Source organism: Stylophora pistillata, chromosome 11 (assembly GCF_964205215.1).
Source record: "Stylophora pistillata chromosome 11, jaStyPist1.2, whole genome shotgun sequence".
Taxonomy (NCBI): Eukaryota; Metazoa; Cnidaria; class Anthozoa; order Scleractinia; family Pocilloporidae; genus Stylophora; species Stylophora pistillata.
In genome coordinates, this window is record NC_142529.1 from 20,272,699 (window position 1) to 20,416,043 (window position 143,345).

The 143,345-nt window shown below is 38.7% G+C and overlaps 9 protein-coding genes across 13 annotated transcripts in view; 5 read left to right on the forward strand and 4 right to left on the reverse strand.

The window, feature by feature from the left end:
• The window catches only part of LOC111325667 (major facilitator superfamily domain-containing protein 6-like), a 6,047-nt gene extending 3,575 nt beyond the window's left edge, over window positions 1-2,472 (forward strand). The window contains exons 2-3 of the mRNA XM_088739430.1: window positions 1-264; window positions 1,065-2,472. The exon at window positions 1-264 is cut by the window's left edge and continues 1,175 nt beyond it. Coding sequence (XP_088595556.1) covers window positions 1-264; window positions 1,065-1,273 — 473 coding nt within the window. The 3' untranslated portion in view covers window positions 1,274-2,472. The remainder of the gene's footprint in view (window positions 265-1,064) is intronic.
• A 2,397-nt stretch (window positions 2,473-4,869) lies between these two features.
• LOC111325644 (nipped-B-like protein) lies at window positions 4,870-36,680 on the forward strand. 2 transcript variants are annotated; one of them, XM_022929482.2, is made up of 47 exons: window positions 4,870-5,089; window positions 5,327-5,498; window positions 7,163-7,308; window positions 11,515-11,772; window positions 12,272-12,448; window positions 12,948-13,853; window positions 14,760-14,822; window positions 15,070-15,168; window positions 15,391-15,491; window positions 15,929-16,021; window positions 16,702-16,927; window positions 17,225-17,379; window positions 17,498-17,578; window positions 17,783-17,883; window positions 18,178-18,307; window positions 18,683-18,765; window positions 19,319-19,454; window positions 20,335-20,478; window positions 20,632-20,679; window positions 21,324-21,413; window positions 21,827-22,035; window positions 22,642-22,744; window positions 22,906-23,004; window positions 24,177-24,323; window positions 24,744-24,878; window positions 25,037-25,138; window positions 25,230-25,280; window positions 25,492-25,600; window positions 26,068-26,207; window positions 26,348-26,488; window positions 26,697-26,790; window positions 28,129-28,274; window positions 28,484-28,574; window positions 28,942-29,048; window positions 29,381-29,447; window positions 29,612-29,678; window positions 29,991-30,126; window positions 30,601-30,708; window positions 30,817-30,873; window positions 31,308-31,448; window positions 31,936-32,082; window positions 32,606-32,711; window positions 33,420-33,534; window positions 34,203-34,362; window positions 34,882-34,989; window positions 35,078-35,221; window positions 35,782-36,680. In XM_022929482.2, exons 1-47 carry the CDS (start codon window positions 5,035-5,037, stop codon window positions 35,848-35,850), a joined length of 6,363 nt encoding a protein of 2,120 aa, XP_022785217.2. In that variant the 5' UTR covers window positions 4,870-5,034; the 3' UTR covers window positions 35,851-36,680. The 2 variants fall into 2 exon arrangements, with proteins under 2 accessions (XP_022785217.2, XP_088594469.1); XM_088738343.1 differs by having other exon boundaries at window positions 4,883-5,089; window positions 28,481-28,574; window positions 35,782-35,993.
• An 8,753-nt stretch (window positions 36,681-45,433) lies between these two features.
• Window positions 45,434-51,900, reverse strand: LOC111325650 (interferon-inducible GTPase 5). Its single transcript, XM_022929494.2, is given in 5 exon segments — window positions 45,434-46,375; window positions 46,378-46,453; window positions 51,409-51,484; window positions 51,487-51,532; window positions 51,880-51,900. Coding segments are annotated over 5 exon segments (1,161 nt in total).
• A 5,283-nt stretch (window positions 51,901-57,183) lies between these two features.
• On the reverse strand, window positions 57,184-62,238 carry LOC111325673 (leptin receptor gene-related protein). Its single transcript, XM_022929529.2, has 7 exons — window positions 61,852-62,238; window positions 61,660-61,734; window positions 61,447-61,469; window positions 61,173-61,251; window positions 58,946-59,001; window positions 58,765-58,796; window positions 57,184-58,088 (listed from the first exon to the last, which is right to left on the reverse strand). The coding sequence occupies exons 1-7, from the start codon at window positions 61,866-61,868 to the stop codon at window positions 57,981-57,983; spliced, it is 390 nt and encodes a 129-aa protein (XP_022785264.1). The 5' UTR covers window positions 61,869-62,238; the 3' UTR covers window positions 57,184-57,980.
• A 54-nt stretch (window positions 62,239-62,292) lies between these two features.
• LOC111325649 (uncharacterized) lies at window positions 62,293-93,137 on the forward strand. 4 transcript variants are annotated; one of them, XM_088738253.1, is made up of 30 exons: window positions 62,293-62,498; window positions 62,635-62,770; window positions 64,837-64,953; window positions 65,912-66,034; window positions 66,130-66,242; window positions 67,365-67,500; window positions 68,316-68,586; window positions 68,966-69,148; window positions 69,411-69,614; window positions 69,958-70,136; window positions 70,511-71,479; window positions 71,749-73,016; window positions 73,552-73,834; window positions 74,128-74,324; window positions 75,115-76,729; window positions 77,360-77,533; window positions 78,045-78,354; window positions 78,523-79,566; window positions 80,168-81,426; window positions 82,760-82,892; window positions 84,766-84,922; window positions 85,203-85,401; window positions 86,566-86,902; window positions 87,175-87,273; window positions 87,578-87,716; window positions 87,883-87,941; window positions 88,422-89,292; window positions 90,023-90,089; window positions 91,535-91,692; window positions 92,249-93,137. In XM_088738253.1, exons 1-30 carry the CDS (start codon window positions 62,418-62,420, stop codon window positions 92,348-92,350), a joined length of 10,983 nt encoding a protein of 3,660 aa, XP_088594379.1. In that variant the 5' UTR covers window positions 62,293-62,417; the 3' UTR covers window positions 92,351-93,137. The 4 variants fall into 4 exon arrangements, with proteins under 4 accessions (XP_088594379.1, XP_088594380.1, XP_088594381.1 ...); XM_088738254.1 differs by having other exon boundaries at window positions 66,133-66,242; XM_088738255.1 differs by lacking the exon at window positions 87,175-87,273.
• LOC111325676 (uncharacterized) lies at window positions 93,007-109,808 on the reverse strand. Its single transcript, XM_022929537.2, has 15 exons — window positions 109,670-109,808; window positions 107,820-108,792; window positions 106,758-106,872; window positions 103,833-103,978; window positions 103,553-103,711; window positions 102,497-102,585; window positions 101,895-102,059; window positions 98,816-98,941; window positions 98,597-98,730; window positions 97,782-98,525; window positions 97,524-97,663; window positions 96,908-97,102; window positions 96,343-96,463; window positions 94,263-94,520; window positions 93,007-93,621 (listed from the first exon to the last, which is right to left on the reverse strand). The coding sequence occupies exons 2-15, from the start codon at window positions 108,713-108,715 to the stop codon at window positions 93,481-93,483; spliced, it is 3,429 nt and encodes a 1,142-aa protein (XP_022785272.2). The 5' UTR covers window positions 108,716-108,792; window positions 109,670-109,808; the 3' UTR covers window positions 93,007-93,480.
• A 9,829-nt stretch (window positions 109,809-119,637) lies between these two features.
• LOC148720519 (uncharacterized) lies at window positions 119,638-124,698 on the forward strand. The gene is made up of 3 exons (XM_088738858.1): window positions 119,638-120,086; window positions 120,243-121,884; window positions 122,304-124,698. Exons 1-3 carry the CDS (start codon window positions 119,777-119,779, stop codon window positions 123,073-123,075), a joined length of 2,724 nt encoding a protein of 907 aa, XP_088594984.1. The 5' UTR covers window positions 119,638-119,776; the 3' UTR covers window positions 123,076-124,698.
• Window positions 123,545-125,299, reverse strand: LOC148720520 (uncharacterized). Its single transcript, XM_088738860.1, has 2 exons — window positions 125,064-125,299; window positions 123,545-124,825 (listed from the first exon to the last, which is right to left on the reverse strand). Exons 1-2 carry the CDS (start codon window positions 125,178-125,180, stop codon window positions 123,788-123,790), a joined length of 1,155 nt encoding a protein of 384 aa, XP_088594986.1. The 5' UTR covers window positions 125,181-125,299; the 3' UTR covers window positions 123,545-123,787.
• An 8,666-nt stretch (window positions 125,300-133,965) lies between these two features.
• Window positions 133,966-136,170, forward strand: LOC148720521 (visual pigment-like receptor peropsin). Its single transcript, XM_088739405.1, has one exon. It carries the CDS (start codon window positions 134,010-134,012, stop codon window positions 135,009-135,011), a length of 1,002 nt encoding a protein of 333 aa, XP_088595531.1. The 5' UTR covers window positions 133,966-134,009; the 3' UTR covers window positions 135,012-136,170.
• The last annotated feature ends 7,175 nt before the right edge of the window (window positions 136,171-143,345 follow it).

The window sequence follows — 143,345 nt, forward strand, 5'->3', positions numbered from 1 at the left end:
TCTCACGGATGACCAGCTCCGCGGTCAGTGTGGTGTTCCTGGGCTTCACAGGCCTGTGCGTGAAAAAGACTGGTTACACTGGGGTCACTGTGTTCTCCATGATGCTGTTTGTCATTTGGTTTGTGGGAATGTCTCTAATGAAGAACCCCTGGCTTATGCTTCTTTTTGATACTGTCAACTACACCGCGTATGTAACTGGCTTAACAGGCCTTGTCAGTTACTTTGGTGAGGTAACACCCACTCATCTGATGGATACAGTGCAAGGTGAGAACAAGAAAGGAATTCAAACTCGTTACCATGTTCCTAGGGTCTTGTTCAGAGGGGAAATGAATGAGTTAAAATCCTGCTGTTAGAAAAATAAAAACCTTGTCCTATACTCTTAACTCAACATAAAAGAAAGGGAAATTGTAGTCATTATTTGTCACTTGGGCTTGGGGTGGGGAGGGTCAGAGGATTTTGGCTGTGGCACAATACATTTTACCTGATCCTCCCCCTCCCAGGGGTCTGTAGCATTCTAATGTTCCCCCTCATTGGCAGTCCTCCCTTCCCCCTCCCCTCCCCCCCCCGCAGCAATTGAGCTAACCGCCTCCCGGTTAGCTCAATTTGTTAGAGCGCCGGATTGTGTTGTACGGGAGGTCGAGGGTTCGAGCCCCGGCCGGACCGATACTCATGGTCTTAAAATAAGCGCGGAGAATTTGCTACCTTTCTATAATCAAGAAATGGATAGATATTCTAGTCTTCTCGGATAAGGACGAATAAACCGTAGGCTTCGTCTCCTGCAGGGTTAGGGGTAGAAGACTTTAATTTCCCACGCACGAGATTACTGTGTTGTGCATGTCCTCCCCTGGGGTGGTATGGGTGGGAATTGGCCCTGATAAGCCCCCATGGGGAGTGGCCAACTAACGTATGTATGGACGCACGTATGTATATAGGTATGTATGTATGTATGTGTGTATGTATGTATGTATGTATGTATGTATGTATGTATGTATGTATGTATGTACGTAATGTTTGGTCCCTAAGTGCGAAGAACCGAGACTGATAGCATTTCTTTTTCTTCTTAGGCGGAATGAACTCTTTGTTTTTTGGAGTGGGTTCTGGCATAGGAACTGCCTTATGTGGCTTTTTCATTGACGCATTTGGCGCCGTAAAAGCATTCCGGTTGTTTGCTTTAGGCGGAGTTGTACTATTGGTTCTGTTTCTCGTCTCCCAAGCCGCATACTTTTGTCTCACGAGGAGCGAAAAGGAAGAAGAAAGAAAACTGTTGGAATGATAGGATTATGCTCTTTACGTTGATATCAAGGGTAATTTTAATTGGGTGTCCAAAGTAATCCGATCAGGTTTGCTCCATCAGGTTTGCTCCATAACGCTCTGTGACTGATCCAGAAAAGCCACACCATCCTCTCGACCAATCAGATGCTTCCTGCAGTTTGCTTGGTTTTTCTGAGAGTACTCATTGGCTAGTTCTACGATTTTTAGTTGTTGTAACTGGCTACTGCGATTACTTAAGTTTTCTTTTCAAAGCTTCAATAATTGTTTTAAAGAGCAAGTCAAGTAAATTGGGTCTTTTAAAACCAAAGCCAATTAGATGACATTCTTTAAAGGTTTAAAAGCTGTTTCTCTCTCTCTGCTGATTACAGCCAAAATCCCCAGCTGGTTGATACATAGGTTAATTCTCATTACGAACCTCCCTCACGTGTATTTATATTCAAAGGAGAATCAAAGTGAGGATCATTCTAAGGAGCTAACAACAGCATAGGACTTACTTTAACACAATAGATTGGACACAAAACGCTCCACTTCTCCTTTTTATGCGGATTACGGACTTAAAGTAAACACTATGCTATCAGTTGATTAACAAGTAGGTAACTAAGTGAGTAGCTGATTGTTTTTATATGAAGTATTTACCTTTTAAGGGAAAGAGTAACAGTCACTGTGCTTAGTTTAAAATGTAATTGGTGGAACATACAATTGCACATCTTTAATTTCACTCCAAAAAAAAAAAAAAAAAAACGCTTGATAAAACAAATGCAGTCTGAGGTATATTATCTCGAGGGAGAAGACAGGTTTGAACTTAAATCACAGAATACTGGGCCACTTTAAACTGTCAACAAAACATGCTACATAGACCGTGATAATTCCAGCTGGGTGGTCCAATAGGTTCAAGTACAGACCTTACTTAGCGGCATGTTGTGAGTTAAATCACTCAAGGTGAACTTTGAACCCTCTTTTTCCCAATTTCTCATTTTCAGTTGAGAAAACTATCGTTAAAGCTCATTATCTAATTCAATTCCTATTACATCATATCCTTGAACAATATTAACAACCAGCTGATTTATGGAAAAGTATCAAAAACTAGCCATACAGGATAGGTACATACTTTGTAATCATGATTTCTTTCAAAAGAAAGTAATACTGAACAGATTGGTACCATAAAATGATGCATAGCTTAATAAAACATGAATTTTTTTATGATTATGTTATTTCATAAATTATGAAATAGTAGGGTAGTAATAGCCTTAGCTTGCTTAATCTGGTCGAGGTGGAGTACTCCTCCCCTTACCACCCCAGGTGGAATTCCCCTCCACACCCCACTCCTGCTCCCCACCCAAAATTCAATGTTATTAAATTTTCTTTGGTCTGATTTTCGCTATTGCTTAAATAGCGCTATCTACTGCGAGGATCGTGCATCATACGTAAATTTTCTTTATCCAACCTATTAATTGAAATAAACCGTTTGGGGACAAGATTCTTTTTTGTCGGATTGTTACGTTACTATCTCGCGCATTTTTAGGATTCTCTTTCATTCGATTGTTAAGTTAGTATCTTGCGCACTTTAAGGTTTTTTTTTATCGTATTTTTACGTTAGTATCTCTTGCACTTAAAGGCTTTTTTTTATCAGATAGTTACATTAATATCTCGCGTACTTTTAGGGTTCTCTTGTTAGGTTACTTAAGCTTTGTTTTACGACACAGTCGAAACCACTACACACTAGGAGCAGACAAATTTTAAGAATTCTTTCTATTTAAACGATGATCATGAGAATGCGAATGAGATAACGAAACGGAAGAGAAAAGAAGCAGCGATGGAAACGATCAGGAAGACATTTCAATCGAATAAAAATGCAACGAGAAATTCGAATGGCAAAGCGTTGAAGAGAAATAGTGATGTAGAGATAACCTCATTCAACGTGGACAAAACTGTTAACCGTATGACCAATTTACAGGTTTTCTACTTAACATACCATGACAAACTTTTGATGGGAATACAGGAAAGAGCACAACTGCTGATCAAAACGGTGAAAGACAGATTTGAACACGATAGGCAAAAAAAGCTGGGACGAAAATTCAAACGTAAGAAGAGCACTGCTTAGGCGGCAGACCCACGTTCTGTTACCGAAAAGACTATCAATAAGGATGGGCAGATAACGATATCAAATATTCCACACCAGCGATACCGAGTTCGAGCCGGTTCGGATCGAAAAATATCGATACTAATGAAGAGTATCGATTCTTTCGAAACCGAAAGTGGCCTAACTGCACTAACCGCTAAGTAGCCAAAAACACTTCGGGCTCGAGATCTTGCATGTGTGCAGTTGTTTGCAATGTAAGATTGCCGCGGTATACCGTTCAAAGTGGCGGTTTTCTTCCATTTCCTTGTGCAATATTTCACTGTGAAATAAGATCCGATTTTATTAACTGTAAATGTAAGGTCACTCGATGCAAAGGCAACGAAATCACAACTCACAACAATCCAGGCATTACAAGACATATCAGGAGTAACAAAAATGAGTTGCAAACTAGTATGCTTGCTTACTAAAGAAAACCCTCGAGCGAGAAGAAAAACACTGAGAAGGTTTAAATAGTCCTGAAGTACGGCACCTACGGTATGGTCCTGTGCGCCAGGGAGTCTCTGATGTATCGAGTATTGAAGCGCAGGATCCATGATGAGTCGGAAACCCGTCTTTGGTTATTATTAGGGACCTTAAGCAGTCAGGACGGCAACGCCAAGGAAGACTTCGATTAAAAAATGAATTTCTACTCTTAGTTAGAATTTCAAAAATGGCTGCATGAGCTTACTGTCTCATACGGCGCCACAGCTCAACTTCAGTATGACGTATAAAAGTACCATTGCGTTCCAAATGGAAATTAAAATAATTTGCCGTCGCGGTTTCGGTTCGCAGACGACGCAAATTTTGGCGATTTCACGTTGTTGTTTTGCATAGGATGGCTAAGAAATGTACAAAGTTTCAAAATGCACGTGCTGAGCTATTGTTCTGCCAATTATATCTCATGTTTTTCCACGTCCTCGTTGCCGTCGCCGTCGTGGTTGCTTAAGGTCCCTATTAGTAACCCGTGCCGTGACTGGTAACCTTTCATTGTACGTCTTATGATCATGAATGCAAGTGAAAGTTGCTTAAAATAGTAAGTACATAGATTATACCATTGTGGTATTCTCCATTTCCTCGGGAAAATTAAAAATGAGTCCCACTAAATTGAAATTTTTGACTTGTTTGACTGTCTTGTTGATGCTATTGTAGAGAACTGAACAGAAAACCGTACGATCAATCAGATCACGTGACTTATAACATACACTTTTTAAAATAACGTCACAGTATCGGTATTGATATCGATATCGATATCGATATCGATATCGAAGAAAAAAGTAGATATCGTACTCGGTATCGTATTGATTCCAAAAAGCCGTATCGGCCCATCTTTAACTGTTAACGATATTAGCCTTCATTGATGACGCATGGTGAAGCAGACACCACAATAATAGTGCCAGTCTCTCAGGATACCCCAAACCCCGGATGTTTGGCGGCCGCGGTGGTTTGGCGCGCGTTCGAATGGACTGTTGATTATATTCCCGCCATTGTTGTTAAATTTATCATGGCTGGCGGTGAGAAATTTTACAACTTCTCAACTTCTCTCTTTCCGTGATGGGCTAAAAGCCATTCAAAAGGTTCTTTGCTTATTTCTACGCCTTATGTGGCAAGTTTTTCATTCGTGCTGAAGGCTTTGTCTCGACAGCATGGATACAAGCGTGCCTATCGTAACACTAGCTGGCATCACGAGCCTCACCGATCGTAAGTTTTTTGAAATTTTTTGGTAGAAAATATCTATTTTAAAGCTTTCTTTTTCAGTGTATAACATAGTGATCTAATGGGTTTTATCTGAATCAAGGAAATGCTGAAAGCAGATGGACGATTGAATTGGAAATCTGAAATTTTCGCTTGATTTCTTTTCAACTTCCGTGGGTGATATGTTTTGGGCAACCTTTGCATTCAGTAATTCATTCATAACAAATGTTTCTTTCGTTGTAGTACTTCCAGAGTTACCTTTTCCTGGGCCGTCATCTTCCAGAAGGTCAAATACTTTACTTCGTAGTCCAAAGGTTGCTGAAGAAGCCAGAGAAGTCCTCAATCGACCCGACCGTTCGCTCGTCCAACAACTTTCTCAGGCACTGTGCATTTCAAAGTCAACTTCAGACCAGTTGTAAGTAATTACAATTCATTGAAGTTGCTAGTTAAGTCTTATATTTATTAGAATGGCTTCCTCAGAACGGATTCTTTCATTTGATTGCCATTGATTACGTGTTATCGGTTTTTTTTTCCATTTCATTATGGTGGAAAACAATGAAAGTCACGAAAATTAACTTTCAGACCGAGTCACGTAATATCAAACTATTTTAAGAATGGTTGTAAATAGTACCTTGACAACCCTTTTGTTAATCCCTTGTGTTTCTTATTTCTCTTATAATAAATAATAATTATTAAAAAGGTAAGAAACCGAAATGTTTTGATTTTTTTTTTTTACTCAAATTGGTACCATGATGGTTTGTTGATGAAAATTCAAAACATTGCAGAGAGGCAGATCTGAAGTTGAAATACATACTGTATCATTAAATGGCTGCTAAATGTTCTTTTATTCCCCCTAAAATATTTGTTATTTTTTTATCCCTTTTTTGTTAACATTTTAGTGGTTGTTTTAATAATTTATCTTTGTAATGCTCAAAGTAATGCTCTAATTTTTAGCTCCAGTTATTGTCTCTTTGTATGTACATGTAATAGTTACTACATGAATTATAGTGGCAAAAAATCCAGGATCTTTGGCTGAGCATGTAGCCATATCAGAGCAAAAAAGGGGAAGGACTAAGGAAAAATAGATCAACTACTTAAAGTTACAAGTTACACAGATTAGGGGTATTATAAAAAAAAAAATGATACACACAGTGCTTTCAATAAGATCCGGCACCCGCCGGAGCTCCGGCGGGTATTCTGTTGTGAATCGCCGGGTATATTTCACCGCGCTCAAGTCACAGTCACCACGCTAAGTCGCAATCAAGTCTCTTTCCGGCGGGTGTTGTACCGAGGTAGCCACCTATTTCAAATCTTATTGAAAGCATTGTACACAATGTCTCTCTATGCCATAATTGACCACTAAATGTACAGAATCTCCCTCAAATATACTTCTTACTTTGATTTGATTTTGGGAGAGAAACTTGGACTAAAAATTACTTGAAAGATTACTCTTCATTTTATTTTAGTGGTTTGGCTTCAGGTGACTGTTCAATACAGGTGGAAAATAATATAAACAGATGGGTGGGACTTAGTAAAAAGGTATCTGTGGATAGTGTGCTGGACTGTTGTGCGGGAGGTCGAGGGTTCAAGCCCCGGCCGGACCAACACTCAAGGTCTTAATATAAATGAGAAGAATTTGCTACCTTTCTATAACATCAAGAAATGGTTAGATATTCTAGTCTTCTCAGATAGGGACGGATAAATGGAGGTCCCGTCTCCTGCAGGGTTGGGAAAGGAGACGTTAATTTCCCACCCACGAGATTACTGTGTGATAGATGTCCTCCCCTGGGGTGGGATGGGTGGGTACAAAAGGGGTTAGGTGTCAATTGGGACGAAAGTTCTGTTCCTTTCTCCTGCCATTCCCGTGGTGAATGAATTAAATTCTAAATTCTAAATTCTAAAACTTAATAGAGGTAACAGCTTAATGAAGATGAAAATTACAATGATTAAGGGGAAAGCAACTAGAGACTTTGTTGACTGACCACTTACGGGGTGACCACTGTATATGGTGCCACTAAAGACAGGTTCAACTGTGTACAGAACACCTTACATTCAATCTTAATTTTTGTTGTTATTTAGGATCTTGAAAGATGGAACAAATCAAGATAATAGCATTTCATACCAAGGAAGCCCACTTCTTCTTCAAGCAATTATTTCACAAACACCTAATGTGTTTAATTCTCAGCCAGTTAAAACTGTCTCTGAAAGCTACCAAGATCCACAAGGTAAACTGCTGGGATGTAAAAAAAAAAAAAAAAAAATGGGAAAACCAAGGTTAAAGTCATTGAACTTGTTACACCTTTACATCAGTTTGCATCTCTATACATTTCCTAAGATGCTGACAAGGAAGAATTTTTTTTAACAATCAAGAACTTTATTAGTTGGTGATCATTTCCTTTATTCTTGTGACCTGGATGTTTGATTCAAGGAGAAATTAGATGCTAGTCCCTCTTGTGTGTCAAAGGGTTGCAGGCATAAATGCAGTAGAGCTTATTGATGTGAAGAATGTACTGTATTAATGCATCATTGTCTTCATCAAAAGGTTAACAAAACACTAGAACTTAAAACACTAACATAAAACAATATGACTGCTGAACACATACAGTGTGACTAGCAAATTTAGCAACTCTGACTTCAAGATGAATTCATTTCAACTAAAACAGTACATGGTCAGCGGTATAATGGCGGTCGGACGTGTGTTTGGCGTCCCCGTACTTTTGCTAAATTTGTTCTGCTTTCTGTCAAACCCTGGTCAAAACTCAGGTTGGAACCGCTTTCTAAGCGACTCAGCTTTCCAGCTGAGAATTTTTGTGTCTCCTAGAGAAAATTTTGCACCGAAATTGCAGCCTTTCCCGACGTGTGAGCTCGTCCGCCATTTTGTCTCTGCTCCACGTGGTGGAAGATATCTTGGCTCGAGGACATACTACTATGCCAACTCCGACACAAGTTTTCAACAAAGTCGTCTCCTTAGAAGCGGCGATGTTTCCCTCAATCCTGGTCCGAGCTCCACTCCTCCAAAGTGCCCTGTTTGTTTGAAGACCGTCGCTTGCAACCACAGAGCCGTGATTTGTGACCAGTGTGAAAAATGGTGCCATATCCAATGCGGCAACATCAAGCCCAACGATTACAAAAACTTACAACGCCTGACAACCTTCGAGTGGTCTTGTCCTCGCTGCCAACAATCCACTGAGATTACTGCAAATATCTCCCGAAATGAATCCCCACTTACAACTACTACCTCGAATGTAAACGACACCAAGCTTACAGAATCCCAGGAAGATCCTTTTCTCGTGCTTAAACAAACAGTTGGCGATAAGAACCTTAAGATTGGTCATCTCAACATCAATGGCCTTATAAACAAGCTGAGTGAGGTCCAGCACCTCTTGTACGAGATCAAGTTTGACCTTCTTGGTATTACTGAGACCCACCTTAATTCAAGTGTGTCAGACGATTGGATCAGAATTTCTGGATATAAATTTGTGAGAAGGGATCGTGGTTCCTGTGGAGGTGGTGTTCTGATATATTTTAAAGAATATCTTACTGTATACCCTTCTGTTTCTTGGGAAAGACCAAATTTAGAAGCATCATGGCTGAACATCACCATGAGATCTCAATCCTTCCTTGTTGGCTGTGTCTACAGACCACCCGATGACTCCTCCTTTTTTGACTCTTTCAGAGACCTGATTTCTAATATCTGGCTGAAAAGAAAAAATGTAATACTTGTTGGCGACTTCAACTCTGATATGTTGCACAAACCTAACAATAAGGAATCCGAATATGGAAAACGCCTACGAGGGATTCTATGTAGCTGTGGACTAAAGAACATTATCAACAGCCCAACCCGTATTACTGTCACCTCCAAGTCACTTATTGACCTCGTGATCACTAGTCAACCCTCAAAAATCCAAACCTCTGGCTCCATCGACCTGGGTATCTCTGACCACAACCTAATATTCGCAGTCTTCAAAGTTACAAGAGGTAATGCAAAACCCAAAGTTATCCCAACCAGGAATTATAAATCACTTGACACAAGGCAACTTAGAAGTGACTTCGACCGGGCTCCCTGGCATATAACTAGTTTATTCGACGACATCGATGACAGTGTAGATGCTTGGCAATGTCTATACAATGAAATATTACATCACCACCTACCCCCACGAGATGCTAAAATAAGAGATAAGTCTCTTCCTTGGATCAACACCTCCATCAGGAAAGAAATGAACAAAAGATACAAGCTCCTAAAAAAGGCAAAGTCATCAGGCGACCCCGAATTATGGGGTCTCTACAAACAGAAGCGATATGAGGTTAAGAAGCTACTAAGAAGTGCTGAAGCTGATTATTGGCAAAAATTATTCAATGAAGCTACTGATTCTAATGAATTTTGGAAATTGACCAACCAAGTCTTGAGGAAACACAAAGTTAAAAACATTGGTCCAATCTGTGATCACAACGAGGAGATAATAACCCATGATTTAGAGAAGACAGAGTATTTTAATGACTTTTTTGTGAATGTCAGCAAAGACCTCACTAAGCAACTTGACCCTTTGAACTTGTCATCTATAAACACCTTTATCACTAGAGTCACTCCTACCAGGGACAAAACTGACATGAGCTGGGAACTGGTAAAAAACAAACTGACTAAAACTGCTAACCCCAAGAAGGCTACTGGTCCAGACCAAGTATCCCCCAGGGTCCTCTCCATGATTGGTGACCCTGTTATCCACAGTCTTTTACCAATCTTCAGGAAAAGTATATGTGACGCATCTTTCCCTTCAAGCTGGAAATTATCACGCGTTAACCCCATATTTAAGAAAGGCTCACCAACAGAAGCGAACAACTACAGACCTATCTCCCTCCTCAGTATCCCTGGGAAAATCTTAGAAGATGTTGTCAGTGATACCCTGAACAACCATTTGCACACACAAGGCTTGTTATCTCATAGACAGTGGGGTTTTCGGAAAAATTATTCAACTGAAAGCCTCTTACTTCACCTAACAGAGACCTGGAAAAATGCGCTGGACAAGGGCCTAAAAGTGGGCGTGCTTTTTATTGACTTTCGAAAAGCATTCGACACAGTGAACCATACCATCCTTCTAGAGAAGCTAAAGGCAATTGGGATATCTGGCGATTTGCATTCGTGGCTTACCGATTACATGTCTGCACGTAAACAATTTGTCCAAATATCAGGATATCAGTCCGAGCACAAAACCATCACACATGGAGTTCCCCAAGGCTCAATACTAGGGCCAAAATTATTTTCAATATTTGTAAACGATCTTCCAGAATCAATAACTAGTGGTGAATTATTTATGTTTGCCGATGATACCACTATTTTTACAATTGGAAACAACATCGACGATATCATCTTAACACTCCAGTCTGTACTAGACCAGCTGTACACCTGGTGTCAATCAAACAGATTAATCGCCAACGAATCGAAATCTGAAGCCCTGATAATTTCTAGCCAGAACTTTATTGGCCCCCTGCCACGCTTGGCCTTTGGTAATAGCTTTATTGAGTACAAAACATCATCTAAATGTCTTGGGGTGACAATTGACAGCAAGCTATCATGGCAGGAGCACATAAAGAACGTTTGTAAGTCATTCAGGAACAAAGTTGCAGTACTGAATCGGATAAAGTTTTTACCGATACCAACCTTAGAAAACATTTATTATAAAACTATTATCCCTAGCGTTTTGTATGGCATTGTAGTCTGGGGGTCTTGTTCTTCAACCTTGACGGATGATATTGATCGAATTCATTTAAGAGCTACTAGAATTATTTACAACCTACCCCATAGCATCCACAGTGATGACATCATGAACGCTCCACACTGGAACTCTATTGTTTCATTTTACATCAGGAGACTTTTAGTTATTACGTACAATATCTATCATGGAAATAGCATTGAGCCTCTAAATGACTTAATAATGAAATCCGAGACTCCTTATGACTTAAGAAAATCCCTAAAAGTTAAGGTTCATAGACCAAGAACAGAAATGGGAAGATCTTCGTTTAAGCACAGAGCTGCACTATCCTGGAACCTCCTTCCCGAAGACATCAAGAACAGTTCAAACTTAACTTCCTTCAAGAGAAAACTCAGGGAAAATAAGAGAATTCTGAAATCTATCAGTTTTGCTAAAGCTTCCTGCAGCGTTTCCTACAAATCTTTTGACTTTAAATACTTTTAACATTTACTCCGTATTGTTATTAATATTTATTTCCTTTAATTGTCATTATTTACATACCATTTTCGGTCTATTCACTAATTAGGTATTTATTAATTGATAGTTTAGTTGATGCAGGTCCACATCAGGACGTAATGTCTTGCCTATCCCTCAACCTGCTTTATTAAATAAACTATGATGATGATGATGATGATGATGGTTGGGACACCTGCTTGTTATAAAGTAACTTGGTTATTGTTGCAGGTTATTCTCCAGTGGGATACAACCCCGTGTCTCCTCGGCAGCGAGGTAGTCCCTCTAAAGTGAGGTCACCATTGTATGCAGGTTCTCCAGGAGGGTTGCAGGCAAACTCACCTTACATGAACTCACCAGAACATGCAGCTAGTCTGCAGTTAATGGCATCCAGTCCTCACACTTTGAAAGCTCAAAGCCATCCTGTATCATATCCTCAATACAGTGGAACTGCACAAGGTGCTCCCAACACTGTTAGACAGCCAAGATGTATGTACAAGTACAAGTACATTCACATACATATATCTGAACTATTTGAGTAAAATTATTTTATTTGAAAATGTAGACTGTAAATAGTTGAATTGAGTCAACTGATCAGCCACACTGTTTCTGAAATGGGATTGGAGTAAAATGTGGCTTATCTGGGGTTTAGCTCAATAGACCAAGTTAGGAGAAGTGTTCATTTGCTTAGTGGGAAAAATGACTGATGTACTTAAGATAATAAAAAGTACTTACTAAACACAACTAGGGGTCTGGGTGCTTTCATGGGAAGTTTACAGTAGTTATATAATGTATCAAATTTTTATTGATATTTTCTTTTCACCATTTGTCATTGTCTGACTTCTGTACCAATCATCCATGTGGAGCATGATAGATTTCTCCTTCTCTCATTTGTTTAATTCTCTCTATAATTGAGCTATGAGCATCCCTATGCAGTAAATAATAATAATAATAATAACAATTATAATAATTGTTTTATTTTAACTAGCTGAGAGTGCTGCACATGCAAATGGAGGCTCGCCCAATGCACCTTTGATGCAACCTCAAATTGTGCTGACTCCAACTCAGGCATTTTCATCAGTTAAGACAAGGCATGGTAGACAGGCTCTCTCCAAGAGTGACCGACAGCAAAGTTCAAATCAGAATGTACCTATTAATGATCAAGGTTGGTTCCTCAGACTTGTCACTAAATGTGCATTAAAGTTTAGTGGGTCAGAAGAAACTCAAAGTGACCCCAAAAAAGGCAATAGAATCAAGATCAAAGGAACAAAAATTTAGCTCAAGCAATCAATACGAAAATAATCAAATCTAAGATACAGGTTTATTTACCCGTTGGTTTTTGATGGTTTGTAGGTGTAAATTTGTTTTGTTTCAGTATAGATGTAGTTTGTTTGCTTGGTTGAAATAAATACTATGTATTTGCCGTAATAATGTCAACAATAACAATGAATTGTAAGTGATAGAGACAATAAGAGGTTAAAAAATAGAGTGACAGGAAGGGAACAAGGAGATTGCAAATTCAGTAAGGAAAGTTTCTTAGTATATGGTCATGATTGTTTAGAAATCCTTTTTGGTGTACCTTGAAGAATATTATAATCTTATGTTGTATGTTGCTTTTATTTACAATAAGTACTTACTGTCTGACATTAATTTTGTATTCACAGGTGTATTAACAGCCCCTCATCATTGTGAGGGACAAAGAAACATTGACTTGTCTACAACTGTACAAAGAAATATAAATGAAACTGAATTTTACTGCTCTCGTACTCAAGATGGGACAGGAAGTGTTCATAGTCAAGGTGTCTACGATAGCCTCAGTGCTCTGGAGGCACTTGCATCACAGAATGGCTTTAATTTTGATCCTTCAGTTCTTGGACAAGCATCACAGCAGCTTGCTGCAATTAACGAAAAGCAAAGGAATGCTCATCTACTGGCTAGAACTTCTGAACAGTCACATAATCAGGAAGGCATGTTGAATAGAACGCGTGAACGAGAGTCAAAATCTAGAAAAAGACGTAAATCATCCAGAAGCAAATCTGAGCTAGACGATGAGAATAACCCTGGTGAACTCAGTTCAATGCAGGTGTACAATTCTCAGATTGTAGAATTAGATAACATGCTCAAGGAACAACACAGTGACAAACACTCACAGCGCAGACCTTCAAGATCAAGTAGGAAGTCTCTGGAAGACCCCTACAGATGTAATGTTGACACTGCTGATGAAATGCAGGCCTTAGCTCCCATGTCAGCAATATACTTAGATAAAGAGGAGCAAACACATTCTAATATCCTGCTAAACAGAACTGAAACACCTTTGTTGCCAGATCACGATCATCTTGCATCACCAAATTTAAAGGTATCCCCTTCTCTCAAGGGACTTCAGTTGTATGTTCCAAAGCTGGTAATAACAAAAGTTAAGCAGCGGAGAGGCTCTAAAGAGGTGGAAACACATCAAGTAAGAGAGGTGCCACCTGATAGCGAAAGTGAGATACATGTACACAGGAGCAAAAAGAGACAGAGGTCTAGTGATGAAACCAGTAGAATCAACAGCAGCCATGAATGGGATGAAGGTATTCAGATTGTGTGCTTTATGAATATTTATTGATGAGAGCTGAAATACGAGGTTGTACTTTCCTTTGAACTGTCACCAAGCTTTGATAGATACACGTACTGTACAGTTTATACAGATATGAACAAAAACACCAAGGGTTTTACTAGGTAGAGGTGAGAGGGAATGAAGGGAGAGTGGTGTTGCATGAGAGCATTTTCATTACTAACATGCATCTTGTACAAAGACTTGGTTAACATTGCATGAGGTTCAAAGCAAAGTGGCGTCTTCGTCAAAATGGTTGGCTAAGATTATTTTTATTCACCAAATGCTGTAATGCTACTACAGTGCAAGAAATTTTATGAATAGGTCTGAAAAGTGCAGTGAATCTTGCCTGAATCTGCTAACACTCTAATGCATCATTTGATTATAAGTAAGTAAGACCTTTATTTAAGTGTCAAATGAATGTGTTTAGCCTAAGAAGACTAATTGAGGACACTATAATGAAAATACACTTATAAAAATCAAATATTTACACGAAAATGATTAAAATTTAAAAAATAATATTCCTATTGACTACAAAGATTACAGCAATTGCTGTTATTAATTACAATCTTGTCTAGGTTTAGTTTTCTCGTTTTGTTTATGAAAACGCATAAACTTGGCGAATCCCTTTGATTTTTAGTAAGTTTTGACCACAAAAACGGCTCGAGATATCTGACAGAGTGCTTGCCATAGCAAAACACTATTCTGTAGCGAATATGTAGAGCCTTTGCAAACAAATAATTCAGAAACGCAGTCGGGTACGAGACCATGTTTGACTTTGTACATAAGTACTGTGATATCCTGAAGCCGTCTATTATATAAAGAGGGTATATCAGCATGCCTTAGGAGTTCTTGCATTGACCAAGTTCCACCCTCTTGATAGCCCCACCCAAGAAGAAGAGTAAAAGCAAGAAACAGAAAGTGAAAGAAGTACATGAATCTGAAGGTAAGATAAACTAACTCTGAACATAAACCTCAGTTTATTAAATGTAGTGTGTGCCTGTGTGCATGTAACTATGTCTAACTCTGCTTCTCACATACATTACCATGATCAGTACTGAAAAAATAGTTAAACTAAGTAAATGCTAGAGTTTAAAGCTAGAGTGGTAATGGCTCACTTGTCCATTTATGTAGAATGTATGGCTGTATGTTTGATGATAGAAAGACACTTGATATTGGTCTCTGTAATTTAGATATCATGGAGACACCAACCTTCAGGAAACTGGGAGATTTACTTGAAAACCTTTTTGAATTTGATGATGAGTGTAATGCACCAAGCTTTCATGATTTGGGTAAGTTAATGAAGGTAATTCTGAAGAAATAGAACATACATGTAGAGTATTATAGATTTATGATGAAACTTGGTACACTGCTGTGACAAGTTGAGGAGTTGTTGAAAATGTTTTTAAAGAGGAGGGTCATTGTTTTTTGTGATTAAACAAGACTAATTTTGAAAATTTGCACTATGGTAGATTAAAATACCATTGATGGATTTACTTTCTCTCATTCTGAAGATGACCAGGAACCAAAACCAGAAACTCTTCTTTCAAGATCGGTAGTTCAGGAATTTTATGCTGAAATAGCAAAACTGAAATCCTTAGGAGTTTTGCACAAGGTGAGGTACTCATGTACCTGTTAGTTCTAAACATTACAAGTGATTGCCTTCTGTATTACAACAGTGAATGAATTTCGTTATGTTAGCATGCACTCTGATTAAGGTTGCCAGCTTTTTTAAAGCTGTTCCTACGATAGCTTATATAACTCACGAGGTAAATAGAGCTTTTTGTGCATGCTGATTGGCTAGTTCAGAAGTGTTAAGAAATTACTACCCATCCATGAGCAGTGTAAGAGACAAAATCATGTGTCACGAGTGATTTTTAATCATTTTGCATTATATTGACAGAAATGAACAGCCTTTTTTTTATTTCAAAGTGTGTTACTGTATATACATGAATAATAAAAGTGATATTAATCTTGTTGTTTGTGGCTGGTAATTCAACTTCCTTAATATTTATGGTAACTATACCTTGTTCTTTTTTGTACTCTAATCAGGTACCCTCTGATGATTTGATGAGGCTTCTACAAATAATGGAACGGCATATCAGGGATGGCTTACATTTACAGTTGCAGTGCAATGCAGATCAGGTAGAATACTATTTTATTATTGTAAGAAATAGACAACTTTTTTGAGAGAAATGTTTCGGCATGCTTATGCCATCGTCAATCAATTAGTAACTGAACGTGAGTAATATATAGCATACAAGTAGATGAATAAAATATTTACAGTATGATGTAATACAAAGGGGGATACTAATTACAATGTGATACCAAACATCAAAGGTGTGAACGAAAATGCTAGAAAAGTGTTATAATGTCGTAATTGTTTGTTAAGTTCAGGTTTGGTCTTATTTATATAAAAAGCTTCTTTCAGTTTTAATTCAATTACCTGGATATTACATTTAATTGCACCCTTTCCCCCCTGGGTTATGGACAAGCACTTGTATGCTCTAAGTCTGCCGTATCTGATCATGAATTTTTGTTCCAAATCAAATTTTCCTTAGTTTTGGGAATGGGTACAGAAATAAACTTAGCACGACAGTAAGTGTGAACTTACATCGCAAAAAGCATATGCGTATCTTTTTCACTTATCTATTTATAGGTATATTATTAAGGAAATCTTTCTTGTATACCATTGTCAGGCTCTCAGTCTTGTTGTAGCTTAACCTGGACAAACAAATAACAATGTCCATTCCCTATTTTAGAGTTGTTGTCATTTTTGAATTAAATTTCATTTTTTAATTTTAATTTTAATTTTTATTTTTGAGGATGATGATGAAGAACAAAGACTGTGGCGTGACCTATGCCTTGACAGAATGGTTCGAGCAGTAGAGTCTTCTTTGGTTGTTCTTGTAATCCTGACATCTCCTTCTGTGCCCAAACAATTATACCTTGAAGAAGTCATTGCCAGGGTTATTTCATTCGCTAAATATCAACTGAGAAGCAACATTTTCCCTGAGTATGATCCTATCTACAGAGAATCAGATCCTAATGGTAAGAGACAAATGTCGATTAGTTGATGCCAAGTTTGCTGAAAGCAACCAGCAATCAATTTGTTAAATGGGGGTCATAATGATTACTAATTAAGATACATTAGAAGGTTGGTCCCACCTCTGATCTTGAAAAAATAGGCATTTTATAATTGTTATTTAAAATGTTTAATGTTAAATGTCCTTATTACTGTGTTGTAAACAGCTTGAGATGTAACTATTTCTTGAGCACAAATATTTTGAGGTATTCTCTTTTGTACAATAGCTAATGGTCTGACTTTGGAGCTATTTATCTTTGCAGAAAGTGTTCTTCTGATTCCCAAAGCCAAGAGAGCCAAGTCATCTAATGCAAAGCTCAAGTCAATGTCATTATTTTACAACAAAGTCTGTGAACTTGTCTCACTTTTGGGAGATCTTGTGGATATCCAAGCACTTACTGATACAGACATTTTACAGGTTCAGTTTTATTTTAATCAACAATACAGTTGTAGATTAGAGGGATCGCTATCCATGTTTCCTCATTAATTTTGTATAGAAAATTAATTTAATCAATATTCCTCTTTACATCATTCAGGTTTCAAATCTGGGGACATCACCTTTCTTTGTAGAAAACATTAGTGACCTTCAGCACAGTGCTCTAAAGCTGGTTAGATCGGTATGTCCCTATCAAGACTTTTATGTCTACTAATATATATATACTGTGATTTTCTTTTTTTTAATGGTAACCATGGCCAGCAGATACACGTATAGGTTGCTACTGTTTACAGCAGAAAGTCAGCTATCTTAGGGAAAAGTTCATCAGCTGAGTGTCTCTTGTACCCTTTCATTGATAAAATTTTTGTTTGCTGTTATTTTGTAGATATTCAGAAAATATGTCAAACATAGGGACTTGATCCTGGAAGACATTTTTGCATCGTTAGCCAAGCTCCCTAGCAGCAAGAGGACACTCAGGAGTTACAGGTTTTTGCATTTTTAAAAGTAATGATAATTCTAAAAGACATCTCGTTTTGCATTAGAGCTGTACAGCAGAAAAAAGGACTGCCCCAGGGCTTGTTTGTGAGGACAGGGCTCCTCAGACTTTTGAGACTAAAGCCTTCAGGCATACACCATTTCTTCCAAAAGCACAGCTCTACATAATTATTATTTTGAGTAATTGATTCTTCTGTTATGGATTGTAACCTTTCAACATGGCAAGGCAAGGCAGTTTTCTCTTCCTAATATGAGACCATTTACTGTTTTGTTTCCTTTCCTCAGACTTACTGGAGATCTCTCTATTCAGATGGTTACAGCACTGGTGCTTCAGCTTATTCAATGCTCAGTTAAAATTCCAGAAAAAACGGATGACATGCAGGATGTAGCTGAAGATGATGAGAACAAACCTCGTGTAAGCTGTGCAAATATTGCATGAGCCTTCCAGTAGTAGTCCTTGATGTCTTAAAAAAAAAATCATAAGAAATCCTTTCAGTGTTTCACCTGGAAAATTTTTGAAAGTCCTCCACCATTTTTCAGATTTCTTCCAACTTAATGCAAACTTTGACCTTTGAAGTTTGAGAATCAAGGATTGATAATGACAGATCCAGTTTTGAGGAACTGTTGACTTGCGTGTATAATTATGTGAATGATATATCAACATTTTGCATGTGTAGGTGTACTCTGAAAATTGTACCCCATTGTTGAGATAATTCCCTCTTTCCTCTCTTCATTTAGAAGTATTAAGCACTTTTGTCCAAAGGGATTTACTATTGACATTTTATTTCAGATTGACCGTAACATTCTTATCATCACGTCATATGAGAATGCCCTGAGAACTGCACAGAATTTCTTGTCGATGTTTTTGAACAAGTAAGTTGTTTTATTTATTAAACTCATTAGCACTGATGAGCTTGGAGGAACGTACCATAGCACTGTGGCAATCGCACTGACTGCCTACAGCAGGGAGGTTACCATGGTGACAAAACCTTGGTCCAACCCCCTGGCACCAGTCACACTGACAAGACAGTGGAATTGTTTATACTTACCATCAAGTGACTCACCATACAGTAGAGGAGGGAGGGTGGGAACACAACAAGCAGCTCATGTTGAGATCCACGACGATCTCAAAACATAGTGAGCACCACGTGGTCCTGCAGTTACAAAGTGGTGCCGCTGCAGCAGGACCTCCACTGACCAGCGTGCCTCGATTTTAACCTTGCCTAAATTTCATTCAGCCTCATTATATATACTGTACAAGTAGTTTTACTTGAATTTTTATATGTTTCTTCAAGATCTGCTGGTTACACTCAACAGACCAGTATACCTGCACTTCTTCATTCTCACTGTGACATTTTGGTGATGTGTGGTTTGCTGTGAATAATAGTTAACTCAAGTAACTTACAGTAGGCATTTAAAATTGTAGGTGCATAAGTGTTGGGAAAGATGAAGAAGATTACAGGCCTCTGTTTGAGAACTTTCTTCAAGATCTGTTGGTTACACTTAACAGACCAGACTGGCCAGCTGCTGAGGTTTTGCTCACCCTTCTTGGCAGATTGTTGGTAACTAAAATTTTGTATACTTACAGTACACATATAATTATAAATTATGAAGGCAACCTTCAGATTTATGTGGACTGATACAGTAGTTGACAAGGGTGAAGCCCCAAAACAATTGAATGTATGAATCTAGTGTACATGAATGTTTCCTAATGACATGTAGAGTAGAGCACTGTCAGATTGAAGGACAATCCTACTAACCTTCTGGTTCACATACAATACAATGTTCTCTATTTCAAGAGGGTAAATACATGATTAACCCAGTAAAGAGTTTTCTAACACATGGCCCTCTGCAAACCCGCCCATCTCACCCAAGGGAGGACATCCATCACACAGTAATCTCGTGTGTGGGAAATTAACGTCTCCTACCCCAACCCTGCAGGAGACGGGACCTCCATTTATTCGTCCCTATCCGAGAAGACTGGAATACCTGACCATTTCTTGATGTTATAGAAAGGCAGCAAATTCTTCTCAATTATTTTAAGACCCCGAGTGTTGGTCTGGCTGGGGCTCGAACCCTTGACCTCCCGCACAACAGTCCAGCGCTCTATCCATTGAGCTAACCGGGAGGCGGTTAAAGTTTATCCTTGTTTCGATGATGAGAAAGTTTTAGTGGTATGCTGCTGTTACTCCAGGATGTTACTACATTTTGATAGGTCGCAGCAGTATTGTCTGATGAAATCCTTGAATTTCTGTTTCTGGTCAGATTTTTAAGCTTTGTGAGATTATTAAATATGTCTGAGCTTTGTAGAACACAGCACAGGGATTTCATTCATGCCCTCTAAACCATTACTTCCCCACCTCTCTCATACTGACAAATATACAAAATTTGATGTTATGTCAGAAATTTATTTAGAAATGTATCTTTTTAATATTCTGTTAGATTGTGACCTTTAACAATAAGGCAAATGATGTTAGTCTGAGGGTTTCAGCCATTGACTACCTTGGTGTTGTGGCAGCTCATTTGAGAAAAGATGCAGTGAACAGTCAGCAAGACACAGAAAGCATTACTGAAATTTTAGTGGAGGTAACCAGAACACTATGATAAGAATGACTTTTGCTAAGGATTTATAACACTGAAATAATTATGAGAAGCAAATATTAGTTTCCTCATAATATGAGCTCAACTGGCTAGAATAGACATTCCTTAATATTTTATTTCTTCATTGTTTTGTATTAGCAACTAGGGGAAGTCTCTGAGGACTCTGGTGATGAAGTTTCTCATCTGGTAAGTCCTGTGGTTTATTTGTAAATGTTAGAAGCCTGAGCCCAGTTGTTCAAACAGAGATTAGTGCTAACCCAGGGTTAAATTTAAATTCAGGTTTCTTTATTCCTTTGTTCGAAAGCCATTTTTGAATAATTTTCTCTCTTCCTTTAGAGCGTGTGGAGAATAATTGAATTGTAGACAAACAGGATTATTCTGAATCTTTCCTTTAAAGCTTTCAGACCTGAAATAAGATTGCACGCCAATCCTGGACACACTGTAGTTGGGGGGACAAGTTACCATGAAAATGTTTTGGTTGTGACTGAAGGAATTTTTGTGAAAATTTATGTCCCTGAGACAATTTAGTTGCTGCTTTATATTGCACAAAATTTAATTTTTTTGGAAGATTGCAGTGACTTGTTTTGGAAGCAGTACCAACTAAAAGTTTATAGCAGAGACCTGTCGCAGCCACTTTTTCCTTTTCCGGTTTTAATAGACTGTTTGACAATGGTTGTCATATTATAGACTTAATTTAAAAGAAATTGTTGTGCCTCAAACTACAGTATGTATAGAGAAAGGATTTCCATGTGATTTTTTCCTTTCCCAGATTGATTTTTTTGTTCTATAGATAAGAATATGAATTTGCATTATTTGTACTTGCATTCCAGGATGAACGCTCTGGCAAGAGAAACCAAATCCTTCAGAAAACACTGGCGAACTGGTTGAATTCAGAGGGTAACACAGATGCAGCTTTTATGGTAAATGTGTAGCCTTGTGTAGTTGCAATCTGGGAGTTTTATCACAGAATGAAGAAATTTCTTATCCTTGATTTTAATTGGCAGAGTTATTTCAAACATTAGAAAAGAAAATACAGCTTTACATGCACTTAGATCTCATTCATTTAATGAGTGAGAGTTGAAAGACGCTGTTATGAGTGAAATACTTGGTGAGGGATTCTTTCAGAAGTACTTAATAAAAATGTGTCTCTTTAAAACTTGCAAAGATACTGGTAGGTTCTGTTTTAGTTCTTGTAGTGCATATAGGTACATGTATGTCATTACAAGAATATTAAAATAATGTTGTACTGTCTGGCATTGATGGAAGTAATGAATATTTTCAACAAGAAACACATTAGCACATATGAACTCACACAAAATTTTTCTTTTCTCAGTTTGCAAGACAGTTCTTCCTGGCCCAGTGGATTAGGGACAACCATGTTGAAATGGAGCGTTGCTTAAGAACTCCAGTAGAAGATCCCCTTGACAGTGGAGAAGGACTGACCAATGATTCCTTCATAGATGCACAGAGTATCACCAAATTAGAGGACAGAAAGGGTTTCCTGCTTTCTATTTTGGATGGAAGAAATGTGTCAACCATCAAGTAAGTTTATTTATGTCCAGACAGACAGACAGACATCTATATTTATACAGGATAGCCCCTTCAGTGTAGTAAACACTGGTATCAACGGGGGTCCTGTTACCCACCCATCCCACCCCAGGGGAGGACATCCATCACACAGTAATCTCGTGCGTGGGAAATTAACGTCTCCTGCCCCTAACCCTGCAGGAGACGGGACCTCCATTTATTCGTCCCTATCCGAGAAGACTAGAATATCTAACCATTTCTTGATGTTAAAGAAAGGAAGCATATTCTTCTCAGTTAATTTTAAGACCCTGAGTGTTGGTCCGGCTGGTATTGAACTCTCGACCTCCCGCACAGCAGTCCGGCGCTCTCCCAATTGAGCTAACCAGGCGGCGGTCAGTTTATCTGTTGGTAATAAAAGTTGTGGATGTACATGTGTGTTTTTTCTCGAAAGATAATCACAAGAAATATTATCACAGCTCTAACTCTACCATCTAACTCTACCAATGTCCTTGCTTTGTGAAAATGTACTTAAATAGGGTAATTTTTTCCCCTTAGTTTTACTTAAGATTTTTTAAGCTGTATGAAGTTTTTGATAACAGATTAAGATGTCCTATCTTGTAGATCTTCTCATAATAGTTTGGATTATGAGCAAGCAGTGCTGGTAACTAGATATCTGGCATCATCAAGATCATTTTCAAAGAGCTTTGATGCTTATCTGAGCCAGGTATGATGACTGTATGCAAGTCAATATTCACTCTCCTCCAAACCCTTAATAGTACATTTTGAATACAGTTGTCAATTATTGCTTCCTCATTGTGTGAAAATTTCAAAGTTACAAACTAAAGGAGTATCCACGAGATAATTTTTAGCTCATGTTGTTCGTAGATCCTGAGAGTACTCACAGAGAGTGCTGTTGCCATAAGAACAAAAGCAATGAAATCTCTCTCTGCTGTCATCTCTGCTGATCCCTCCATTCTGTCAAGGGTAAGTGTGTACGGTATTGCTAAATACTTAAAATACTTGCTGTAAAAGTAATAATTTGATAACGATGATAGTCCTAAGAATAGTAATAATAACCGTGATGATGATGATGATGATGGTGCTGTTACTTTTTTAGGATTCCCTCTTTATTACATCCATTTTAAACTCACTGGTTGTCCCTGTAATCTGATTGGCTCTAATTGGTGCGATTTATTCACAAATTGCACCATTTTTTTGCTCTAAATCGCATCATTTTACGCTTGACTGAGTTTTTGACACATGACGTCAAAGTCTTTCTGTTTTGCATACAAAATAAGATGCAAAAGCGTTACCAGTTCCGCTTTTTATTTAAAACCGGCTCAGTACTGCATCAGTAAAATATTTGAATTGACCAAGTCCTATATTTGGGCGATTTCAAAATGGATGTAATAAAGTGGTAATTGAACCTCATGTGGTGCAATTTTGGTCTGAAATCATACTTGTGATTTCAAATCGAACTCGCGCTGTGTGCTCGTTCGATTTTGCAATCACGCATTTGATTTCAGCCCAAAATTAATTGCACTCCACTCAGTTCAATTGCCACTATTTATCTCTGTCGATTTTTTTTTTCTCAGCCTTCTACTTTCTTAACTTCTTGAAAGTGTCTGGTGTTGAAGATTTTTTGTACCAGTTTAAGTTTCATTTTCTTGTGTTCCAGATCAAGATTCCGTAGTAACTAGTAATAACAAAAGAAAAATTATCACCAAAGTGGTTTTTAAAAAAGGCTGAACCAAGAAAAAATTGCACCACAGCATTTTTTTTTTAATCTATCCTGGTATTATATTAAGAAAATTATATGCACCAATGAAATTTCTCTGTATTCTGTGCCCATGACAGGACTCCACACTAACTTTTCAACTTACTAACCAAGTGGCTCTTGACATCTTAGATGTTACGACAATTTCAGTTTGTTTACTAGCCAAACTTGCTAATGGAAATCGAAAACTACTTGCCAAAACTGAATTTCTACTTGTCTGTGGCTAATGGGCTACCGTTAGTGTCGAGCCCTGCATGAAATTTTGTAAGGTGTGACATGCTTGAAAAACTAATTTTGCAAAGGGTAATATATTTACAGTGAAACTTTCTGACCAGTGTTCTACATACATGTATGATGTTATGTGCTTTCTCAATTAAAGGATGATATGCAGAAAGGGGTCCATGCCAAATTTGTTGACATGTCAACCAGTGTGAGAGAAGCTGCAGTTGAGCTTATAGGACGATTTGTTCTCAACAAACCAGAGCTAATTCATCAGTATTACGACATGATAATTGAGAGGATACTCGTGAGTAGCTTGTTAATGGTTTTTAGCTCTTTTCATTCTTGACAGGATTAATACGCTGTCGAGTAGACAGGTGTGAGAATTAAGAAAAATATCGCATAAGAGAACGTACATAGAGGGTATAACATGGCCACGTGGAGATGCGAAATTTCTCTTTGAGTGCTGAACAACACTCAAAGAGGAATATCTTATCTTCAAGCAGCCATGTAATATTCTATTTATTATATAAACATGAATGAAAAACCAAACCGTTTCAATTTTGTGGCAAAAGGCGCGATTTAATTCGCTACAAACTTTTCCATAGAAATTGTCATTGCAGAGGCGGTTATGGTAACAGGAATCCACTATTTGGACGAATGTGTAAATTCTTAACGATTTTATCTACCTAAACTAATTTTCATGTGTCTTTACTTTGCTTGGCAGGACACTGGGATAAGTGTAAGGAAAAGAGTGATTAAAATCCTCAGGGATATTTGCATCAACCATCCAGATTTTCCAAAGGTTACTGAAATTTGCGTAAAGATCATTCGAAGAATATGTGACGAAGAAGGAATAAAGGTAATGAAAAATGTGTAATTGCAGTAAAAATCATTTTTTACCTGACGCATCTCATTGGGTTGAAATCTTTAGTCCTTGGATCTGACTGGATAATCGCATAAATGACGATTTGCTATAAATTTTTACTCATATTAGACCTGCTTCATCTGTTCTTTTAGGAACTGGTTACCAAAGTCTTTCAACAGATGTGGTTTACACCCCTTAAGGGTGAAGAAAACTCAGATATTCTTGTGAAACGTGTAGTTCATATGACTGATGTGGTAAGTCTTTATATCCGTGTGATTAAAACGTGTTGGTTTGTTTTCTTGTAACTTTTGGTGCGACAAACTATCCTGTACTTTTCTTTCACAGGTTGCAGCGTGTGGTGAGAGTGGAGACTGGTATGAGCAGCTCTTGGAAAATGTGAGTTAACTGTTACTGTCAAATTTGGTTAAAGATATTATTGAGACCTTACGGCAACACTAAACAATATGGTGAAGTATTTTTTGTACCGAGAGCAAGATGTTATAGTCGTGTTTCTCCACTGGATTTGAAAAGAAGTTTTAGATATGTGAGTTATCCCACACAGAGATGCAATTGTGAGTTGTTCATCAGTGCTTTTGCTTTTAAACAGCTGCTACACAATGAGGAAGACTCTATTGCAAAAGCTTCAGAGGAAGCCAGTCAACAAATTGTTAATTGCTTGGTTGAAAATGTGCTGAGTTTGGAGGAAAGAGCTGTTGGTAAGTTTTGAAATATTTACTTCTGTTAACAATGGTAAATCAAGGAAACGTTGAAGAGGAAAACGTAATGAAAAAAGATGTACCCTTAAGGATTATTTCATCAAAACTACTGCAACTCCTTTTCATTAAAAAAAAGACAACCATTTTTATCCATTCCTTTATGTCTCTGTCAAGCTCTACAGTCTATTGTTTATAAAAAGCAGTTGTTAGTAGAGACGATAAAAGATGCATCAGAGATGTAAGGAAAGAAGTGGTTTTTGTTTACTATGTTTTTAGATAAATGAGCATCTCGCTACATCAAGTCATTTTCATGCTACTAGTCCTTGCCAATCGCTGGAGTCAAATTATGATTGTGAGTGAGAGTGATGAAAGTGCAGTTTTGTTATTAAAACAGAGAGACGTAGGAGGCAAAGTGTTTTTTTTTTTTTTTTATCCAATATATACTCAGGAACTCTGTCTCCTTTCAGCTCAGTCTGAAGGAAAAGGCTCCAGTAGCCAGAGATTGGTGTCCAGCCTGTCTACATTGTACCTGATAAGCAAGATTAAGCCACAGTTGTTAGTAAAACATGCCATGACTCTGCATCCCTACCTTAGTACAAAGTGTAGTGTAAGTACCGACTGCATTAATTTTTCGGTTCTTGTTTGGGTCGTAGCGTACATCTGTTACTCCTATGTTGAAAGCGAGTTCAACTTCAAGTTTCAAAGTAAAGTTTCCCTCTTTAACTGCTATGTTCCTTTGTTTTGTAGACCCAAGGAGACTACCTTGTTATCCACAACGTTGCACGCATCTTGGAGCTTGTAGTTCCTTTAATGGAACATCCCAGTGAAACATTCTTGGCAAGTTTAGAGGAAGACCTGATGAGACTTACTGTCAAACATGGGCAGACGGTATGGACGATGTTAGAATCAATCATTAATATAAATAACTAGTACTCTCTTTAGATCTCGAGAAAAAACTATTTAAGCAATGGCAAGCAATTTCTATCGGCCGGGTTTACCGGCGTAATAACCCACGTGGGATGTTGGGGGAACACGAGAAAAGTTTGTAAATCACGAGCCAACGCCGAGTTAGTGTTTATTTTGCTCTCATTTTCAGGTTGTCCAGAGTTGCATTAGCTGTTTGGGAGCTGTAGTAAATAAAGTCACTCATAACATTAGACTTGTCAAGGACTACTTCCTCAAGTATCACGGTAAGTCGCAATTCCCTGAGAGGATGCCTGTATTAAAGGAGCACTCTTATGAAACCGTCCTATAATTTGAAAACCCGAAAAATTCAGTTATTTCATTAGAATATGAATTTTTAGCGATTAATAAAGCCTTTTCAATAATAGTTTTAGTTGAAAGTCAATTCTAGGACGAGAAATTACGATTTGAAAACCGTTCCGCCATTATTTTTCGTAATCACGGCTAACTTATCTTCGGTCAGCGGTCACTGCCATTGTGACGTAGATTACTCATAATACTTTTATATTTTATACGGAAACCTCGTGAAATTTAGTGAAGTAGTCTTAGTGTTAGTGTTATAAAAAGCAATATATACGATCAAAATACTTTTTTTGAAAATTAGCCACGAGCACGACGCGTCAAATGAGTAATCTACGTCACGGTCCCTCCCATTGTGACGTAATTACTCAAAACACTTTTATATATACACAGGAACTTCGTGAAATTTAATGAAATAGTCTTAGTCTTAGTGTTATAAAAAGCAATATAGACGATCAAAATACTGTTTTTGAAAATTAGTCACGAGCACGGCTCGTCAAATGAGTAATCTCCAAACTCGCGCCAGTCTTCTTGAACCTGCCAAGTGATTACGAAAATTAATGGCGGAACGGTTTTCAAATCGTAATTTCTCGCCCTAGAATTGACTTTCGACTAAAATTATTCTTGAAAAGGCTTTATTAATCGCTAAAAATTCATATTATAATGAAGTAACTGAATTTTTCGGGTTTTCAAATTATGGGGCGGTTTCATAAGAGTGCTCCTTTAACATCAAGTAGTTTAAGGAAAGGACTGTGAGTAGTGATAACTTAACGGTTCCTTGTTTGCCAAATGGTAAAAAGGTAGCTAGTGTTTATGTAGTAAGGCAGATCTAATGCATTCTTGACCATTATTTCAAACTCTTAACAAAAAATTTCTCTATTACATATAGTATTATTCCAATAAAGAAAGATATTCTGTTTGTCACGAGCGCGAGACAAATACAAACGAGTTTCCCACGAGGAATCAAATCTCAGTCCTTTGGATTTCGCGTCAATGCTCTTACGGATCTTCAGAGAACTCGATTGTGAGCTGGGCCGTTACTAAGTTCATTTGTGACAAGTGGTGATTTCTGCTAGGATCAGCAATTTTGAAAGCGTCGTATCGCTCTGAGGTTACTGTTGAAAGTCACGTGGCTCTGAATGGTGACATAACAAACCCATTGTATCAAAAAGATAGCAGCGTAACTTCTCTTTGTCACCTTACATGTACACCGACACAGAATATGGATGTTAGTTTTACACTTTTGCATGCTGCTTTGATTACAGGGTACCTAGCAAAGGCCAAAGCAGACATGACTAAGAATCCAGGGAAGGCGCAGGTTAACAGACCAACCTTACTAAGGTCTTTGTTTACTCTTGGTCTGCTCTGCAAGCAGTTTGATTTTGACAGCGACGTGAAACAGAAAAACGAGGTAAGTCTCATGCAGCAAAACTGCCTTAAAAAATGAAACAGAAATGCTCTTTTACATCAATTGGTTACACTTCGTTGTAAGATATTAATTACAATCAGACAAAGTGTCCTCGGGTAGTTTAAGTAAAGCACAGATGTCCTTCTGATTTGTTTTTAGTTTCAAGGAGACACTACTGGGATTCTTGTTGAACTTTTCTTTCTTTCAAGCAGGGTTCGACTAAGGACAAAGTTTTTGCTGTGTATATCTACTTTACTAAGCACTCTGACGAAGAAGTTTGCCAGAAAGCTATTACAGGGCTAGGTAGGTGAACAAAATTTGGGTACATTGATTATGCCTGTAAAATAAATTGATGCCTTTGGAATTTTTTCAACATACAGGCACCGGTGGTCTAATTATTCGAAAAGTGTTATTTAGGAAGGTCTATTGAACCACATATATTCTTGGCTCGAATACATTGTTTATGACTTGCATTGACCGTCATTTGCGCTGTTTGCCTATTAATCAACGCGTGCCAGTTTGGTTTTTCTAGTATAACGTGTGACCTTTTTAATAGTCCGCTAAACAAATAACGTGTGCTGTTCTATTTTATAAATCCAAGGGGGGAATTTTGACTCCGTACGTTAAGTGGGACAACATTGAACATAATCTTTGTATTGTTTTTGTATAGGATTTCTTTGTATGAGATATGGTGAGCTGCTTCTGAAGGGAGAGGCCAAGGAACTTTATCAGGGAATCCTTTCGCAAGCCAATAAGCCTTTGAAACTGAAGCTTCAGGTATGCATTTAATTCTTAACGCTGTTGAGACTGTTAATGAGGCATACCAAGTCAATGCAGCAGCCTCAATGGTTTGATGTAGGGGGCTAAAGGGAGATTCACGGGGAAGTGCCACAAGCTTTGGCCTATTTTGATGCTGTTGTGTTTACAGCTGCTTAGCGATGAGCTATTGTCGGTTGCTATAGTGACCTCCTTGCCTTTGGGGAGTTTGCGGCCTAAACGGCATTCACCCTCTAGTACTATTGATAAAGAGCCGCTTTATTTTTGTACAATTTTGGTCATTTATATATTAATTATTTTCTCTCCTTCTGTCTGTGTTTTGATTTGATTAGGTATTGAAGAACTTGCAGACGCATCTCTTAGAAGAAGAGAAAAGACTACATGTCCAAGATCACCACAGTAATAGAAATTCAACCATCTGAATAAATTTTACTGATACATACATGCATGATGATATGAAGTCCATCAGGTGTCCTTCAGTCTTGTTTATGATTATCATAATAGATGCAGTGTGCATACTGATTAGGCCTCAGTGGGTAAATATATTCATTTGTTATCTGTAGGACATAGGAAAGTCGAAAAAGAGAAAGAAAACCAAAACCTCAAAGAACTTGGAGACACTCAGTCTGGGTAAGAAGGCTTCGAGTTAGAGGCCAAGTGGCCTATTATATGCTAGTGCTTATTTCGGTTTCTGTCGCATCAGGCGACTTGGAGTATGTGATAACCTTCATAGTATGGTGTAAAGTGTCCTGCCCAAGAACTCAACACAGTGATCCATTTAGGAATCAAAGCGGGACTTCTCGATCTAGAGTCCAGCTGTGCTCACACTTGGGCACCGCCTTTTCAACCCGGAAACAAGTCAGCTATCACAGTGTGAAGAAAAAAGAGGGAAAGAACTTTGGAAAATAAATTTATTGAAATGAAACTAATTTATTTTTCCAGTACAACCAGTGCAGTTATGCAAGTGTACCTCAAGAGTGTACTGGAGAGCTTCTTGCACCCACAGCCCTCCGTTCGTATGGCCGCCCTACATGTTGTAAATCTAATTCTGAGGCAAGGTCTTGTTCATCCTGTGCAGGTTGGTTGACTGAAAGAACTATAACACTGCTTGAATACTGTGGTCGTAGGAGTCCTTTTAGTCGTGCAGTAAGACCCTTCTCTAAAGTAATCCAAACTTCTTTAGAAAGAAATTCCTCGTAAAAGCTTTGTATTAGAGTTCTTACAGTTCTTCGTGGTGCAAAAGGCAGGAAATTGTATGCTAGTATTCAAGTGGGACAGCGAGGAACGGAAAAACTCGAACCCTTCTCTATATGAACTTGAGGCTAAAAAGGTTCATTTTTAATGTCTTCGTGATTGGTTCTGTTGATAAAACTAATTTGTTTATTGTACTCTTCAGAATCACATCAAACTTTTGAAGCGTTCTATTTTCCCATATTGGTAGTCACCCATTGTTGCGTTTGTCGTTGCGTTCATTTGAGAATTTACACTGTCAACTACGTTAGATATTTTATTCTTTCTAATTTTGGTTTGTGTTTGCATTTGTTTTCAACAGTGTGTTCCGTATCTGATCGCCATTGGAACTGATGAAGAACAACAAATGAGAGTCAAATCGGACCAACAGCTTTCGGAACTTGCGAACAAATATTCCATGTTTGTTCAGGTTGGTTCTCAGTGAATTTACATTGCCTACTGTATCTCTTTGGTAGAAGAAAACGTATGCCTCTTTAATTATCAAACTACCTTATGATGCTTTATTCTCTTGCTTCAGATGAAAGCCCTAGCTGGAATAAAAATGTCCTTTGAGCTTCAACGTCTAATATACAAGGTTTGAATTTATTCTTTTGACCTCAGATATGTGTATCATGGTAGAGCTTGCGAAAATAGTCACTGAATTAAATGGACGACTTTTTATGCCTTCATGGGTTGTGATTATTTTTCATTTAAGTTGTTAATATATGTATGCGTTATTAACCAAGAGTGAGGTCAAGATGGCCGGATATTGGCCGAGTTCTTTATTTGCATTTTTATGGACCAAGACCAAGTCGAGGTCCAAACTTAAAATGCGAAAAAAAAGAGCGAGGCAACAGTTCTATGTTGCGTTGAGATTAAGTTTTACGTTTTCCACTTAAAAGTGTCCGGGCGGTCGTGAAACCACCATTAGCCATGGATCTTTGTTGGAAGAATGATTTTACCTTACGATGCTGCTTCTCATACTTGTTATTCTCATTTAATGTTTATTTTATCGATTTTGTTTTGAAGGATAAGACCACTGCGATACGTGGCTTCAAAAAAGAAGCAAATCATTGTGTACTTGGTCATTTGTATTCCATTATACGAACAAGTAGACAGCCAAGGCGGTCTCTTTTACAATCCATGCTGAGGACATTTGATGATCATAAGGTAGACCCCTTTTTTTTTATTATTTAGTACACTGAAATTCCCTGTTGAACTTTGAAAACTTGATTTTTAGGGCAGCGGTTATATGATTAAGCGAAGTTCTAAGGCTGCGGTTGTAAGACAATCGATGGAAGCTCTCGACGATTATTTGTCGGTGAAAATAAATAGAGATAGCTAAAAGCCGTCGTGAAACTGTTAAAAAAAAAAAAAAATGTCGGATGAAGATGAAAATGGTCCAGAGCGTGGCTTTGCCAAACGAGGGCCTATTTTCTGTTTTCATATCGGGCCTGATAGGTTGGGTACACGCGTCGAGATATTTCTTATCTTCATTTTACTGCTGCGCGACCAGGGTAATCATCCTTGTTCATTTTCGGGTTTATTTTACCGCTTTTGCGTTTGCATACTCAAGCGAACAATTTTATTTTAAAGTTGTAAGTTCCCAAAAAGGCTCCTTTACGGATAACCCACGGAACATTCTCTATCCTCTCAGGGCGCTAAGTTGGACCTACTGCTGTATATTGCGGATAACATGGCGCATTTTCCTTACTCTGTTCAAGCGGAGCCTTTGTTCGTTATACATCACATTGACACCATCCTGTCAGTAACAGGTGCAAATGTGCTCCAGTCCTTCAAAGAGGTAAGCTCTTAAATTTTCGTTCGGATTTCCTTGTAAACTTGATGAGAAGGTAGTTGTTGACGATCTTAATTACAACTGAACATTGGTGTTTGTTTTCGTAATGTAATCTTCTGTTAGGTACCACTCAAAATTGCAGTCCTCTAAAGATTTGTTTTGGTGGTAGCTCTAACTATTTTAGAGCCCCAGGCTTCATAGTCTGCAATCGTATTAGTCATCTACATCCATTCAGAAGTGTCAAAACTAAAGCTTTAATGCCTTTCTCACGAACACCTTTGCAGTGACATCCGATTTCGCAAAGAAGCTGCATCGAGGTCGCACAGTTGGAGTCAATGGATATGTACGAAATTATCACCCACGAGTGGTGCCCCTTTTCGATGCTATTCGACAGCGATAACTTCACGTGAAAATAAATTGTTTTGATTTGGAAAATTTGTTACTTATGAGTGCTGATTTCAAAGAGAGGCTCGACTGTAGTTGTTATAGCCTGGTCATTTGTTACTGAAGAGTTTATCTCTCTAAACAGGCCATGACCCCGGTCGTTAAACCAGCCATTGAAAATGAAGGTCAGGTACCCCCTGTTCCAGGCATAGAGTTCGAAGAAGAGGAAGAAAATTTTGAGTCTGTCTTAGGTACGTATCTTACAGAAGAGGAGGGCAAAACAACAGTCGTGTAGAAATAAGAATCGTTTGTTGAATAAAATAGTTGTTAACCGCGAGAGTGATTAATCAGAAGATTCAGTTTTAAAAAGAGAGTTGAAGAAGTATATGCAAATTTGTTTGTGTCTAGTGTGTGCATTTTCAAGTTGAATTGTGACAGGATGGGGTCGACTTTTTCGGATATTGAATGTATCTTGTCAAAGGAAAAGATAATTAAAAAATATCGATAAATTGACCCCTATGACGTCCAGATAGTCAAATATCTACCACAATTATGACTTTCTTTGTACTTTTTAAAAATTCAATGTAGTTGTACACGAGAAAGCCCTTGATGGCAAAGTGGTTTCAATGTATTTTCTATCGTAATCTGGAACTGCTTTTTTTTTTCTTGCTATGCTCTCTGATTTACTAAAGTGATTTACTAAAAAACCTTTACCAAACAGTCAGATACATAACATTAACCATTCACGATTCTGTCACTTACGTTTTCACGCTCTTCAGGCCAACTACTTACAAATTACCGTAGTAGTAGTTTAACAAGAACATTTTTTCCTGTCACATTTACCATACCTTTGTTCCCGTCATGGCTTCTTTGCTTTACAGTTTACGACGTTCATTTGAGGAGCACTGTTGAATATGATTTCACTGTAACTGACTTCATGTCTTTCTTTTATGTTTTAGCTCGCATCCCCCCAGATCCAACAATCTTTGAGCAACGCTGTGTTTCTTCACAGGCTTGTCTTCTTCTCCTCTATTTAAAACAACATCTTAAAGAAATGTATGGATTTTCAGACAGGTGAGAGTTCACTGAGAAATACTTTTTAGGTATAGATATGCGCTTGTGATGTAAAGTTGTGTGAAGCTGGGCAAACGGCAAACATCGACAGGAATTTTAAACATGAAACTCGCTAAACAAAACTGAACGTAATCATCTTCAACAAATAAAGTTCTATCCGGGCTACTGCGTGGTCCAAAACATTCAATGCTTAGGACACGAAATATCATCTTGTTAACTTTTAAATTTTGGTAAGGGTTGGTACTAGAATTACAACACAGGAGTGATTTCTGCGTTCTCTCAAATCAAGTTACGTTGGCGCTCGGAGAAAGATAACTAGCAGCAACTGTAACGGGACGCACAGCAACGTGGACAAATTATCTACAATTGAAAAATAAATGGGAATAAATGTCTTTTAAATTATTTGTTCCGAAGCTCCTATTTTATTAATTGATTATTAGGGTTGCGTGACTTATTGGTCGAAAACGTGTCGTCTGTGGTACCTTTTAATCCTTTTTCTTGTAGAAGCAATGTTGGTTTACTGACTCAAAAATACAGGAAGGCTTTAGGGAAAAGCTTTAAATCTGTTGCCATTTGCTTTAGATTTACCAGTGAGTTCTACAATTAGTATTCAAGGGATTCGAGATGTGAGGATGATTTTCATTTAAACATTATTTCTTTATTTTTAGTAAATGTCATAAGTATTCACCCTCGGAACCTACGAAGACCTATGACAAGACTGTATCTAGGAAAGCAGGAGTTTTCTTCAACCCTGAACAAGTGTTACGTTATGTTGAAGAGCCAGACGAGGTTAGGAGTCATGAACGACTTGTACAAGACTATTTAGAGGTATGTGCCGGTCTGGTAAATCCTCTAAGCTCCATGCAAATGCACTTCGTAAATATTGGTAATCCATTTAACTGAGTTAGGCGTAGAGAACCAAACCTACCCATGACCGTTTGTGGATCATACGGTATGATTCGATCATATGATGTGTGCGTCATAGAAAGTAATCCAGCAAGCAAAGTTAAAACCCTCATTTATTCATTAAATCAACGAGTACGCAACGACTTGTACAACCTATCAGTAAAGAGCCATAGCACGCCAAATACTTTTTTGTAAGAGCTTCCACAGTTTGTGAAAATTCAATTTAGACCCGAAAGGTTGAGTAGAGAGATCTATTTTAATTCTGATGCTCGGACAAAGCCGACCTGACTTCTGCCCTTGCTTTTCGAGTTCAAAAAGCTTTTTATACATATAACGTCATAGGTTTGGTTTTCAGAACACAGATTTCTCCTGTAGTATATAAGCTTGCAATACGCATCGCTATATTTTATACTCGTCGATAAAAAAACTTATTTGTTTTAGTTCAAAACTCTGATGATGATGCTTGACCCGTCAGAAGAAGATAGCGATGATTCTGGGAACGGAGGAAGAGAAAGTCCCGTGGGAGAGGGTCAGATGACGGACCCAGAGGTATACCTCTCTCATTTTGTTTTTAATCCCTTTTTCATATTAATACTACTCGGAATCCCTTAATGTTTTATCGTTGTTTCTTTTATAGGGAAATATAAAAACCCCTGGTGCTAAACCACGGGAAAAGCGCGCTCCCAAGCCAAAGAAGGTTGTGAAGGGACGAAAAATGCCACCAGCGGGACAGTCTAAGGCAAAGACAAAACCAAAAGGAAAGAGGCCTAAAAAGAAAATAATATCCTTTGATCTTAAGTTATGCCTTCGGTACGGCCTTACTATGTAGCTAGTGTACAGGTACTCAGACACAGATAAAAAGACAGAAGGCACAGAGACGAACAGCCAGGCACAAAAGACAGAGAGGTGAAAAGACAGAAGCGGACAGTGAGACATGTAGGGAGGTAGACAGGCAGACGGAAAGACAGATAGGTGAAAAGATAGAAGCGGACAGTGAGACATGTAGGGAGGTAGACAGACAGACGAGCAGGCAGGCAGACGGAAAGACCGATGAAAGGTGAAAAGACAGAAGCGGACGGACAGCCACAGACATTTAAGAAGGGAGACAGACAGACGAACAGGCAGGCAGATGGGTAGTCGAAAAGATAGACAGGTGAAATGACGGTAGCGGACAGTCAGACAGACATTTAGGGAGACAGACAGACGAACAGGAGAATCATTGATAAGGCAGACAGACAAGCAGGAAAATAGACACGAAGACTTATTGACAAACAAACCCTATCTAAGGTAGTCGAAAAACAAATTAGCAGATGAACTGGTATCTTCCTTAACAGTGAAAACGCATCCGTAGATTTGGATCAGAGTCTGCTGGAAGAAAGTGACGAAGAAATTGACTTTCTTTGTCAGTAAAGTGGTGGAGACCCCTTTTTTTTTCTTTTTTTTTTTTTTACTTTTTACGAGTAATAGGAATTTATTTATTGATTTACTGAATGCCAAGTATGGACATTATTCTTAGATGTAACGTAGAGCGAACATCCCATGTGGGAAATTTTTACCTTGCAAATTTATGGACAAAAATTTAATGTTAAAAGATTTCAATCGGATACAGTGTTACCATTTTTATCATAGTATTCTATTGTTCTACTTCGGTTTACTTTTTTGTACATAAACTTTTTACTAACTAGTCTACCGAATTTAAGAGGTTACATTCGCAATTTTGTACACTGTACGTTACTTTAGAATCGCGCTTTTCGAAAGTCAAAAGGATGGGTATATATTTCACTTTGACTCTCAATTGCAGTTCTTGCAAAAAAGAATATCTAAGCGCGTTATCTTTTTCGAGTGATGGGGAGATTTAATTTCAGTCTGAATTTAGTTAGGAGTAAGCCAAGCTCTTAGCCGCAAAGAAACCTTCTGTCACCTCACCGTACATCTATTGTTATTTGTTTCAACGTGGCTCTGTAAGCGCAACTAGCTAGAATTCATCTTTTTTCAAGTTCACATATGGTTTTGTGTTTGTAGATCACAGACTTTTTTACCCACCTTTTGAGAATTGTCGCGTTCAGTTTGTGTTGATGGCAGCCCTTGATACTGACAGGAAAAGGTTGCTGTCTCTTTTAAGAATTTCAACATGAGTGGTTGATATTGAGAAAAACACCTTGAACTTATTGATATTGATCTGGAAGCTTAAACAAGTACCTAGTGTATACTGTCACAGGCAAATAAAAAAATTCATTTAATGTTTTCATTCAATCGTTACTTGGCCCACGAGAGACCAGAATTCTCTTCTGCGACTCAAGAGTGAACCACACATTCATGTGACATCTTCCATTCACCAGGCTATCCTGGAAAATATAAACTGAACTTGGGCGCTTTCCATTCAACAAAATTTTCGAGATTTCCGGTCCGAAATGGAATGGAACGGAAAAGTTCCGAGATAAGTTTTCGAAAATTTAGGAATACGGGGCGCTTTCCATTCGACCAAAAATTCTGAAAATTCCGGTCCGAAATTGAATGGAACGGTAAAACTTCTGGGAAATTTTTTCGAAAATTTAGGAATACGTTTTGAGTGCACCATCTTTAATGGAATTTCCCGAATTATCGAAAAGGACGCGTTCCATTCGGCCAGCTAAAGTTCCGAGATTTTGAACCGGTGATTGTTGTTGAACGGAAAGCGCCCCTTAATTTAGGGAAGGGACAATTGAGCATGTCCACGTTTAACCTAATCGCTCTACCTAGCTGTTCACTGCTTTATCATTGAATTTGTTATATTGGAATCTTGTTGCATCGAACCTTTGTCAACTTCGAGAGATCAACTTTAATAGTAAAGGTTTCCTTAAAATTGTAAATGTAACAATCCAAGCGTTTCCTTGACACACCCTGAGACGCGCAAACACTGTATCTATTAAAACATTTTTAACCAGTTGCACAGGTGGAAGATCTCATGGAAGTATCGCACTCTTAACCGGTAGTTATTTTGTATTTACTACCAATTAAAAAAAAAGAAAAAACGAGAAAGAGAGAACGGTACTATGTCATGCGTTTCAAAAGCTCATTATTAACACTCGGAAATATACCTACTGTAAACATGTTACTTCTCATAAGTCATTGTCGTTAAAGACTTTTCTTGATTATAATGATAACAGAACGTGCAATCGTTAGCCTTGAGTTTTAAAAGTAATCGGAAATTGCTTTATGATTTGTAATTAGCTAGAACAAGACACATCAGGCCTAACCACCGATCGTGTTTTACCACCTTCAGCTGCAGCACCGCTTACATGTTTTTTCTCAGTTCTCACTCGCTTCACACTTCACTTCACTTACCCTCGCTCTGTTTGGCCACGGCTGATACTTTAAAAGCGTAAGTCACGACCATATGACGTAAAGATTGATATACTAAAGAAATTTATCTACACGCTTTATCATAGAACAGCCTGTTTAATGCAGAGTAATGCTATGGCTTTCCTGTTCTGTTGAGGAAATCTCAAAGATTAATATTATTTGAAGAGAAACTTCACTTTGTTGAATGAGGAAAGTGAAGAAGGGGCCCTTTAAGGAAGGATTGCCTACGTTTTTGTGAATACAAGTGCTAAAGGTCCACATACCCAATGGCATGGTTTCCTTCGACTAATTCATGCGACAATTTCATTAAGAGTGCCTTTCGATTGAGTGACCGAAACTACGTAGAGTAATCACAAAGGCCAGTGAGGGCGAAAGGAGATATTACGAGGAGTCGATAGAAACTGAAACAAAACAAAATAGGTAAATTGTCCGGAACAAGGAAAACACAACCTTTTAAAAGCTGTAGGATTAGGCATTTAGTTCAAACTTCTGCGCAAGGTTCCCTAAACCATACATAAAGTGTTGCAAGGTGAAACCAAAGCAAGAAAAGATTTCTTTCAGACTCGATCGAAAAGTATTGTAACCGTAATCCTGTCAGTAAGAAATATCAACTTTTATAAAAAGATAAAAGCCCCATAACTGACTTCTGAAAATTGCAGGTAGCAAAGCTTAGTCCTAGCAGTGTTTTTTGTAATCAGACTTAGAGACACGGAGGTTGTCGCAGAGAAGTTCTCTCTATTATGTAACAAAGGTGATCAAATTCCATGGTACTGACCGTCTCTACATATTACTGAGGAGGAGCCTTAGGAAAACCACGAAGGAAAAGTGGACGTCGTAAAACGAAAACAAAAAAAAAATGTGTAAAGCAAGAAGCTAGAGTCGCTCAAGAAGCTAGAGTCGCTCTCGGCTATCGCCTAATTAGCGTGCGTTTAACATTTTGGTACATTTCTTTGCCGTTCTCAGCAAAACAGCAACGTGAAATTACCAAATTTTAGGTTTTCTCCAGAACGTGAGCGCATGGCGGTTAATTTTTCTTTCTTTTTCCTTACTTTAACGCCGTTCGTAGTGATATAGTCCCTGAATAGTTCGCCAGAATTTTCCAAGTGAAACACATCGGAATAATCTCGAAAGAGTTACAAAAACGAAAAGTTAGATTTCGACACGACGTTTTCGTTGCCGTCGCCGTCGTCGTTGCTAAAGCTCCCTATTGGGTAAAACACTTCCAAATTATCGTAAAATTCTAAACGAAAATAGGAACTTGAATAAGCCCACTTTCTTGTTCACTTCACTCAATTATTCTCATCAGTTCCAGAAAACAGGTGAGGCGGAAAGTGATACATTGATATTGAAAAGGATTCTACGTCACCCGAATTCAGTTTTTTTTCTTTGATTCACAGTGTGGGGCAAACTGTTGAACCAACAAGTTCTACAGAAAGTATTGCAAAGGTACATAGCCTAACAGATATCATACTGGCTTTTAGCATTTTCGTTGTCAATCTTGAAATGCGAAGTGGGACCATAGCACATGATCACATACAAGAATTACTCACCATCCTATCCTGAAGTGTCCTTTTAGAGGCTAGTTTCATTCTGGGGGGGGGGGGGGGGTTCCAATAACTAACAAGAATGTATAAAGGAAGAAGACAATCTGCCGCAACCTTTTAACTCCTACGGTGATCAGCATCTAATTTCTCCATCCAGTATCAAAGGCCCTACGCCACACATTAAGGTCACGAGAATGAAAAAAATGATCACCAAGCTCTTGATTGTTAAACAAATTCTCCTTGTCAGCACCTTAAGAAGTGTATAGAGAATAGTATGGAAAATATGCATACTGACGATAGGGTGTAGAGGGTAAATAACGGTATTTGTTTTAGTTGCACATTACTGGTTTTGAGGATGGTACAAGTTTTCCACACCAACTACAGAACTAAGTGACGCAAAATAATCAGTTACACGTGAGGTTGACAGAAGACTCGTTAAGTAGTTTGTAAATGGCTTTACACCTTCTCAAAGAAAAAAAGTACTGGTAATTCTAGTTATTTTTGAAGCTTGTTTTCTATGGAAAGCTGACTAGTGTTATTTACTTCTAGTGGCTACAAAAATGGATGGTTGTTTCAAAGTGGTTTACATTTCATAATGTTTATTAAGCTCCTCTAAGATACAGCATGGCATTAATGTGATCACAGTTTTCCTGATATGTTTCAAGCAACAAAACTGACTGAATGTCCTACAAAACAGATACCTATAATAGTAAGTAAGTAAGTAAGTAAGGACTTTATTTATAGAGGGGGACACGTAACAGCTGAAAAGCTGACAAACCTGTGGCCCTCTAACTAGATTATACAGCATTACAAAAAACTGATAAATAAATAAATATATAAATAATTACAAAATTCTATGATAGAAATAGCAGGATATATTAAAAATATTCAGAAAGATAAAATTAATTTATAAAAAATTAAAATTAGATAATGTGCTATTGCTTAATATTGTTTCAAAGTTGTCCAGGTTTTTATATGAGCTTATAAAATGCTTTTTCACAGCTGTTTTGAATAGTTTTATACTAGGCTTATTTTTGATATCATGGGGAAGGCTGTTCCATAACTTAACTGCGTCAACACTGAATGCCTTGCCACCATCGTTATTTCTTAGGTATTTGGGACACACTAAATTTAAATTGCCATGTCTAGTAGACCTATTGTGTACAGAACTGTTCGTCTTGAGCAAGTCTCTGATGTAAATCGGAACATCGCCTTTAAGGCTCTTAAAAATCATTGTACACTTATTTAGTTTGATTTCATCAAAAAAAGGCAACCAGCCTAGTTTACTAAAGTTTACAACACTTCTAGAATAAGAGTCCACTCCAAGAATTACTCGGGCAGCCCTTTTCTGTAACCTCAGGAGACAGTGGAGTTCTTTAACGTCGCAGATATTCCAAACCATGCTCCCGTACATAAGGACGGGTTTAATCAAGGCGTTATAGTATAAGAGTCTTTCTTTTATTGGAAGGTATCTCTTTATCTTTTTCAATAAACCAATACGCTGAGAAAGCTTGGCCTTTAGGCTAGAAATGTGGTCACTAAATGTAAGATCTTGATCGAGTGTTACACCAAGCAATTTATAAGAGGTTACTTGTTCTATTTCGGCCCCATCAAGGGTCACTGACAGGTGATTGCCATCAACTAATGATGAATGTAGCCTCTTTCCGGTGATAAGTAATGCTTTGGTTTTAACGGCGTTTAGGACCATCCCATTTTCGCTGGACCATTTACTTAATTTATCCATGTATTCTTGAAGACGTCGTTCCAATTCCAAAGGTGCATTATCGATATTAGCGCTGGCTTTAAATGTGGTGTCATCCGCGTAGGCATGAATTGAGTCCGATCCAACAGCTTCGGGAAGATCATTGACGAACATTAAAAATAGTAGAGGTCCTAATATGCTACCTTGAGGAACTCCATTGGTTAGCATAAGTTGTGACGAAGTCGAGTTATTTACAGTAACACACTGTTTGCGATTGAGTAGATAGCTCTGCAATAGCTTTACAACATTATCTGGAAATCCATATGATCTTAACTTTACCAGGAGAATGTCATGATTGATCAAGTCGAATGCCTTGCTATAGTCCACAAAAACTGAGCCGCTGACATTGTTCTTATCAAGGTCAAGAAGGACTTGGTCCAGAAGAAACAACAAAGCAGTATCCGTGGAGTGGTTTTTACGGAACCCTGATTGGAAGCGGTATAAAAGTGAATTTTCTGTTAAGTAGGTGTCCACAGCATTGAAGATGTGTCTTTCAAAGACTTTAGAAAGAATAGGCAAAATACTAATAGGACGATAGTTTTGAATATCTTGCTTGTTTCCTTGATTCTTGAATAGAGGTTTAACCTTTGCTATTTTCCATTGTGAGGGAAATGTACAAGTTTCAATACAGTGATTTATAATTTTAGCTATGGAGCATGATATTTCAGGAGCTGCAATCCTTAGAACTCTGGCACCAAGCCCATCGATTCCCGTGGCTTTGTGTGTAGGTATACTTAGAAGATAATCGTTAACCTCACTAGGAGTTATTTGCGGAATAAGATTCTCAATTTGACTGTTAGATTTGTCTGGTGGACCAGGAAGAGCATCATAATGAAGTACAGGTGCCGCCTTTATGAGACGTTTATATACATCAACGAAGAAGCGGTTAAAGCGTTCAGCGATTGAATGGTCATCCTTTATCAAGTTGTTGTTTTCGTCAGCAATAGGGACGGAGTCGTCGTTATTCTTTGTATCTTTAGATAGGTCTTTAATTAAAGACCAAAGTTTCTTTGGACATTTTTGATTTTTACTGAACTGAGTTTTAAAGTACTGTTCCTTCGCATTTCTTAGTTTCCTCGTCACTTTGTTTTTAACCAGTTTAAAAGCAGACCAATCTTGCTCATTTTGTGTTCTCCTGGCCCTCTTTAGAAGATTATCGCGTTTATTTATTTCGTTGTATAGATCATTAGTGAACCATTTCGGCTGATTGATTTTCTTCACACTCTTGGACTTTAAAGGTGCGTGATTATCAAGAATGTCATTAAAGATTTTGTACCAAGTTTCAAAATGTCATCGGCATCTCGAAAAACAAAGGAGATATCCCAAGGGGCTTCTCTTAGGTCTCGCAGAAAGAACTCTTTGTTGATTTTGTTGATATTTCTGTATTTGATTTTGGAATGTTGTTTACGTTGTGCATCCATGGTTTTGTAGCACCTCAAGATGGTGACCGGAAGGTGATCGGAAAGTCCAGATTTACCTATGGATACTTCTCTAATTCTAGCAGGATGACTCGAATAAATATGGTCTAAGCACGCATCAGAGGCAGGTCTTGTTACTCCATTTACCATCTGCTTTAATCCAAGACTGTTCAGTGCCTTTGCGAGACAATGTTTTGAATAACAGTTGAAATCAATATAATCCAAATTGAAGTCTCCCAGAACAATCAATTCATTGTTTTGGAGATGGGCATTTTCAATATTTTTACCCAAGCTCTCATTATAATCTTTGTTGGCTGAAGGTGGACGGTAAACACCAGATATCAAAATCGGTCTCTTTGATTTGTGAGGACAAATTTGAAGCCAGAGAGTTTCAAGATCATCCAGTTCCAAATCTCTTCGACGTGAAGCCATAACTTTCTCATTTACATACGCAATTATGCCGCCACCTTTCTTCCCGATTCGATCTTTTCTGTGTAATGTGTAGCCGGGTATCATGTAATAGCTGTCTGGAATTTTACTTGATCCGAACGTCCCAGTGAGAATTAAGACGTCGAGTTTAGCAGCACTGTTGTTGTTCGAGGTGAGCATTAGCGATAGTTCTTCCAATTTGGTGTCAGTCAGTCGTTGGATGTTCCAGTGGCAGACTGATAAACCTCTGAAGCCTACAGGAGGTTGAAGGTTATTAGGTCCTGGATTGACGGCAATATCGCCAGATAGAAGAATACACAGACAAAATTGGCCAAGCTTGACGAACCGCAACAACGCGTGGAGCTTCAAATTCAATTCGCAAGGTGTGCATTTCGAAGGCTTTGACTTACAGTTGAATGTAGGTGGAGCAGATATTTCCTTCCCAATGAAGAGTCTGACTGTAGAGCGATCGAATTCAGGTGTAATTGAAGTAAATTGGCCAAGTAAAACGCTGAAAATAGTCAATAGAAGCACGACTGCAAAAACATGTCTGCACGCCATGACTAATTTATGCCTCGTATCAACTTACCGTGGAAATATTTTGCCAGTACAAACTCGTATATTACAAAATAGATAGAGGTCTTTTCAGGTGTTTGAAAGGAACCTGTTATCGATAGGATTCCTGAGCACAGTTACTTAAATTTCGCATAAAAGTTGCATTCAAATATATTGTTATGTGAAAACTTGATAAATTAATTTTAAAAGACTACATTCAATCAATGTTACATAAAAATTACCCTAGATTAATGTTAAAGCAGGTATAGTCAAATTTCATACTAAAAGTTAACGCCGTTTACACAAAATATCATCCTCTAGAGAAATTATTAAAAAACAATACAACCGTGGTAATAAAAAATAAAGGTTGTCCGTTTAATTCTCCCAGCGTACCGAGCTCACCCCTAGCAATGCATAGTGTACAGCACTAGGTTATTGGCAAGCGAGCAAAAGGCATAAAACCGAGCTCACCCCTAGCAATGCACAGTGTACAGCACTAGCTTATTGGCAAGCGAGCAAAAGGCATAAACCGAGCTCACCCCTAGCAATGCACAGTGTACAGCACTAGGTTATTGGCAAGCGAGCAAGAGGCATAAAACCGAGCTCACCCCTAACAATGCACAGTGTACAGCACTAGGTTATTGGCAAGCGAGCAAGAGGCATAAAAGTCTCTTTGTGATTTTCGTTCTGAGAGCTAGTAAATGAAGCAGATTACTGTCTAATTGCGCGCAAGTAAATCTTATTGTTAAAAGTAAAATAGTCCTTAAAATATTAAGGGAAAGGCCCCACAATACATTTCTTTACAAGGCGACAGGTGTGTTTGTGATGTCTTTTTTCTTACGCAAGCCACTAGAAAATGTCTATTGCAGGACTGCTGCGAGTCCTGCTTGCTCTCTTCGGCAAAGCCACCAATGCCTGGCTAGTTTCCTTACAGCAACAACCCCACACTGTATTGCAGTAGTCTAGGATTGATCTAATTAACGAGATGAAGACAACATATTGGCACTCTAAATGCCTATGCCCTTGCCCACCTTAACAATCATTTGCTCTCTATGACTGTTCCAGGTAAGGCGATTATCAAATACCACACCTAAATAAGTAAATTCAAAAACCCTATTAATTGGTTTGCCATCAATGAAAAGCCATCTTTTAGATGTGCGGAAAAAGGACACTGCTGGCTCGCTTAAAGCTGCACTAAGAAAATTTTTTTTTAAGCTTGAAATTTTAGTTTATCAGATTGTACCATCAATTATACCGTTATTTACATTAACCTTTTAACTTAAAAAATTTTCTATTTTGTACTGACGTCTTTTTATTCTCTATATTTTATCTCCATTTTTTGTTAACTTTTGCTATTATTAAGATAGAGGGCCACTAGTTTATCAGACATATTTGTCATGTGTCACCCTCTTTAAATAAAGTTGACTACTACTACTACTACATACCAATATGCGTATCAAAAGAGTCTACACTTAAAAGCCTTGGGGCGGTTGTAAAAAGCATAGCCTCAGTTTTTGAGACATAAATAAACAGACTATTACTGAAAAGCTAGCGTTCAATTTTTATGCAGTTTTTCAATGAGATATTTTTCCAAAGCGGAGGCTTAATTGTTAGGAAGCACAGAACAGGACTGTATCGTCAGCATACATGACAATATCACATCACACGTCGCGCTCCAGTAAATATCGATCGATTAGCAGTTTCTAAGCTAGTTCAACAAACTTAAGTAATAGCGTAGCTAATGTACTCTAATATTGAGTTGCTGCTGTAAATCTGTGAGCAAAATATTTAACTTAGAAATAAAAATTGAACGTTAAAGTTAGTGCACTCGAGTCTATTTGTTTTTCATTACGTTGTTACTCAGTCATGTATAAAGTCAATCGATTTCCACTATAGCTTGTGTGCTGTAAGTAAGTAAACAAAGCACAAATCGTACATCGAAACTACTGGGGTCGAATATTCTCCTACGTTTCTCTGAGCACTTTAATTGCGAGTTTTTCCATGTCTTCTAACCAGCTTTTTAAGAAGTAGTATGTGGCGCCGAAAGACAGAGGACCGGCTATGGTTAGTCCAATAAATGGAATAATACGAACAAATTCCTCAACGACACCTTCTGCAGAGTAGGCTTCAGCAAGCTTGCCCATTTGCAAGGCATTGCTGAATGATGCAGTCAAAGTCTTAACTTCATTTTGGGTGTTGATACTGAGCATTGAAAATCTACTATTTGACCCTTCCTCTGGGAGACCAAGCTGGCTCTTATAAAAGTTGATCTCTCTTGTTATCAACGCGATATCAGCGACAATGGCTGTTCCTGGAAATGGAACACTTGCAGCAAGAGCTGATGCGGTGGCAACATATTTGATTCGCTTCTTAAGAACCTCAACCTTTCTCTTGAGAGTCTCTTCTGACAAACTTAAGCCATTATCAATGGTCAGAATGAGACTCTCTTTTTGACGTTGCGGCAATACGTCTAAAATTGCTTGGGTCAAGTCGCCAAATTGATACTTGGCAGGAAAGGGATTACTTATCAAAAAGATGTCTTTCTCATCCTGGAGCAGGCCTCTAGCAATCAAGTTTTCCGAACACTCCTTTCGTATATTCTTCAGAATTTCATCTTTGTTAAATAAATGTTGCTTACTTCTCTTCTCATTTTCAACACCTTGATCGATTTTCGCGCGAATGCATATGAAGAAAAACTTCTTACCAGCGGATCGGATCATCTCTGCAAGTTTTAAGTCGTCAGCCGTGAATCGATCTTTGGCGAAGATCAGATATGTATCATATCCTTTCAGTGGCACATTTTCGCAGTACTCCTCCAGATCACCTTTGTAGACTGGATTTGTTATTCCTGGCAAGTCCCAAAACTTGATTTTGGGGTTGGTGGGATATGTTCAAAGCATCTTGGCCCTGTAGTCATCTCCGTGGCACCGAATGCTGCTGCAGCTTCATCAAAATCATTCAGTCTAACATAAAAAACAAGCAAAGGGTTAGAGGTTGAAATATTGCTAAGGTACCTTTCTATAATCTCTGCCGTGTCTCATTTTCAATCCAGTTGTTTTTATCCAGAGCTATAACTTTTTATCGTTGTCTAGTTGAATGCAATCCTCTCGCGTAGCTGATTATAATGATAAAGAAAACATCGACGAAAATGAAAAAAATGCGGCGCAGTAAGCGTAGCGAGCGAGCAGCAACATAATGAGGATTTAAGAGGAATATGTGAAGGGGCTTTCAATTCCTCGCATTTAACCAGAGTGCACTGTGCCACTTTTTACCAGAGAGCCTCGCGGGTCTGAACTTAGCACAGTACTTTATTTAGAACAAGAACAGGCGGTGTCAAACTTTGGAACGCAATTCCTGACGAATTTCGTCAACTCTCCAAAGGAACTTTTAAGAGAAATTTTCATAACTTTTTGCTCTCGATAATGGAAGCAGAGGACGATTATGTTGAAGTGCCCATTCTTCTACAGAAGTGCACATTCTTCTGTATCCTTGAATCAATGTACTAATAATCGATAGGTTTTGTAAGGAGTAAATTTGATTGTAATACTATTCTGTAAGACTATATATTTTGTAACCCTAGCTTGTTTTTCAGTAATTCTTATTTATCCAGATAGCTTACTTAGTTACTTTACAATTATTAGTTGGTTAGTTAGTTAGTTAGGTAGTTAGTTAGTTACTTTACAATTATTATATTATCTGTTATGACTGCAGTAACCTTACCTCTCCGCCCGCCTCGTCTAGCTTTTGCTATTTGCGGGTGGAGATGGCAAAATGATGTGCGTGAAATAAAGTTTGATGATGAAGAGTATGTGTGTTATCTTTAATATGGTTGTGAAAGCGGCCAAAATCGACAGATTGATTGAATATTCCTTTTTTTTTTAACGTTTCTTTTTCTTTTTACTCTAGGTAATGTAATTGAACACATTCTGAATGTGTAGAAGTATTTTTTGAATTTCAGTTGTCGCGTATTCTTTCGTTCTCAATGAATTCATTTGGATGGCCACTTTAATTGATCCTTGAAACAGCTCTCACCAAACATTCTCGATCGCTCTCCGACGGTACACGTGTTTTATGCATTTTAAGTGATAGCGTTTGAGACAGGTTATGGCAGCAAAAAGTTGTGTTTAGTGTATTTCGCTACATAGCTTTACTACTGTATGGACATTTCCTAAATATACTCAACTCCGCCCACGCTCCTTTAAATTGTTATGATGGCGGCTTACTATCTAGTGCCTATTTACACCTCCGAGCAGAAAAAAGGGCAGCTAATTAGCGAGCATATCATGAAGAGGACCTCTTGTTGCAACGATCAGATCACTTCTAATGAAGGCACTAGACAGGAGTGTCGAAACGTTGGGTCGATCATTGTGATTCGGTTACATTCATTAAATCTTTAAAACAGAGTAGCATCAAACCATGCCTGGTACTCAATCGTGTTGTAAATCTACTTTCCTAAGTAAAGACAAATTGACTAATCGTGAGTTTTGTATGGTAAATCTACTATCTTGATTACTGAATAAAGGACAGTTGAACTAGACAATGAAAGGAGTCACTTGATCAATGAGTGACTCAACCTTGGGTGAAGTGACACGCCTAATTTTGCTAGTGTCCAGGCCGACCGCGTCGTAACGGACTTTTGACTGCACAGGTTTTGACCGAAGCGAATTAGAATGGCGTTGAAATGGCGGTCAATTTGAGATTTTCGCTGGGTTGGTTGCTCGACAATCCAACTTTTGTGAGATTTGTTTTGGTGAACTTGAAGGGCAACTATTCGGCTTTCGTGCTACCAGGTTAAGTGTGTTTTTCGAGCGATTTTGGCGAGCGTGTGTGAGACAGAGCTTTCCCAACTTCCCTCTTATTTGGTAATGCCAGGACATTGAGCTGAAACACAGCAAAACGGCCTCAAATCGCGACAAGAACAGCACAGACTACTCTGTATGAAGGTACGACTTTATTTCTTTGATTATCTCACACAACTTTATATTTACGGAACTCAAAAGCAAATCCAACTAAACCGCTATACAAACTCCATAATAATCCAGAGCCTGTGACAGGGCCTGCGACAGAGCCTGTGACAGAGCCTGTGACAGAGCCTGGGACAGAGCCTGCGACAGAGCCTGTGACAGAGCCTGTGACAGAGCCTGGGCCGCCTGTGCATGTTCTTGTGATGCAAAGCGAATGTGAAAAACTCCTTTTGCCAACATTTTCATTACAGCGCGGAAGGTTCGGCCAAAGTTACATTTTCGTAAATCTTATGAGGAAAATTTGGGAAAGGTCAGTCACTGATATCAATCTTGCCGTTTGCTAACCAACTTCAAGTGTTTGAGGGAAATCACAAAAAAATTCTTGGGACCTTGATAGAGAAATATTCCTCCAACGGTTTCAGTTTGTTTCTTTTACTTTGCCGAACAACGCCAAATTGGCGTAAATTAGATTTTAAACTTCCGACGACTGAATAATGTGAAAAATATCAATTTATGTAAATTGCTACAGAGGTAATTTCACAACGATATGAACAAGGAGAAGGTGTGGGTATGGCAAATCTAACATTTCCTTTTTAGTGAGCTCGAGTTGTTTACAAATATACAGAGCATTCGGCCCCCTTATCGTAACAACTTCTCTTTCATATATAGACACAATTACATGCTCAATCGACTTTACCCACACAACCGGTCCTGAAAATCCCCCATAAATTTTGTTGCAGGTCCCCCAAAGTAATCGAATGCGAGAATTAAAAGACAATCGTTTTTAAGTGCCTCGACCTATCCTGCCGCTGCCACAGCGGCAGGATAGGTCAATATAATTCCTCCTCAGTCGTTTTCTTTTACTCTTCTTAATACATGACATATAGAAAGATGATTAACATAGAGCAAAATATGTATATGAGCACGATCCTTCGCAGTAAAGCACTATTTGAGCAATAGTGAAAATCAGACCTGAAAAAAATTTCAGGCCTGTACGGGATTCGAACCACTGACCTCTGCGATACTAGTGCAGCGCTCTACCAATTGAGCTAACAAGCCAACTGGGAGCAGGCCATCAAATTAATTCGACATAAACCCGTAGATGATAAATCAAACAACAACAAACATATGAAACATATGAGTGAACTGCGGTTATGAGACGTATATGAGCATATATTGCTCATATACGTCTCATAACCGCAGTTCACTCATATGTTTCATATGTTTGTTGTTGTTTGATTTATCATCTACGGGTTTATGTCGAATTAATTTGATGGCCTGCTCCCAGTTGGCTTGTTAGCTCAATTGGTAGAGCGCTGCACTAGTATCGCAGAGGTCAGTGGTTCGAATCCCGTACAGGCCTGAAATTTTTTTTTTTCAGGTCTGATTTTCACTATTGCTCAAATAGTGCTTTACTGCGAAGGATCGTGCTCATATACGTCTCATAACCGCAGTTCACTCATATGTTTCATATGTTTGTTGTTGTTTGATAGAGCAAAATATTGCGAAAAACGCCATCTTGGATATTACCTCATTGTGACGTAGCAATAGTCAAACTTAGTTCGGCACTTTCTCCTTGAGGACCAGTTTGACCAGTTTGACCAGTTTGTGAAAACAATTCCGCTAGGACACCGGAATCGGAACTCGGAAATCTCGAAATGACCGAAAAATGATATATTTTAAAATTTTTTTAATGTTTTGTTTTTGTTAAGTGCTTCGTACATTAAAATATCATCACCTTGTTTTCACGCGAACTGGATTAAATCCTGAAAGTAATTAATTTTTATTAATAAACTACCGTTTTAGAAGTTTTAGAGATAACTTTGAAAGACGCGTGGTTCTTAAAAACTACTGGCGCTTGGCAATTTATACTCTTGATGAAGTTGATGGACACTACATTGCCAACTTTGAGAGACTGGGGCGAATTTTGCCAAAGCCGGACAAAATTGCCGGGAAAGTTAAAAGTTATTCTGTGTATATAAGAGCGGCAAGTTTCATATCCGAAGAAAACCTATGTTTGCCGACATGAATACCTCCAAGAAAGTAAATTCAAAGGGGCCAGATACTTTAGAAGTGAAATTGAAAGACGCCAATTTAGCTTAATGGAGCGTAGGAGATTTAAAATCTGAGTTGACAGAGATGAAACTGAAGCTTAAGGTTGCCGGAACGAAGAAGGAGCATCTCGATCGGCTGCTCCCGTTTGCCAGTGACAACAATCTGTTAGAAAAGAGACTTAAAGAGGTAAAAAAGATTTGTGTTTTTCAAACAAGTATGAATCCAACTGAAATACCTCCACCATCGTCTGTATGGAGTACAGACCAATCGCTTTTTCCCCTAGTAGACGCGACAACCATAAGTTAATACACTGGGTTCAAGAGACAAGGTCGCAAAGGACAATATCGCAAGGCCTAGAGAATCTTTAACTCGAGGAAGATAAAGACAGTTAAAGTTCATACTAGAATGGAGAAGTTACTTTTGTAAAGGCCATGATCATCAAAAGTTTCGGGCAAGAGATCACTCGTCCGACTGTACTGGTATTCAAAGATAATTATCTAGTGAAAGGGTGCTGCGGGTGTCCAATAGGGTAAATGTGGAATATGCTGTCACACTGTCGCCCTCTTAATGTTTTTACAGCATTACTCCAAGCACAAAGTTTGTTTGTTGGAGAATATTTTTCGAACATTTGATTTTGTTTCTTTTGCTTCGCCGAACAACTGGTCTAAAATTGATTTTGGACTTCAAAGAATGTTAATTAGCCACAGAGGTAATTCTCAAAGATAACTACAAGGAAAAGGTGTTATAAGGCGAATTCAGCTTCAATGGTGAATGCTAGATATCTACAAACATAACAAATATTTGGCTCCTCTATTGCCCTTCTAATTCAATAAAATTGACTGTTTCTTTACTGTTGTGTGCTCAGCACGTCTTCGATGTTAGTGCATACATGTACTTACCCTGGTATGCAGTTCATAAAACTAGATTTTCCTGCTCCAGAAACACCACATACTGCAAAGTGAATAACGACGTTTTCCAATCATCAAGTTTGTTCTATACGTATTCACTATTCGTCAACTCAGTCTGGAAATTCCATTTGCTGCACGTAATTCTCAAGCTCTTCAACGTTGACCATCTCCTGGCCACTAAACCCAGCCATTTTTAAAAGAGAGTGATATTTATTTTGTGATCACAGATCTCTACAAGAGGAACAAATTGATGTGCTACCCATAACATATTTCACGGTTGCTGTGAAAAGGGTCAAAGTCTGTGACGAAGATCAGATTCATTGCACATGAATTCCACACGATAGAGTTTTGTTTGGCTCGTGGTGCAAAAAAAGCTTTAAACTTTTTGTCATGTGACTCGTTTGCTCGAGGCCTGAATAAATTTGGTAACAGTGAAGTAGTGCAGTACATTTACAGATTTACGTTCAGATGTGACAGCCACATTTTATGTCCATTTACAGCAAGACAGCGGCTAAGAAAATATGTGACCGAGTTGTTGGTTGTTGACCACGATAGAGTGGTCACATCATCAACAACTCCGACGCCTTGCTTTCTAAAGATTACGCAAGAGAATCGAACCCTTATCTTGAACCACTGTTTTGTATTACGTAAAGGTGATTTCTTAAAGCCAGTTTGTCTAGAAAATGTCGGCATAAGGGAAAAGTGCCAAAGCTATTGACTTTATCTTTGGACGAAAAGGTATTGTATGCCGGGTCAGACCAAGCTACTGGCTGACTTTTCAACTGAATAAAACGCCCCATCAAACTCATTTTCTCTGATTTTAACACTTATTTACAGCATGACCCATTTCAAGACCATATTCTTTTGTCTGAACTTGTCAAAGATGTAATGTTGAAATTGAGGTCTCAATGAACCAAACTAGGAGAACAACGAAGTTTCATGATCCAGTGGGTCATACTTATAATGGTCAGGTCTTCTCTCTTTGTTTTGTAAAAAGCCAGAAATAGGAAATATAAAAGTCCTCAGCTGTATTTTAACAAATTGACATTGGTTTAGCGTGGTCTGTACTCTTATAGACAACGATATTCGCCTCCCGGTTGGCTCAATTGGTAGAGCGCCAGACTGTTGTGCGGTAGGTCGTGAGTTCAAATCCGGCCGGACCAACACTCAGGGTCTTAACTTGACTGAGAAGAAAGTGCTGCTTTTGTGATAATATCTGCAAATGGTTAGACTTTCTAGTCTTCTCGGATAGGGACGATAAATGGAGGTCCCGTCTCCTGCAAGGTTGGGGTAGGAGACGTTAATTTCCCACACACGAGATTACTGTGTGATGGATGTTCTCCCAGGGGTGAGATGGGTGGGTAAAAAAGGGGTTAGGTGTCATTGGAACAAAAGTTCTGTTCCTTTCTCCTGCCATTTCTGTGGCGAATGAATTAAACTAAACTAAACTAAACTAAACTACCTCAATGGTCAACTGAAATTTGTTGCGGACTCCGGAAACGTAGCCGAGTGAGTCCACAACATCTTGACCACTGTTATGACGGATATCGTTATCGAAAAGAGTACAGACCACGCTAAAGCAATGTCTCTTTGTATTTTACCACAATATCAACGTGGAATAAAACGATTAAAACGATTCTTTCGGTGCGCGACCATTGCGTGACACGTTGACTCGAGCAGACGGTTGTCTCCGGTTCAGACGCCGAACTTTTCATGAGCCGAACTCAATTCGAATTCGGACCCACCCAAATTAACAAAAAAGTACGCCCATTGATTCAGACACCGTTATGTTTGGCCGTTGCAAGTACAGTTCCAGTAAAACCACTCATACTGCTTGCAAAATACATTATAACAATTTATGCATTAGGATCGGCACATGAAAAGTGCGGCGTCTGAATTAAAGCCGATCCAAAGGCGTTCCAAAGGCGAAATTCTCGGCTATTAAGCCAGGCGGGAAGGACGGCTGAGCCGTTCCAAATTGAAATAGCCATTCCAATATGATTCGGACGCCGATCTTTTCATGTACTTAATTCAAGGAATTAGGTTCGGCTCATGAATAGATCGGCGTCTGAACCGGGCCTAAGATCGAGTTTCGTCTGGGTTGTAGTCAACAAACACACAGACATGCTGGGAAATCCTCGAAACAAAATATCCTTCCTTGTCGCTGGGGTGGTGTACCCTTACGACCAAAATGGTAGCCTGTTTTCCAAAAATCACTCATTGGTCCCCAGTATTGTTTTGGTAAATTTTGTTTTGTTAACTGATTCTCAGCCGTTTTACGCTTATGAATTTTTTTGTAAGAGTTGAAGGCCCTTATGACAGCATTTGGTCTTTGATATTCAGATCTTTGAATGCTGCGTGACCTTTTCAAAATGTTTCTAAGAAGCAGGATGATTTACGGTCAAGTCGTTCGAAAGTCATCTCGCCCGAAGTCATGTCGCCCGAAACTAGAGTCATGTTGCCCGAAATTCATGGTCATGTCGCCCGAAATCCTAAGTCATGTCGCCCGAACTTTTATCGAGTGTTTAAACTTGAAGAACAGTAACATCTTAAGTAAATGGCAAGGAATAAACTCGTAAAATGTTGACTCGTTAAACTCAGGTTGTTCGTTTCGCTGTCGTTTGATATCACGGAGATAGTCCTACAAATAAAACACGAGAACGAAAAAAAAAATAGTAATATCAGTTACAGTATGGTTCTCACTGTTGTTGTTTTATATGTGGAAGCATTCTGTTTCTAACGAAGGTTCACATCACTACGATTGGAACATTGGAAAACACCGCCATCTTGAATACAGCACGTGCTCAAGAATCATCACATGCTTGCCAAGCAAGATTGTAACGTTGCGGTGAATTCAAACTAAGAGAACTTGATGTATTTTTCTGATATGTGTCAAAAATACTGATAATTGAAAGTGTTCCGCTAATAATTACAAGAATCTGTGCTGTAGAATGATCAGTTTAGTTCATAGCAACGACTGAACAACGCTGAAATGAACAGCGATATGCGAGTCTATCTTTAACTTCTTATTTGTATAGCGGGTTAGCGGACGAAAACATTTTACAAGTCGGAGTAAGGTGGCTGTTATTTATTTACTCTCTTTATATATGGTAATACGGATCAAATTTATATTCGACCGATTAACTATGGACTGAACAAGTCGCGATAATTTATGCCCCGTCTGATCCTAAGGGGAATGATGCTGACACGCTTTGTAAATAAAGACAAAAAAAAAACCGACAACAAAAAACAACAAAACAACAAGAAACATCAACAACAAAAAACAAAAACAGACAACAAAAACAACAGAAAAACAAAAACAACAAAAACAAAAACAAAAACAAAAACAACAGACAACAAAAAACCGCTGTAAGAGTTTCAGGTTGTTTTTTTTATACGATGAATCAAACTAAGAGAACTTGATGTATTTTTCTCATATGTGTGAAAAATTCTGATTACTGAAAGTGTTCCGCTTATAATTACTAGAATCTGTACTGTAGAATGATCTACAGTGGCCCAGAAGGCTCAACGCAAACAAAAAATATGCTGCAGCAAATAAAAAATATACTGCAGCAAATAAAAAATATATTTGAGCAAATAAAAATATACTTCAGCAAATAAAAAAAATCATAACGCAAAGAAAAAAAGTACCGCAGCAAATAAAAAAATGCAACGCAAACAAAAACTACTGCAGCAAATAAAATATGCAACGCAAACAAAAAAAAAAGAAAACGCAAACAAAAAAAGTTGGAACGCAACGCCAAGGAAGACTGGGTAATAGTTCTTAGTTTCGCGCCAAAACAGCATGAACTGGAACTCGCTTTTGGTTATGGACGAAAGCGATCAGCGGAGGATTATAGAAAATTGCTTTCATCAAGGGTATGAAAATAGAGTTATCATCGATTTTTTAAAGTAGCAGCATGGTACTAGTACTGTCATAAGTTCGCTGCAGAACATGGTTTCGGAAAGGCGAACAAGCAAAGGATGAAACGAGTGTTGGCGCGAAACTAAGAACTATTACCCAGTCTTCCTTGGCGTTGCGTTCCAATTTTTTTTTTTTGTTTGCGTTTTCTTTTTTTTTTGTTTGCGTTGCATAGTTTATTTGCTGCAGTATTTTTGTTTGCGGTGCATTTTATTATTTGCTGCGTACAGTTTTTCTTTGCGTTTTGATTTTTTTATTTGATGCAGTATATTTTTTATTTGCTGCAGCAAATTTTTTATTTGCTGCAGTATATTTTTTATTTGCTGCAGTATATTTTTTGTTTGCGTTGAGCCTTCTGGGCCACAGTAATGATCAGTTTGGTTGATAGCAACGACTGAACAACGCTGAAATGAACAGCGATATTTGAGTCTTTCTTGAACTTCTTATTTGCATAGGTTAGCGGACGAAAACAGTTTACGAGTCCAACATTTTACGAGGTTATTCCTTGCACTTTACTTAAGATATTAGTTTTCTTTACTGAAAAGTTTACTGACAGAGTTCCGCTTATAATTACTAGAACCAGTACTGTAGAATGAGCAGTTTAGCTCAGAGCAACGAACAACGCTGAAACTGATGAACAGCGGTATTTGAGTCTCTCGTAGGTTAGCGGACCAAAACAGTTTACGAGTCAACATTTTACGAGTTTATTCCTTACGATTTACTTAAGATGTTACTCTTCTTCAAGTTTAAACACTCGATAAAAGTTCGGGCGACAGGACTCAAAATATCGGGCAACATGACTGAGTTTCGGGCAACATGACTTCGGGCGAGATGACCTTCGGGCGACTTGACCGGTTACCAACAGGATCACTTTTTGTTTATCGCTTTGGAGTTTCACATTTCTCCCTTAATCTTACAACTTTCCAGCAAACCAGTTTTTTTTCCTAGCACTCGACGATTTGACTTCGATTGCGTTTGTAACTCTTGTTCGATGTCAGGCTCATTTTAGATATTTTGCTTTCCGAAATTAGCCGCTGATGTCTATCAAAATTGGAAAGGTGGAAGCAGTGAGGAAGTGTGGTGAACAATCATTCATTGCGAAATCGAATATCAAGCAAGAGTTCGTGTCCTCCAACCGGATAAACGCAAAAAACGTGTGGATACACGTTTATCAGTAAATAAATGAGTAAACAAATGAATTCATTAAATAATCATCCAAAATAGATTTATAGATATATATTGAAACTGGGAATGAAAACAAATTCATTCATCAATCCATCTGAGAACTAGTAAATTACCAACCTGAAATAATGATATCCATGTAAGATAAAGAGAAGAGAAACCCTAAGTGCCTCCCACATGGCTTGTAATTACCTTTGCTATATTGATCTGAGCTAACAAAATTGCTCGACACAATCCGCTGGAGTAAAGGGTTGAGTTCTCTAGAACAGATCAGTTTTGGAGAAAGCACTTAAAGTAAAATTAACTGAGTTTGCAAGTTACTGATTCTGCTACTGCACCTCCCACGGGTGCTGCGACTCAGTGATGATACTATTTCTGCTTCGGTACTCCTATGTGTACTGCTACTGCTACTTCTATTGCTATTGCTATGGTTGCTGGTGCTGCTTCTGCTACTACTCATACAGGTGTGGCTACTGCTACAGCTACTCCTACGGTTGTATAGATGAGGCATTACGAGGAGAAGTTAGATGTCACCCACATTGGGAGTTTAGTTTAGGAGTGTGTATGGAAATGCCCATACAAGGTTCAAAATAAGTGCAAATAGTATTTTTGAGGTTGAAATTGAAATTAAAAAAAAAAACAAAAAAAACAAATTGAAAAGATTTATCCTGAAAACTTTCATTTAATGGTACAGTATTAAATAACACAATCATTATATTTGTATAAAAGACCTTTAATCACTTAAAAGTAATTTTAAAATTTAGCACTATTTGCACACTCTTTCTGCTTCAAAGGAAACCAGTCACTTCTTACACATAGCACACTTGCAAAGAAGTTTCACCCCCATGACCCAATGACAATAGTGAGGGGACTTCAGGATAAGGGTTGGGAGGGTAATATTGCCATTTTTTGTTAGGGTTGGGAGGGTGATGTTGCCATTTTTTGTCAGGGACTCTATAGGCCATTTTATGGATGTCACTTAAATTCAATTTCTTCCTTTTTCCCTCTCTTTAAAGAACCAGCTTAGGCAAAATAATCTTCCATAATGGTATTAACAATTGTCATTCTAACACTATCAGTACTAACCCACTTGCTTATATCAATTTCAACAAAAACTGTACATCCAATTCTACTGTGGAAGTTCCCTTTTTAGGGCCAGAAACATTTCAGAAGATGGTTCTGATAATATCAAAAAGTTAAATTTTCCACAAAACTCAATCATTCTGTACAAAATGATAATTCAGGGCTGTGCTCTAGCAGCACCCAGCTGTCCCCTGCCACCTTACTTTTGCTCTTTGGAAACTTGGGAATCTTAGTTTTTCAATAAAAAGCATATGCTGGGCACCTTGGATTTCACAGTTTCAGAACACTGGACTCCCTTCAATTTTTCTTAGAGCACAGCCTTGTAATATGATAATTTATACACTTAAAAAATGAGACATGTAGAGCTGGTGTCTCTTCAAAAGCCCCAGTCATCTTCACCAGTGAAAACAAGAAAATAGGCCAGAATTGTAAAAAAGATGAAGACATTTCCGGATGACACTAATGCCATAGCTCCCCATTTGATCTAAATGGAAGAGAAACTCTAATAAGCAAAAACAGACTTTCACCAGGGACTTAAATTTGGAGGGAGGCTTACTGGTTAATGGACTTTGAATGAAAAAGGTCTTGAGGAGCCCTGATCAGGGAAACTTTGTTTGGTTTTTTAGAAGAAAAAAAAGTATTCCAAAAACCTTAACTCTCCCCGACAAGGAAATAGACTGGGTTTTGGCAAACCGTCATGAAGCTAAAAAAATGGGGTAGGAGGGTGTGGAGGGCAGGTTGGACTTAGTAAGGAGGTGTTGTGATGAACTAAGATCCCATTCAGGGGGGCGGAAGAGGTACTCCAAGTGTCTCCTGCTTCAGCAAGGGGGGGGGGGGGGTAAGGTCTGTCTGCAAAAGGACTCGGCCCAGAACTTAAAATCTATCCAAAAGTAACAGCACATTATTTTTCAACTCCAAAAGGGTTGGACAATGCAGAAAACCAAAGGTGAGTGAGCTTAAGGTATCTGACTGTCAATAACGCAGACAGGAAGTATCAAACTAAAGGTTATGGATTTCAACATTTTCAATTATTTCTGCAATGACTTGAATCAAGGCAAAAGGGACCATTACAAATTAAAGAAAATGTAAGAAATCAGTCGCTATATGTGATAACTGTAGACATTACACAGCCTAAGACCAGTATATACAATACTACTCACAATTTTAGTACGTGCCAGAACTATTGGAAGACCTGAAGACAAATCAGAAGCAGATCTTCATAAGCATTTTAAACTTCTATTTATGAAACTTAATACGTGTAATTTTTCTTTATGTCAATTCAAAACTACGTTCCTCTTAGTGAGGTTTTGGGCTAACTACTTAGCAACAAAATGAACTCACCAAACCCTGAGACGACAATTCCAGCTGTGAAAAACATTGCAGTTTCTTTAACAACACTGAAACAATTATACAAAGACAATTGATAAAGAAGAAATTTTCTCATCACCCATTCTCCCCCTCTTCTCTGTGAGGGATCTTGACCAGAATCAAGAGCATGTGGACGGGAGGAAATGCCCACATAAGCTGATTTATGTAAATAAAAGGGGCTTTGTTACTGCTGTGGTTCTAGTCGCATGGTTTCTGCAAGTTACAAGGTTTTTTTGTTGCTGATCACTATTATTGTCTGTTCTCAAATGCACCCTCTTAAGCTTGATAGTGCTTTCAGAGCACTTTCAAGCTTAAGTTGATTCTCAAGGTAATTAATTCTTTCTCCTTGTGAAAAACTCGCCAGACCCTTGGTTTTCATCTATTTCATGGTACAGTTAACTGTAGTTGGTTTGTGCCAAGTTTTGAAGACATTAATTCCCAAAAGTACTTGATGTGTAGTTTTGTTTCCCTTTTGTTTTTGTATAATTTACCTTGACTTAAAAAGGTTAAGTTATCTACATTTTATTTGGTTACACTTGTCTTGACCCCTTGTTGTGTGTTACAAAGTCATATTTTTTGTCACAGACCTTGAAGTGCCATGACAAAATTTCACTGTCAAATATTGAAATTATTTCCAAATATGGTAAAAACCCACTTACAAGAACCTAAAGTTTAGGAGCCTGTTAGGCAAAAATTTCCCAGTTAAAGGCCCATTTTCAACCGAGATCCCTTGCATGCCCAGATCATTTTTCATATATGAAAAATACGCTATTTTCCTCGAAGTTGCGGAATAGCTTTGATATCTTCTTCCATCTTACTAATTAGGGCTTTCAAAGTTCCATCTTGAATCATGTGCGAACAACAAGCTATCATAGTATCCATATCAGTAAATAGTTTTTAATTCTTACATGTATGACGGTGAAAAACGTCATTTGAAAAGTTGATGCCGCCGAAGAAGCAGTCTAGAGGAAGGCCGGGTCTGCCCGGCTCGGCAAAGGTTATTCGACTTCGAGAGTCTGTGTATGACTTATGGAGGGCAAGGAAAACAACAATGGGTTTCAGTAACACTACAGACAGAGCTTTTGCAGAAATGTTATTGCATTGTTCCTACGATGGAACTAGAGACTCCGGGGAGATTTTTTCGAGGTGAGAATAATTATTTGACTGATTTTTACTTGAGATCCTGAGATATGTATGTAAGCGATCTCATTTGTACAAGTCATTATTCTATAATTGAAATGCGTAAAGTAAATCAGTTTTGGCTAATATTGGTTATTTGTTTATATTTTATTTAGTGTTGAAGGCGAACAATTTCCTTCAACATCAAGTAAGCTTTGTACAAGTTTTATACACAGACTTGATTTATGATTTTTCAGTCTCAAATATTTAGCTGCAAATTTGTTTACTGTGTTCTTCACCAAATCTTTGTTTTTCTTTTTAATAGTGTTTGTGAATGACTATCAGAGTTCGCCATTTAACAATAGCGTGATTCCAAAACAAAAACAAACGACTGCAGAGGATCTTGGATGAAAATGGGCCTTTAAGCAAAATTCACATAAGAACCATTCTAAGCTAAAATCTCTCTACAACTAGGTTTTTATTTTTAGAATATGGAGTCTTTAATTAAAATGCAAAACAGTACATCTCATGCAATAGAAAAAGGGTAACAAAGACTAGCCATAACATCGGCAGTTTTCTAAGAATGCAATACTGTACTGTCAATACATCCATAGCTGTGTAATATATCTCTGTGTATAAGTTAACCATGTGAAGCAGGGCACTGTAAGGCTGGCATACAGTGCAGTATCACACCCATATCCATGAATACAAGTCGTTTTTAGTTTAAACAAGAATTGAGACCGTGATTAAGAACCTAGTACATAGCCTAATTTCATAGTAAGCACCATTCATATAAGAAACTATGGAAACTAACTTAAAAAAAACCTTGGTTCATAGATGTGGGTTTTTACTATGTATCAACAAACAAACAAATTCAATCTGAGTACTAATACATCCTCCAATTTAACTGCAAACTTGAGCTTAATGGTTAGAAAAATGTAGCCAATCATTCTGTTGCTAAAACAATACCTCCTTATTTATCTATTCATCTAAAAGTCACCTACTTTCTATATTTTTTGCATAGGTGGTTGCTTTTCTTTCCCCATACTTTTCTTTGCTTCTTAATGTGATATTCACATACCTGGCAGAGTTTGATGAAAAGTCTTCACAAAACCTTTTGGCAATGACAGTTGGTATTGGGGCCAAGGCGTAAAAGAACACTGCAAAGATGACAGTGCGGTAATTCCATAATGAATAAAATATATTAACTGTCCCATATTTAATTGAAAAGAAATTTCAATCTCAATAACTCATTTGTTGCAATGAGGAGGTAGTGTGTGTGTGTGTGCAATGTGTCCCCCTTTGTCCAAGCCAAACCACAGCGCTCTACTTTGTAGTTTTAAGAGTTAACTTACATACAAACATCGGCCACCATATCCTGTAATGATCAAGGACAAACAAATAACAGTTAGTGGTATCGAGCAATTCTTACAAAGAAAGGAAGACAATTTTTACAGACGTTTCAAAATTCAAACATTTTGATATAAGTCAGTGAAAAGGATTCGATCAAATAGCAAAAACTGAAATGTTTTATTTACAAGTAATGTTCTAGAGAGCTCTTTACTTACCCGTATTCTTTCAAAGCACACCCAAGAACAACGAGCAGTACACCGATTGCCCCGGAAAAAGAAAGAGCGATGATTCTACCATATAAGAGAAATGAAATAGGCTCTTAATATCACAGAAAGTTTTAATCCATAAGGAAATACTTGCAAGATTGAAAATCTGCTACAGTCGAAAGCAGTTTGAATCGTACTTACGCTAAAATGTCATCCATGAGCAGGAAGGAGAAATGAAACGAAAGAGAGAAAATTTGAATTATCCACAGATGAAGCAGGTTCTTTTAAACATGCCCATTAACGTTACAAATAAAAAGAATCACAGAAATATCTCGAAACATTGTACCTGTGATGCCTCCCGCCATGTTGATTTTAGTTACCAGTTCTCGTACGTTTCCAAAAATAGCTCACTGCTCACTGCTCTCCTCGTTCGTAGTCTCTAATTATAGAATTTTTCCAGAGAAATTTTTATAAATATAACGTTCGTTATCCCACTGACTCTTTGTAACTTACTCAAACCTATTTTCCTAGCATAACTTCTCTACTGTTCGACATATATCCTGTCTCGCAAATATCTAATTAAGCCTGCTTGTCTGTCTAAAGCGGCCGAGTGTAGGCTGGTAAGTAATGTGTTCAGTTAACTAAAATGGCGGATAACACGAATATTTGTGTACAAAATGCTCACCGTTGTTCAGGCAGTCAAAACTCTCCTAGCTGTATGCAAGGCTAGTTCCCCCTGAAAATATGCTCCATAGATTTAACATATTATGTTACTGAAACTCGACGTCCTTTCGTCGACTACGATCAAAAGAAAAAAACCATGGCCGACTTTAGCTTGGCTTGGCAAGGTGAGTTTGTATCGGAAATAATTGAGACGGAGCTTTACCCTGGCAAATATCGATCGAACTATATTTTAGAGTGCATCTTACCATTTGGATATATAATTGCAACTAGTCTGAACTGTGTGTTTGCTTCCTGTTCTAGGATGTTGGAGATCTGTACCTATTTGACTCTCGCCGCCTAAGTCAACTGTATTTGCCTTCAGGAAAAACAAGGAAAAAGATTCCTGCCATACAAAATTATCTAGATGATGTGCAAGGCTTTGGAATCTCAGCCAATGGTAAGAAATTCAAATACATAGTTCCAGACAGTCAACAGGAAAACAAAGTGATGATGAGAATAATGACTGTAAACTACATGTACTTGTACTTTTCTAGCTCTACATCTTTTGCTCATATTTTATCAAAAAGAACGTTACTTGAACTGACATTATTTATGCACTAATTGATTGAGTGGTAGGGCTGGAGGGGAAGATATTTGGCTCGAGGGGAAAATATTTGGCTCAAGGGGAGAATATTTGGCTCAAGGGGAAAATATTTGGTTCAAGGGGAAAATATTTGGTTCAAGGGGAAAATATGTGGCTTAAGGACATGGGATACTGACTAGGTGCAGTGAGGTGTGTACTTCATGACAAAGGGCCAAATATTTTCCCTTCTGACTCAACTGAATTCAGTCAATAAGCAATTTATTGATTTAAATAAATAATTTATTGATAAGAGTTGAAAATTTTGTTTCTACCTAAAATAATAGGATGTAATATGCAGGCACATGCAGGACAACCACGAGAAAGACTTTTCAAGCCATCTGGCCCTAAAAAAAAAAACATACATCAGCTTTCACTATGTTTTTCTATGGGATTGTGCATGGCATGCAGGGCTGTACAAGTCATATGATAAATACCTCTTACTAACCAAGTTCGAGGTCCATGCCTATTCTTACTGCTAATTTCTAACTTAGGCATGAAGTGTGTGTGCCACAATTCTGGACAAACAAAAATGAGGATATTTAACCTACAATATGGTTAGAGAAAGGAGGTTGTAAGATATGTGTTATTCCTTTCCAGGGCTCGACACTAACAGTAGCCCACTAGCCACAGACTAGTAGAAATTCAGTTCTGGCTAGTGGTTGTCAATCCAACTAGCCAGTTTGGCTAGTAAACAGACTGAAATTGTCGTAACATCTAAAAACATCTAAGATGTCACTAGCCACTTGGCTAGTAAGTTGAAAAGTTAGTGTCGAGCCCTGCCTTTCACTGCCAGAAGTAATTAATCTGTAGATTTCTCCTTTAATATCCGTACACTAGCCAACAAAAAGGTCACGAGAATACTCAAGCTTATCAAATAGAAGTTGAACCGCTGCCTGGTTAGCTCAATTGGTTAGAGCGCCGGATTGTGTTGTGCAGGAGGTCAAGGGTTCGAGCCCCGGCCGGACCAATACTCATGGTCTTAAAATAAGTGAGGGGAATTTGCTACCTTTCTATAATCAAGAATTAGATATTCTAGTCTTCTCGGATAAGGATGAATAAACTGTAGGCCCCGTCTCCGGCAGGGCTAGGGGTAGGAGACGTTAATTTCCCACACTCGAGATTGCTGTGTGGTGGATGTCCTCCCCTGGGTGGGATGGGTGGGTGTTGGCCCTGAAAAACCCCTAAGGGGAGTGGTCAATTAACCTATGTATATATGTATATATGTATGTATATGTATGATATCTTAATCTGACACCAAAATTAATTCTTGTAACTAATTTACAAGGAAATGCGTCGCAGCTAGAGGGAAGAATTAGCAATTAGGTCTTGGGAGTTAAATAGAGGATATTACATGGCCGCGCGGGGATACAAATTTTATCTTCGAGACTGCTGAAAGTGTCTCTCACGATTGAGTGCAGCAAACGAGTGAGAGATACTTTCAGCACTCGAAGATAAAATTCGTATCCCCAAGCAGCCATGTAATGTTCTGTTTATTATATAGATACTGATGAAATTTCCACATAAAAGACAACTTTTTTTCTTCATTTTCGAAACAGCAATTGGGTAATTATGTTGTTAACCATGGCCACACCAATATCCTCACACATGAAAGATAAAAATAATATCTTCACTGCGTGCGGTGAGGATATGATTTTTTGGTAAAAGGAGAAATCATGGTATTTCATCAGTATCTATATAATAAAGGGTTATTATCTTTAGGTTTAAAAAAAAAAAACAGGGGAAAATTTCAATTCAAACAACCGTTTCAATTTAGAGGGGCTGTATAATGAAATGTGGTCCACTAAATTGACCAATCATAGCTCATGTACCATCTGAAAGATTATATTTAATGCATTTTACTTGGATTTGTTGAATTGCAGGTTTTTTTGTAGCTGGTGCATTAAACTCTGGTAGAGTCTTCATCTGGAACAAAACCTTGGCAACAGTCAAGTTAACAGCTGTGTTGGATAAGATAAGAAATGTGCAGCCTGGAACAAGTAAGTCTAGTAGATAAAATGTCTGCCTCTCTGTCTTGTCTACTTGAGGTGTAGCTTGACTACTCAACCCTTGGGCTCCATGTTATGACTAAGGACATCAAAAGTTTGCCTTTTTCAGCATGCATATGGTTGTTTAATACCTTTATTGCTATTTAATTATCAACCTCATCAAAGGTGTGATAATCTTTGTCAGCCTCCCTCTCACACTGCCTTTAGATTTGGTTTTAGACTGCAAATTGTACACAAATTCATACAGTACACCTATTTTGAATAGAAAACCCTACAAAATCTACTTCCATTGACATATGTGGACAAATTAATCCAAATTATCTTCAATCTGGAAGGTTGAAGGAACTGTAGGGGTGACCAAGAAATTTGTTCTGTACTGAGACAGTTGGTATATATATCTTATTAACCAAGGCCCTCTGACTGCCCGAGTCGTGTAGTAAAATTATTTATTACACGACTCAGGCAGTCAGAGGGCCAATAACTAAAATCAACCAATCAAAATGCTCTATTGCCGGTCAATATTCTCTCAGTATTGGACCGGGCACTGTCCCGAATGGTCCCAAATGATACCGCACTTGGGTCCCTTTGAACTTCAGTCGTGTAATAAATCTCTTATTAACCAAGCTTGCTTGAGATTGTACTGGAAGAATATCAGCCCTTGGTCTTTTTTGTATGGACCTCGCTGCACTCGGTCCGTACTGTCAAGACCTCGGGCCGATATTCTCCCAGTACGGCCCTCGCGCTTGGTTAATAAGATATATGTATTTTGTTGTCTTTAATTTCCTATTTAGTTATCTCAAAAAAGGCATTTTAAGTTATGAGTCGTTATCAATTTCCCCCTGTGGGAATGTTTGACCAGAGATCTTGATTTTAATGTTCATAATAATTCTTCATTAAAATCTTTTAAATGAATTTCATTTTTTGTTGTTGGTTTTTTTTTTTTTTTTAGGACAAACCAGCCCTAGGCTTTACATTTCAGACTGTGGCAAAAAAGTTGTTCTGCTGTCAGGATTTCGTCACATTTTTCTTTGGGAAACACAGCACGGCAATGAACCTGTGAACAGTACTGGTGGTAGGTTAATGAATCACAAAATTAATGTAATGAATTATTTTGAAAGATATTACAAATAAATTAGATTGATCTCAATTATCTGTACATGTGACCAGCAGTTGGGGACATTCTGAGAGGCACATGGCATCAGATTCAGTGTGGAAGTTACGTTCTTCCTCATGAAAAGGACAAAGAAACAGCTATTGATGGAGTCTTCTTTGTTGATCCAGTAAGTATAAGTGAAGTGAAGGCTTACAATGTAATGTTACAAAAAACTATTTTTGAAATTTTGATACTAACAGTAGATGACTCGTTATTAGAAAAGCACCCAGATCTGAAAATTTGAATTGGTGTTTATTCTTAAATATTCTACAGTGTAGCTCTGGTTGTTTTGCCTCAGACATTCAATGGTTTTGCTTTAACTTTTGCAGAATATAAATTGTTAAAAATCCCACCCTATATGCTATTTACAGTAAAGAAGTTGAACAATATGAGGCCAAAGGACAATATATCAGTTGAAATGAGTTAAGGTTTCAAATCATAGACCTTCAAATTAAAGCTACACAATATTAGCCCAATTATTAAGGCCATGCTGCTGCCCAGTAAATGTTTAAAAAAAAAAAACACCTAATTTCAGTCAAAACTGAATAACAGAGCTCGACACTGACTTTTCAACTTTCTAGCCAAGTGGCTAGTGACAACTTAGATGTTACAACAATTTCAGTTTGTTTCTTGCCAAACTGGCGAGTTGAAATTGAAAACCACCAGCCAAAACTGAATTTCTACTAGTCTGCGGCTAGTTGGCTACTGTTAGTGTAGAACCCTTAATAATAATCATAAACAGCCAACACACTTGCGTGATAATGCTCATCTCCATTGTCCTTAGTATTACCATGTATGTGGAAGCATGAATAAGATTTACGCAGTTTTAGAGTTTTATGTTGCCTCACCTGAATATGATAGGGACAGGGAGAATTCAGCGTTAGCCCTCCAATGAAGGGCTAATGCTCGAAACGTCAGCTTTTGTAATTGTTACAGTGGCCAATTTACCATGATTTCAACTTTGTTGATATATCCAAAGAATTCAGGATAGTTATGTAAACCCAAGATGCAGTTGAGGGTTTGCCTAACCATTATTTTCAAGAACTCTTTCAGCCCCAGGATTGTTTAGGTAGGGCTTTATAAAGTGTAAACATGGACGGAGTTCTCCTTTAGTGCTGTCAGAAAAAAAAGCGTTTCTCAAAAATATGTACAAATTTAAGTCACAACCTTGTTTACGTTCTCTCACCTGAACTCATCTGAGGAATAAGTGCATACAGTTTTCAATTGTTCTCCTTTGATTTTGTTAAAGGTTTGTGGTACATCTTTTTCACTCTCTTGGGTTTTCAACATGGGTGACCGAATCCATGTCACAACACTTCACTTGCTCTGGCCAGAGAAAAGCTACACCTTGCAGGAAGGGGTATCTAACCCTCAAATTGAAGAAGGTAACTGTAGATCAGAGCTTATACAAGTTTCTGGAAGTGAGTGAGACACTGTCAATGCATTAATCCTGAGTGTGGTGCCAGTCTCTCATTGCTTTGTTTGTTATGTAAGGCAGCATAATTCAATTTAGCACCAGTACACAGTTTAAATTTTCTGATGACAACCCTGGCTGATACTCTAGATAATTTTGGTTTTATCAACTGAGTTGATAATCAGATACAATGAATATATGAAGTTCATATATTTTGAACTGCGGTTGTAGATATGTATGATGCATGATCCTCGCAGTAGAGAGCGTCATTTTTTCAGGTCTGATTTTTGCTATTGCATAAATAGCGCTTTCTACTGCGAGGATCGTGCATCATACGTACGAGTTGATAATGTAAATTGATCAAAATAAGGTCAGTTTCAAAGCTTATGCTTCAAGTATTAGCCCTTCGTCAGAGTGTTAGCCCCTCTTTGTCAGAGCTTTGACAAAGGACTATGCTCGAAATGTCAGCTTTGAAACTCTTTATGAGGATCAATTTATATTACCAACTCAAGCAATAAAACGAAAATTACCTTGTTACTATCGCCGATGCAGCAGTTTCTTTTAGAAACTTAGCCCCTTTATTCATCTGGCTCATACTAGTTGTGCACTACTACTAATGGAGGTGTAAAGCCTCATGTTAGGGGCAAGACAAATTCATTTGGGTTCTTAATTCTTTTTGAAATTCACCTGAGAGGATCTTTTGGTTACTCATTATCGTTGGCAGACCAAAGTATTATTCATTTCATTTATTTCTTGAAATTCAGTATATAATAGTAACTCTTGCAGGTCTTAATACCCCCTTCTCTGCCACATGGCACACCTTCAAACACTCCTTGTACAATCTGACACCTGCTGAACGAGTCGTGAAGAGCAGAAAGGCCTACATTACAAGGTTATCCCCAGATGGCCAGGTCATGGTGTTGGCAATGAATCAAAAGTTTGCTGCACACAACAGAGTCATGTTTTACTCGCTGTCACAGACTGCAGTGGCTGTCATTGCTGACCTGAAGGGCTGTGGAGCCAAAATGAATGCTAATGGTCACTCTCCAGTTGGGAAGTAAGTTTTAAAATTGGATTTCAAATTTTGTATTTAAAAAAAAAAATTTTTTTTTGAAAGCTCGTCACAAAAAAAAGCTCTATAAGATTCGTTTTAAAGCAAGTTTCAAAATTGACAGATTATTATCAATAGTTTGTAATGAAGATATGGATATTGAGCATGTGTTATGGTTGCATTGTGGGATTTCAGGATGAGAGGTACCTCTAGGGGCTTTCATTACCATAAACTGACATATATTACCAAACATGACAAACATTTGTTTTTGTTGTTGTTGTTTTTTTTAAGTTTTCATATTTTTTGATACCAATTAAAATTTACTGAGTAGAGGGTGCAAATGAAATGTCAGCAATGAAAAATAAGCCTAAATTTCAATTTTCAGATCTTGGTGGATTGCAGACATGGCTTGGACCAGAGACAGTCTTCTGGTACTGTGTATCACTCGCCGTGGTTCTGTTGCTGTTTTAACTAAGCTTGGAGAACCTCTGGAGATTTGTGCCGAAGGTGGTTCTTTGCACACAGGCCCTGCTCTGTTTCTTCCTCTGCATCCCAAGATAACATTTCAGTAAGTGTCCCCTCGAGTTTCCCTACACTAGTTGGTTATAATGCAGTTAAATGCATCAACAAAGAGCATCAGCCCTCTCTAGTAGTCAGCGGTTTTTGCATTTGCCCATGTGTCGGAATTTCACGTGATCTTCGTTTGAGGCGTTTGTGTACTTTGAGCGTGAACTTGCAGCGTCGTATTAGGAGTGGCAGTGCATCATCCAGCAAACTTTCACAATGTAACTAAAGCTCACCTTGCAGATACAATTTTTCTCGTTATGCAGGAAGTCTGCAAATGGTTTTCATTCAGACTCCGCTGAGTCCTGTACCTCTGGAAAAGACCCCCTCTCCCAGAGGTTCTCTGTGTCTGTTCACCCTCACCTGCCAGTTGTTTTGAGCTCAGATGGTTACCTGGTAAAAGTGATGCAGTTGCCGTCTGTGGCCAGTTACCATGGCATTATGACAAGCTTCATGAGAGACATCACAAGGTGTGTACAAGTAGTACAAGTGACGTAATGATCTTCGTAGGTGAACAGAAATGAATTAAATTGCAGAAAAGCGAGCGTGAAAACATTTACACCTGTGCCTTCCAGAATATAACTGGGCGTTACCAACTGAGAAGAAATTTTGTAGGTTCAGGTGCCCACGTTGATGACGAGACGAAAAGAGATTCGAGTTTTTCTGTATTGTATCGACCACCTAACTCAAAATTTACGATACCTCTTATTATTTTCTAACGTTTTTCTTATTTTATGTCATCATAATTAGTTTTATTATTTGATAACGGAGTGTAAAATTTTGCCAACTTTCTCCGTGTCTCTCACGTCCCAGACTAGTTCCAGATATTGACGTAGAGCTTCAACCCGGCACTTTGTCCCGCGTGTCATCTATGAGTAGAATCAGCATCCTGCAGTCAGAAGTGAACGTGGCCCGTGGAATGGCTTCTACAGATCTTTTATCAGATGTTCCAAGTGAAAATAACTCTTCTGGGTCATCTTCTGTTGTCCCAGGTCAGTTACGCAGACTTAGATATTTTTACCTGACTGTAAGAGTAAATTTGGAGGGCGTGTGTTGATTATTAAAAACATTCAAAGAGAGACACTCACGCCTCATCCACAACAGAAAAACATGTTTAGTTAAACAATGTTTAACTGTTTGAAAACCAGCGACCGAAAACTGAAAACTGAACTCTCAGTGGGGCTCAATTATCGCTAACTTATATTTCCATTGCGCTAAATTTGAAGCCGACAAATATTGTTTCCATCAACTTCTATTAAGAAAAAAATTTCAAACTGTGTTCAACAAAACATTTGAAGTAGAGCAAAACCATTTCATCGAGGAATTACTTTCGGCAATCAATTGTTTTTTTGTTTTGGTTGTTTAGGTTATGGCCTTGCAACTGGGGATCATGGTATCAGTTTCTTTGGAATCCAAGACCCAGAACTCGAGAGCTCCCTTCCAGAATACACACCGGGAAGCATGGACGCTATCTCTCATGCCCAGAGCCTTTCCATCATTGCTCTCTCGCTAGGGGCTGCGTGTGGGATGAACTGGAAACAAGAAGTTGGCCCTGCAATGGACCTGACAGTCAATGTAGTGACAAAATTCTTTCAATTTCTTCTTCGAAATGCTGACAGCGTTCCACAAACGCATAGCTCGGCTAGAGCGCTTTCATCTTCTATTAGTGATTTATCAAAACGGCGAAGTCCCAGCCCAGTTTTCGACTCCCAACTTTCTAAGGCGTTGCTGTATTTTCGGACAGTATTGGAGGTTTTCCAGTGGGACGCTACACACAGGAACATATTCTCCTGGGCTTTTCATCTCACTCATGGCATTGTAAAAGAAATTCTACTCGTTACAGGCTCAAGCGTATTTAACAGAGTTACCAACTCCATAAGAGTGTTGAGGTTAGCCGAGCGATTACTTAATGTATCTTATTCGTCAAGTAATGAAAAGGTATGGGACTTGCCTAGCAATCGATCTGCTCAAGAAAGTCAGGTTCATCCCGGATCCGATTCGAAGAGGAGGGATGATTTAGATGGAGCAGCTGAATCAAAAGAAAGCACCGCTCTGACAGAAAATGATGGCAGTATTTCCAATAGAGACGTGCAACAGCAAACTGTGTGTCAAACGCATCTCAGTGGGTCGTGGCTTTCGTTGTATGCATTTACCTCGGACGTGTGCAAGAAGATGCAAAAACGGCGGACTTCGTTGTTCTCGGCGCAAGAAGGAGGAACCAAAGGAAGTGTTGAGACACAAATGGTCGAGCTGCTGTGTAAGATTCAAGAAAAACTGCAGCTGCTGGGTGTTAGAATACCAAGTGATACTGCTGCAAAGGCAGAAAGTGTCGAAGGTCAGAGTTGAGTTGTTGGTTTTTTTTTTAATCTTCATTCTTTCTTTCAAGCGGACACGCGCGAGGCATCGAAGTCTCGAACATACCCTAATCTTCCAGCTGAGCCATTGATACATTACCAAAAACAAAATAGAAAGTGTTATTGTTCTCGAAGGTCGTGGATACCCTCTAAATTCCCACAGTCAGGTTCAATTGATGGGTATATTATTTCGAAAATCTTCCTGCTGCTTCTTTCTCAATGCAATGAGCTTTTGCTTCGTTTTCTTTAGATGTCAGCGCTTATCTAGGTGGCAGCTTCCAAAACTTATCACAAGAAGGACCTCAAGATTCTCTGTTTTCAAGACGGCGATCAGGAGTACAGGGAAGGACAAGCCAGGAGTATAATCCCGAAAAGTCCCGTAAGTACGGGTCTCCCTTTAAGGAAAGCACTGAAAGTCTCAATTCCCCCGCATTGCTGTATACCACAGGAAGCCCAAGTGGCAATGTGACTGAACAGGACTCCAAGACTCTTTTGACGATTCTTTATATTCAGCTTCAGCAATACGATCTTAGGTCTGCGCTTGATCTTGTCTACTCATTGATCGAACCGTTGCTTTCATGCGATGAATTTGAAAACAGCGCACACTTTTCGCTGCTTCCCAACGCGACAAGATCTTTTCAAGGGAGCAGTGGTCATCCGAATGCAAATCATCACATGGAGGTTCTTCTTCAAAACTATCCTTTTGCACGAGTCGCGGATAGCAGGGGTATTAAAGTGGTGCAAACACTTGCAAGGTTCATGTCGGCTTATTTTTCAAATCTTTCTCTCTATGTTTATCCTCCTTACCAACCGATTGAACTTCCACCATTTCACGAATTTCCGTCCGATGAAAACAAGAATGAAGATTTTGAGGACCGTTCTCAAGTAAAGGAACGTATTGGGCTCGATAGAGCCAAGGTAGCACAAGCAGTGCGAGACCAGGGTGTTCACGAACTTTGGAGTGCCAACAGTACTGTAGAACTGTTGCTTGTGTCAGGGCTAATATCAGAAGCAGCCTGGTTGGCTAAGAACTTGGGTGACTGGAAAAACGCATTGTTGTTGTGTTTCGCAAGCCACGCGGTGAATTCCGGATTACCCGAAACCGAGACACATCAACAAAGTGAACGTATGTTCCCTCAACCACCGAAAGAGATTACAACTCACGCCATTGCATTCTCGAGACTGAATCCTGCGTTTAAGCAAACTACTTCACCCATTGAGGAGCAAGCAGATAGGTTGGCTGAAGAAAGATCAGCTCTTCTTTCTTCAAAAGGTCAAAGGTCAACTAAGCATGGTGCGGTTGACGTCGGAACAGAGGCCGATGACAAAACTGTTAAAGAAGTGTCTCGGGTTTTTGAGGCAGGAGTCGTTGCGAATCTTGACTTAGTGCCGTTAATTTTCACTAGTTTGGTGAGCCAGTTGAAGAATGCCACGTCACTCTTTGAGTGGATTGTACCCGAGGAGTTTTATCTGCCCTATCCGCCATCTTTCTGTCCACAACCAGTGAACACCAAGAAGGTAATAGATGTAAATGGTTGATGTTGATTCAATACGGCGCAATTGAGTTGAGTTTATGAAACGGGAGGGAGATTTTCCATGGTGAGACAGACACACATATGGAATAAATAAATTGTAATGTGGAAATCTTATGCTTTACCGAGCAAGAGACTTCGTCTTATAACAGGAATAACGATGATGACAAAGCAAGCCTAAAACGGCAGAAATCGCCCAAAACCACAACGGACACACAAGAAGTGAGAACGTTGTATTAATCTTAAAACTGTTCATATTTCGGAATATTCATTGCAATAAATGGACCATATTTTGTTCCCCATATGACACGTTTGAATTCTAAATGGTTCCACGCGTAACTTAACACCGCGTCAAACAACGCGTCACGCTTTCATGAATTGATCTCGAGACGTGAGGTTGGGACGTCTGTGGTTTTGTTGTGATTGTTTTCTTTTCTTCTTCTCCTTTTAGACAGGCCAACCGTGGTTTTCTTACAATTAATAAAATTTCGTTGTTTTAACTGTTACTATATTTCCGTCAGGAACCATTGTCACCTTTAGCAGAAAAAGAAGAAAGACTCCGCTCCGAGATGGCCAACGTTGTGCAGAAGATCTTTCTTCTGCTCAAAGCTTCTAACTGTTTGGTTCCATGCGTGAGGTGGTACACAGAACAGCTTGTCAGCACAACAGAGAACTGGTGCAACGTGATAAGAACAGATGCAGACTTTCCAGTACCTTCTTCACTGTCCGGATATGCTGATCGGGGATTTAGTTTCCGTGAGAGTGAAGCGGACAAACCTAATTATGTGTCTCCGAAGAAAAAAGGTGACTGTGGTGATATTCTGTGTGTGTTACATTCAGTAGCTTTGTTAGACTGTGCTTTAAAAAGACAAGTTCATATTGTAATGAACAGTTTTGCGAAAAACATCAGGGCTACATGAGGCAGTGTTCCGCACCCAATTGAAGGGAATCAACCCCACAGTGCCCGGTTGGTGAATAAAATGGCTATCCATTTGAAATGGTATCCAGCGAATAAAATTTTTCTTAAATTATCGATACTTTGACTGGATTTTGAGGGATTTTCTTTATTGAAGAGAGCCAACAACGTTGTCTTTTAGGGAATAGAAAGCCCGAAGAAGCCTCCAGTGAAAAACAAGGGAAAACTGATCCCAAACCGCCATCTTCGATTGGAGATGTGCTGTGCAGTTTTCGTGATTTCTGTGCGATTATGTGGTTATTGTACGTACGGGATAAGATGAGCAAATCATCCAGGAAATTCAGACAGCTGAGGAGCCAATCCACAGGCAGTGAGGAGGTGAGCATATCCATGCAGGCTAACCAGTTTTATTAAAAACTGGATCATTGGATAATGCAATTCAAGAGTTTTTATTGGCTCAGCCATTATGGTATATGAGCCAATATACCATAATCTAATTTCTGTACATTGTTAAATCCGGTTTCTTCTCACAAAATAAAGTCGAGAAGATTCGTCTAATATCTTGGGGGCGTTTTTTTAATAAAACATTTATTCCACTCTCGCTTGTTGGATATGAGATGATTATAGCCAACGAGGCGCTACGCGCCTCGTTGGCTATCATCTCATATCCAACAAGCGCGAGAGGAATGATTGTTAAATAAGGCATTGTTAAATAAGGTATTGTTAAATATATTATTCCAACGCGCGCTCGTGGAATAATTATTGAAAAGTTTAGACTTCAAAGTCCGTTATCTACAGAAAATTGCGACACATGACTCCAGCTTTATACAAACCTTGTACCAACCTGCTCCTCAGGCATTTTACGAACTGCACGAGGCGATCAGGAAGAGCGGGAAGGGAACGAGGGAGCTTGGGAGGAAGAAAGGAGTTTTTTTAACCTCCTTCCCTGCGCACCCGTATTTTTTTTCGGCAGAGAAATTTGGGGGGGGGGGGGGGGGGCACAAAAGCACAACGTTTCCTATTTTCATGTGCAAAGCTTCCGGTGGAGAGTTCGTCGGTTGACAGAATGAAGTTTTATCTTTCTTTAAAGTATTCGCTACATTTGACCTTGTTTGATTTTTTGTTTAAAATTTTCATTCTTTTTTTTTCCATAACTGTGTTTCTTAAGGAAACCACGACTATCCATTCAATCTGTTGGGAGACCCTGCTGTGGACCACAAGACTAGTTCCTTTCAGCTCCTTACTTGGAGCCGAAGACAAAATTATGGACACTTTGCTGACCCTGCTATCGGAGTTGCCTCCCAGTACAGCTGTAGCAGAATGTACCGCTCAGTTCTTCAACAACCCAGACGTGGTCCAGACTGCGAGTGGAAAAGCAAAGCTGAAGCGCCTCATGGCTCAGTTTAGACGAGTCAGTGTGGGTGAAGACAGCGGAACAGATCGCCATGACGAACCCCTGTCAGTTTTTTATCGTAAGAAGTGCATGGATTGGGAAGAAGAAATGAATGAAAGAGAAAAACTTTTCGGCAAAGTGTGCGATCAGTTTTTCGACCTTAAGGAGACTTCTGGGAACAAATCAGCTGATGATGAAGCAGAAGTCATGATGCATGGTGGTGGAGGTTTGACAGTTGGAACGACGTTGTTTGAGACGCAGCCATCTTATTTTCAGTTTCTGGACACTTTTTTCTTGATAACCGTATCCAAAACTGTGATGACCTATCACAGTAAGGGATCACATCCCGTGCCTCTTCTGCCCTCGTACAACAAACAGCTGTTAGTCTCAGATACCAAGTCACTTTCGATGCTGCAACAGAAGACACACAGCAATACCCCAACCAGGCCAATTGAGGGACCCTCTAGTATTTTCAGAAGCCAAAGCTTTACAGATGTGCGTTCCTCCAGGCCTATACCAGTGGCTACATCCTCAACTATGGGGTCGGGAACGGAGATAAAACGAAGCAGTAGCTTAAATGATGTAGCCAGCTTGGGCTTCCTACCTGGGATTAGGACTCTCGGGAATCAGCTACTTGAGCTACTTCCTAGTCTAACCTGGCTAAGTCGGTGGTCAATGGAAGGTTCATCTTTACCTTCGAGTAACTTCAATCGCAGTGCTCTCGGTGGCACCGAGTCACTTGCGGTGATGCGGGTTAATGTATCGCTTCCACTCCTGGTGAATAGCTTATGGTGTTTGCAAAATGTTTATTGGCCATGGATGTCGGATATAGAAGTCATGGTAGATATCAAGGTCAAAAGATCAAAGATTTCTCCACAAAAACAACCAACTCGTGACGTCAAAGAGCGCTCGCCTGTTTCAACAGACGCAGCCACGTCACCAAGACCCTTACGGAAAGTTCTAAGCGAATCCAATCTCCAAAGATCTGCAAACAGTTCAGCGAAACGAAATAGTATTGTTGGTGAAGGAAAAGGGTTACAAGGCGATTACGGTTATCAGTCAACGCCAGATATGCTAAAACGATCTCAAAGGGATTGGAAGACTTCTAATAGGGAAGAAAAAACAGAGTCAAGTAGCAAATTCCCAGCTCAAGCCCAGATAGAAGGGCTGGAACTTTCAAGGCCATCTCGAAAGGATTTCCAACGCATTAGAAACCTTGATCGCTTTCCGAAATCGAACAGTGAACCAAACATCCCGAATATTATAATACATAGTCCCACGACGGACGAAGAAAAGGATTTGAGTGGCGCGTATAAAAAGCGACTCTCGTTGCGTCTGAATGGGAAAAGTGATTTCTCTGGTAGCCCGACGACATATCACTCTGATCCAGGTATGAATGGTAAAAAGTCTCTATCTAACTACCACATGGTATCATTCATGGAGTTGCGGTAGCTCCTAATGCGCCAGACTCCGCGCAGAGAGGTCTGAGCTCGAGTCGCGGCCGGGTCCTTAAGATATGTTCTTGGGCGAAACACTTTACTCTCACAGTGCCTCTCTCCACCCAGGATTATAAAATGGGTAGAGACGAAGTGTCAGTGAAAGCTAACGATTTGCCTGGGGGATAATTTTGCGATGGACTAGCATCCTATCCTGGGGAAAGTGTAGAGGGGGAAAGTGGGGAGGGGGAAAGTGGGGAAGGGGGAAAGTGGGGAAGGGGGAAAGTGGGAGGGAGGAAGTGGAGAGGGGGGAAGTGGGGAGGGGGAAGTGGGGAGGGGGAAGTGGGGAGGGAAGTGGGTAGGGGGAAGTGGAGAGGGGGAAGTGGGGAGGGGGAGGGGGAAGAGGGGAGGGGGAAGAGTGGGGAGGGGGGAAGTGGGGAGGGTAAGGGGAGGTAGTAATGATACTCTTAGTCGCTTCATCTTACGGAAATCAGGATAAGCCCCGACTGCACGCGCCACTTGGCTCGAGTAAAGATAACCATTTCAAATTATTTTCTTGTGAATTAGCTTCCTTTCTGTTGCAGAGTTAACTTCTTCTGTAAAGCCGGTCGAAACTTCTACTCCTGCCAAGTCTAAACGTTCACGGAAAAGCAAGAGAAAGGAACACAAACGGGATGAAATGTCAGGTGAATGCAATCAGCCAGGGATCAAAAGACGAGAGGAAGATTTGGTTGATAGGAAAATACCAGAGCGCGACGGTAAAGTATTCTATTACACGTTAAATGTTTGTGCAGTGTGTAGAATGTAGTTAAATACTTCAAGGTCGTCTCCAGCGATCTGTTTCAGTCTTCTTCATCCTTAGATAATCTGGTTTTACAATGATCGTCTTAGTTGATAATTTAAATTGGTCGCCGTAAAGAGTTTTTAAAGGTGACTTTTCGAGCGTTTGCCTTTCGTCTTTCGATCTGACGTCAGCTTTAGAAAATCTTTGAGGAGGCCAATTAATTTTATATTATCAACTCAGTCGATAAAACCAAATTTTCTAGTTATACTTCACCGACGCGACCACACTTTCTTTAATAAGTTACCTTCTTTATTCTCTCAATTTTTAGCCAACCTTACTCCTCCTTTGTTCATTATTGTCTCTTTGGTGTTTGCGCTATCTTACCAACTGATATTTTGTAGTTTTGCACAGTCCTTGTTATATGTCTCCATCCATAGCCATCTTTGATCTCTTTTATTATTTTTATTACTTGGTTATCTGTACAGACATAGAAAAGATACACCGAACATCTTTAACTGCTGAAGAATCATCGCTCCCCACACATTCGATAATTAGAACAGCTCCGTCACGTCAAGGAAAACGAAAAACGAAATCTTGGCCAGAGCAGAAAGAGCGGGAAGGTATCGATGGTGTGGTCACGAAGGATTTAGATGGCGTGGTCACTCAGGAATCGGCTGGCGTCGTCACTGACCACTTGCAGCAAAGAGTCACAGTGGAATCAAGTGAGTGGGGGCATTCCACGGCAATGATGGCGCCTGTGTCTCAAAGTCAAATGGAATTGCTTCTTGTAGTAAGGTGAGGTTCCTATGTTGAATTGAAGTTGGTTACTCGTTATCGTGGAGTCAAGTGATGAAAGTAAGCTATGTGGCCGGTCAATAAAACTTGCACCGCCTTCCCAACTAGTCAGAAGCGAACCAAAACTGATGTCCGAGAAATATTAGTTCAGCTTTAAATTTTTTGCAGGCCTGGTGTTGGTGGTGACGTTGGTAGTACTGTGCAGGCTGGTATCCCTGTTCTTCGCATACCAACAATGATGGGGAACATTCAAAACTCAGAATTAAACACACCACTGCCGTCAGGCAACACTAGACAAACAACCCATGCAGAAACAGCGTCGCAAACGGATCATAAAGGAATGATGTCATCGGCCTCTCAGACGTTTATGCATTCTGGGATTTCAGCTGAGCAAGGTCACATGCCTCGCGAATCTGAACAAAGTGCTAACAATCATGTTGACGAGCAGATTGTGGCGAAAACAGCCTCGGTTCAAACTGAACCTGCAGTGGAACTAAAACCGGAAGGTCCCTTGCCTTTTTTCTACTTGTTACAACAAAAGCAAGCCTCTGCACCGCAGAATCAACTTTACCACCCTACAAGCAATCCGCAACCACCAACATCACAGTATCAAGATCAAAACAGAGCTCTACCTTTGCTTCGTTTTCCAGTTTCCGATGCGTCTTGCAAACTTGACCTGAGCAAGATGAGGCTGCTTGAAATTCCTAAGCGAGGCACAGACTTTCCTTTGTTGCAGTTTCCCGAATCAAAACCATCAACATCGGAATCTGTTCTGCCAGATTTGAACAAAATCAAACTCTTGGAAACTCATCCCAAGAAAGAACTTTGGACGAGTACCGCAGAATCAAAAGAACGTAGAACTGCACCCAACAACTGGGCCTTACTAAGCATGTCTAAACATCAAGCACCCTCAAATGGAGTTGACTTAAGGAATTTGAAACTTTTGGAAAATCCGCCAGTACTACGTGAAGCATGGCCGCTTTTAGAAGCTCCAAGGAAAGCAGAAACACCAAAGCTTATACCTCTGGAGAAAATACTAGCATTTGAAAAGGGTCTGAGGGACAAACTTGCACCATTCAGCGAACGCACGCGTTGCCCACAAGAGAAGGAGAACATCCAACCCACCGAGGAAAATAAATTGAAGCAGAAGGATTCTCACTCCGAGCCTCAGAAGATTATCGATCAAGAGAACAGGAGAAATACAGTTTCAAGGTAAGTTTGACCTTTTATTCCCAACTTCTAAGAGCCGATGATCCAACGCATGATTATACTTGTTTTCTCGTTGGCTACTCTTAAGAATTTTGCGTTTAATCAAGGTAATATTTACCGATCGAGTAATGTTCTTTGGGCCCATTAGGTATTACTGCGATCAGTGTCCTGTAAAAAGGGGGCAGGGGTGGGGAGGGACGCTGAGAATGAATTTTTTTTGAGGGATTTAAACCGTGGGGTAGTTTTTTTTTTTTTTCGTTTCTTACAACGTTACCTCCCCAAGTTAAAGAAGTGGAATAAACTAGATGTAACAATGTGAAAACGATGTAGGGACCCTGCGAATCTGAAGAGATTTCCGTTCATGTGCTTTTGTTTCCAAGAACTAGCGGTAAATGCGAGCGAAACTTTGATGGTCGACTCAATGGCTGCTGCGCTGCTTAAGGGTACTCGCTCGAGATTCTCCCCGAGTTATATTGAAAAGCTCAAGTAGGTCGGGGAAAAGGATAACGACTACTTTTTGGGAAGAAGAGGTAGTATGTTTCTACCAGTTGTGTTGTGACGGAATAATAAATGTTAGTTTCGTCTTTTTTTTTTTTTTATCTAGACAGAGAAGAAGGCAGGTTATGGAAAAGCAGACAAGACCTCGTTCTACGTCTCCCGTTTTTAAAAGCAGGACAGGAAGAACACTTTCTCGCAGCAAATCTTTACAAGGAAAGCTTTTAACAGTGCAACCAGCGAAGAAAGCAAGAAGAGTCGATAAAGAACTTCCGAAGAGGCAAAAACCGGTGAAGGAACCAGCTTCTAAGAGATCAAAACCGACTAAAGTGCAGAAACCTGTTTCAAGAAAGGATTCTAAAAAACAAGTTAGCTTGAGTGAGAGCGAGTTGGAATTATCAGAGATCTCTGATCAAGTTTGGGATGCTTCCGAAGAAGAAAAGTATTTCCGGGTTGAGAAAAGTCCAGAACTTATTTCTTTCCCGGAGCACAGGGACCAAGGAAATGGGGGCTTTAAAAGGGGTAAAGTAGAGGAGAAGGAATCCAAGCTCGAAGGATTTGGGGATGGGATACCAGGGCCCCCAGCCATGCGTCACATGAAAGAGAGAATTGGACGGAAGCTTCATGAAGTCGACCAGCAGCTGACTTCCTATCGCAGCGGAAGTCCCAGTTGGAAATCTCTTTTCGAAACTGCGCGGCAGACGACTAGTGACGAAGGAAGGGGAAAGCAGGCTTACGAACGCCGACAACAGCAGAGTACCATTGGAATTCAAGTTGACGAAGTGAGAAGACCTCCCCAGACCTCCGCAGAACCCGTGGGGATTCTTCATCCAGGCATGCTCGACCATGGTGCAACTAATATTTTGAAAGTTAGTTCCAGTTCCCAGACTGATCAAACATCCGCGCAGACGTTAGCAAGGAGAGACATGGTAACGTCTGGTGTTCAAACGGAGAGAGGAAGTGTCGATTCGGATCGCGCGAAATCCCACGCACCCATCTTGCCGCCAGAGATCTTTTTAAACCTTCAAATGCCCAAACCTGACAAAGAAACCCAAGTGGGTGTAGACATGATAGATAGGTCTCGAGACCTCAACCCAGTTGATGATGACGAAACTGTCATTGACAAACCTTTCTATCAACGAGGAGGATTCGACAAGGAAAGAGAGCCTGGTGATGTCCCCCCTGCTGTTTCAAGGATAACTAGGTCGTCCAGGGGGAGGCAGTTCCTTAGTGTAGCTGATATAGATAATGATCAGTGGTTGGAAGTTCAGAGTACACCTATGACGTCTGCAGATGGAGTAGACTCAGAAAAGGAAGGAAAGAGAAAGGAAAGTGTTGATCAACAAGACGAACTTTCATTGGAAAAAGGTAAGATTCCCATGATTTGTGGTTTCCTATTTAAACAGTGCGAAGCACGGTGGCCTCATGGTTAGTGCGCTCGACTCCAGATCGCGTGGTTTGTGTTGTGTTCTTAGACACTTTACTCTTACAGTGCCTCACTTCACTCAAGCTTAAATGGGTACCGGCGAATTGAATGTTGGGGAGTTACTCTGCGATGGACTAACATCCCATCCAGGGGGGAGTAAAAATACTCCTAGTCTCATCATGCTACCGAAACCGGAGTCAAGCGCCGGCCCGATGGGCCACTGGGCTCTTAAACAGACTTTACGTCTATTTACACAGTCTTTGCTTCGTATGAAATCCGCTGGTACGATTGTTTGCTTCTAACTCAGAGCACTAAGTTCGGTTATTTTGCAAGCGCGAAGATACTTGATAATTGAAAGCAAATGGGATTCGTTTTCAGTCATTTAAGGGTTTGAAGCGCTATAAATCTTTACGTCTCTTGAAATGTCTTTTTATCTAACCCTGTCTTTTCGCGGTTTGGTATCTTTTAAGGTGATTCTTTGTTACTAGATTTTGAGTCAGACTTTCCCTGGTTTTTCCTTATGATGCAAAGTGTGCAAGAGAACAGAATATGTTTAGAGCTTCCTTAGAAGGTCTAAACCCTTAACCTTTCCATGAGTGACCAAGAAAGAATTTCTCCTTTCAGTATAAATACAATATCAAGCAAACAAGTGACGAGAATAAAGAAAACTATCAGTTGGGTGATTATTAGTAGATCAAATAACAAATTCTCTGAACCAATTTCATATGAATTGTATGGTAGACAGTCAGGAGATTTACTAATGAGATCTTGGGGATGTAATGGTAGACAGTCAGGAGATTTACTAATGAAATCTTGGGGGGGGGGTGTAATGGTTAAATCCCTGTGTCTGAACCTCTCAGCTCATGTTTATTCCGTAGGTTTTTTGTGTGATTCACATGAAAAGGAAGCGGAATTTTGACGCAGTACATGGAACAAAAGACTTATAGCAAATTGTCCTCGGGTGAACAGTCTTGACAATACAAACTTTGTTTGCACGATGTATAATCACAAATACTATTCCAAAAATAAATTTTCCGATGAAACTTTTTACTGTAAATGTTTACAGAACATTGAGAAAGCGAAAACAAAATTTTGAGGGATAAATGGTAGGGTTATGGTGCGCACGGTCATTTTGAGGGGAAAATGGTAGGGTTATGGTGCGTACGGTAATTTTAGTGTTTGCGCGCGCTATTTTACGCGAAACAGAATGTACAGAATAGTATTAGAGAACCGTCTTAATTAACCTTCTTTGTGTCGTTTTTCTCTTTTGTAAAGCATCTTTAGAAAACCAAAGCAACCTATCGGAAGAGGAGGAATATAAAGATAGAAAGGAGTATGTGAGGTATAGCGAAGAACCTGATAAGCTTACGGTGGAGATCATGGACTCAACAGACGATCCTGTGCAAAGGTCAGTCGTATGAAATTATTGCTTAAGGTGGCTGAACACAGTTTTCGCGCGCGCTTTTGCTGATGCAATTCAGCGCGCGCTCGAGGATTGCAAAAAAACAAACATGCCGTCAACAGAGTGGTCATTTCATGTACTCAACACGTACCCGCACTATCTGTGCTATTTTTCTCTGCAGTTGGCGCAGTGTATTGAGGGCTTTAATCTTTTATTACAAAGATATGTTAGAAAAGTTAAAGGTACAAAGAACCCAGTAATTCTCAGCTTTTTCGTCGTTACCGAAAGAAACCAGTTAAATGCAGCGCATGCGTTGTAAGTCAAAAAATTGCGGTTGAATGGAAAATTGCTATCTCGGAAATATGCCTATTTCTTGAGAACCACGCAGTAGAATTTCACGAAAGTTGGTACAAAAATACTTAAGGAAATAAGTAACTGGAGTTTTGAAACAAATTCATTTTAAATAAAGGAAATTCTAGAAAATCGAGTGAATCTTCAACAAGGGATAATCAAAGATCGCTCTGTTAAGTTGTTAGCAAAATGGTGTTAACTTGTGAGTATCGTTACAAGCTCGTTGCATGCAAATTATAAAGAAAATCTAATGACTAGATTTTGTACAAAGAAACAAAACCGATTTTAACTGCCTATTTATATCTATTCATGTCGCCATGGCAACGGTACACACGTCAGCTTAACTATCGAAAAAACAAAGTTTGTGTTGTTAACTTGCTTGCTGCCAATTTTGGCGACCGGGGGATCAAGGGTTTTAGAGAAAATGGTGAAAGAAACAAAGGTATCAAAAACTGTGTTCAGCCTCCTTAATATACGCACCAGGGCTCGGATGTTTGAAGAGTGGAAAGCGCTATCCACCGGTTAAACCTCTATTCCATGGATAGCACAGTACATTTTGTCGACGCTTATCTACCGAATAGCAATTTGTCCGTTGGATACCGTTACCCATCCTTGGGATAATCGTGGCCAGGGCTTCACTGACAGACTTAAGATTAAGGTCAACATTATAAAGCATATTTTTAAAAACTGGATCATTGGATAATACAATTCAAGACTTTTTATTGGCTTAGCCATTATGGTGTATGAGCCAATATACCATAATCTAATATCTGTACATTGTAACATCCGGTTTCTTCTTACAAAATAAAGTGGGAAGATTTTTCTAATATCTTGGGGGCGTTTTTTTTTTTTTAATAAAACAATTATTCCACTCGCGCTTGTTGGATATGAGATGATTATAGCCAACGAGGCGCTACGCGCCATAAGGTATTGTTAAATAAGGTATTGTTAAATAAGGTATTGTTAAATAAGGTATTGTTAAATAAGGTATTGTTAAATAAGGTATTGTTAAATAAGGTATTGTTAAATAAGGTATTGTTAAATAAGGTATTGTTAAATAAGGTATTGTTAAATAAGGTATTGTTAAATAAGGTAAATAAGGTGTTAAATAAGGTAAATAAGGAAGTACTCCTCGGTATCTTTCGTTTGTATGGGTATATAAGAGGGTGTCATCCACCGACATAAAAGTTAGAACAACCTTCAACAAAGCAGTTGGAAATAAAAGTGTTGGGAGATACGTTGAGGGGCAAAGGTAGGTGGTGCGCCTCCTCTTAGTAAGTGGTCTACAGCTCTCCCTCTCAACTTAATAGTAATAAAGACAAATATTGTAATTTATCTCTGATAAGTTACTTGAATGTCCGCCCTTTCCTCCCAAACAATGTTGCAAGAAACAATGTTGCATTTTGTTAACACCAGGCAATATTGAAGTGGGGAGAGGAGGAACTAAATGAGAGTCATTGTACAGCATCATTAACTTAGAAGCAATATTGCGTTATAAAGATGACATGATTTAATTTTTTAATTTCAGATTTTACCCATTACCATTCCCAGCAGCGTCCCAGCCTAGTGCGAGAGTGGTGTCTACACAAGTCCTTAATGAGAGGATGAAAGAAATGAGTGAAAGGATTGAAGCTATGGATCAAATCACACAGAACATGGATAGAGAATTCAAGAGCTCGCGCGTGGTAAGATTTACCATGATTTGTTTTAACAAGTACTTAGAACGAGCTCTTTTGAAGCGGGGAAAGTACCCGTCTGGCTTTTGAAAGTAGGAGGCCTCTCGTACAGGTGTGAACTCGATTGAGGAGAAACAACCTCCTTAGTGTATCCTCGACTGGAAGTCGTGTTGTCAACTTATTTTATCAATATCGTGTTTTACTAAATACCCTCCACTGCTTTACCTCTCACGTTAAACCTCACTGTCAGATACAATTTTCATTTGTTTGTTTGTTTTATTTCTTTTAGCTTCTCTCTGCTATTCAAAGTATTGATGAAGTACTAAACCCATCATCAAGAGCATCATCTGCTGAAGCGATGTCTTCAAGAGGATCTTCAGATTCGCGTAGGGAAAAGCCTCGAAGGTGGGGCAACACTGCCCCTTGGAGAAAGGGGACAAAGGCTCCAACTGAAAAACAACCAACTACAGTGGTGTCACATTCAGAAGGTATACTATCATGAGTGTCGCTCACGAACTGAAAATTTAGTATTATTATAATGATAATAATAATAATAATAATAATGAATTAATAATAATAATAATAATTATTATTATTATTATTATATGGCAGTTAATTTTTCTGGATGCCCAGATGTCCTAAACAATGATTGGGCGGCTAGCCGCAACCAATCAATGCAACGACCAAAGTCCTTACAATTAAAATTCCGATAGCAATTCCTAATTATGAAACGTCTTAAACTTAGCTATGTAATAAAATCCTCAGTTAAAATACGAAAGGTTCCATACGTCGCTATCGAAACGCTTAAATGTAATAAAACATCTAATATCCTTTATTTCAATCTTAAAGCGCCTCGCCATATTGAGTGAACTATGGCAATTCCTAATCATAAAGGCCTTAGTCCTAAACGTAGTTACTATTTATTAAAATCCTCAATCTAAATACTAAAAGTTCTATAACATCACTATGATACTGCTTAAGTGTGACAAAACATCTAATATCCCTTATCTCAAATTCTTAAAACGCCTCGCAGTATTGAGTGAACTTGTAATGACTGACTTCTGTATCTGCAGAGCTCTTGTGTCGCTGTCATCTCCCATTAGCTCTTTAAGTGCCTTTCTAACATTTCTTGAATAACCTCCGAGTACACCCACAACAATGTTGTATTGTGTCACCTGATAATCAGGGTATCTCTGTTCAAGTTCCCAGCGGAGTGGCCCATACTTTGCTGTTTTTTCGGCAGCTTTCTCCTCCCTGCTTTCTACATGCGTGCCATCTGCGTAAAGGGGAATGTCCCAATATGCTATTGCCTTCTCGTTCTCATACATAGGCTTTGGCTGGGTCTACGAAAACCACGGAACCTCTGATGTAACTAGATTATCATTATTATTATTATTATTATTATTATTATTATTATTATTATCATTATTTGATCACTCGTTTAATTAATTTCTTCGGGATTGAGCCGTTTTTATACAAGCACGTCATTTGGAAAGTCTTTTTTGGCAGTAAATGGAAAAAGGTTAAATTTTTTCATAAATAATTTTTTTTAATAATTTGTTTCTTAGATTGTCTTTGGTCAGTTACATTACTGCCGTCTTGTCAATGGTTACTGCTAACGTTGAACTGTTTTTTTTTGGTGTCTTGATAAGATATCGAAGACAGCATTGATGTCCACGCGGACCTTGCAGATAAAACAGAGGACAAAGCTTCCGAAGTTGATGTTAAGGATGAAGATGAAGATGTTAAGGATGAAGATGAAGAACAACTTAGAAGTAGAGAAGATGAACAGGAAAACGAGGAAAGCCTCCACCAGGAGGAACAAGACGAGGATTTGAAAGTTGCTTCTGGTGACAGTGAAGACATACTGTCAAATCAAGAAGAAGAAGATGAATCCAAACCTGAGCATACACAGAATTTTCAACCTGAAGTAGAAGCATCTGTCGAGAGGAGTAATGTTCTCTTATCCACGCGACATGATGAAGTGAGGTAAATGCATCTGAAGATTACTTTATTCTAAGTACAAGTCGGTTTACCATTTTTTACTCCAAAGATCTGATTGGCGGTTTTTCCTTCTTTCTGCAAAACACCTCTTTGTAGATTTAGATGCATTTAATAGTTAATAATAAATGACAGAATAATGGGGTCAAGGGAAATTGGGTCTAGTTCGATATACCGGAAAGGTTCGAGTTAGCGGGGTCCTACTGTATGTCCGTATGGACTCGTGAGCAGAAGTATCTGTTTTTATTTGCTACGCTTAGGAGAGAAAAGCCCCCACTGTCGTCTCAGCTGAAGTCAGTGACATTATCACAAGAGAAGCTGAAAGAGATATTCCAAGTCAAAGATACGACACGAAGTCGGTAGGTTCAGTGATCAACTTCGTGAAATTTTTCCTAGGATGAAGCTAAAGGATTATGTATCTTGAGATACTTTCGTCATTTGTAATTTGTAATCGTTAGTTTCGTCTGTAGAATCTTAACATTCTTGGACTTGTTAGAAAGACATTAAGAACATAAAGACTTGTTATTGGTATCAGAACTTATTGCTGTTATTATTTGTTATTATCATTATTATTATCATTATCGTTATCATTATCATTATCAATATTATTATCATCACTATTATCATTATTATTGACATTATTGTTATTATTATATTATTCAGCAGGGACCCCAGCCCCGATGCCAGGCAACATCTGAAAGAATGGATGAACCAAAAACGTTCAGAGAGAAAAGCGGAGTGGAGAGGTCAGCAGGAAGAGCTGAGAGCGCAGGAACATCAACCATTTATGTCTCCCACACAGGTACCTATAAACGAGTTATGGAGGTGACGAAATGGGGAAGGGGGGAGGAGGGATTGGGTAACCTGTGACTTAATGAGAGAGTTTTCAATCTCCGAAGCCCTGTCTGTGCAAGTTTTAAGCCTTGTAGTATTTGAAACTTTACTATAAACGCATTCCTCGTTCCCAGGGCTCTACAACTTTTAAAAAGATCAAGTTGATGAACAAGGAGAGAAGCGCGAAACGCAGGTACGAAATCGACTCACTGTCTTTCATTCTGCTGGACTCTGTCTCGCAATAACCGTGAAAGTGGAACAAGTGCACTAACGCAGCCAGTTTTGAATGGAGTTTAGTTGTTGTAATGATAAGGCCAGTTTTCTAAAAGCGATTTGGTCACACATCAATTTGATTTCTCTTCAAAAAAAGTTTACATTAGGGGTCAACCCATTCTCCCCCCACTCCCTCTCGCCCCTCTCCCTCTCCCCCCACTCCCTCTCCCCCCCCCCCACTCCCTCTACCAATTGCAAACTGCCACTTTCACCGGGAAGCAACATTGTTTGCGGAAAAGGGTACAACCGCGTTGATATTTTATATATATATTTTTGTTTTTGTGTTAAAAATTAGGAGAGGCACCCCAAACATGTTGACGAATGCTTCTTAATCTGTGGCTTTTGAACAAACCAGCCCAGGAGCTTTCGCCCTCACTCATATTTTATAATCAATTCACAGGAAAAACGAAGACCAGTATAAACAGCAAAGGATGGAATCTGCATCCAATCTTCTCTCTGAGATGCTGGCCGAGCCAGTTCCCAAGCCCACGGATCGTAAACCAAACCTTCGTTACGCCGGAAGTGCGAACACGCGCTACTCAACTTCACTTGCAGAGAAAAAGAAGCGGGCAAGCGATCGATACAAAAATTTGCCGAAAGCTCCATCAAGAGGTAAACGGGTGCGACAAGATTACGTGGAGAAACCAGTGACCAAGGAAGAGAATCGCATGCATGTGAAACAATATAAAGCTGACTCGCCGCATTCTGAAGATTTCTCAAGGAAAGCTCAGACCTCAGTTAGATCTCAAAATACTCCTGGGCGGGATTTTATACGGACAAGCAGCCCATCTGTTCCAGTTCGGCAAAACGTGTCAGATTTGCAAGAAGGAAATATTTATGTTAACAGTGGTAAATTAATCGAAGAAAATTTACCTGTCGACGACGATTTTTGGCGATCGAAATCTCCGACTGGAGCCGAATTTGTGACGACACAAACCTATCGGAACTTTGCAAGGAATCAACCAAAGAGGGTTAAAGCTAGAGAAGCATCTATGCGCAAACTTACCCTAGAGGGAATAAGTGGATATGGCTTGTCGCATCAGACCCAAGGCACAGATCGTTTGGGGAGAACATTTTCCAGGACACACCAGACTGACCCTCTCCTCCCTGGGGGTAGAACATTAGCCGAGATAGATCGTCTTATAGAGGACATACCAGATGATGGCTTCACTATGGATCAGGAGAGGATTGAGGGAATAGAGAGCTTGTTAGAAGGTGATGATGAACTGAGGGAGTTGTTGTCCGATGTTAACTGGCGCGCTGATGCCAAGGTACTGTAAACTGTTTCACTCAGGGGGTAGCATATGTTATTACACGACTCGGGCAGTCAGAGGGCCAATAACTAAAATCAACCAATCAAAATGCTCTATTGCCGGTCCAATATTCTCTAAGTATTGGACCGGGCACTGTCCCGAATGGTCCCGAATGATACCGCACTTGTGTCCCTTTGAACTTCAGTCGTATAATAAATCTCTTATTAACCAAGCTTGCTCGGGACCGTACTGGAAGAATATCGGCCCTCGGTCTTTTTTTGTACGGACCGGGCGCAGCGAGGTCCGTCCTGTCAAGACCACGGGCCGATATTCTCCCAGTACGGCCCTCGCGCTTGGTTGATAAGATATATATCGTGTGATTTGATCGTTCTAGTAAGAGTAGTCCTGGAAAGGATTGTTGTCAATTATAACGACTGGCCTAGAGACAGTTCCAGGATTTTTTTTTAATGGGGGGATGAAACTTTATTCAAAAAACAAAGAACAAATCCACGCGTAGTAGTGCTAATGATCATAGTCACGCGATTCTGATGATCACTTTTCTCACGTTGTCGAAACGTTAGACACACCCAATTTATGTCCTCAGCCCTTCTTGGAATACGCTCATTAGGACGATTAAACTACACAATTAATTGATTTTGAAGTGTTTTTTTGATTTTTGGATTGAGTAAATTGATAAAGAGAGATCCATATGAAGAATGGAAAAACAACTTGTTTCTTTTTTGTCTAGCCTCAGAGGAGTGATTTCGCCACACCGGCTAGAGGGCATTCCGAGTTTTTTATCGGCAACGAAAAAGGTAAATATACAATATATTCTCAGGCGACATTGACCACATTAGGTCTGTGGCTGACACCGTGCAGACTAGGTCTGTGGCTGACACCGTGCGCACTAGGTCTGTGGCTGACACCGTGCGCACTAGGTCTGTGGCTGACACCGTGCGCACTAGGTCTGTGGCTGACACCATACGCACTAGGTCTGTGGCTGACACCGTGCGCACTAGGTCTGTGGCTGACACAGTGAGCACTAGGTCTGTGGCTGACACCGTGCGCACTAGGTCTGTGGCTGACACCGTGCACACTAGGTCTGTGGCTGACACCGTGCGCACTAGGTCTGTGGCTGACACCGTGCGCACTAGGTCTGTGGCTGACACCGTGCAGACTTGGTCTGTGGCTGACACCGTGCAGACTTGGTCTGCGGCTGACACCATGCGCACTGGGTCTGTGGCTGACACCGTGCGCACTGGGTCTGTGATTGACACCATGCGCACTGGGTCTGTGGCTGACACCGTGCACACTAGGTCTGTGGCTGACACCGTGCACACTAGGTCTGTGATTGACACCGTGCACACTAGGTCTGTTGCTGACACCGTGCACACTAGGTCTGGGGTTGACAATGCAGGAGCTTATCCAATCCTCCATCGTATGAGGCCATCAAGAGTATTGCCACCCCCATACTCTTGTTGAGTCGAGTTTTTTCCATCACTGTTTCCACTCCCTCCCCCATCCCTACCTCTAGCATTAATTAGGTTTCCCTTAAAAGTCACTGGCACCCTTTTGCACCCTTGGGTGGAGAGCAGCACTGTGAGAGTTTCATCGGTCCGAGAAATCATTACTCGAACGGACAGTGACATCAGGAGTCGAGCGCGCTAACTAAGAAGTCTCCCCTCCTTTGGTCGGGCTAGCCCCTGTAGTATCACTCAGAAGGCACTCGCTAGCCCCGGCAGTGTCACTCAAAGGCACTCGTTACTCGTCGGCCCTCTAAGACTGAGCACTTGACGTCCTTACGAGATACATACATACGTTAGTACATACATACATACGTTAGTTGACCACCCCCCATGGTGGCTTTTCATGGCCAATTCCCACCCATCCCACCTCAGGGGAGGACATCCACAACACAGCAACTTCGTGCGTGGGAAATTAACGTCTCTTACCCCTAACCCTGCAGGAGACGGGGCCTACGGTTTATTCGTCCTTATCCGAGAAGACTAGAATATCTATCCATTTCTTGATTATAGAAAGGTAGCAAATTCTCCTCACTTAATTTAAGACCATGAGTATTTTTCCGGCCGGGATGGTGGATACAAATTAAAATTAGAGTCATTCCAAATTTGTTTTCTTCTTCTTTTGTAAAAGAAGATTCCTCCTGTGTGCACGATTTATTATCCTAGCCATAGACATTTATTCTTGGTTTTATCAGCTTATTCCTCATCTTTCTTTTGTTTCTTTTTTTTTTTTTCAGATAAATGGCGAAGTACTGAACATCGGGTCAACAAACCTCGGAATACTGAACCTGCGGTTCCCAACGGAGAAAGACAATTGCCAGAGTTTGACGGTGACATCAGCCCGTGGAATACTAGAGAGAGCATGCGCACGTCTGAGGATGTTGCACAGCTTTTGGTAAGTTATGAAAGTCGTTATACGTCTTATTCTTTGAAATTAAAAGAGTTAGTAACTAGTCTACGCAGCTTACAAGATAAGCTGGTGATAGCTTCTACTCATTTTGGTTGTTGAAATATCAGTCATTGTCATAGTTAACAGTTCCTTTTGAGGATAACCATCATCCGAAAGGTTAGAAATATGACCGGCCATGAAAAATAATTAATCTTTCTGTAATCGCAAGATGATTGGTAACTAAGGGGTTGTTGACATTCGCTGTTGTACGAGTTTCTGCCCACAGCAACCCCTTTGAGAAATGGTGTCTCTTTCCCTCCTCCAAGAAAATCGGTAATAATTTGTGTATCAACAGTAAGTAATTTTACATGAGATTTGTTGGCCTCTTCAAGAAGTCCACAAAAATGTGGAATCTTCTTCAGAAGATCACTTTTGCCAAACGCGGAAAAACAGGATGACTAAGTTGCATCTGGTCAAGTTTTGCTTCTGATTGGTTCATTCTTTGAGTTCTTGCAACTTATCAGCCAATCACTGAGCTTATTGGAAACAAATTTTATTCCAGGCCGAAGTGGACGAGGCTGTGGGTAATATGTCTGAGAGTAGTGGCAGTGTCAGAAGTCACATTGACTGGGAGGAAGTGGACAAAATCATGGGAGAAACGTAAAACTTAAGAAATTATACTTTTGCATCTGTAAATAGAGAAAAATTCGTAAAATAATAGGTAGAAATAAATTGTTAGAATCTACTAAAAAAAAAAAAACAAATAGATGTGGAAAATACGGATTTAATTTTGTTTTATAATATAAGCAAAGTAAAGCGCGCGCTCTGAATGGTCAATTCAGCGTCCCCCATTTGCCCATGGGTGTACGCTGCTGACGTGAGCAAATGCAAAGACTATTTTTCCGCGCACGCTTGTTTTTCTGGTCACGTAAGATTTGTTGAATAAAAGGGAACTCTTCAGCTACAATGTATCAATGTTATGTCATAAAACAAATGGTAAACACCACAGCGTACACTATTGAGTTATGGATGCTCTTGGGAGGTTTGCTAAGCACTCAAGAAGCTAGAGTCGCTCTCGGCTATCGCCTCGAGCGACTCTTACGCTTCTTTCGTGCTTAGCGACCTCCCGCGTGCATCCACAACTCAATAGTGTACGCTGTGGTGTTTACCGTTCGTTAATTCTGTAACACAAAAGTCGTAAGTAAGGAACGAGTGCTTAATGTGTATATTTATGGATTACTGTTTAATTATAAAAAAGCACAATGTATACATTTTTCCCGGTTTTATACAACGCTACAAACAAGAAACCAATCCACGTAATAACCCCCAAATCTATGGAAATTTTATTACAAAATGATCCCACAAAGGGGAAGATAAGACTTGATCATGATCAAGTAATTTAGTGTTCAATGTTAAAAGGCAAACCAGTAATAAATAATTATTAACTGAGACCATTCCATAGAAAATTCTATGAGCAAAGAAGTCAATCATAACAACTGTGTTGATATGTGTCAAAACAGCAAAGTTTTCGCTATGCAGACATTACATTTCCATCGCAAAAATGATTAAAGACAATAGCAAGTTCGTAATAATTCTGGCAGAGTTATTTTCACCTTCGTTTTATTTTTCTTCCACCTTTGACAGCCATGATACCTTGCTATTCATAACGGCTTCCGATTCACCGGAGTAGTCCATAGCAATAGTTCATTATCACGGTTTTCAACTAGTCACTTAATTGTTGAAAACCATCAGTTCTGAAGTAAAATACTCAGAAATATATCTCAAGTAATGAATTCATTCCAGAGTGTCATAGCAAGTGTTATCGTTCCTGAATCTCAGCTGCAGGAATGAGTCCATCCACACTGGGCTGAGTGTGGCAGTCTGTTTCACGCGTTTTGCATTGGAATACAATAGTCTCTTCAATAGAACTTGACCCTAAAAAAGAGATAATATGGATCTAGAGGTCATACAAATTGGGGGGGGGGGAACAAAGTTAAGCAAACTCATGATCTTTGTTGAAATGCCATAAGGCACACTTTAATTCGGTAATTTTAGTCTTATCAACTAAGTTTTATGAAGTAAATTAGCCAACGTAAAGAGTTTCAAAGCTAAAGCTAGCTTTGAAACTCTTTATGGTGGCTAATTTACTTTATCAACGTAGTTGGTAAAACCCAAAGTTACCTTGTTATTTCCGCCGACGCAGCACCACAGTTTCTTTAAAACTTAGTCTCTTTATATTCGCTCAGTTTCTGAAGCTTATCCCGATTTTTGTAAGTGAATGATTCTTTGGAGTATTGCTTCGCTTTTGTGATAGGACAATGGCCTGTTGAGGGGCATTGCCTGGGGTATAGTTAGCTTTGCTTGTCATTTTTTCGGCTTGGTAACCATTCATCCTGATGGGTAGGCACAAAGAGAATCACGTGACTTACCCGGTAGCGTAACATGCGGCCAGGATTTGAACACGACTTTTGACAGGAAGAGCAAAATACTTTACCGACCAAAACAAAACAGCTGTTCTCCCTCCAGAGATTTACTTTCAGAATTGTAACCACAGCACACACACCTTAGTTTCTTACCTCTTCTGTAACATGCAGCATGGGACTTTCTTTTCTGTCCGCCATCTCTTGTTTTAAGAGCTCTCTGTATTTTACAGCAGTAGCTGTAGTAGCAGTTTTGTTCCCCTCTAGAGGAAAGGGTATCACACTATGGTCACAGAAGAGAACTTTCGCCAATGGGACCTGTTTGTGACAGTACATGTTTTGCACGACAATGGTGAAGTTTGGCGGACTATCTTCTGCATCACGTGACTCGTGAATTGTGAAACAATTTTTACTCTGCCGAGTGAGACAAAAGAAAGACTTGAAATTCAGCCTGATAAGTAAAAGCTTAGACTTGTTCAAGAGAAGATAATGGAGCTATTATTTTCTTGGGTTGTGTATTTTCGGCAATTCCCACTATCAGAGAGATTTAGCACCGCGTTTACGTGAAACGTGGACGATAAGAGTGACCACGTGACCTTGTTTTCCTATCTTTTTTAACGTTTGCCAGTTGCGCTTTGCCGTTTCTACGTGAAAGTAAACTGTTTCGCGTTTACGGTGTACGAAAGGTTTTCTTCACTTTTTTCTCTCACAGGGTTAGAAGTTGATTGCCGGAACTTTGTAAGGCATATAGGGGCGCCTCCAAATCTATCGTGACGTGACCTCACGCGGAGCTAAAGCTGTTAGGTTTACGCTATTTTACGTCAAATTTGAAAGGCCAATCTGACGTTTGCCGTTTCATGTAAACGCGATGCTAAATCTCTCTATTACTCAATAAGCCTTACATTTAGGTCACAGTTTTAACCCTTCAAACCCAGAGTTACTAACATCTAGTTTCTCATATTAAAATACAGTGAAAACGTTCTCCGGCCAAAAGTTTTATAAAAAATAAGCTTTCGGCTGTCGATCTACAGCCTTCCACAGATAAAACATGAAATGTAAATTAGTAAAATATATACAAAAAGCGAGATAAAGGTGATAAGGAGAACAAAGTAAAAATATGGAAAGGGTGGCTATTGTTTAAAAAGAATGCTATACTGATTAGGGATCGGCTTAGAGTTATTGTCCGCATTCTTGATAGTAGAAGTGTGCCAAGCCTCAAGAGTTTTTCTAATACGAAAAGAGCCTTTGTCGATAACTCGAGAATGATTGAAATCAATGCGATGATCAAATGACCACGCATGTTTCGCAATGTTTGAACCATTAGCACATGTTTTCTAAAACTTTTGGCCAGAGAACGTTTTCACTGTATTTTAATATCACACCCTGGCTGCGCCTCGATTTTCAGCCTAATTTCTCCTTACAATATCACCCCTGAATCACACATTAAGGTCACGAAAATTAAGAAAATGATCATGCACCAACTAAAAAAGATTTTTGATTGTTAAACAAATTCTCCGTGTCAGCTCCTTAGGAAATGTATAGAGAACAGTACGGAGAATATGCATACTGATGTCAGGGTGTACAGGGTTAAGGCCAATACTACCCACAACCTTTTCCTTTTTGTATTCACAGAACGTCGAGAGAAGAGTTCGCTGGTTAACGTAGTCAAGCTTTTATATGTCTTTGAATTACTCGACACCTTGTTTGATATTTTGTTTTAGATGCGTGTTCTTTTTTTTATAACTGTGTTTCTTGAGAACTGGCGAATTGTAATGAGATTACATTCCCAAACCACGAAGATGAAGAATATGTTCCTATGTAAGTTCTAAGCAACAGTAAGGTGAAAAAAAATCGAGTAATGTGTAATTCATGCGAATTTTGGGAGAACCAGTGCAATACGTATTCATCTAAAACCAAATGAAATTCAGGCTGCAGTCCCCTGATTTCCTAGACCAGACTCTGGACGATTCACTCAGTTACATACTGGTGAGCAATCATTGTTATTGGACCCATAATCAGCACTAATGATAATGGATTTCACGGAGTTTTCGTCTCAGCAGAAAGCTTAACAACGCTATCCTGTCAACTACAGTTTTGAAACCCTCAAGTTATCTGTGCAAAGCAGTTTTGTAACACTAATGAGAACTTCTCAACATAACAAAGATATAAAAAACGTTTAAATGAAAGAATGGGCAAGGAAAAAGGGAAGCGGAAGGAAATTCGTATCATGCATTACCTTGGGAGATTCCATAAACGACATGATTACACACTGCAAAGCATTTTGCAAATTTTCAAATGGTGTTCTGTCTTGTGGAGTTGCACTGTCGTCATCCATAGGATGAAAATCCATTAAAATACTGCAACAGCAACAACAGAAAAAAAAATGTAGATGGCTGAATATAACCTTCGTTCCCCGCCCCAAAACGGAAATTCCGGCTTTTGAGCAAGAAGATTTGCCCTCAATAATAAGTGAGAAATTATCGTTTGAACAGAGATTATAACAAGTCTCCTAAAATCCTTGCAATTTAAAAATTCATTGCAGAAGGGAAGGCCTGAAACATTTACGCAGCAAGGATAACAAAAAAAGATGTTTAGGACGAAATTGTCGGAAAGTAGATGATTTGAAAAGAGGTCTTCGATAGGAAGGGCATCTAGGATAGTTTTGGCATTTCTGTTGAATAGTCTTCTTTGCTGATGTAAATTAGAAAGAAACTTATCATTAACAATACTGTTGGCAAGAGAACTAAAATAGTTCTTGCAGCTGTTTAGTATGTAGATGCATGTAAAGCTGCCAGCCATACTTTAGATCTTCTCTTGAAGTCCACTTTGGAAAATTTGATAAGTCCAGGTACGGAAGTCGCTTGATACAGGTTGGTCCAAAGACACCCAGTTCACTCTTGGGAAAATGGCATCTGAGCCTCTTTTTATCCTTTAAGAGTTGAACTTTAGATGTTCTCTCGTCCACGGGTGCAGCAAAATAAAGTTGTAGTGGTTTCCTTAGAGGTAATAATATGATGGTTATGACTGTTTACCTCGCTTTGAGTGTCAATAAGGGAGGTTTCATAAGAATGTTACAGACCTTTTTTGGGATTATGTAACATCCCCTCCCCTACGCCCTGGGGAGGGCCTCCCAATAAAGCCTCTTAATATCCTTTACGGACAGGTGTGACTAACTCTCAGAAACAGCGTCCTTGACGGACTGACTGTGAACTTGACTGGATTACTGACTGGCCGCCCGACTGACTGGCCAACACCTGAACGTGATTAGGAGTGGATAATTTAAGGAACATGCTCCTACATGAATCTCCAGGCCCACAACAGGAAACCATTATCAGATAGCTTTATCTTCGTGCGACTCACTTAATTTCATGGGAATTTTCAAGTGTAAAGCACATTGATTTAGGTAGTTTTATTTACCCTTGGTTGTCGGTCGAGATTTCCACAGTGGTGGGTGAATCTGTCGGATAATATTCTACTCTGGGACCAGTTATGTCCGCTGTTCTGAGAATCAGAATGTCTGCATTGTAACACATGGCGTGCTCTTCCAAAGCCGATAGCTGCGTAAAAATAATATAGTGATAGTAAACAAATACTGGTTACCTCAAATAGCTCTAAAAAGCAAAATAAAAGAAATAGATAGATTAAAGAAATGAATGAAAAATATGAACTTTCTACCTCAAGGTGATCCGTTTTTGAAATTTCTCGTGTCACCAATGTCACATCAAGTAGCCCCATGCCAAACCGTGTCACGCCATCGACTCGCTCCACGGTTGTCGATAGGAGATTGCTGTCACCGTCATCTTCGGTTGTGTGACCATCATTATGAATAATGACATCATCAGATTTTTTTGTCTGTAATGAAACGTCATCTTTTGACTGAAAATAAGGAGAGTCGATGCCTGATGGGAAGAGACTCAGAGGTGCTTTCTTCTGGCTCTTTTCAGTCACGAGGCAGTCCGTGCTCTTGTGCAAGTGACCAGGGTTTTGTATGATAACATCTTGACTGGAGAGGATTTCAAGACGATAGCAGCTGTCATACTTTTGGAGTCCGTTGCCCACGTGGCCACTGACGCAGCTTATTCTGACACAAGACAAATTGTTTTTTGACAGACGTGATTTGCGCATGCGTCTTTTTGCCTGACTTATCTCTGCCATCTCGTAATCAGTTTTGCTTTTCATGTTCACAGTTTCATTCGTGAAGCAGCAAGAATTGTTTATGGAGCCTCTCGTGTCAGGTTTCAATTTAACAGCTTGCGAAGTGCAGTTGACAGAAGAACTTATCAAAACGAGAACGGTCTCTTCATGAAGAGCTTTCCAATCCGCCTCAAGCATCAACAAGCTTACAGTTCCCTGGTCAACATCGTAGCGCACATTGTTGTAAAACAAATGCACTGGACGGTGAAATGTCCTCTGCTCCAACTAGTCCAAAAAATGAAAATTGTGTTAACGTGCTCAATTGCAATTGAAATCAAAGCGCATTTCCTCCTCACCTGTGAAAGTGGCCACACTCTGAGAAACCTAGCGTCGGTAGGATCCTCAAACAAGACAGCTTGCATGACTGGGGTGTTGCGTGACAGAGAACTGATTGGAAACGTAACACGAACTTCTGCTTTGAGAACAACACCTGCAAAAAAACCTAAAGCTAAGACCTTGACAACTTGCGAGATATCAAGAAATTATAAGTTATTAACATTTGAGAACAGTTTTACCTGAGCATACTCCAGCCAAACACTTGAAAACATTCCATGAAAGGCAACAAAGCTTACTGAAAGTTCGCTTTTGAAAAAGTCTTACGGATGGTAAGCATTCCTCGATAACGCAAAGAACCTGTTCGGCTGTAACAGAGGAAAAAAAAATGAAAACATAAATGCTGCTTCAAAATTAAGTTGCAGAAAATAAGTTGCGAAATTGGCTCTGATCATATGTAAAATTGTTCCGGCATGCTGCCAGGATCAGAAATATGAAGATAGTCGTCTGTGTGATGATAGAAGTCAATAAGAACAAAAAATAAGTTGTATAAACAGTATCTTACTAATCAATCTCCACATTATGAAATTCGTTATAAAAATTATAAAAACAAATTGAATCACTCTTTAAGGATTGCTAAATGTACATGATACGAAAATAAAATCGATGCTTCTAAATCAAATGCCAAAGCTGCATGGAGAGTTCTAAATGAAATTGTTAAGACAGAAAAGAAAGCGTCTAAAATCAATCCCATATTTAAAGTTGACAACCAAGAAATTACGGATCCAGTAGATATCGCCAATAGATTCTGTAATTATTTTTCTAGTATTGGACCTCATCTAGCCAAAGAAATTCACTCGTCTGTCTCCCACCGTAGTTTTCTCTCTGGTCACTTTTGTCAATCGATGTTTTTTGATCCAGTGAACTATCGGAAATTTCCAATGCTTTTCTATCAGGAAAGTTAGCTGGCCATGATAGAATTCCCATTTCCATCATAAAACAGTCAATTCAAATTATGGCCGAACCTTTAGCTCATATAATCAATTTATCTATCACTCGTGGCATTGTTCCCGACCAAATGAAAATTTCTCGCGTTGTTCCATTCTTTAAAGCCGGTGATCGATCACTCTTTACGAACTATAGACCGGTCTCGATTCTCCCTAGCTTTACTAAGTTTCTTGAAAAGGTTTTTTTATAGTCGTCTTTACAATTATTTATGTAAAGTAGAAATTCTTTGTGATAATCGATTCGGCTTTAGAAAAAATCATTCAACTTCGTTGGCATTGATTGACCTATATGGAAAAAAATCTCCCTTGCTCTCGATCGTAATGAACATGCCGTTGGTGTTTTCCTTGACATTTCTAAGGCCTTTGATACCGTCGATCATAATATTCTGCTGGACAAACTCAAATACTGTGGTATACGAGGCGTGGCTCTGGACTGGGTTAAGAAGCTACCTATCCAATAGGTTGTAATTCGTTCAATTTAACGGTCAATGCTCCTCTCCACAAACTATCTGCTGTGGTGTCCCCCAGGGATCCATACTGGGCCCTTTGTTTTTCATACTCTATATTAATGATTTAAATAATGTATCGAAGGTCGTCGAGCTGATTTTATTCGCCGATGATAGTAATTTATTTATGTCTCATAAAGATCCTATCTACCTGGCAACCTCACTTAATTTCAAACTTAATAAATTATCAGCTTGGTTTAAGGCTAACAAACTCTCCTTAAACCTTAAGAAAACAAACTTCATGTTATTTAAGCCTATACAGAAAAAGTATCATTTTCCAATGCAAATAAGCGTAAATGAACAAAGAATCAAACAGGTTAAAGAAACTGTCTTCCTCGGCGTAGTCATTGATAAACATCTAACTTGGAAACCGCACATTGCTTAAGCAGCTTGTAAAATCTCGAAATCAATAGGAGTCATTAATAGAGCAAGATTTTTTCTACCTAAACCATGTCTAAAAACTCTTTAATATTGTTTACTGTTTATCCTTATCTTCATTATTGTATCATTGTCTGAGGATCTACGTACAAAACCAATCTTCCCCGTCTTGTCTCTTTACAAAAGCGAGTTATCAGAATTATTTCTAAATCAACTTTCGCTTCTCATTTAGATCCTATCTTCAAAGAATTGGAGCTACTAAACCTTTTCGATATTAAACAACTAGAATTGGGTAAACTTATGTTTTCTTTTAACCTTTCTCTTTTGCTTCCAAAGTTCAACAATTATTTTTCTTTAAACAAACAAGTCCATAGCTATGCCACTAAATACGCGAACGCTTTTCATCTTCCTTTTTGTAGAACTAACCTTCGAAAATTTTCTGTCAGTTTCCAAGGACCTACTTATTATAACTCTTTAGAAAATGATTTTAAAGAATCTAATTCTCTCCACTCATTCAAAACGAAACTGAAAAAAAATTTTATGTGAATTATTAGCTTAAAAATTCTTATAGTAATTACTTATCTTTCTTCACATATTTGATATTATCTTTAAACACATTGTTACATACTTTATCATACTTAACCATACTTAATATTTTGGTAACTCAGTCTATACAATTAGTTAACCTATATTTGACTTCACTGTATTTTACCTTCGATCCTGGCCTTACTGTTACTGTTGATTTTTTTAAATTTTTTTTTACTCTGAGGGAGCCCAATATCTATAAGCCCCATGGTTTCTCTTTGGGCTTCCTCGCCACTTTTATTTGTTTTTGTGTGACTGTCTTGTTTTTATCGTTATTTGCATTTTGTGGTGAAAATATTATTTGTATTTTGTGGTAAATAAATAAATATTTTGAGATATTTTGAGATAAGTTGAGCAATTCAAGATTGTACGTAAAATAAAGAAATTTAGTCTTTCATAGATGCGGAACCGCCAACAACTTCAAGTGATTTTCAACCGAATACAATGTAAAGAAGATCTAAGTTAAATAAACCAATTGCAAAGAAGTCTTTCACAGTTTGAAATATATCGGGGTATAGGTTTAGAATAAGGGCTGATAGTTTCGAAAGAAACTGTTTGGGGCTGCGTCGGTGGGAGTAACGAAATAATTTGGATATATCAACAAAGTTGAAGTGGTAAATTGGCCACCGTAACGATTACAAAAGCTGACGTTTCGAGCGTTAGCCCTTCGCTCCGACGAAGGGCTAACGCTCGAAACGTCAGCTTTTGTGATAGTCACGGTGGCCAATTTACCACTTCAACTTTGTTGATATATCCAAAAAATAGGTTTAGAAATTTTGTTCAGAGAATGGCTCACGATTAAAAGACTCTCTTGTTTTGTCTTCTTATCAGTAATCCCAACTTACCTCTCTCTGCGAAAGTCGCTGCAATACGCAAAAACGCTATGAAAAATGTCATAGGGGAGGAGAGGGTAACACCACTTAATTGCAGACACCGCTCATTAGCAGAAGGGAGTCTGAAGCATCTGGCTGCCATTGACTTAAGTGCGGAGAGAACATCTGGGGAACGAACTGAGGAGAAATAACAGGGTCTTATATTGGCCTCTTTGATAGTATCATAGTGTATCAGAAGTTAAATAGACCATGGGAAACAGAGAAATCTATTTTACCACCCCTTAAGATAGAAAGCTCTCTCTAACGTCTTTTTGTTGGAATGAGAGAAGGTAAATGAGTAAAGCTACTTCAATGCTGAAATAATGTTATTGAGAGAGGAAGAAGTTTTGGGGTGTGTGGAATTTATCTCTGTGTATTTTACAGTAGTCTTTGGATGATAAGATTAATCGTCATCTCGATTCAGAATGGAGAGTTATTCCCGACTGAGAAAACAGCTTAGTCGAGTCAAAAATAACGTGAGAGGGATACCCCTTTGGATAAGTCCGATTTGGGGATTCTCTCTCCTACGGTTGTCCTCTCTTGAAAAAGTTTGAAACATAACTTAAAGGACTTACGCAGAGTGATCAGCGACCTTTTGCGATCGGTTTTTACCCAAATCATTCGGTCTTCTATTCTTCGACTTTCGTTCAGAGTCAGGATGTCACTGAAAACAACAAACCTTTATTAATAACATGGCTAAGTTAAACAATGTCGCCTCCGGAAAGCCGAATGTACCAGTCGGTAAATGTCTGCACGGGAGACTACCTGGCATGGTGGCCGGAGCTTACCCCGTTTGTTTTTGCATGAAGGAACAAAGGGCACTACTCCTCTTCCTAACTAGGATACGCGTCCATGCATGGAGAGGGGACTGTGTGCCACAATGACTTAGGCCTATGCCAGATGACAAAAGAAGAAGATAGATAGGAAAGAGAAGGAAAAAACAAACAAATAAATGAACACCACAGAGCGCAGGGTGGGAATCGCAGTGGGCTAACGGTTAGTGTACTGTAATCCGAGTCGAGAGGTCTGGGGTCTAGGACTTGACCGGATCACTGTGCTGCGTTCTTAGGCAAAACACTTCACTCTCACAGTGTCTCTCTCCACCCCGGAGGGGATAGTGGTGAAATGTCAGGGAAATCAAATGAAGGGGTAACCTCGTGATGGACCGGCATCCCATCCGGTGCAAAGATTGCTTTGATATTCATTTCTTAACCCGCAGTTCATTTATGTGATTTTCATGTATTCGCGGTCATTTATTCATCACTTCACGGGATTACTACTAATCATGATAATGTCCAACTCCCAGTTGGCTTGTTAGCTCAGTTGGTAGAGCCCTGCACCGACTTCCCAGAGGTCATGGGTTCAAAGCCCGTACGGGCCTGATTTTTTTTCAGGTCTAACTTTCACTCCTACTAAGTATTGTTCATTGCTGCGAAGATCGCTTTGATATTCGATGCTAATACTCCTATCCTCTTCATGCAATGGAAACCAGAATAAGCTCCGGCTGGGTGGGCACTGGGCTCGAGTACAGACTTGACCGTCTTTTTCCGTCAAAGTGCAGGTGAGTAAACATAAAGGCTGGCTGGCATGGTGAGCAGGTAATCAGGTAAGCTATATCAAGCTAAACATACCTCCTTCCAAGATCCAAGTCTTCTGCAAGCTTGAGCCCAAGCACAGTGGGAAACAAACTCTGCCGTATTCCAAGGCTCGACTCTAAGTATTCCTCAAGACTGGATAAACCGGATGCTCTCCATAGCATGGTGGAAGTAAATAACTGGGACTGATCTGGCCTCCAATTAAAAGAAATGGCTCGGTTAGATAACTAAATCTGAAGTCTTAAATAGGGCTTTAAACAGATTCTGGTGCAAAGACATGCGACAATTTATCAGATCGAATTCAAGAACAACTTACTCTTTTAATCTGCCTGAACAACATACGAGAATGTTCAATAATCCAATATGATCACTGAGGTTACTTGTGTGAATTATATCAAAGAGGGCATCCTTTGGTAGACCATCACGACAGAGGTCCAAGGCGTCTCCGTCCCAAAATGTAACCTGAAAGGAACGCGTGCGCATAATAGAACACCAAAGCACCATTGAGTTATGGATGCACGCGGGAGGTTGCTAAGCACGAAAGAATCTCAAGAGTCGCGCGAAGAGTTCCTTTTTATTTGACACTGCAATCTTACGTACCCAACAAAAAAATTATGGTTGTGCAATTAAGTGTATAGGAGGTTACGAAATGGAGTTTCCAAGTAAAAACAATAAAGAGGACCACAGTAAAAAAAAAACGAAAATCAGCCAAGAGCCCATCCTCGGAGACCCAGGGGCTGTGAATCGATTTCAAGTTCAGGGCAGAAGAGCTCCTGGGGACATTGTCTTACAAGACTGGTTCCAAACGATCGCAGTCGTTCTGGCATCTGATTGGTGCCAAAAAATCTTTGTGTTTTTCTGCTCAATCAGAGTGAAGTGTCCTTTGGAGTCCTAATTCGTGTGTTTTAACACGCACATATACAACAAGCTCTGTTGCTCACTATGTTTGTTTGGGCTGCGCGATGAAGCTTTGCCCTGGGTGAAGATTTTTAGTCTCAGCACACAATGTAAGCGAAATCGATCAGATTGTCCGCGAAATCTTACCGGAAATTATACTGTATACTTTGCAGGTATCACAAGAGAACGTGTTTAAAAATTTGCGAGGTTCGTATAAAACACAATGGTTGCAGGCATTGATGTGTCGCTTTAAACGTTAGATGAGATGTAAGCTTAAATCTTTCTAGATTTTTTGTACAATTTGTTGTGACTGAAAATTTTCCAATCCCGTGAAGTTATTTCGTCGCACGGGCCACGCAGGTATGTCAAGCAACTGGCGCTTTACGCTTACGTAGCTTTCTGTGCGCGCCAAATTCTAATCGTTGCTTTGTAGTTAAGTCTTTCACAGTATGGCCAAAGTTGCAGAGAACGTTAAGTTCGTGGACGACCTCCAGCAAGCGCTTAAAGAAAGCTTAGCTGTGTTTCCGGTTAGCCAATTAAAATCTGAACAAAAACTAATCATTGAGAACATCGTGGAAAGGAGATATGTTTTCGGACAATTACCGAAGGGGTTTGGAAAAAGTTTAATCTTTCAACTGCTGCGTAGAGTGTTCAAATTCTTGAGCTCGAAAGGCCACGGATTCTCTTCTAGTCCCTTCGTCATTGTCATTTCACCTCATTTGTCGATTGTTGAAGACCAAGTTAAATGCCTTTGATCATTGGGAATCGATGCTGCTTTCATAACAACAACAACAAATTATTTCGCATTAGGGTGGGGGGTTACAATGATTAAAAATTACTTAAGCAAAATAAAGAAAAATAAAAACCTTACATAATTGACACTGCCCGCAAGTAGCACAGGCTAGTCGCGGCGGGCAGTGACAACAATTTGTTAAGAGTCTAAAGCAAATTATAAGTGAAAAGATCATTACAGCTTAAGTATAAGAATAAAAAGAAAGAAAAAGAACAACAGATAACTAAATGCACAAATATATAAAATAATTAAATAAATTAAATAAATTCATAAAAATAAGACAATATAAACATACAAAATTAGCTATTTCAGGCACAAGGAGCAATTGAGGCTTGAGAAGATATCATAGGCCGTGAATTTTTTCATTGGGGAAAACAAAACCAAAGACCAAGAAATATTGGATGGAAAGGGCGGGCTTGCTTTATTGTAAATGTCAGCTTAGTACAGGGTTATCTACCCACATCTAATAAACAAAAGTTTCCACGTTTAGCTTTTCTTTTTTTTCAAGCGAAGATTAGATTAGATTTTGGCCGGGTTTGCACAGAAAGTTGCGTAAGCGCCAGTTGCTCGACATACCTGCGTGGCCTGTGCGACGAAATAGCTTCACAGGTTTGGAAAAGTTTCAGTTACAGCAAATTATACAAAACATCTTGAAAGATTTAGGCTTATATCTCATCTAACGTTTAAAGCGACATATCAATGCTTGCAACCATTATGTTTTATACGAACCTCGCAAAATTTTAAACACGTTCTCTTGTGATACCTGCAAAAGTATTCAGTATAATTTCGGGTAAGATTTCGCGGACAATCTGACCGATTTCTCTTACATTGTGTGATGAGACTAAAACTTTTCACCCAGGGCAAAGCTTCATCGCGCGGCCCAAACAAACATAGCGAGCAACAGAGCTTGTTGTATAGGGGAATCCTTGTTTACAATACTTGCACATTAGCATAAGCAATTCAGTTTCTGATGGAGCTAAAAATAAATCAGTTCTGAATATCGAAAGGTCAAAGTACGATCACTCGGCCAATGAATACGAGCCTGATGCATTGAATACTTTTTGTGCAACACGGGTTTAAAAACTCAAAATTTTACATAGAATGTATGAGCTCATTAGCGCTTTTGCCACCCAGAAATTTTGCAGTTTTTGATGGACTATTTCTCCTTGAATATTACACCCAAAGAGCTAAAAATTTCACCATTTACTGAGGTTTTCAAGCTCTTTAGCTGCCTGAAGTCAATTTGTATCTAACATGCTTCCTTCTTTACGCAAAACCTATGCGAATGAGCAAAAATGTAAACAATGACGTCAGCATGAATCCGCCTATATGTGCGTATTAAACACACGAAAGGACCAATCAGATGCAAGAATGACTGCGACCGTTTGGAATTAGTCTTGTAAGACAATGTCCCCAGGGGCTCTTCTGCCCTGAACTTGAAATGGGCTCACAGTCCCTGGGTCTCCGAGGATGCCAAGAGCCTAAATAGTATGAGGTAAGTATTTTTTCAACAGTTAACTTGAACCTTTGTATCCTTTCTTTAATGCTCACCTTTACCGGGAGACGCTTGCTTCTACCTTTAACGAAGCCTTGAAAATGTTCCACCAACTCCCTGAGCTTTTCCTTACAAACTTTTGTTATTGATTTGTTGCTTTCGAGCCTATTCCTGTGACAAAAAAAAAAAAATTTTGAGCATGATAAATGAATTATGGTAAATGAGTAAAAAAATTGCCTTTTTAAGTTTCCGCTTAAAAATTTTGGGAAAAATTTTCCTTTCTTATGCAAAATATTTTCATTGTTCCTGCCATCCAACATGGCTGCTGTGCTAAACCTCTATTCAACACCTACAACTAAAAACTCGTTCGTGCGCTTCGTGTAGTAGCCGCGTTTTAAAGAAAGTTATCCGTTTTGTCACGTGCGTAAAGCAAAAAACAAACATCTGACTACCCCTCGAGCTATTAAACCCCTGCCGTTAAGATTTCTCGCTCCAGTGCTCTAACGGCTGAGCTAGCAGGGACCTTAAGTTGTCAGGACGGCAGCGCCAAGGACGACGTCGATTGAAAAATGAATTTCTACTTTTACTTAGAATTTAAAAAAATGGCTGCATGTGTTAACCCTCTCATACAGCGCCACACCTCAACTTCAGCATAACGTATAAAAGCAACGTTGAGTTCCAAATGGAAATTGAAATAATTTGTCGTTTCGATTTCCGTTCGCAGACGATACAAATTTTGATGATTTCACGTTGTTGTTTTGCAAACTGAAGGCTAAGAAATGTACACATTTTTAAAACGCACGTGCTGAGCTATTGTTATGCCAATTATATCTTTTGTTTTTTCACGTCCTCGTTGCCGTTACCGTCGTGGTTTCAGTAAGCTCCCAACTGAGTACTCTGCGATGACCTCGAGAATAAGGTTGTTTATGTGTGACAAACGTCTTGCAAACTCAGTGCTAGGATCAGCAATGGTAAAACCATCGTATTTGTGGTTAGAAAAGAGAAAAAAATGTTAATTTGGGCTCAATTATCGAGTAAAGAGAGCAAACTCAAATACAGTCATCATTTTCATTCTATTCATTCAAGTGAAAACAAACTTTACTGAGGGGACAACTCACCTATCAATTGGAATAAAACCAGAAAAAGGACAGCTCCCATAATGCACTCTCCATTTCTGCTCGAACGGGCGAATGAGAGTTGGGTTTACTTTAGAACTGTTCTGAACATCCGGTGTAGTACCGCTCCAATAGTATGAATATATTTCTTGATAAACGAAACCATGCTCATGAAGACATTTGCGACCAAGCTTGTGCTCATCTGTCAGCGTACACAGCTGTTTAACTGTTGTGTTTGTCAATGATGTTACTGCTGTTACAAAATTAAGGTGGTCTTGTCGAGCATCCTGGGTTTCCTGATGCGCCAAGTTTAGCCCTGTGATCATTAATCTTCGCCGTTGAAGCGACACAGTATTAATGTCCAGTTCTGACCGAAGCCAGTCTTTCCAAATTTGTAGACACTCTGTAAACACGCTGATAGACCCAAATTGCGACTTAACGTCGTCTTGCTTTGGTGATGTAAGTGTCTGCAGAATCGTTTGTAATCGCTCTAATTCTTCGCTTGAAAGTGAAAGGTTATACCATAAATTCCACAAAAAATCCACATCCAAGTCACAGTTTGGGTCAATCGTTCGCACTGTCTCTAAGATGATAACATCGCGAGCGATTATCGACGGGTCATGATCGTTTAAGTGAAAGTGAAGCGATGCTGGGATTTGTGGTTGTTGTCTTTGGGATAGCTCTGAAACCGTGAACAAGAGATTTCGAATGTCTCCTGCGCCAAGCAATAAAAAGTCAAGATTTTCGTCACTCTTAGACGTTCCGAAGTACTCTGCTAAATTTATCCCCGGCGTGTTTCCAAAAGCGTAAGTGTAATGACCGGTTGGAAACAAAACTTGTGCCTTTGGATTTGCCAGACTCAGCTTCAGAACTCCATGTTTGTCGTGCTGTAGTTGCATCGCAGTAGACAAAGATCACTTCTTCACGAAGAGATTATATTGATTACCATTGCGGTTTTATACCAACCATGAGCTGCCTGTTTAAATAAGTTAAAGTCATTTGCATTCATTGTCGACTTTAGACACACATATCACTCTTGTCAGTCAGTCTTGATCAAATGTGTCAAAACAAACTTCAGTCGTGTTATCACAGCAGAGCAATATTCCGTTCTTAAGTTATGTTTCCTTAGCGATTAAAATTCAGAGACAATATATAACCACTTTACACTCTTATGCTAGCTTTTAAACTATTTAGGCAGGATCAATTCAAGTGAAAAAATAATTGTCCTCAGATAATGCTCAGGGAAAAACAGTATATTTTGGTGCGACGCTTTTTAAACTGGGCGAAACGCTTTTCAGTTATATAAACTAAATCACGTCGAATATTATCGTTCTAAAACTGAATGTCTAAAACTCATCTAGTGTAATTGCAATTCTAAATGAGCGGTTGGACTTAAAATTCTGGCCTACGAAATTCAAGCAAAATCTGTCACCGAAATGATATTATCGACAACTGAAACCCTAACGGAGGAAACAGCAAACACTATTAAAACCTCTACGTCAAAATGACCAGTCGAAAGCGAAGGAAAATTTACATAAACTCGAGGGCTTTTTGTCAAGATTATTTTCGTGTCAGTAGAGAACAACGATTATCCAACCCTTCTTAAGTAGAATTTAGGATAATTTGAGCTACAAACAGAAGTTTTAACTCCAGACTTAATTTAAAAGAGATGGAACACTTATCAAAACAAACTACGCGATGTTGCAATGAATATCACGCTTTATAACATCTCAACGAAGGTCAAGTTAAAATTTCATTGTTCAGAAAGTCAATTTAAACAAATTTAGCAAAACATCCTTGCTTTGTTCAGCTTTTTAAGAAATAAAAGAAAAACTTTACGAAGTAAGGATTACCTAAAATGCTGTTATTATCCAAAGCTTCCGCCAGCATCCACTTCCGATGTCAAATGAGCGACGAGCTTTTTTAACAAAAAAATATTAGCATACATTTGCATTAAAAAAACAAACTAACTCCCACGATTACTTAACGATATAGTTTTAACATCAAACTAGCATCAAGAAACTATCTTGATCAAGGGAATATCAGTTGATATTCTCTTGTCTTGATCCATCAATTTTTTACGTCAAATGACAGATTTTAGGTGGAATATTGCAGGCATTACAGCAAAAATGTTTTAGGGTGACAAATCTATCGAATCAAAATCCGCGGATTAATCTTTTTGTTCCTAACAGGTTGTTTGCACTTAAACAGCGATTTAATCGCCGTTAAAATTAGCATATGCCTTTTCAAGAAGTTATTGCGTCAAATATTAATAATAATTTGTCGAAATCATTAAAAGAGTTTTTGAACGATTTTTAAAATCAGTTTACACTAATCACATATCGCAACTTATTTTCTTTTCATTCTGAGCGTCTCCTAGGCAACAATTACTGATTAAAAGGAGTCTCTCGCACTTTTCACCACCAAAATGGTTACTTAGCAACTATATTATTTTTCACGTTCATTTTTCCTGGCGCCTTTAATTCTGAGAAAGTTTTAATTTCCTTGGCATAGCTGTAAAGTTGACCAAGAGATACATTACAATTAAAACCTGTCCAAGCACTAAGAAGAAAACTTTGTTGTAGAATAATTTATCTTAAGGGCTTTCCACAATTAACAGCAAGTGCCAAATAATAAAAGACTTCAGGACTGTCAAACTTATCATCAGGGTAATGTTTTGACATCTGTATGAGATTATATTTGTAAAATTTTTTAAGGGTGTTCGTCAGGCTTTATCTGTTGCCATAGCAACACAACAGCGGTGCTAAAAGACCCTCTAAAACTCGGTTTTTCAAAGATATCTCAAAAACCAACTCAGTGACCTAGTTTTTTGTTTCAAATTTGTTAAACATAATCACATTCTCTATCCCTGCACGTGATATAAAAACTGTCCTGTAGAACTTGAGTTATTTCGGGAAAATATTGTTACAAGATGTAGAAAGATTTTCGCTTGATAATTTTCTTTATTTCTCCTCACAAACGATAATGATGAATATTATTTATACAAAAAAAATCAGGGTAGGCTACCGAGCTAATTTTCGAGATACTAGCTCATCCACTTAGCAAGCTTTATTTCCGCTTTTTGCAATTTTAGCTCACACTTTTACATCCGGTCACGCGTTTTAAACAATACCGCTGACTTAACGGCTCATCTTCGCGAGGACGAGTCCGCGTCCGCGCAATTAATCAAATGGATGCCCTCGGCGAGGAAAAGAGCGTACGTTCTGAAGATGGATTCGCATTGTTTTGTGATTTTACGCATTCCTGAAAAAGAGTCATCATTTGATACTTTGACTGCTTATCGTTACGACTGTTGGAAATGTAAGAGTATTCCAGAGAGAATTCTCTTGCGAAATTCGATTCATGGTGAGAAGTTGATTTTGCAGTTGGCACCAATGCCAGTGCTTCACAGAGGTCGTTAATGTTGAGTTTCTTGTACAGAGATTGTAGCGTATCATGAGACAAACCAGCATCTGCCAACTTCTGGACCCTGCTTGTCGAAAGATGAAGCTTTCCATCTAACGTCTGGATGGTGTCTTGTCGTTGTTCCAAGAAGATGGCCTGATCGAAGGCCTCATTCGGCGATGCACATTTACCATGATTGATCGATATAATTGTTCATATGCAATTTGAAGTGAAAAGAATTTGCTTTGACGTCTTCCAGATTGTCATGACCTTCAAATTTAGCGGAAAACAAGGTTTCATGTACATCACTCAATTTGTTGGTCACAGATTTCGCGAATTTCTAATTTTCGAGGTACTAGAGATATGAACAGGCTTTGGCTTAATTTTTTTTCTCTCTTTGCCACTGTCATAACCGTGAACTTTTATTATTCCGCTTTAAATGGAAAACAAAACAAATTTTGCAATTCTCTTTTAACAAATGTGAGTTTGCATTCACTTCCTAGTTGTAATTTACAGTTTATCAAGGAAAATATCAACAATCTTTCTCACAAGTTTGAGATAAGTATCTTATTTTAATTTTACCGTCTGCGGTTGAATTAGAATTAAAGTCTCATTCAAATGTTTTCGATCTCTCGTTTAATTGAAAATTATGTTTATTTTTATGGCAATATTCAGACTTCTCCAATTCCTTCAGCCGCGGGTCAACCTAATTTAAACGCACAACACATTTCTTCGGCAGTGCCGTTTGTGTTTCCATAATTTTTTTTTATCTTGAAGTATATTTTCATGTTCGGGATGATAAAATTCGCTATCCCTTTAATAGCTTTATAATATAAACAACCACTACATTTCCAAATGTGGATCCGGAAGTGAGGCAAAGAAGTCGAGCGACTTAGACGATCTTGAGAAGTTATTTAAGACCTCCTCGCCTGTAATTAAAGTTGCAGTAAACAATAAAAAATAAGACCAAAATAATTGTTAGATCAGTCCATCAAATGGCTGATCCACTAGTTTGGGATCGATAAACTCAAACTACCAATCTAAATTTTTTCTTTCCGGAGACACATAGTTTCAATATCCTGAACTAAGATATTTCAATATGTGCACTTTTTTTCAAAATTGCCCTAAATCTTCTCAACCTGAACGCGCCGCCGCTTATTGTGGGCCAAGATAGATAATTAAACTAGAGAAATTAAATTGCAAGGATAGAGCTTTAAGATGATATATAGCATGATCTATAAATATACATGGCAGAGCCCTTCACAAGGCCGTTTAAGTTGACCCTTATTTTACCTTTGCGAAGAGGATACAACCTCAGTTAAACAGTCTACCCAATGTCTCACAATATCAAACAATATAATAACAATTCTTTATTGGGCGTCACATTTCAAGGTAATTGTAAGTTCAGCATGCATGTCAAGGCCAACCTCCATGAAGCCAATAAGTGTTTGTTTGTCATCAGAAGCCTACGTCAAGAAGGATATACACAAGACGAAATTGACCACCTCTTTGATTCAATTGTAATCCCTAAGTTATTATACGGTCTTTCAGTTTATGCTGCAAGTGTTTCCGAACTTACTGTTATACAAAGGTTTTTAAAAAGATGCTATAAGAGGCGCTATACGTCGGTCAATTACAACATAAATGAACTTTTAGAGAAAAGCGACAGACGCCTTTTTTTAACCTCAAACATGATGACCATCCATTAAAAAGCCTACTCCCAAGGTACAAAGACTATATTGTAAACATTGGAAGGAAGTCCATTGTCAGGTCCAACATTAACACTGAACGTTTTAAACATAGCTTTTTTAATAGATTAATTTTTAAATATAGTCTAGCTGTGTAAACACCCCATATGTATTTCTAATCATTTTTATTCGATTTAATCATTGTAATTTTTCCCATCAATATATATTTTTATTGTAACATCAGATATGTAATTTTATCGGATGGTTTTTTAATAAAGACGAATTTATTTATTTATTATTCATTTATTCATATTATTTCAACGGGTCACCAGTTCAGACTTGAGCGTAACAAGATAGCAAAAATATAATATATTAAAGAGATAAAAGGACCATATGCTACCACAAAAAACTTAAAAGCGATATTGCACTCTAAAACCTTGAACCCTTACAATCTCACGAGCGATCGCGTTAATGAATTCTGTCCACAGCGTTCCCTTAATTTATGCATCTGTAATAAACATTGTGCAAAGTTGACATTTTCAAAGAAGGCTTAAACATTGCTGAGTACTTACACCTTTTTAAGTTCACTGAATCTTTGGAACTCAGGTTAATCCTGGTTCAGACCTTTTAACAAATGGTAAACACCACAGCGTACACTATTGAGTTATGGATGCACGCGGGAGGTTGCTAAGCACGAAAGAAGCGTAAGAGTCGCTCGAGGCGATAGCCGAGAGCGACTCTGGCTTGTTGAGTGCATCCATAACTCAATAGTGTACGCTGTGGTGTTTACCATTTGTTTTATAACATAACATTGATACATTGTAGCTAAAGAGCTCCCTTTTATTTAACCAATCTTACGTGACCAGAAAAAATAATCGCGCGCGGAAAAATAGTCTTTGCATTTGCTCACGTCAGCAGCGTACGCCCATGGGCAAATGGTGGACGCTAAATTAACCAATCAGAGCGCGCGCTTTACTTTGGTTATGTTATAATTCAACTTCTACTGGCTTTACTTTCACTGACACCGTCATCATGAGTCTACTTCAGCGAAGGGAATGATTGCCAAGATTTTCGTGTGAAAGTCGACTTAAGTACGGGGGCCGGCTTTATTGAATTTGAAAAAAAATTAACACAAGAGAGCTATTATCACTGAGTGATTTATTTCAAGTTCTTTTTTGTTTCATAATCTGGTTATTCTCTTGTCTGAAGGGTAGATTTGAAAATTAAAAAAAAAAAATCGTAAAAAAAATTTTTTGTATTTACAGTAAAAAGAAATCTTTTACTGCTAACCTCGATTGCATAAACATTAAGGAGGTTTAATAACCACCGTTCATCTAAAATCTAAAACTCTTGAAAACATATCCTCATTAAAGAAGGCAGGTAGCGCAATGACAGAGGGGAAATGATTTCCCAAGTTTGCTTAATCAGAGTGATTTATCTGATTTGGATAACAAAGGAGATACAATCCCGATCACAGAGAAAAATAGCTTGACAATCCTACCTTACTGAACTAAAAAGAACGTGAGTATTCTTTTAGACAAGAAGGAAATCCGAAAAAAAAAATCGATCTTTAGGATTTGTTGTCAACAAAGGTACAAAATCCATCAACACCATTAATCCTAAGATTTTTCGGGAGCCCATATGAAGAACTGAGGGCGATGGTCAGCTACATGTTACCGGCTGCGGAAGGAGAGGTGAAAATCGTACACATTCAAGACAAACATACAAAGCAGTATGGCGGACCAAAAACGAACCTCGTGCGTTTATTGTCAAGCGATTCTTTTATAATAAGTTCTTTCTCAGTAAGAGAGTTGCTTGTTTGTACTGAGGTGTCGTCTGGCTGTTGTCTGTGCTATTTGCCACACCTCCTTTGTACGGATGGGGAAATATAAAATTCTACTCAGATTCTTTAATTTGCGCCTTCAACTAGAGGGAAGGACACTTCTCCTTTGTTATACTGCTTGAAGGGTTTTTCCGCCTGATGGCATTTGCAATATTTTACTCCTATTGGAAAAATTATCAAACAGTGAAAGAAGCACTGGTAATGTCAACGCCAATGTCGTACAAAATGGCGTCCGCGCACCACGGTTCCAACATCGTGAAATCAAAATTTTAAAGTCCTGTTCTACAGTGGTCTGTTTCTTTTTTTATAACATTGGGTCCTCCAGCCTTTAGACTTTCGACAATCACTGCTGGAGGTCATATTCCAAAAAAAGTGCTTCAGGTATCTGCGTATTTGTTGTTCTCTAGTAGTGTGGTAAATCCAATATCATCTATGGGATTATGAATCCGCAGTTTAAAGAGGCCTTCAAAAAAGCATTCAATTGTGGTCGTCATCGCAACGGTAACAAGGATCAGAGGCATGCAAGAGTTGCAGCTGTAATCATACATCTGATGAGCATAGAGACTAGATGACTAAAGGCAAGAAGGTCGGGAAATCGGGAAGAGTGGTTTTATTCTCTTTTATGTGTTTGAACTCTGCTATAAGACCTGCCTCGGTCCACTAAAAGATAAAAAAGACCTTGGTTATAAGAGAAATTTCAATTTGCTGTCGAAAGCAATCTTACTTTTCTCTGTGATTAGTCCCGAAAACTCGCATCGCTCTCTCGACCAATCAGAAGCAAGAGTAAAATCAGTCAGACGTGGTCGCTCGTGTTTTCCCTGCGTCGGTTTTAGACAGTTTGGTTGGTCTTACCAGGAGCTCTCATTGTTTCCTAAAGGTATTTTCCTCTTTTCTGATCGGCAGTCAAAATTGCTCTGGGTTTTGGTTCCACGACACACAATCGAACAGCGCTCTATTCAGGCAAGATGGACTTCATTCAACTTACAAATATCGTCACAATAGAAGAGACATCATTCAGCACATTATTGATATTTGGGTCAGACTTCAAGTGACTTATCTTAACTTAAACAGCTATGAAGGAAAAAGACTGTAAGCCAGAAAAAAAAACAGATGTTAAGGAAGCTTAGTTTATCGTAAAAACGGAGTTTCAGTTCATTGTTGGCAATTGCTTTGAGGAACTTATCCATTTACGGTGGATGTATTTCTAGAAATGTGTACAAATTTAGATATAAAAGATCACTTTCATAATCATTCTAATTGTTTTTTCTTCTTTAAGCCTCTAAAGGCTGATTTTCATTAGCAACGGAGTCGGAGTCGGAGTCGTAGTCGGAGTCGTAGTCGGAGTCGTAGTCGGAGTCGTAGTCGGAGTCGGAGTCGGAGTCGGAGTCGGAGTCGGAGTCGTAAGAGCGCTTATGACCTAGTGAAAATCGAAAAACGGAGTCGTAAGCGGAGTCATATGCTCGACGAATCGGAGTCGGAAGAATCAGAACGTTCCCATTTTCTTCCGATTCCGCTTTTGACTCCGTCGCTTACGATCTAGTGAAAACTGCGTTGTCGGAGTCGGAAGCGGATGCGGAAGAATAAACCAAACACAATGCTCGATTCCACGCCCGCGAAAGTACAAGTTTTGGCGCCAAAGACAACATGGCGGACGAAGAGCAACTTTGGCTCTTAGTAATCATTATTTTGCGCAGGCAGAGACAATGTAGGAATAATATCGTTCGAAAAAGAAAGCAATTTTGGGTTCGTGATATCTATCGACGTCGAGCAGCCTAGGAAGAGTATGCTAACCTCGTCAGCGAACTACGACTTGGTGATCGTGAATCGTACTTTCGGTAGGTTCAGTTCGAGTATTTTAACTTTTAATTTCGTAATTTTACCGTCAAGCTCACACGTTTAAATTTGTTACGGCTATTTGTGCATTTTGGTAAGATGGAATCGAGGATTGTGATTGGTTTATTCTTCCGCCTCCGCTTCCGACTCCGACAATGCAGTTTTCACTGGATCGTAAGCGACGGAGTCATAGGCAGAATCGGTGTTCTGCTTCCGACTCCGTCGGTTTGATTTTCACCAGATCGTATCGCTCCACGCTTCTGATTACGACTCCGACTACGACTCCGTCGCAAGTGAAAACCAGCCTTAAATAGACCGTTCGGACCAGAATATATGTTATGAATCATTTTGTAGCGAATATGATTTTAATTACGTATGATGCACGATTCTCGCAGTAGAGAGCGCTATTTATACAATAGCGAAAATCAGACCTGAAAAAAATCAGGCCTGTACGGGATTCGAACCACTGACCTCTGCGATACTAGTGCGGCGCTCTACCAATTGAGCTAACAAGCCAACTGGGAGCAGGCCGTTAAGCTCATTTGTAATAAACCCGTGATGATAAATCAGATACAATGAATATATGAAGATTTTCGCTATTGCATAAATAGCGCTCTCTACTGCGAGGATCGTGCATCATACGTATCTACAACCGCAGTTCAAAATATATGAACTTCATATATTCACTGTATATGATTATAATTGCGTTAAATAAATAAATATCAAAGTGATCTTCGCAGTTATGAACAGAGAAATCAAGAGGATTAAAAAAGGAGAAATGATCAAACTTTTCTACGAGAGATATCAGGCTTTCTTCTTTTCGTTCTTCAGGAGGAAGGCGTTCGGTTTTAATTATATCATTCTCATGGACTGCATACTACTGCTTGAGTCATGGACAAGAATTTCTCTTAAATGAAAGAACCTTCGGAATCATTTCCCCTCTTTCAGTAAACTAGTCGTCCCTTTAAATAAAAAAAAAAAGCTTTTAAGAGCTTCTAACGAAAATCTGTAATTCTAGATGACCGTTGATAATTAAATCTCGTGAATTATTTTATTAATCAACCAGGGTATCTTTGCTTGCTATGGTTGGTTGTTTTGACAACTTTGGTTCTAGTTTGACTACACCCAATGGCAAAGCGCCCTAAACCCATTCTATCTTCGCTAAAGGAAATATTTTCCCCTTATCAAGCGAAAAGTTGATAGCAGACGATGAAAATTCTCTTTCTGTGTTTCGCTTAGGTTTCCATGTATATTAATGTATTGTTTTTTGAGTGACAATCTATTTTCTGTGCTGTCCAGATCGAAATAAATCACTTTAATTGCGACTCAGATATCCAAAATGTACCAAGTCATTTCCAAACAATCATGTCTATTGTTATACTCAACCTTTTTCACTTTAAACAGAACTATAGTTTATTGAAAAAGGGAAATGATTCCACAGGTTTTATGATTTAAAATGATTTATTTGCCTGGGACAACAAAAGAGAACTAATCATGATCAGAGAGCGAGAAATGCAAAAAATGAGAGGTACTCAGTAACGTGACAATCGAATGAAAGAGAATCATAAAGTGCCCGAGAAGATAAAGTAACAATAGAAGGTAAGCCAATCCTAAAAATGGACGAGATACTAATGAAACTTACGAATGAAAGAGCATCCTAAATGGGCGCAAGATGTTAATGTTACAATCCCATGAAAGAGAATCCTAAAAGTGTATGAGATACATACATTAAAATGAAATAAAAGAGAATTATTCAAGTGTGCGGAAATAATAACGTAACAATCAAATGAAAGAGAATAGTTAAAGTGCTTAAGATACCAATGAAAAATCTATTATTCACAGTAAAAAAACATTCTTTGAAACGTATACCACAATACGTTTCTGCGAACTACAACACGTTGACCAGGTCTTCCCATACCAGAATCAAGCGTCAAGTTATGACAACGATATTGCAGATCAGAGTCATGCTAGAGTTGATGATTACTGACAAGAAGATCTATATTTTAATTCGTAAATGCACTGATGATCTATTATTTCAAAACTGATTTTATCAATGAAAGCGGTACTATTCCGCCATTTGGGTTCACTAAATAGACAATCAATAGAAAAGAGATCATTTAGCACATTATTGATATTTGACTTGAAGTGATTAATCTAACCAACTGGAAATCTTACGAAAAGGGCTGTCAGCCAGAAAACAAAAGATAAATTAGGCAAGTTATTCACAGGAATAAAAGTTTCAGTTCTTTGTTTGCGACTGCTCTTATACCCAATATCTATTTACGGTGGACATGAAACTGCTTTTTTCCATATTTCTGCTCTTTAATATGTATGGAGAGAGTTGGAAAAGTTGGAAAACTAATCATCAAGAATAAGTTTAGAGCGCCTTGCGACTGAGTACCCTTTACGCTGAATGAAATGAGTAACGAGGTCGAATCACCACCGGTCCGTTTAGAACACGTAACTCTTGAAAACGTTTCCTCATCAAGTATCGTTTGATGAGAATGTCTAAGAAAGGGATTGTACTGTTCTCTTCAAATTCAACGGAGAATTTGATATTTGCGTGACAGTTATTGAGGTAGTGAAGAAACTGGGTTGCTGTGTTTTTATTGCCGAATAAGGTGAAGGTATTTTCGACGTATCGAAACCAAACTGAAAGGCGAGGGTTGTTGCTAAGGACCCATTTCTCTTGAAAATGACACATAAAGATGTTAGCCAAAATAGGACCTAAAGGAGAGCCCATAACCATAGCCTCGTTCGCACACTTACTTTCCGTTGCTTTCGCATCTATTCGGCACCTTCTCTTTTGCGATCCTGTCTGGGGGAACTGAGGAAGTTTTTGCTACAGAATGGTTGTCCTGCTGGAGTTGTAAATTACAACATCAATGATATTTTGATCAGACAGCAAAACAGACCGATTAATCCAACCACCGCAGTTCCCAAAAGGAAAACAATCTTAGTTTTACCATTTTTAGGGATGCAAAGTAAAATTGTTACCAAACAACTTAGCTTAAGACCTGCATTAATAAATTTTATGGTTGCATTGATCCATAGTTAATCGAGGGGACTGGTTATGAAAGCCGGCGAACTTCAAAGGGATAGCTTATTGTTTTGGTTTTTCGAGTTCAACCTAGCGTGACCGTGCATCACATAGATTCAAGATGGCGTCTCACATGTGAGCGTTTGTACTGATGACTGCACGTTTTACGTCTGTAATATTACTATTCCTTCTTAAATACTGCTTGTATGTATCTATAAATGAAGAAGGAATGCCCGGAGATAACTGCTCTGTTTTTGGTTGCGGCTCGTCCCGCAAAACGAAAGGAATCGGCATCTGGAAACTTCCTGCCCCTCGCAATGCTGAATACAAGAAATGGCGAGAACTTTGGCTAAACGAATTGACCAAAGCACGCGTTGTAGACAAAGATTTCAAGCGCCAGATCGACAATGATCGTGTCTTTACGTGCGAAAACCATTTTAGGCCCGAGGATATTGAGATTTGTAAGTATTAAATGCAATCTTATAAGTTTAACTACACGCGATCCTAGACATAATCTGCGCGGTGCTTAGGTGCATAGCTTATCAATTAACTTGAGCTTTGATAAACTTCAAACGTTATATTCTGATTCTGTTTGTTTGTGATTGTTTCTACTCTAGTTCAATCTGAAAAGATGCAGAAAAAGAAACCGAAGTTTGGTGCCTTGCCAACAGTAAACATGCCGAAGCGTAGCTTCACAACACCAGTAAATGTGCGTCCACCTCGAAGCGCAGTCAACGAAATCCCAGAAGTGGCCCCTAAAAAATGCTACAGTGACTTTAAAGATCTAGTAAAACGAGTGAAATCTTTGAAAATTCTAAGTGAGTGGATCTTAGAGGCAGCAATCGATCGAATTGTATTGACAAAGAAGAGTTCTCTGCTTGTGTTACCAAAGATTCAGCTCACCATCGATGATAGTCTTGGTTTTTCTGTGTCTGTGTTTGGATGGTTTCTGCCAGATGATCATGCGATTCATCTTGAAACCTTGCGATCCGTTATGAACATCACAGTCTCTGAACTTATCAAGAGAATTGATGTTCTCTTGATTTGCCCTGGAGTGAGACCATTTGAACTGTCATCCGATATCGTACACCACATTATACCGAAGTCAGTGGATCCGTTATTCAGAGATGATTCTGAGATATTCCCACAGCTGGAATATTGGAGAACACGGGACTGTGAAGTTTTGGTGGAGCATGGTGAGCAGTGCTGTGTTTGCTACAAATACTCTCACAAGTCAGAGGTGGATCAGAAAGCAAAGCAAAGAAAGCTTGCAAAGCCTGCTCATTTGTTTGCTCCAGTCTCTCACACAACACCAGAGAGAATAAAGCTAACCCTAAAAACACAGAGGCTTAAGTGTGCAGAACTAGAACGAAAGCTTGAAGAAATGAAATCAGAGATAGAAAAGTCAAGTGTAGAAGTAGACAACCAGTTAAGCAATGACATTACAAGTATATTGGGGACATCCAATGAAAATATCACTCCATTCATGGATCTGTTCTGGCAGCAGCAAAAGAAATTGATGACAAAGAGTAAAACTGGTGTCCGATACCATCCTATGATCATTCGATACTGCTTGTCACTTGCTACCAAGTCCCCAGCATGCTATGAAGAGCTCAGGAAAAGTAACATCCTTGTACTGCCGAGCCAACGCACATTGAAGGACTATAGAAATTGTATACGACCCAAAGCTGGCATTCAAGAGGAAGTACTTGAGGAGTTGAATGTTCTTACAAACAGCTACTTCGATGTGCAACGATACATTGTGCTCCTTTTTGACGAAATGAAAATTTTGTCAAATCTGGTATTTGACAAAGTATCTGGGGAACTAACTGGTTTCCTTGACCTGGGAGATCCTGATATAAACTTTGGAACACTTGAAAAAGCTGACAAGATTGCAAGCCATGCTATGGTCTTTTATATCAGAGGTCTCTGTACTGAGTTGAAGTTCAGCTTAGCCTATTTTGCCACCGATGGGATTACATCTTATCAGCCTATGCCATTGTTTTGGCAAGCAGTATGTGTGCTTGAGTTAGCTTGTAATCTTTGGGTGATTGCAAGTACATCAGATGGAGCGTCACCCAACCGAGCATTGTACAGAATGCACAAAGCTCTTGATGGTAATGCTGGAACTGATGTGTGCTATCGCACTGTGAACCTCTATGCATCCGACAGGTTCATATATTTTTGTTCTGATGCTCCCCATCTCATTAAGACTACAAGAAATTGTGTCTACAGCTCTGGTCATGGTACATGTACTCGGTAAGTCGATATATTTGAAACTATTATTGTAGAGATATAATTTCACAGAATAAAATTTGCACTTTCAATGCATCCATGTTAGAAATTGTATGATTTATTCATATAATTGACAACAGAGTCAAACATTTCCCTTGCTTTTAGTAAGAGGTGAAATAATATAGTCAAGCTAGAATTATTGGTATTTTGACTAGATGACATTAGCTAACATGGTTACTATGGTTACAAACAATAAGATTTTTACGTAAGGAGGGGGGTTGTGATTGGGAACTCCCTTGAAAACTTGGGTGGATTTACATTTCCTTAGTTATTCAAAACAACATTACATTTACAGAATTCATATAATGATTTAGGTGTAAACTACGATAAGGAAGTAGTTTGATTTAGTGATTGATAGTAATAACCAATGTCTTATTCTGTAGGTACATGTGGAATGATGGCCACTATATCCTCTGGGAGCATTTTATCCAGCTGTTTCATCAAGACCTTGACAATGGCCTAAAGCTGCTTCCTCGGTTAACTTATGACCATATTAAGCTCAGTGCTTACTCTACAATGAGAGTCAACCTTGCTGTCCAGATCCTCAGTGCTTCAGTGGCAAATGTTCTTAAGTCATTTGGTCCTCCCGACACCATCGCCACATCTAAATTGTGCGAAATGATGGACAACTTCTTTGATTGTCTGAATGTTCGCAACCAACATGAGCATGTGCGTAAAAGAAAGCCATTTCTCAAGCCATATTCATCAGTGAATGATCAACGGTTTGCCTGGTTAACCAATGATTTCCTTGGTTATTTGAGAAATTGGAGAGAGAGTGTGGCCAATCGTCCTGGTGAGTACACCAACAATGCAAGGAGCAAGATGTTTCTCTCTTGGCAAACCTACGAAGGCTTGAAAATCACAGTTCATTCAGTTGTAGAGGCTACAAAGTTTCTACTTAATGAAGGGATGGAATATGTGCTCACTGAGCGCTTTTGCCAAGATCCCCTTGAGGAGTATTTTGGGAACCAGAGGAAGCTTGGTAGGAGAAGTGACAACCCAGATATGCGTCAATTTGGTTACAACAATAACACCATCAGAGTGCAACGCGTTGTCACCTGTCAGTCTGGTAATACCCGAGGCAGGAAAGACAAAAACAAGGCATGGGTTAATGTCTCAGATGACCCTGTCCCAAAAAGGAAGAAAACTAAATAATGCTGACATTGCTGATTATTATAACCTGTGTATCTCCAAATGAGTGTGTATCTAACTTAAAACATAGCTTAAAACTTAGGAAAATATAAAAAGTATCAATTTCTTGTTTTGTATCATAGGGTTATTCATAAATATATAGTGAGTGATCTTGTAATTTTAAAATAATACATTAGAGTGAGCATACTTATTCTGTGAGGATTTTGGATTAATAGTTATCTTAGAGACTAATCCCTTGTTTTGATTATCCCCTAAAAATATTTTCTTTCATTGTTCAAGTGTGCTCACTCTATCAGGTTTTTTGTAAATTTGTAAATAGCATTATATCATAACACTGTTTTATTTGGTGTTTCATAAATCAATAGGATTAATTGTTCCCATTTATTGTTGGGAAAGGTTTCTTACTTATCTGTAAACAGTCTGATATATTCCATATCATTTTCATATCAATGTATTCAACTCACAAACATCATTGGTTTTAACAATTGTGCTTTAATAATTTAATATAAGTTTTAATAATATAATACATAAGGACTGACTTTCAAACATTTGCCTCCTTTGTATTTCTACTTGAATATTTGTAGCATAATTCCTGAAATACATATTCTAGGCACAGCGTCAGTCAAACTTATTATGATATTTTTTAAATAAAACAGGAACATTAAATTTACAGAAAAGTCTATTTGTTTTGGGAATTTAAAGAATATTACAGTAATTAGTCTGTTGATGACCTATTGATGTCCTTGCGAAGAGCTTTTGATTTCAGTTGTTTCAATCTAATTTTGTGTTTTTGAATAACGTCCTTCACAAATGAAAAAGAACGAACTCTAACATACAAACTAATAATATTGTGGAGAACATCTTTGGCAACATGGCTACTAATCTCAACTTCAGAGTCGGCTAACATGGCAGAGTGAGATGCGACAACAGTTACATCATGCATTGATCTTGAAATAATATTAGCTAAAGGAATGTTTTTCAGACTGGTTTTACGTGTAGCTTCCCTGAAATAGTGTTCAGTTCTTTCAAAAACAGACTGAGCATTTCTTGTGATCTTCCACAGTCCACCTCGATTCAATGTTGTAGTCAATCTCTGATCTTCACCAATAGGATTGTCCCATTTCCCAGCCATTATCAGTGAGATTGCGTGGTCATTTTCTAGTGTTTTACTTGCTTGTTTGTGCTTGTTATGTAGCTTATGTAGTACATAACCTCCAATATACTGTAACCCTGACTTCTCTTTATCAGATAATTTCGTCAATGGTTCACATGTGTGAGTTTCTGCTTTTTCTTTGCTATGTGTTAAAAGGCAGTCGGCCACTTTTGAACAAAGTAATGTAGCAGAGTTTCTTGATAATCCTACAAAATGGCTCGAAGCATGCAAGACTATGCTAGCGTAAAAGGCTGCATAAAACCTCTCTGCATTTCCAGACTTTGCCAATTGAATATAAAGCCCCTGAATTTCAGAAAATTTAGGTGTTGAAGATTGTAGAGTGTTGCAGTTGTAGGACCATATCTCGTCTCTGTTTACCTTTGGATAAATTTTGCTGTCTCTAAGTTTCACTTTAGCATTGCCAACGATGCTTGCATACGTTTCCACAGTTAATAGATCTCGATTTTCTGGTTTGTCTGTCTCAGTTTCTTCTGTTTCTTCTGTTTTATCTTTGTGTTTAACAGTGATGTGACGTTTCAGTCCGCTCTTACTCTTGCATTTCTTTGGACAATGAGGGCAAGTGACGCTCAGTGGGTGAACCTGCAAAACCAAATTCACGATCAACATCACACACTACTTAGGTTCATAAATCATCTTTAAATCAACAGCTGATAAAATAACGTTTAGGCAAGAAATGGTTTATAAATAGAGCCCGAAATAAGAGTGATTGATCGAAAGCATGATGTCGAAAGCTAGTCTGTTCGACCTTCATGTTCAATCTTCCTTTTTGACGTTTTTAGGCTATATTTTAACTATTAAAACAGATTCTATAGCTTACATCAGCAGCTGCTTCTCTGAAGTGCTCATCAAGGTCTTCTTCTTCTTCTTCTAAAACTCCTAAAATTGCCTCTAAATCGTCTCCAAAGAAGAACATGTCATCACACGCGTCCGCCATGTTGTTTTTAGATGCACGGTCAATGTCACGTGACGGTGCATCTCAACCTCAAAACCCAAACAATAGGCCGGTCCTTTGAAGTTCGCCGGCTTTCATAACCAGTCCCCTCGATTAACTATGATTGATCTTATGGTGATTTTTCAGAGCGCTCATCGCATCAAGTCCTTTTTTCCGTACAAAGATAAGATCAACCGTTTCCAAATGTCAAAGGTTATTTATAAGACTAGTTGTTGGGTCTGCCTGGATTTTTACATTGGAAAAACAAAACGTAGATTGCATGATAGGAAAACTGAACATTTTAAAGGGCTCACAAGTGCCTGTCATACATCTGCTATCGCAGACCACCTCATGTAAACTGGTCACAACGTAAAATGGGACCACTTTGAGAGATATTAGCAAAAAGTCGTTTTGATACTCATTGCAAGATAAAGGAGACTCTATTAATTCAAGAACTTAAACCTACTCTAAACGATAATGTCAGCAGCGATAAGCTTTATCTGTATTAGTTTCTCAACTTTTGTTCGTTATTATGTTAATTAGTTACTTATCTTAAATTTAAACTTAGTCGCCACGTGTATTATTAACTGTCACTTCTGAAGATGTATGTCGAAACATACGAAACGTCAAATAAAGTTTACTAATCTTGTTTTCCAACATGCGTTTTACTGTCATGTTTGTAACTGCAGTTTGTGTGCTACTTCTTATCAAGCTACGATGGCCAAAGAGAAAGAATTTTTAAGGTAAAACCACTTTTTGGTGCTTTGTCTTCACACTGTTGTACTATGTACTAAAACCCTTTTTTTCCATAGTGTTAGTGTCTAGCGGTGGATCTTAACCTCGCCGTTTCCAGGCTCGGTAATTTTCCACCATTAGCCACTTCCAGTTCGGGAGTCGTTATTAATCCAGCAGCAGTTATTAATGATATCGTGACATTCCTAACGGACACGGATGCCAGTGCATTTTCATCCAGTCTAGAGGGCGTCCTTAGTGTTTCGCTATGTCCTTCTCATTGCGTGAAGACAGTTCAAAGAAGAAAAAAATCGCCGCTGCATTGTTTTTATGGAAAGTAATGTCGAGAAAACAAATGCGTTTTGAGTATTTGCAGAGTTTCAGCAGTTCAATTTTTAACTTTATTGGGTTCCACTGATTGCATGAAATCGAGGTTTCTGCCCTTTGCTGGCTTTCAGCTGTTTGCACGGTAGAAGTTAAAATTTACGTAATTGCTGTAAATATAAAAGTTGAGTTTTCCTCTTTCTTTTTTTTTAAATTTAAAATTAACTCTTCAGGCCACAGAATAACAAATTTGGGAAAAGAATCGGAACTTAGATTAGTGGTAATGGCTCTCTTTTGTTAATGTGTTTTACATCCAATAAAGCTATGATTCCGAGTCGAATGATGTACGGAAATCTTAATAATCATTTCCATTTGCTGAAGTAGCTCAGAATAAGGAATAAATAATGAATTATTATGGGAAAGAATGATTTATATAAATTAGTGAAAGTGTCACTTGTATTAAATAAATGTGTTTCGAATTCAGTTAAGCCGTACTTAAGTCAACTTTCAAACAGAAATCTTAGCGAACAATTTAATTGCTTAAGTAGCTAAGACTAAAGAATAACTAACAAATGATCATGGCAAAGAATGAATTAAAAAAATGGTCGAAATGGATAACTTGCGTTAATTTGTTTTCAATTCAATAAAAGTTGAATTTAAATTGCATCTAAACCCCAAATTTTTTTTCGCTTAACAAAATAAGCGTATTTTTTGGAGTATTTCTGTGCAAAAATTTTTTTATTTGCTCAAATCTTCAATTTTCTGTGCCCAGTCAAAATACGGAAAATCGGCCGCTATCTTGCCCCACGACCGAGTTTAAAGAGGAATGGCTCTAGCGGGTAATGTGACGTCAAATTGAGAATACGAAAGTCTGCATTTCACACATTGTCACTTGTTTGGGAAGGTTGTAGTCGATATTGTCCGAAAATATGCCGACTAAGTGTGTTATAGAAGGATTTAGCAACGTGCGCAATTTGCAAGAGGGTATCGCGCTTCATACATTTCTCATACAACACACCTAGTCGGCATATTTCGGAAAATATCGACGACAATCTTCCCAAACAAGTGAAAATGTGTGAAATGCAGACTTTCGTGTTCTCAATTTGACGTCACATTACCCGCTAGAGCCATTCCTCTTTAAACTCGGTCGTGGGGAAAGACGGCGGCCATTTTCCGTATTTTGACTGGGCACAGAAAATTAAAGATTTGAGCAAATTAAAAAATGTTTGCACAGAAATACTCCAAAAAATAGGCTTATTTCGTTAAGCGAAAAAAATTTTTGGGTTTAGGTGCACTTTAAGTCGACTTTCAAGTTGAAATCATAGTGTCACTCCCGACTCCCTTGGGGATTTCGTTAGTCACATGACAGCTTTAAGCTTGAATCGCCATGTGCTCGGGTGAGCGAGTGTTCTCAGTTTTTATATAGGAGAGAGTTTGAGAGAAGTTATTGTGCCTCTCTTTGGCTAAAAGCGAACGGTTCGGTGAGTCGATATTTGGTTTTTTGCTGTTCGGAGAGGTATTTGGAGCTTAATGCCTTTTTTTGTTTGTAATTTTCAGAAAACCTCTCACTTATATTCAATGACCGAGGCCGTGCAGCCAATGTACGAGTTTTCGACGTTCGTTTAAATTTGCGAATAAACATAAGTACTTCGGTACTGACACCTAGCAAGCATCTCCTTTGCTGCAATGGCTTCATGATTATGTTGTCAAAGAACCACTGAGTTGAAGTTAAAAAAGTTCTCAACCAGGTTTTTCTCTGAGGTCGAAAGATACCTTGACAATCCTGCCTCAATGAACTAATAATATGTGAGTGAGTGAGTGTTCTTTCATATAGGAAAGAGCTCTACAAAAAATTTACCTTCAGGTTTTTATAGAACAAAGGTACAAAATCCACCAACATCCTTAATTCTGAGATTTTGCAGATTTTTTGAGGGCGACAGCCAGTTAATTCTGCTGTGAAACTCATCTCTTTTCAGAAAGAAATGGCAAAGAGCGACAACAGCAAAAGGAACATATTCTTGTCGGCCTTGTTCGCCTTTGCCACGAAATTGTTAAGTCTGCTTGAAGGCTGTATTCGTTGTAAGCAATGGTTCTCAATTGATCGGCGCGCGGCGATTTAAAAATAAAGAAAAATTGGTCAAATGTTTGTACGAGTTATATCAGACAATTTTCTTCTTCAGGAGGAAGACTTAAAGTGGGATAAATGTGGTACATCGGATTCTATTATTCTCAATCACTGCATGCTACAGCTTTGGTCACCAACGAAGATGTCTCAAATAACTTTCCAAGAGTCTCTTAGTCGCTCGAAAGCAGATGTTTCGTTGGAGGCAACCTTCGCCATTCTGATCTGATATTTAGTAACCTGCTGGTTGTTTTTGTTACAAATAAATACTCCGAGATGAAAACCATCACCAACATTTTTATTCACAATCTTTCACTGTCTGATGTATTCATGGCAACCCTGACCATGCCGTTCTGGATAACGAGCTTGCTCAGGGGAAAGTGGAATTTGAGCCATAAATGGTGTGAAGTTTCGGCATCAGTGAGCCAAACTTTGGGTTTGGCCTCCATGTTAAATGTGAGCTTAAATTCCTTGAACAGGTATGTAAAATTCGTCAAACAAGGCTTTTATTTAAAGTTATTTCCTAGTCGAAGAGTTGCTTGGTTCTACTGTGCATGGTGTCGTCTGGCTGACGGTGTCGGTGCCACACCTCCGTTGTACGGATGGGGAAAAATAAACTTTGCCTCAGATGCTTTTATTTGCACAATTAAGCGGAGGGAAGGACGCGTTTCTTATTTCACAGTGCTTTCAGGGTTATTGAACATGAAAACGTTTGCAATATTTTACTGCTATTGGAAAATTTATCAAACGGTGAAAGAAAGCACAGATAATGTCAACGCTAATGTCGTACAAAATGGCGTCGGTGCACCAAGGTTGCATCGTACTGACATTGGGATTTTCAAGAGTTGTTTCACAGTGGTTTGTTTCTTTTTACTAACATGGTTTCCTATGGCCATAAGTACTGCCGTAATGGTTACTGGAGGCTACATTCCACATGAAGTGTCAAAAGTAAATGCGTATCTGTTTTTCTCCAGTAGTCTGGTAAATCCAACAATCTATGGGATTATGCGGAACACGCAGTTTAAGCGGCCTTCAAAAAAGTATTCAGTTTTGGTCATCATGGCAACGATTATAGAGATCAGAGTCATGCAAGAGTTGCAGCTGTAACGATACATCTGACGAGCAATGAAACTAGATGACTACTGACAAAATCTATCATTGAATGCTTTTGTGAAATAATTTTCATGTACTTTAAAACTATTTTTCTACATTATATCTGTTGGGGTAAGTCGGCAGATTATGGCTTCGTTCTGTTTTTACCTGTTTTTGTTTTACCATAAGACTTGCCTCGTTTCACTAAAAGACACAAAAAGACTTTGGGTATTGCAGACATATTCAATTTGATGTGCCGAAAGCAATCCAGGATTGCATTCGTATTCATTTATCTTTCTTTGTGATTGGTCCCGAAAACTTGCGCCGTTCTCTCATTCTTTTACTTCTCTTGAATGTAAGGATCATATAAAAAATTTAGGTGTCTTATTGGATAGTCATTTGAGTTGGAAATTTCACATTGACAATGTGGCACTAAAAATAAGTAGAATAATTGGAATTATTGCCCACCTTCGGTATCTCGTACCTTTAACCACTCTATTAACTATTTATCGCTCTTTGATCCTCCCTTACCTATCCTGTGGCGTGGCGGTTTGGGGCCAAGCTGCTAAATCTCATTTACATAAAATCCTCGTCCTACACAAACGTGTTCTTCGGCTGATATATTTTTCTGAACCCAGAGCACATGTGGTGCCTTTATTTATCTCCTCAAAAATCCTCCCCATAAATATGTTAAACGTTGAATCAGTTTCCTCAATTATGTTTGACGTCTCATGTCTAACTGTACCTACTAACATTAGTAATTTTTTCATTAAAGCTACTGAAAAGCATAATCACGATACGAGGTTCTCTTCTTACGGTAATTTTTATATTAACCCATCGAGACTGAATCAAAGCCAGGGCTCTTTTGCTAGCTTCGGAGCTAAACTTTGGAACTCCATTTGCGATGCTCTTCGTCAACTCCCGAAGAGAGCTTTCAAAAAACTCTTCAAGGACATGCTATTTTCGTTCCTAGAGGCTGAGGATTACTATGTTGAATCGCCCCTTCTATTTAAAAAAATTACTAATTACAAACTGGCTTTATAATTTATATTGTACATTGTAGTGTTACTATTTTCTTGTGTTTAATGATGCAGTTGTATATACAAGTTTTAAGTGGCTGTCTTTTTCTGGAAATGTTGTTAATTTATGTTTAAGCTTTATTTTTATTCTATTACCACTGCTGTACCTCTAATTCTCGCCCGCCTCGACTAGCTCCTGTTATTTGCGGGCGTGAACGGTCTCCATGAACATGAAAGTGTAATTTAGATCAATAATAATTAGATTAATTAAATTCATTAGATTAATTTGTAATTTGTAATTTTCTTATTAAGCTTTCTTTCTACATGAAGCTTCAATAAACTTCATGTAGCTTTGATATGTGGGTCAGATTTAAGTGATATATTTTAACTTGGATAACCTGTCAGCGAGAAAACAAAAGAGAAATGAAGCAAGCTTATTTAAACATAAAAACGAAGCTTCAGTTCGTTGTTGGCAAGAGACAAGTGGTGTACTGAAAGAAGGGCAATGATCCCGTAAGTATTTTGAATCAGAGTGATTTATTTGATTGGGATAACAAAGGAGATACACCCCCGATCACAGAGAAAAATTGTTCTTTAGGTGGCACGGAAAAACAATAAGCTTTAAAGAACGGGGTTTTTGCCTTCTGCTCAGTGACCTTCATTGTTCAATAGAGGAAAAACTCATTTTTTTATGGTAGTTTAAAAAGTACCTTAAAAAAATTGAAATCTCTTTTTTCGTTTTTTAAACCTCTAAACTGACTGTTCGGACCAGAAAATAAGTTAAAAATCGTTATGTTATGTTATGGTTAGAATTGCGTTATAAATAGATATCAAAAAGATCCTCGCAGTAATGAACACTATATACAATACATGAGCAATAGTAAAAATGGCCTGTAGGTTGTGCTCTACCAACTGAGATAACAAACATCCCTTCACTGCTACAGCTTCATGATTATATGGAATCAGTGAACGACATGCCATTAAGTAGAAGTTGAAAAAGTGCTCAACCAGGTTATCATCTCAGGATGAAAAATGACTTGACAACCCTCCCTTACTGAACTAAAAGGAACGTAAGTATTTTAGATATGACCGAAACCTAAAACATTGACATTTAGGAAGTTTTTTCAACAAGGGTACCAAATCCATCTGTCCTGAGATTTTGCGGGGGCCCCATTGAGAGAAGTGAAGGCGATGGCCAGCGAACTCTGCTGAAATTCGTCTCCTTTTTTCATTTTTATTGTCTTCAAATCAGATCAAATGTCTTTACGAGAGATATCAGGGTTTTTCCTTTTTTGTTTTTCAGGAGGAAGACGTTCAGTGGGGTACATATAGTTTTAATTCTATCATTCTCAATCGCTGCATGCTACTGCTTGAGTCACAAACGGGGATGTCTTTTTAAACGAAGGAACTTTCGGAATTATTTCCCCTGTCTCAATAATCTAGTTGTCTGTTCAAAAAAGGAAAGAAGCTTTTAAGAGCTTTTGCCGAAAATCTATTATTCAAGATGGCCGTTAATAATTAAACCTCGTTAATTATTTCACTAAGCGACCAGGGTTGATAAATTTGGTTATAGTTTGACTTTAGTCATTCGCAAAGCGCCCGAAACTCATTCTACGCTAATGAAAATATTTTTCCCTTACCAAACGAGCCGTTGATAGCAGGTGATGTAAAACTATATCTGTCGTTGATTTAAGTTTACCTATATTTTAGTTTACTTGTATTGTTTTTGAGCGACAGTCTATTTCCTATGCTGTCCACATCGAAATAAATAACTTTAATACTCAAATATCCAAAATGTACCGAGTCATTTTCCTTCGAGCATGTCTATTACACCCAACATTTTCACTTTGAGCAGACAGCTTATGTAATGACAAAGAGAAATAATTTCGTAGATTTTTAATTTAAAATGATATATTACATTGGGACAACAAAGGAAAACTTATGACGATCAGATAGCAAGAAATGCGAAAAATGAGTTGAGGCCACTTTAAAATTTCGCGAAATACTAAGTAACGTAACAGTCGAATGAAAGAGAATCATAAAGAGCCCGAGAAAGTAAATTAACAATAAAATGTGTGGCAATCCTTAAAATGCACGAGATACTAACGTAACTTACGAATGAAAGACTATCCCAAAGTGAGCGAGATTCAAACGTAACAATCCAATCTAAAGAGAATCCTAAAATGCACGAGATACTAATGTCACTTATGAACGAAAGAGTATCCTAAAGTGCACAAGATATTGACGTAACTTATGAATGAAAGAATCCAGAAGTGCACAAGTTGTTACTACGACAGTGCAGATAATTAATGATCATCCAAAAATTGTTTCTGTAATCATTCATCCGAGGAGCAATGAAACTAGATGACTACTGACAAGAACATCTATCATTTAATTTATAAAAGCAATATCTTCTATTTCAAAACTCATTTTATTATGGCGTTTCAAGAAAATGGGTGGATGCTGGCTTTGTCTTATATAATTTGCATCTGTGCGGTTTGACATGAGGCTTGCCTCGGTTCCGCAATAAAAGGCTAAAATAAACGTTGGGTATTATTCCACCATCTGGACTTCACTAAACGACAATTATTATGACAATGGAAGAGAAATCATTCGCACATTACTGATATTTGAGTCAGACTTGAAGTGATTAGTCTAACCCTGGCTGGAAATCTTACAAAAAAGACTGCCAGCCAGGAAAAATAAAGAGAATTTAGGCAGAGTATTCAAATGTAAGAACGGAGTTTCAGTTCTTTGTTTAAAACTGCTCTTATAAACATATCCATTCAATGTGGACATGAAATTGCTTCAGCCATGTTTCTACAAGTCAATTTGTATGCACAAAGTTGGAAAAGTAATCAATAATGAGTTGAGAGCGCTTTGAGATGAAGCGTCATAAACCAGAAAAAATGGAAATACTCTGTACGCTGAATGAAATAAATAGCGAGGTTTAATTACCACCGGTCATCTAGAGCACGGAACCGGAACTCTTAAAGAGAGGAAATGATTCCGCAATTTTTTTGAATCAGACTGATTTATTCGATTGTCCCAACAAACGGAGATACACCTCCCGATCACAGAGCAAAATATCTTAATAATCTCGCCTTACGGAACTAAAAAGAACGTGAGTATTCTTTTAGATATGACCAAAATCTCATAATTGACATTTAGGATTTGTTTTGAACAAAGGTACAAAATCCATCAACGCAATCAATGCTGAGATTTTGCTGGGGCTAGTTTAGAGAAGAGAGGGCGATGGCCTGCTAACTCTGCTGAAATTCGTCTTTTTTTAAGAAGAAAGGGGGACCAGCCACAACAGGAATAAGAATTTATTCTTGTCGGGTTTTTTTCCAATGTCCCGTTAAGTAGTAAGGCCGAAGACTATACGCTGTAAGCCATGGGTCTCCATTACTCTGCGCTGTCTACGAGAGATAACCGGTGCTTTTTTCTCTCCATTTTCAGGAACACGTTTATTGGGGTACATGTCTGTTTACTTTATTATCTTCAAATCAGTGCATACTACTGCTTGAGTCACAAAGAAAGATGTCTAAAACAAATTCCGAAGATCCTTTTAGACACTCGAGAGCAGAAATTTCTTTGGAGGTAGCCTTTGCCATTCTGGTTTGCTTCGGTTCCATATTTGGTAACTTGCTGGTTGTTTATGTTATAAATAAATACTCTGAGATGCAAACAATCACCAACATTTTCATTCAAAATCTTGCACTGACGGATATCTTCATGGCAACCCTTACAATGCCGTTCTGGATAACGAGCTTATATACGAAAAAGTGGAATTTAAGCCAGAAATTGTGTGAATATTCAGCATCGGTGAACCATACTTTAAGTTTGGCCTCCATTCTAAATATAAGCCTAATTGCTTTGAACAGATACATAAAAGTTGTCAAGAAAGACCTGTATATCAAGTTCTTTCCTAGTAGAAAAGTCTCTTGCCTGTACTGTGGTGTCGTCTGGCTGTTGGCTGTGCTATTGGCCACACCTCCGTTGTACGGATGGGGAGAAATGAAATTCGACTCAGATTCTTTTGTTTGCTCATTCAACTGGAGGGAGGGACAGTTTTCCTTTGTCATACTACTTGCAGGGTTCTTCGACCTGACAACATTTGCAATATTTTATTTTTATTGGAAAATTTATCAAAAGGTGAAAGAAAGTACTGGTAATGTCAATGTCAATATCGCACAAAATGGTTTTGGCGTAGCAACGTTCCGTCGTGCTGATATCAAGGTTTTGAAGAGCTTATTCACAGTGGTTTGTTTCTTTTTACTTACATTGGGTCCTATAGCCATAAGCGTTTTTGTGACCGCTTCTGGAGGCTACATTCCACAAGAAGTGTTGGAAGTCAGTACTTATTTGATGTTCTCCAGCAGTCTTGTAAATCCAATCATCTATGGGGTTATGAATCCGCAGTTTAAAGTGGCCTTCAAAAAGGTATTCAGCGGTGGTCGTTGTGGCAACTATAACAGAGATCAAAGGGAAGCAAGAATTGCAGCTGTAATGATAGCTCCGATAACCATTGAAACTAGTTGACTACTGGCAAGAAGATTCATTATTTAATTCAAAAGTGCAGATTTTTTTTTCAAAACTATCTTAATAAGGCGCTTCTGATATGACCACTGTCGTCTAGAATATGGAACTCTAGAAAACTTTTCCTCGCAGAACAAGACAAGTAGCGTACCGACAGAGTTTTTTTGAATCAGAGTGATTTATTTTATTGAGACGACAAAGGAGATACACCGCCCGATCACAGAGTAAAACATCTTGGTAGTTATGCCTTAGTTAAATTAAAAGAAAGCGAGTATTCGTTCTGATATGACCGAAATAAAAAAAAAAAAAATTGGGATTTGTTTTCAACAAAGCAACAAAATCCATCAACATCATTTTGCAAGAGCTCATTTAGAGAAGTGAGGGCACTAGCCAGCTAACTGTGCTGAAATTCGTCTTCTTTTAAGAAAAAAAAAAGAGGAAAACAGCAAGAGCAATAAAAACATATTCTCGTCGGTTTTTTTTTACTATTGTCACGAAAATGGCAAGACCGAAGACTGTGCGTTGTAAGCCATAGGTCTCAACTAATCTAACCCTCACACAAAAAGTCTTAACAATCGTTCCCTTCACTGGAATAGCTTCATGATTATGTTTTCAGTGAATATAAACCCTGTAGAAGATGAAAATCGTCATAATAAGATTTAAGTACGTACTAAGACGGTGAATAGGGTTGAAGGTGCGCTCTAATTGGCTACTCAAACTTCGAATTTCTTTGCTATTCAACTTGGATTGACTTGCACTTGATCGTTGCAGAAATAAATAAGTTAAAACCCTTTTTTTTTTTGTACTGTCTTTTCCCTGTCTAAGTATGTTCTAAAACAAGAACGCTAATACGCAAGTGCTGACACTTCTCCCTCACGCGATTATGTGAGTATGCAGTGATTTTTTCCCAAGTGTCGTTGTCGAGTAGTGGATTTTAACTTAGCAGTTTCCAGGCCCAGTAAACACCCACCACTAACCACCTCCATTTCGGGAATAGCTGCTGCAGTTACATGATATCTTGACATTCCTAACGGATAAGGATGCAGAGAAAAGACTATTTGCATCCAGTCTAGTAGGGGTCCTTAACATTTAGCAATGTCCGCCTCATTGCGTGAAGACAATTCAGAGGATAAAAAAAAAATCGCCACTGGATTGTTGTAGTCAAAGTATGGAAAATCATTTCGAGAAAAAATGCGTTTTGAGTAATAGCAGAGTTTTGCAGTTCAAATTTTGACACTGTTGGGTTCCACTGATTTCATGAAGTCGAGGTTTTTGTCTTTTGTCTGTTTGCACAGTATAAGTTAAATTTGTTTTAATAACTAAACATAAAAGTTGCGTTTTCCCTTTGCTCATGTTTTCAACTAAAAAATAACTCTTCTGGGAAATGTGGGTAAAGAATCGGAACTTAGATTAGTGATAATGGATCTCGTGTTAATGTGTTTTGAATCCAATAAAGCCGTATTCAAGTCAAATTTTATACGGAAATCTTAACAGTCATTTCCTTTTGTTGAAGTAGGTCAGACTAAGGAACAAGTGATGAATTATTAAGGCAAAGAATGTTTTAAAAATACATTAGTGACTCACTTGTATTACTGTGTTTCGAATTCAATTAAGCCGTACTAAGTCAATTTTCAAACGGAAATCTTAGCAAACAATTTATTCGCCTAAGTAGCTAAGAATAAGGAATAACTAATAAATGATTATGGTAAAGAACGGATTAAAAAATGGTGGAAATGGATAACTTGCGTTAATGTGTTTTGAATTCATTTCGTATTTTAGTCGGATAGCAAGCATCCCCTTTACTGCAATAGCTTCATGATTATGTTGTCAGTGAACGAAAAGCCACTGAGTTGAAGTTAAAAAAGTTCTCAACCAGGTTTCTCTTTGAGGTCGAAACATATCTTGACAATCCTGCCTTAATAAGCTAAAACTATTGTGAGTGAGTGAGTATTCTTTTATATAGGAATGAACGCTACAAAAATTTACTTTCAGGTTTTTACACAACAAAGGTACAAAATCAACCAACACCATCAATTCTGAGATTCTGCGGATTTTTTGAGGGCGACGGCCAGTTAACTATGCTGAAACTCGTCTTCTTTCGGGAAGAAATGGGAAAGAACTACAGCAGCGATAGGAACATATTCTTGTCTGTCTTTTTTTCCCTTGTCACGAAAGTATACGTCCCCCTTAGCTGTATTCGTTGTAAGCAATGAGTCTCAATTAATCGGCGCTCGGCGATTTTAAAATAATGAAAAACTAAACACACGTTTTTAAGAGTGAGACCAGACATATCTTTTTTCTTCAGGAGGAAGACTTAAAGTGAGGTACATGTGGTACATCTAATTCTATTATTCTCAATCACTGCATACTACAGCTTAAGTCATCAACGAAGATGTCTCAAATCATACTTTGGGTTTAGCCTCCATGTTAAATCTGAGCTTAATTTCCCTGAACAGATATATAAAAGTCGTCAAGAAAGGCTTTTATATAAAGTTATTTCCTAGTCAAAGAGTTGCTTGGTTGTACCGTGGTGTCGTCTGGCTGGTATCTGTGCTATTCGTCACACCTCCGGTGTACGGATGATGGCGGGGAAAAATGAACTTTGACTTAGATGCTTTTGCTTGCACATTCAACTGGAGGAAAGGACCCTTTTCTTATTTCATAGTGTTTTCAGGGTTATTAAACATGACAACATTTGCAATATTTTACTGTTATTGGAAACTTTATCAAACGGTGAAAAAAAGCACAGATAATGTCAACGCTAATGTCGTACAAAATGGCGTCGGTGCACCAAGGTTGCATCATACTGACATAAGGGTTTTGAAGAGTTGTTTCACAGTGGTTTGTTTCTTTTTATTAACATGGTTCCATATGGCCATAAGCACTTTTGTGATCGCTGCTGGAGGCTACAGTCTACACGAAATGTCAAAAATGGGTGCGTATCTGTTTTTCTCCAGTAGTCTGGTAAATCCAATAATCTATGGGATTATGAACCCGCAGTTTAAAGAGGCCTTCAAAAAGGTATTCAGTTTTGGTCACCATGCAAGAGTTGCAGCAGTAACGACACATCCGACGAGCAATGAAACTAGATGGCTACTGACAAGATCTATCATTGGATGCTTTGGTGCAATAACTTTCATGTATTTTAAATTTTTTTTTATATAGGTCTGTTGGGGAAAGTCGTTAGATAATGGCTTCGTTCCGTTTTTACTTGTTAGTGTTCTGCTATATGACTTGCTTTGTTCCAATAAAAGACACAAACAGACCTTGGGTACAACAGAAATTTTCAATTTGATGCTGAAAGCAATCCAGGATTACATAGGTCGTTATTTATCTTTCTTTGTGATTGGTCCCGAAAACTCGCGCCGTTCTCTCGGCCCATCAGAAGCAAGAGTAAAAACCAATCAAGACGTGGTCGCTCGCGTTTTCCTTCCGCCGGCTTTAGACAGTTTGGTTGGTTTCATTGGGAGTTCCTAAGGTTTAATATAGTTATTTTCCTCTTTTTGGACTGGCTCTTGTAAGTTCTCTGGGTTTTGGTTGCACGACTCTCAATCGAACATCTTTCTATTCAGCCAGTGGACTTCATCAACCTGACAATGTCGTCACAATAGTAGAGAAATCATTGAACACATTTTTGACACTTGGGTCAAACTTAGTGATTTTTTTAGCTTGGAAAACCTTGAAGGAAAAAGCCTGTTAGCCAGAAAACAAAATAGAAATTAAGGAAGCTTATTCAAGCGTAAAAATGGAGTTTCAGTTCATTGCGGGCAAGAGCTCGAAAACATATATGTACGAAATGTCTTTGCTATATTTCCCAGTACAAGGTATATAGATTTGAGAAGTATGGAATTGTTCTGCCATATCGCTGCATGCCAGTTTGATTTGTGCAATATGAAAAGCTGGAAAACTAGGCAAGAATGAGTTTTCGAGCGCTTTGCGATTAAGTGTCGTAAAACCAAAACCAGAATAAAGAAATACCCTGGTCGCCGAGTGAGATAAACAACGAGGTTTCATTAACACTGGTCATCTAAAATATGGAACTTTCTCACGTTAAAGAGACAAGTAATGTACTGAAAGAAGGGCAATGATCATGTATATTTGAAGCAAAGGGATTATTTATTTCTATTTACAGTAATTACCAGTAGTCATCTAGAATAGGAGACTCTTGAAACTGTATCTAATTAAAAAAAAACCACTAGACAAGTGTACTGACATAGGATTAATGATGCCACATTGCTGCGTGTTTGATTTGGGCAATATGAAAAGTTGGAAAACTAGTCAAGAATGATTTTTAGAGCGCTTTGCGATTAAGTGTCGTAAAACCAAAACCAAAAAATGGACTACTCTGGTAGCTGAGTAAGATAAATGTGGTTTAATTAACACTGGTCATCCAAAATATGGAACTCTTGAAAAATTCTAATGTTAAAGAGACAAGTAGCGTACCGAAAGAACGTAAGATTTAAATAAAAGGGATCTATTTATTTTTATTTACAATGATTACCACCACTCATCTAGAATATGAGACTCTTGAAACTGTACAACATTAAAAGGACAACCAATGTACTGTCATAGGATTAATGATGCCACATTGCTGCATGCTTGATTTGGGCAATATAAAAGGTTGGAAAGCTAGTCAAGAATGAGTTTGGAACGCTTTGCGACAATCCCACAAACTCAACTACTTTATCGAACAATGTGTAACATTCTTAATAAGGAGCGACTCTTAAAGGTAATACAGTAATTATATATATCCTTAAGAAACTCACTTGAGCCCACTACAGATTATAACTTAACTCACCACTAATGTATATAATCTCAGTGTTGTCTCCAAAATCCCCTCAGTGAAAATAATCCTCCACAGTAGCTCTCTCGGGGTGTGGCTTTCCAGACACCGTCACTAATATGCATTTACAAAGTATTCCAGAACATATCGGAAGCTTACATCAAAAAAATACTTTGGTATTATTACATCACAATTACTTTTAATTACCTAATAGAATGTTGAATAAAGTTCCATGACATGACTGCAGGAAGTTCGTGTGTGCATGTCACCATTCGGAACATTATTAGAAACTTACTTTTTTTTACTTCAACTATCCATGACAGGAAAAAAAAATAGTTTTTCGCGTTGTGTTGGCTTCCAGCTGTTTAATCATTAGAAGGAAGACATTTTTATTTTAATGTACACAATTTGAACTTTCTAATCTTAATTCCGAATGATTATGGAAATAAAACTATTAATTTAATGGTCGATAATGGCTCTTTTATGTTAATGTATTCCTATCTCAATAAATCTGCTCTTACGCAAAAATCTTAACAATCATTACCTTGTTTTATTAGCTTTATGATTATGGTTTCAGTGAACAGTGAACGTAAAGCTAGTAGAAGATGAAAATCTTCTTCACAAGATTTTAGTAGATACTGAGAAAGTGAATAGGGTTGAAGAGGCGCTCTAATTGGCTGCTCAAACTTCGAAAATCTTTTATTATTCACCTCGGAGCGAATCGCGCGGGATCTACTCCCAAAAATATTGAAATCGTTGCAGAAAGAAGCCCAAGTCTAACTCAGTCCTATTTGGTCTAAACTTGAAATATCCTTTGTTTTCACCTCCAAGAGACTCGCACGGGATATACTTCCAAAGAAATTGTAATCGTTGCGAAAAACAGTCCAATTTAGTTTAGTGGGCGTGGTTCACGTTTCGGAATGTCCGCCTCGTTGCGTGAAGACAAATTATAGGAGAAACCAATCGCTGCATTGTTTTGCTCAAAATGAAAAATCATGCGGAGAAAACAAAATGCGTTTTGAGTTTTAGCAGAGTTTCTGCAGTTCTTAGAAAGATCAGGCTCGCGGGACGTTTTTTGGGTAAGAATACGAGCTTAAACTCCATATTACGCTTGAATAAGCTTTCTTAATTTCTCTTTCGATCTCTGGCTAACAATCCTTTTCCTTCAAGTGAATAAAGGCTGATAGTTTCGAAAGAAACTGTTTGGGGCTGCGTCGGTGGGGGTAACACCCCCGATCACAGGGTAAAATGTCTTGACAGTCATGCCTTAGTTAAACTAAAAGAACGTAAGTTATTCGTTCTGATATGACCGAAATAAGAAAAAAAAAAATGACCTTGAGGATTTGTTTTCAACAAAGCTACAAAATCCATCAACACCATGAATCGTGAGATTTTGCAAGAGCTCATTTAGAGACGTGAGGGCACTTGCAAGCTAACTGTGCTGAAATTCGTCTCCTTTTAAGAAAGAAAAAGAGGGAAACAGCGAGAGCAATAAGAACATATTCTTGTTGGTTTCTTTATATTGTCATGAAAATGGCAAGACCGAAGTCTGTGCGTTGTAAACCAGAGCTCTCAATTAATCTTACCCTCACACAAAAATCTTTACAATCGCTCCCTTCGCTGGAATAACTTCATGATTGTGGTTTCAGTGAACATAATTTTCTCGTTGCTATGTTCCCACCAATAACGTAGCTCCATTTTCAGCCTTTAAAAGCACACACAACCCACAATTCATCTATTCGCTCCGACGAAGGGCTAACGCTCGAAACGTCAGCCTTTGTAATCGTTACGGTGGCCAATTTGCCATTTCAACTTTGTTGATATATGCAAATTTTTCCTTCAAGGTTGTCCAAGCTAAAAACATCACTTTAAGTCTGACCCAAATATCAAAAATGTGTTCAAGGATTTATCTGCTATTTTGGCGACAATTGTCAGTTTAATGAAGTCCACATTGGCTGAATAGAGTGATGGTCGATTGAGTGTCGTGCAACCAAAACCCAGAGAACTTACGAAAGCCAATGAAAAAAAGACGAAAATAACTATGACACAATAAGAACTCCCAGTGAAACCAACCAAATTGTCTAAAACCGGCGGAGGGAAAACGCGAGCGACCACGTCTTGATTGGTTTTTACTCTTGCTTCTGATTGGTCGGAGAACGGCGCGAGTTTTCGGGACCAATCACAAAGAAAGGTAAATAAAGACCAATGAATGCAATCCTGGATTGCTTTTGGCTACCGACTTTCCCCAACAGACAATATATAAAAAGTTTTAAAATACATTAAAATTATTTCGCCAAAGCATTCAATGATAGATCTTGTCAGTAGTCATCTAGTTTCATTGCTCGTCATTTTGTACCTTTGTTATATAAAACCCTAAAGGTAAACCTTTTTTTAGAGCTTGTTGCTATATAAAAGAATACTCACAATAGTTTTAGTTCATTGAGGTAGGATTGTCAACTTATCTTTAAACCTCAGAAAAAAACCTGGTTGAGAACTTTTTTAACTTCAACTCAGCGCTTTTCGTTCACTTACAACATAATCATGAAGGATTTTAACTTGAAAGTCGACTTAAATACGACTTTATTGAATTCAAAACTCATTAACACAAGTTATCCATCTCCACTATTTCCTTTTTAATCCATTCTTTGCAACAAACCGTTAAGATTTCAGTTTGAAGGTTGACTCAAGTTCGGCTTAATTGAATTCGAAACACATTAATACAAGTAGGTCACTTTCACTAATTAATTTTTAAATCATTATTTTCCATAGTTATTTTTTTATTGTTCCCTAGTTTGAACTACTTCAAGAAAAGGAAATAACTATTAGGATTTCCATATGAAAGTCGACTTGAAAACACAAAAGGGCCATTATCACAGAGATAAGTTTTTCATCGTTCCAATCCGAGGTGAATAGCAAAGGATATTCGAAGTTTCAGTAGCCAATTAAAACGCGTCTTCAACCCTAACTACCGTCTTAGTACATACTAAAGTCTGGTAAAGACTGATTTTCATCTTGTACAGGCTTTATGTTCACTGAAACCATAATCATGAAGTTATTCCAGCGAAGGGAACGATTGTAAAGATTTTTGTGTGAGGGTAAGATTAATTGAGAGCTCTGGTTTACAACGCACAGACTTCGGTCTTGCCATTTTCGTGACAATGGAAAGAAACCAACAAGAATATGTTCTTATTGCTCTCGCTGTTTCCCTCTTTTTCTTTCTTAAAAGGAGACGAATTTCAGCACAGTTAGCTTGCAAGTGCCCTCACGTCTCTAAATGAGCTCTTGCAAAATCTCACGATTCATGGTGTTGATGGATTTTGTAGCTTTGTTGAAAAAAATCCTCAAGGTCATTTTTTTTTTCTTATTTCGGTCATATCAGAACGAATAACTTACGTTCTTTTAGTTTAACTAAGGCATGACTGTCAAGACATTTTACTCTGTGATCGGGGGTGTATCTCTCTTGTTGTCCCAATTAGATAAATCACTCTGTTTAAAAAAAAACTCTGTCAGTACGCTACTTGCCTTCTTTAATGAGAAAAAATTTTCAGACTTTC

Coding starts and splice junctions, on each gene's coding strand:
- LOC111325649 (XM_088738253.1), top strand. CDS start 62,418: ATGTTACTGAAACTCGACGTCCTTTCGTCGACTACGATCAAAAGAAAA. Junction 66,243..67,364: donor GAGTCTTCTTTGTTGATCCA/GTAAGTATAAGT, acceptor ATTTTGTTAAAG/GTTTGTGGTACATCTTTTTC. Junction 76,730..77,359: donor GACATATCACTCTGATCCAG/GTATGAATGGTA, acceptor TTTCTGTTGCAG/AGTTAACTTCTTCTGTAAAG.
- LOC111325673 (XM_022929529.2), bottom strand. Junction 58,797..58,945: donor AATTGTCGTCTCAGGGTTTG/GTGAGTTCATTT, acceptor ATTTGTCTTCAG/GTCTTCCAATAGTTCTGGCA. Junction 58,089..58,764: donor TTCTGGCACGTACTAAAATT/GTGAGTAGTATT, acceptor TCTTCCATTTAG/ATCAAATGGGGAGCTATGGC.
- LOC148720521 (XM_088739405.1), top strand. CDS start 134,010: ATGTCTAAAACAAATTCCGAAGATCCTTTTAGACACTCGAGAGCAGAA.
- LOC111325676 (XM_022929537.2), bottom strand. CDS start 108,715: ATGCAACTACAGCACGACAAACATGGAGTTCTGAAGCTGAGTCTGGCA. Junction 103,712..103,832: donor TGTTCAGGCAGATTAAAAGA/GTAAGTTGTTCT, acceptor TTTTAATTGGAG/GCCAGATCAGTCCCAGTTAT. Junction 93,622..94,262: donor TGCTGCATGTTACAGAAGAG/GTAAGAAACTAA, acceptor TCTCTTTTTTAG/GGTCAAGTTCTATTGAAGAG.
- LOC111325644 (XM_088738343.1), top strand. CDS start 5,035: ATGGATACAAGCGTGCCTATCGTAACACTAGCTGGCATCACGAGCCTC. Junction 25,601..26,067: donor TTTGGAGGAAAGAGCTGTTG/GTAAGTTTTGAA, acceptor GTCTCCTTTCAG/CTCAGTCTGAAGGAAAAGGC. Junction 29,679..29,990: donor CTTGGAGACACTCAGTCTGG/GTAAGAAGGCTT, acceptor TTATTTTTCCAG/TACAACCAGTGCAGTTATGC.
- LOC148720520 (XM_088738860.1), bottom strand. CDS start 125,180: ATGGCGGACGCGTGTGATGACATGTTCTTCTTTGGAGACGATTTAGAG. Junction 124,826..125,063: donor TCAGAGAAGCAGCTGCTGAT/GTAAGCTATAGA, acceptor TTGGTTTTGCAG/GTTCACCCACTGAGCGTCAC.
- LOC148720519 (XM_088738858.1), top strand. CDS start 119,777: ATGACTGCACGTTTTACGTCTGTAATATTACTATTCCTTCTTAAATAC. Junction 120,087..120,242: donor GCCCGAGGATATTGAGATTT/GTAAGTATTAAA, acceptor TTTCTACTCTAG/TTCAATCTGAAAAGATGCAG. Junction 121,885..122,303: donor GGTCATGGTACATGTACTCG/GTAAGTCGATAT, acceptor CTTATTCTGTAG/GTACATGTGGAATGATGGCC.